Source organism: Musca domestica, unplaced genomic scaffold (genome assembly GCF_030504385.1).
Source record: "Musca domestica strain aabys unplaced genomic scaffold, Musca_domestica.polishedcontigs.V.1.1 37, whole genome shotgun sequence".
Lineage (NCBI taxonomy): Eukaryota > Metazoa > Arthropoda > Insecta > Diptera > Muscidae > Musca > Musca domestica.
Genome location: NW_026712321.1, coordinates 1,653,242 through 1,797,420, shown reverse-complemented (window position 1 = coordinate 1,797,420; position 144,179 = coordinate 1,653,242). Strand labels below are relative to the sequence as shown.

The window sequence follows — 144,179 nt, the reverse complement described above, 5'->3', positions numbered from 1 at the left end:
GAATGAAAGCAAACAAGTGAAAAAGCAGCTGAGTTCGGCCGGGCCGAACCTTCAATACCCTCCAACATTCCGAAGGAACTTGAAAATTTTCAAAAAATTCCGAAAACTACAACTTAACTGAAAACCGCATTAGGTTTTAAGGTTGCCATGTGAGTGTAAAATAGGTAAATATATGGGAGTTATACGAAGACGTGGACCTGCATACAAACATTGTTGTCATAGGCTGTAGTACCCCTTACGAACTTCAAATACGAAATTCGAAATAATTCCAGTAAATAATGTCGCTAAAATCATCAAAATACCGAATATCGGGAGGTACAGTTATATGGGGGCTATACGAAGACGTGGACCTGCATATGAAAATTGTTGTCATAGGCTGTAGTACCCATTACGAACTTTAAATACGAAATTCGAAATAATTCCGGTAAATAATGTCGCAAAAAATCATGAAAATACCGAATATCGGAATGTACCGTTGTATGGGGGCTATACGAAGACTTGGACCTGCATATAAAAATTGTTGTCATAGGCTGTACTACCAATTACGAACTTCAAATAAGAAATTTTAAATAATTCCGGCAAATACTGTCGCTAAAATCATGAAAATACCGAATATCAGGAGGTCCTTTTATATGGGGCTATACCAAAACATGGACCGACAGGGGGCATTTGCGAACTTAACCTGCCTACTGGTAAACTATGCATGTGTGCAAAATTTTAGCTTTCTATCTCAATTCGTTCGAAAGATAGCGTGATTACAACAGACAGACAGGCGGACGGATAGACAGACAGACGGACATCGCTAGATCGTCTTAGAATTTACGCTGATCCCGAAGATATGTACTTTGAAGGGTCTATTATGAATCTTTCGAGGAGTTACAAGGAATGACAATTTTAATTTACTCTCCATAGAATGGTGGAGGGTATAAAAAGTAGATATACCGTTTTGAAAGTTGATATTTTAATTTTTTCTTTTCTTTTCCTAGGACTCTTCAAATTTTCGAGGCCTCTTCAAGATCTTATAATGTAGATATTTTTGAATATAGTTGTACTTTTTATACTAGGCTTCCCGAAGGTCTTTAAACTAGGAATTTTTATACAATTTCGCTGAGCTTCTTCAGGGTTTTCGAATGTAAAGTTTGACAAAAATGTTCCTGTCACTTCGAGACCAAACTCCAGGAGACTCATACAACCCAATATTTATAAGGTCCTGCACAGAACCCCATAGAGAAGTTATTAGATTGGCTTCATGAAATTTAAACATAACTGTGAGTCCTTGAGGGATATTAAGCCTTTTACGTTTGCCCAGGTCTTAAATAGTGGACAACTCGAGCCGAAAAAATGTACTCCTGGTATGCTTCTAACTCCTCAGAGATTTAGAAGTATTTAATATCCTGAGGGAGAAGGGACCTCCAACTCCTCCCACATCATACATACGATGTGGGAGGAGTTGGAGGTCCTTTCTCCCTCAGGATATTAAATACTTCTAAATTTTGTATTAATTGATTTTCAATTGCTAATTTAAATTCATGACCTTCCTACACCATGTAGAGCCTCCTACAAAAGGGAACCAGCTGTCCATAACTTATGTTTCAAAATTGTATTACAACTGTGTTCATTTGTTTTCCATTGAAAAATAAAATTATATAAAAATTTCACCATAAAATATTGCACGCCTCCCAATTCTTCTCTCCTTTGTTCAATCATTGAATTAAAATTAAAAAGTAAAACAGACAAAACAAAAACTTAGCATAACGAAAGTATTTGTTTGCAATAAATTAAAGCGTGAACTATGCTGCGACAATTCGCAGGACAATGGAGAGGAGCAGTTGTAGCAAACAACACAAACGCACAACACACGGATATTCTGAGATTCTGAGAGAAAAGAGAAAGGAGTTACGGCTTTAAATTCGTAGAAATCACTCTCTCGACCAATTGCCATAATTTTCAATGGAGGGAAATTCTTTTGTGACCGCTTTACTGGACATCGTTGATACTCTGGGCATCTGTTCGCCAAAAATACACGCCTCCCAAAAAAATTAAAATTGAAACATTTTTTTTTTGCTCTCCGATTTTGGGCTGGCCGAAAAACAAAAGCGATTATTTACACTTTCCCTTCCGGATTTTTCCTGTGTGTCTGTGTGTTTTTTTTTTTTTTTGTTCCTTGTCTCCTTCCGAAAAAAGTAGGTGTTTGGTTGCCGAAAGTGGTGGTTGTCCACATTTGTCGCAACACCCAACTGAATGAGGCGGCAATTAGTCTAGGAACAGCTGAATGTTTGCTCTCGCTCTCTGGGCCCTAATCCGCTAGAGCAGCAATTAGTGGCCATTAAAAGTAAATTCTCATTGATTTGCCATTGTTTTCCATTGAGGGCAGACCTGGCAACGCGTGTTCCCTCTGGGCTAGGTGTTGACAATAACAACAACATGGCCAGCCACAATACCCTTTTTCCCGTTTGATATGTGGAAAAAGGGAATATGAATGGAAAAATTGTCAAAGCGGTTTACCGCCCACAAAAATGTGGGTGCTTAAATTTAAATAAGTTGCTACTTCCCTTCTCTGGGAGAGGTGGGAGTGACCCTTTTACTTCTTTAATCGCTTGTGTTTATTGTGATTTCCAACGTTTAAGCCAATATGTAAGGCATAAGTAGATTTTCGTGGATTTGAGCAATGTTTGGCTTTAGTTTCAGGTAAATTGCCAAATGACTTAAGTAGCAAAAAATTTTGTGGGTAATTGTTTTGATTTCGAAATGGTTTGTTCTTGAGAAATGGAAGAAATTAATGAATTTTTGTTGCAAAGCAAATCAACCATAGACAGCTACCAATTCTCCTATTAAGAGAATTTTCTATTTTTTTCAACAGATATTTTCACAAGTATTTCTTCTACACAAATTCTGAAACATGAAGCCGAGGACTTTTCCAGGACATTTTTTAAGGACATCTTAATCAAAAATCATATAAACCAACATTTTTAAGCTCCTCAAAAATTTGTAATGTTTTTAGTAAAAGTGTTCAAGGACCTGCAGAACAAAAATAAAATGAGATAAAAAAACTGCAACAAAGTCAAAGGCCATGATTTTTACATTTATTTTAAAATTTTATTGAATGAAAGCAAAAAATGTCGAAAATAGCATCAAATTTTAGAATAAGTTTAGATTTATTCGAATTGGACACCTTTGGCACGAATAATGGCCTTCAAACAGCCAATGAAACCATCACACACTGTCCGAATTTCGCTCTGCTGTATTTTGGCCCATTCCCGGCGCAGCGCTTGCTTGAGGTGATCGACACTTTGGTATTTTTTGGTGCCAACCTTGCTTCCCAAAATACTCCAGACGCAATAGTCCGAGGGATTGGTATCCGGAGATTTTGGTGTCTATTGTGCGCTGAATATGAAGCGAGGAACCTCATTTTATAACCATTCTTGGGTGGCGCATGCTGAGTGCCTGTTGGAATGTCCCAAGGCTTTAATGCGCCCACCAGAATATTTTCGCGATAATGTTCGGCATTTATTCTGTTGCCACGGTCGACTAATACGAGCGGAGAGCGACCATCGGCTGTTATGGCGGCCCACACCTTTCCCATGGCCGGCGCTTGAGTTCTGGTGGCCAATCGAAGGTGCAGATTTTCAGCTGACCAAAGAGAAAATCAAATTCGGCAGTTCACCACTTTCGGCCAAGCGAAGCAACTCTTTAGCTCTTTTGAGTCTATTTTTTTTTTCTCTTACGGAGTAAGTTCTTGCACTTTTTGGAATTTCAATGGCTTTACCCCGAGCTCATTTTTCATTTTTTGCCGAATTGAATATTGCGATATATTCAGCTCACGAGCCATTTTTCGATCAAGTCGCTTCTTCGATTTTCGAACCATTTCTGCTGATGTTGCTGTTTTCTTTCGTTCTCTTCCTTGACATCGGGCTACGCTACCATTATCACGGTATCGAGCAATGGTACGAGACACAAAAGATTTATTCACACTTAAATGCTGGAGTGCTCTAACGATGGCCACTTTTGATTTTCCAGCCAAATATAAAGAAATCGCACTATCCCGCTTGAATTCCATCACGAATAACTTTTTTGCTGGAAAATTCTCAGCAAAATGCTTTTGTACGCTTGTAAACAATATAATGAGCAGTCACTGGAATAATTTTAACAGCTGTCGGACGAGTGGCTTAGAAATGACAGCAGTCTAAAGTTGGTTGCAATTTTTTCATCTCACCCTGAAAATATCGTTGAGTTTGTAAAGAGCATTTTCAAGATTTCCTGGCTTAAAATCTTCAATGACCTCTTGAAAAAAAGTGAATTTAAAAAAGCAACAATTGCGGAGTTTTTTTAAACTGTTCCCTATTAAATATCTAATACTTTCTTGAGGATTTTTTCAAGGTCCTCACACCAAAAACCAACGATGTTCTAAGATTTTTTTCAAAATTTTTTTAAGGATATTCTGAAGAAAAATCGAGGCATTTTTGAAGGAATTTGGTTTAAGGCCATACAGAAAAAATATCGTTAATTTTTTACATTGTTGTTAAGAATTTCCTGAATTTTTCAAGGACTTCCCAACCATAACTTGGAAAGTTTTTCAATATATAAATATTTACAGCACCACCCTTTAAAAAAATCAAAATAGCAAATTATGACCTAAGGTCCAAAGAAATTAGTGACTTTTTTTCAAATGAATTTCAGGGTCATCCTGACAAAAAACGTTGATTTAACAAAAAATTAAGCATATTTTTAAGGACCCCCTTGTCAAAATCCGAGATTTTTTAAAGCAATATTTTCAACGACTCCTGTCCAAAAATGGAAGTTTTTTAAAGAAACATTTTCAAGGACCAGCTAATCGTAAAAATTGTGGATTTTTTTTTAAGAAAACATTTTGAATTACCTGGTCCAAAATGGCCAAGGGCCTCGTAAACAACGAACTTTCAAAAAAAAAAAATTCCGGACATCCATTAACTTTTTCTTAAGAAAAACATTTCAAGGAACCTGTCTAAAAATTTTCTAGATAAAATCACGAATTTGTATGTCTTATCTCGAAAATAATTAATTTATGTATTTTTGAGTGAAGTTTTCTGAAGGAGCTCCTGAATAAAGACGGTATTTTTTAAGAAAATTTTCAAGGACCTCTTTACCAAAAATAGTGAATGTTGAAAGAAAAACATTTCCAGGGCCTTCTGAACAATCTATTTTGATGTCCTTAACATTATTAAGGGCATCCCGATCAAAAAATGGAGATTTTTGGAGATTTTAGTGTACTTTTCAAGAAATATTTTTAAGGAAACCCTGGTTAAAAATGGGATGCTTTAAGAATCAAGAACCTACTGACCAAAAGTCATGGATTTTTCTCAGAGATCGCTTAAGGACATCCTGACCAAACGAATTTTTTGCAATTGCCTCCTAGCCCTAAATCGGTAATATTTTAAGAAATATCTTGACAAATATTCCATGCTGTTAAGAAATATTTTTTATTTAACTTTTAGGGATATCCTGAATCATGGGCTCATCAGGAAAAAATTTCATGACTCCTTGCCAATTTTTTCTCAACTATTGGTTGAAGTGCTTTCTTATCATATATTGCAAACCTTTCTATCCGTGTTTTTGTATTTCTCAATCAAATTTCTTTAAAAGAATAAAAATTGTATTTTTTAAGGAAATCTTTACCAAAAATCGTGGAGGTTTACAATTTTTTCCAGAAAAATTCCGCCCAAATTTATTGACATATTATTTGATTTTTTCCTTGTATTTTCATTGGAATTTGTTTAAAGGACCTCCTGACCATTGGTAATTTTTAACAATTTTTTTAGGACATTTTGGAGATTTTATAGAAAATATTTTCCAGGGCCTTCCGGTCAAAATTTATGGAACAAATTGATTCATTAAAAATTTAAGTCAAGTATATTTTGAACTAAAATTTTAGATTTTTTTGAAAGACATTTGCAGCAACCCTCTGAAAAAATATGTAGTGTTTTAAGGATATGTTTAAACCCCCTTCGACCACAAATATGACCGTAAATATTTAAAAACAAGTAAAAAAGATGTATGTTTGGCAGGGCCGAACTTTGAATAACCTCCACTATTTGGAACAAATTTGGCAATTCTCAAAAACAATAAAATTCGTTAAAAATTCTGTTAAAATTTTAAAAATACCGAATGTAGCTGTTATATTAGGGTCTATACGACGACATGGACCTGCATAGGTAACATTTGTCATAAGCCATGGCAATATTCAAATGCGAAACTTAAAAAAATCGGTAATAATGTAGATAAAATCATCAAAATACCGAATATCGGGAGGTACCGTTATGGGGGCTCTATGAAGACGTGGACTTGCACAGACAACTTTCTATCTTAGGCTGTAGTATCCATTACCAACATCAAATGCCAAATTTGAAACAATTCCGGTGAAAATGTCGCCAAAAACCATCAAAATACCGAATATCGGGAGGTACCGATATCCAAAACGTGGACCTTCATGACCCATTTTCAATACCAAACATTCTCCAGACATAACATACATTTAAGTAAAATTTTAGCAATCTACTTCAATTCCTTCGGAAGCTAGAGTGATTTCCACAGGCGGGCAGACGCATAGACGGACGGACATCGCTAAGTTGACATTGAATTTGATGCTGATAATACCCTCTATTACCCTCCATACTATGGTGAAGGGTATAATAATATGTTTTCCAATCCTGTGATAAAATATATTGGATTTTCAAAGACCTCCTGGTCAAAAACCGAGGAATTTGTAAAGTACCCTCTTAAAAAGGGAGATTAAAATTCGTTGATTTTCCAAAAAAATCAGGAAGTAAAATCTTCAGAGATCTCCTCATAAAAAAATGATTTTTTTAGGAAAATTTCTTCAAAATCAGTGGTTTGTTAAAGAAAAATTTCCAAGGACTCAGTGACCAAAAATCTTAATTTTTCTTAGAAAGAAATTTTAAGGACAACGTCATCAAAATTCGTAAATTTTCTCAAGAAAATTGTTGAGGGATCTAGATTTAGAAGAACACTATAACACTATACCATAAACTGGTTATTTGTATCATAAAATGTTTTCAAGGACCTTCTCCTAACTTTTTAGGATTTTTTTTTTTTTTGATTATTTTTGTCTGGAGTATCCTCCATTGGTTAAACTTCATATTACTCTCTATTACAGATAGCAATGTTTTTCCACTGATAGCTTTGCAAAATTTGCTGATCGCTACTAATAACATGATTTCATCCCGTCGAAGGGCATGGTCACTTGGCTTTTAAGCTGTTTGATATGTTTTCAAAATTTGCTGATTTCTTTCAAAAACTTCCTGCTACGAAATCCTAGAGTTCGAAAGGGAATTTTCGTCACAGATTTCTTACAAAAAAGATCAATATTCAAATTATTCAAATATGACAAAAATTTGGGTCTTAGCCCAGGAATGGGTCGCATTCTGAACCACTGTAAACCCAATTGTGGCAGTGGCAGCAATATTTGTCTTTGAAATTCCCAGATGAATTAGGAACTCTCAAAACACAAATGTACCTGCTACTTCTGTGGCCGGCTCCAAGTGTCTCTGGAGTTCACAGCAAATCATGTGTTTGTGGATGCGAGAAAGGCTAAATGAGGCTGATGCTTGGCGGCTGCCGACTGCCTTCTTGCCATTGGCAGTCGATGGCAGTCGCTTATCGGAAATACCAATGAAAGAAAAGATTGGCTGTTTTTGGCGCGGCCACTTGAAAATCAATTTATACGAAACTAAACAAAAACAACAATTCAAAAAAAAAAAAACAAAAACAAACATATGAAGACTACAGCAACAACAACAACGACCCTATCAAAGGGGATAAGACCAACAAAAATGTTTAAGACATAAAATAAAACGTTAAGAGGCGCATACGTGGAAATCTGCTTTCAAACGAAAAAAAAACAGAGGAGAAGAGGAACGAAGAAAGAAAGAGGGAAGGCAAGAGAGATGTCGAAGAAGAAAACAAAATACCCAAAAAGAAAGAAAAGCCCCAGTTCTTGACGGCATTGATTGGGTCCAAAACAGCGGCAGCAGCAGCAGCAACAACACCAACACCATCATCATCGACAACGTCATTTCCAATGCCATGAACAGCAGCAGCCTGCCTCGTCATCAATGCGGTCAATATTAAAGTGAAATTTTTGTTGTTGTTGTTGCTATTGAATTTTCAGCTGATACCTTCCCAACAACAGCTACAAATATCTAACAAATACGTAAATATTTACATACATGTCTGTTGGTATGTATGTATGTCTGTTTGTTTGTATGTTTCTATGCAAAGTATTTAAGTAGGCCCCCCAACACACACACACACATGCAGTCATTTACATGAATGCCTGCACATGCATACATACATGCGTAGATACATGTGTATGTACATATGTAAATCTATTTACATTTTATGGTAACTGAAAGGTTATGTTATCGAAATGTAAAAGTTGCAGCCACTCCGGCAACAACAACAACAACAAACATCAGCAACAACAATAAAATGAAAAACGAAAATCAATAAAAATTTAACAACAATTTAAGATAAACAAAAATTAAGTGACAAGTTGAACAACCCAAAATGAAGGAGAGAAGGCGAAGAAGAGGAGAAGTCATTCGGAGCCGACAATAATACTGCTCTACAACTCTTACTTTTTTCAGGTGATGGCGATGTGATCGACATACAGACAGACATACATATATGTGCTAATGAAAATTGAAGATCAATTGTGGAGAGATGCAAAAAATCACCAGCTATTCCAAAGTTAAGCAGAAGGACTCATCAACCCCCTTGGTTAAGGAGGTCATCAACTTTGAATCCATATTTGGGTTTAAGGACTTCCCGGTGAGAAATAGTAAATTCGGTACGAGTCCTCTTTTTTTCCAAGGTCTTCTTGTCAGGAATTGTGGAGTTTTGAAAGGAAAAATTCTTCAGGTTTTTGCAAGGACTTTTTAAATTTATTCAGAAGACTTCTTGGCAGGAATCATGGAGTTTCAAGTACTTCTTAACCGAAAATAGTGGAGTTTTAGAAGGAAAAATAAAAATAAGGGCGCTCCACAAAACCAAAAATAAATGAATCGAGGAAAAAAATCATTGATTTTTGAAGAAAAAAATGGAAGACGCCCACATCCAAAGTCGATTATTTTTAGAAAAGGATTTTCTCCAGGACTTCTTGACCAAAAAACGTGTTGTTTTTAAAGAAAAAACAAGTAAAAAAGCAACCCCCACCATTTGGAAAAAAACTTGAAATTTTTCAAAAGAAAAAAAAAACAGTAAAGAAAGTCTTAAAGTCGGGCGGGGCCGACTTTATGATACCCTACACCACTTTGTTAATTAAATAGAGCTCCACATAACAATTAAAAGTTTATATGGGATAATTCAATCATACACGCTATGAATATAATTATAATTTAAAGTTCAAAGGACTAAATATGCCGAAGCATTTGTATCTTTTAAATTCGGAATTGTATTGCCCATTGCCCCATCTGAAGCGATCTCGATAAAATTTGGCAAAGATATTTCTTAGCTGTATTTGATATATTTTCCTGAATAGCGTTGTTACGGAGTGCATTTTACGGCTGTGGGTAACAAATATAACAAATCGGATGAACAGTATATATGGGAGCTATAGCTATATCTGAACCGATCTTCACCAAATTTGGCATACTAGCTTCTGGACTCAATCCAGTCGTATGTGCCAAATTCCATTCCATTTGGACAAATATTAGACGTTTGGTGCGCAATAAAATGTAAATCGGACGAAGTTATACATGGAAGCTGTATCCAAATCTGAACCGATCTCGATAAAATTTGGCAAAGGTATTTCTGAGCTGCATTTAATATATTTCCCCAAATATTGTTGTTACAGAGTGCATATTACGGCTGCGAAGGACTAAAATAACAAATCGAATGAACAATATATATTGGAGCTATAGCTATATCTGAACCGATTTCGATCAAATTTGGCATACTAATTTGGTTGTATGTGCAAAATTCCATACAATTCGGGCTGATATTACACGTTTAGTGCACAATAAAAGGCAAATCGGACGAAGATATATATGGGAGCTATATCTAAATTTTGACCGATTATTTCCAATTTCAATAGGGTTCGTCCTTGGGCCAAACAAATGATCTGTGAAAAGTTTCATCTCGATCGAGCAATAAATGCGACCTGTACTTTGTTTACAAAAATACATGGACAGACGGACGGACGGACATGCATAAATCGACTCAGAATGTGATTCTATGCAGATCATCAAAAGGAACTATGGGTCTATCTCGTTTCCTTCTGCTTGTTACAAACAAATGCACAAAGACATAATACCCTGACCACCTTGTGGTGTAGGGTATAATAATATATACCTCCTACTAAAAATATTAGATTAAAAAAAATCTCAAGGAACCTTTTAGTAAAAAGTGCAGTTTTTAAAGAAAAATATTCTTAGATGGTCCGATAAATCGTGGATTTTTTGAGAAAAAATTTTCCGAGGGATACAGGGTCCAAAAAATTCATTGAAAATCAAATAATTTTCGGAGAAAAAATTTTCAGAAGTAAACTTTCTCACACCTTAAAAATATCGTTGATTTAAAAAAGAAATAAGGATCCTCTAACAAAAAATCATGGAATACTTTCGAGGACCTTTCGAACCCGAAATGATTAATTTTTCGGATAAAAATTGTTAAGATTGCCCCAAGAAAAAAAAGGATTTTTTATGGACAAATTTTAAGATTCCCTTTTCCAAAATCGTGCAGTTTGTAAATAAAAAAATTGCGGAACACCCTCACCCAAACTTTTTAAAAAAACATTTTTTTATGATCCTTCTATTACAAATACAGGATTTTTTTAAGAAATATTTTCAAGGACCTTCTTACCAGAAATCATCAATATTTCAAAAACAAATTTTCAAGTACCTTCCATTTAAGGGAATGATTCTAGAGGTACAATTTTCATATCCCCTGACCTGTGGGATTTTCAAAGAAAATTCTCTTAAGGACAACCTTCAACAAAATCCTGCATTTTTTAAAGACCATTTTGCAACAACGAAAAACATTTTCATGGACCTTTTAAACAAAAATCGCAGATTTATTTATTTATTTATATATATATATTTTTTTTTTTTGAAAATTATTTTGGGGATATTCTGTAGAAGACCCTTACCTGTGGATTTTTCAAAGAAAATGCTTTTAAAGACACCCTTCCAAAAAATCCTGGATTTTAAAAAAAGGACCTTTTCACCAAAAATCTTTGATTTTTTGGAAAAGATTTTTTCAAGGACCCTCTTGTGGATTTTTCAAAGAAAATTCTTATAAGGACACCATTCCACACAATCCTGGATTTAAAAAAAAAAAAATTGGACCATGGACCTTTTCACCAAAAATCTTTGATTTTTGGTAAAGATTTTTTCAAGGATCCTCTGAAAGAAAATCGTGATTTCTAAAAAAATGTCTAAAAATAACTACTGTACTTTTAAGGGGAAAAGTTTTCTCGAATTGTTGTTTGTTTATGTCCAGTAGAGTTTTATAGAAAAATAGTTTAGGATTTGTTAAAGAAAAAATAGTTGGACCTTTTAACCAAAAATTGATTTTTTAGAGACGAATTTTTCAAGAATATTCTGAAAATCATTATTTAAAAAATGTCTCAATCCTGATTTTCTAAGAGAAACATTTTTCAAGAATTTTGTTAGGTTATCCTGTGGCGATTTACAGAAAAATATTTTACTAACCCCCCAGCCGGGAACAGGGGATTTTTTAAAGAAAACTAATTTGAGTAATCCTCTCATTTTCAACGATTCCCTGACTTGTAATTTTAAAGAAAACAAGTAAAAAGCAGTTAAAATCGGCCGGGCCGAATATTTAATATCCTCCACCATTTGGATGAAACTTGAAAATTTAAAAAAAAAATCTGAAAATGCCGTTAATGTGAAAACCGTAATATTGGTTCTGACCGAAGGCATGGACCTGCAGATGACATTTTTTTTTGTTATAAGCTACGTTATCCATTAAGATCTTCAAATACGAAATTTGAAACAATTCCAGTCTAAAATGCCTCAAAAATCATTAAAATATCGATTATTGGGAGGTATCGTTATGTGGAGGATTTACGAAGACCTGGCCTGCATTTTTTACCATAGATGGTAGCACCAGTTACGAACTTCAAGTACGAAACTTAAAACAATTCCAGTAAATAATGTCGCTAAAATCATCGAAATACTGAATATCAGGAGGTATCGTTACATGAGGTCTATTTGAATACGTGGACCTGCTTCGAAAATTTTCTGTCATAGGTTAAAGTACCAATTAAGATCTCCAAATACGAAATTTGAAACAATTCCGGTCTAAAATGTCTAAAAAATCATAGAAATATCGATTATTGGGAGGTACAGTTATGTGGAGGATATGCGAAGACATGGGCCTGCATACGCAATTGTTTGCCATATGTGGTAGCACCCACTACGAACTTCAGATGAAATGAAATTTAAAACAATTCCGTTAAACAATGTCGCTGAAATCATCAAAATACCGAATATAGGGATGTATCGTTATATGGAACCTATACCAAGACGTGGACCTGCATTCGCAATTTTTTTGCCGTAGGTTATAGCAACCATTAAAATTTCCATATATGAAATTTAAAACAATTCTGGTAAATAATGTGAGGAAAATCATCAAAATACCCAATATTGGGAGGTACTGATATATGAGGCCGATACAAAAAAGTGGACCAACATGGCCCGTTTACGACCTAAACCTGCCTACTGGCAAAAAAAAAAAAACACATTTCCACACAAACTTAGCTTTTAAGCCTATCTCAATGCTTTCGGAGGACAGACAAACAGATGGACATAGCTAAATCGACCTAAGATAGGAAGCTAAAAATTTGCACAGAACAGTCTTTTGTCTGCAGGCAAGTTATGTTCGAAGATGGACTATATCGGTCCATGATATCATGTAGCCCCCATAAAACGGTACCAACCCGATATTCGGTATTTTGATGATTTTAGCTACATTTTCAATGGAATTTTCTGAAAATCCACAAACAATGCTTTCGGAGGACAGACAAACAGACGGACATAGCTAAATCGACCTAAAATTTTACGCTGATCCAGAATATATATACTTTGAAGGGTCGAGAAGTCACAAACGGAATGACAAAGTTTATATATCCTCCATGGATGGTGGAGGCTATAAAAATTAATAAAATTTCTGATTTTCAAACCCCACCTCCCCTGTCTTCATGGAGAGGGAGAAATATACTCTTTTTATTTCATGAGTTTTAGTGGGTCCTTATGGAGACCCTGGATATAGCTTGACTCTACTTAGCCGACGAAAAAATCACGTTACAGTACCCCTAGACCAAAAATCGTGGAGGTTTGAAAGAAAAAAATCAAGAACGTTTCAAGCTAAAATATTTCATTTTATCCTCGGAAAATGATTCTCCAATCGATCCGACCAATTTCGTTATTTTCCCTACCTTTTACCATTTATTTAGACTCCCTTGTCGCCTGCTCTCCCATATGACTTCGAGATATAATTTTGACAAATTCGGCATTCAATGGAAACTAAATTGGATGTTTATGCCTCTCCTTCCCCTCTCCATCCCTTGCTCCGGTCCCTCCAACCCTTTCTCAATTACCAATACATGTGGCACCTTTTGCTTACTAATTTAGCGGCAAATCGCCGTTGTTAAACAGCTAATGAAGCACTTAAAGCGAGGGAAGGGAGAGGAGGGGGACTAAATGGAGTCGTCATACAGATGCCAGCAAAATAACTAAATAACCAATAACTGATGATGGTCGCCCTCAACCCTCATTCCTGGCAAGGAAGTTGGATGGCACTGGCACAGGCACAGGACCTACCGCTATAAATTGAGTTTTCAAAAAATTCAAGCAATTTCCAGAGATGATAGCAATGGAGGTTGGTGGATGGCTGCTAGCTGGTTAAGGGGGAAACCTGTTTCCTTTGGCCTTTTGCTGAACGGCTGTGGTTGTTGTAGTTTTTTGAGATATTTCAATATTTTTTTTTTTTTTTTTGTTTTTTTAATTAATAATAACAACACAGCAAAATTAATTCTACGCGCTATTCCTTTCAGGCCGGCTATGTGGCACGATCGCCATGGCCACACTCACACATTCACACAGATAATTGATTCTCAAAAATCCAATGGCTATCTTCAAGGCAAGGCGATGTGAAGCGAAAAACAAATCGACGGCAGATTGCCATCAGCAACGCCATCGTCATCATTGCCACCCCGGCTTGGACAATCTTGCCATCGATCGATCGATCGCTCACCACTACTCTAGCATCGTTGCGGGATTGCATGTGTTACCGGCTAAGCCATATCAGCAGCAGCAACAGAGCCTGGTGGCAGTCAGCCAGTCAGCCAGCCAGCTATCCAACTCACCATCCAGCCAGCAGCTGATGCTTATCATTTTGTAGATCTGATTTTCTGATAAGGTCTTTGAATGAATGCAAGCATTTAATAAATTCTTTTCCCCTTTCGTCTTCATTACCGTTCAGCGGTCTGAGGTGCAGAGAGAGACCGCCACCGTGCTTCTTCCCAGGGTGATTCCATGGGTTGTTTCTCTTTGAGTTTTTTTTTTTCAACTCTTTTTCCCAAATTGGAATTCCATGGCATCCGTCATAACTGGCGGAGTTTTTCTTTAATAGTTTCATAAACAGTTTTTTTCCAGCATCCTGGTTAATAAAAAATTAGAAAATACAGCAACAACAACAACAACAACGTGAATACTTAATTACAGGTCCTGCCAGGCAAATGACATTCGGAAAAAAAGTAACGAAACAGATGCCAGCAATGTGGGTAACGAGAAGAAGACGAAGAAGTAGAAAAAACGTTTCTCTAATCAATTTTCCAAGATCAAATAGCCACTATCGATAACAGGCGTTGAAATATGCCATAGAATACGCTAGTGGCATACTTTGTTGGATGCTGCTGATGGGGGGAACAAAAGTGGAAAATTATTGGAAAATTTGAGATTTAAAAAAAATCACTTTGATATAATTTCTAAAAAGTATTAAAAAAAATTTAGAGGGCCTCAGGAAGAACCTGGAAGGAGCTGGAAGCCATTGAGGAATTGAAAGACAACGGAACCGTCAAGACGTGATGGTAGGTAGAAATCAAGGGAGTTGCCCAAATAAGCTGGAGGGCCAGGAAGTTTTCACAGAGCTGTGTTGAAGAGGCTTTACAGACCAACCTTAGGACCTTACCTTAGAAGGCGACCACGAGGTCCAGGCCGTCATAGCTTATCTGTAGGACCAGGGAGCCTATACCTAAATGAGCTAGATTACCATCGATTCTCCATAGACGAACTGGAGGCAATCGTGTTGCCATAGCCGAGGTTGGAGAACCAGGGGGCTCTCTGTAGACCAGCAGAAGGCCAGGTATTCTCTGTAGACAAGCTGAAGGCTAAGGAGTCGCCATGGACAAGCTGGATGGCCATAGAGTTTTTATAGACTCGAGGGCTATAAAGTCTTCATAGACGAACTGAGGAGCCAGGTAGTCTCAATGGACTTACTGGAGAGCCAGGGAGTATTCATCTGGAGGATTGGAAAATCTAGTCTTTATAAACCAGCTGAATGCCAAGAGGTTCCCATAGACGAGCTGCCAGTCAGGGAGTCTGGAAAGCCAAGGAGTTACAGGCAATCTGGAGTGAACAGGAATCGCAGACAAGGTGGGGGCCAGGAATTCTTTGAAGGCATGTTGGAAGGTAAGTGGCTCCGCAATTCATCGACAAAAAACCCTCTGTCCCTCCAGCTCGTCTAAAAGATTTCATGGCCTCTCAACTCGTCTAAAAATATTCGCTAGCCCCATAACTCGCCTAAAACGATTTTCTGGCTACTTAGCTCCAGCCAGGAAGTCTAGAAGGCCAGGGAGTCTAGAAAGCCAGGGAGTCTGGAAAGCCAAGGCGTCATGGGCGATCTGGAGAGGACAGGAATCGTAGGCTAGTCTGAGGGCCAAGGAGTCTTTGAAGGCAAGTTGAAAGGTAACTGGCTCCTCAACTCGTCAACAAAAACTTTTTGGCCCTCAAGCTCATCTAAAGGATTTTGTGGCTTCTAAACTTGTCTAAAAATATTCATAGCTCCACAACTCGCCTAAAACTATTTTCGTAGCTCGTCTAAGAAATCCTTGGCTGTTCAGCTCGTCTAAAGACCCTCTTATCTCTCAGCTCCTCTAATAGAACTCTTTGGCTTCTCCAGTTCGTCAACAAAAACTCCTTGGGCCCTCAAGCTCGTCGAAATGAATTCGTAGTTTCACAACTCGTCTAAAAAATTTTTCTAGCTCACCCAAAAAGGGGTCTTGCTCCTTAGTTCATCTAAAATTTCTCCTTGACTTCTCAGATCGTCTAAGAACTCTGAGGGATCAGCTCGTATAAAAGACCCCCTTGGCTTCCCCAGCTCGTCTAAAAACATAACTAACATCTCAGCTCGTCTAAGAACTCTGAGGGATCAGCTCGTATAAAAGACCCCCTTGGCTTCCCCAGCTCGTCTAAAAACATAACTAACATCTCAGCTCGTCTAAAGGACTTCGTGGCTTCTAAAGTCGTCTTAAAAGATTCGTTAGCTCCACAACACGTCTAAAACGATTTTTGGCTCCTTAGTTCGTCTAAATATTCTTGGCTTCTCAGCTTGTCTAAGAACCCCCTTTAACCCCTCAGCTCGTCTAAAAGAACTCCTTTCCTTCTCCAGCTCGTCTTACAAAAATAACTGGCACCTCGGCTCGTCTAAATGACTCCATGACTTCTCAACACGTCTTAAAAAATTCTCTAGCCCCACAACTCGCCTAAACTATGTTAGTAGCTCGTCTAAAAAATCCTTGGCCTCGACCTACAAAAATAACTGCCATTTCAGCTTGTCTAAAAGACTTCGTGGTTTCTCAACCCGTCTAAAAATATCCATAACCCCACAACTAGCCTAAAATGACTTTCTGGCTCCGTAGCTCGTCTAAAAAACCTTCACTTCTCAGCTTGTCTAAAAAGACTCCCTGGCCCTATAGTTGGTCTAATGGGTTATATGGCCCTCCAGCCGGTGTAGAAAGATTCTCTGGTTTTTCAGCTCCTTATAAAAGACATCCTTAATCCCTTAACTCGTCTAAAAAGCTCTCTGGCCCTTCTTCCCCTCTAAAAATCTGTATGGCTCCCAACTCATCTAAAAAGACCTCTGGCCTAATAAAATCTCTGCCTTCTCAGCTCGTCGAAAAAAATGCATAGCCCCACAACTAGCCTAAAATGACTTTCTGACTCCGTAGATCGTCTAAAAAAAAAAGGTCTCTGACCCTGTTTCCCCTCTAAAAAATCTGTATGACCCTCCAACTCATCTAAAAAGACCTCTGGCCTAATAAAATCTCTGCCTTCTCAGCTCGTCTAAAAAAAATTCTGGCCCCTTTACATATCTTTAAATACTCCCTGGCCCTCCAGCTCGTCTAAAAAGGCTTCCTAACCCCTCAGTTCGTCTCCATAGTATCCCTGACTTTCTGTGAATCTTCAGCCCCTCTGAGATGAAGATATAGACTCCCTGGGCCTTCCTCAGCCTTCAGCTTCCTCACTTAGCCCTTACCCAACCGATCAGCCAGTTAATGAGAAGTCAAACTTTCTCCACCAATAATATTTTGATGAGCCTGGCCAGATAGACTCATGGAATTTGACCTTTTTATGTCGGTGTTGTTGTTGTTGTTACTACACCTTATCTGGACCCGAAGTGGAAAAAAGCACTCGAACTTGTTTGTTGTTGCTGTTCTGCTTGTTTCTAATACTTATTCAAGAGTTCAAAATATTTTGAATGTCTGTCTGTCGGTCTCTCTGGCAAAACTATTAATGGGAGGAGGAGGCTCTTTCCCACGTTAAGGCTGTTTGTTTGTTGTTTTAGTTTTTGTCATCGTTGTTGTTGTTGTTGCTGTTGCTGTTGTTGATAAAAACACATTTACAACACTTCAGATGATTTATGTCCAGTAAACGACGACGACATATCATTGTCGTTTATAAATACAACTCTTAAACGGCGAAGCGGCCAGATAGACAAATGGACGGACGGACGCACAGACGATCACCCGCTCGCCGGAATAGTTGTGTTTTTCGGTAATTTCTCTTTAAATGCCAGTGGTATTGTTGAAATTAGAACGATAATTTGTGTTTGATGGCATTTCATTGTGAGTGTGTGTCGATGTGTGTGTGTGTCTATGTGTGTGTGTGCGTGCGTGTATGTTTGTAAAATGAATTAAGGTCAAAAAATATAACCAGTCCAACATAACAAAATTATGATTTACGGCTCAAAAACGACGTCGACACAAAATCATTGATAACCAAAACCAATTCACGGCGAACGCGACCCACAGCAGAGATGTGGCGGTGTTCATTGGTCAAAGTGTCCGGCCGACCATTGACGTAATAAGAAGCTCCATTCATTCACCGATTTCATTGTTTACTCTAATGTTTACGTCACATTATTTATGGCCATTGTGGTCAAAGGACACTCAGGGCCATAAACCACAAAGATTATCCTACGAAGAATGAGAGGAGAGGGGGAAGGGGAAAATATGCTTTATTACTTTTCATTCAATACAGGGAGTGAAAGAAAAGGATAATGGCAGAGGACAAAGTCATAATTCATAACCGGGACATTTGAGAGTATTATTAAGGAATAATGAGAGAGAGAGAGAGAAAACCTAAAACAATAAAAATCCTCTCTCTCCTCCCTCTCCAAGATTTCATATCGCTGATTTATGGCTGCTTTGTTTGTGATTTGTCGCCAAAAATGTCAGCTACAAGAAATAAAGAAGAAGGCCAGCTGCCACCGATTGACCAGCAATAAATTCAAAATTTTTTCCATGCCTTCACAAAGCTCCAAATCTGGTCGAAATATCTAAAGGTTCGATTTCGTCAATGTTCTCAAAAATAGAATAGAATTAAATTTTTTTATCGTCTTTCAACATCAGCTAGTTTTTTGTTTTGTTTTATCTAATCAAAGTTGTATATTTTACGTAATACGTAAGTTACCCAAAACGTGATCCCAGGCTCTTGGCTGGCAAAGCCATACATCGGAGCAGTTGTGCTGAAGCGAACGACAATATCGCTCAAGATATATAGCCATGATAAATAATACGGGTTTTTGCAAAAGTTGAAGAAAGAAAACAAATGATATCTTAGAGCAGCCATCAAAATGGAGTGGCGAGAGATAGGTATAAAGTCCAAAGGCTATATAGTATACCAGGCGATTTTCCCGTGCGAAAGCGCAGAGTCATATATCATTTTGTGTGAAGGTTTGAAGGCCAAAGAATCCATCAGCAGAGACTGTGAGGCCAGGGATTCGATATTGACGAATTGACAGAGGAGTATAATAAACATGAGTTGATGGGTTAACACTCTCCTCTATTGAGACACCTAAGCGCCTCAGATCGTCTATGGAGAGGGAAAGAGAGAGCCCCTGGCCACTCAGCTTGTCTATGAAGAGAGAGAGAGAGAGAGAGACTCCCTGGTACTTAGCTCGTCTGTGAAGAGAGAGAGAGAGAGACTCCCTAGCCCTTCAGCTCGTTTATGAAGAGAGAGAGAGAGAGAGAGAGAGAGAGAGACTCCCTGCCCTTCAGCTCGTTTATGAAGAGAGAAAGAGAGAGAGAGACTCCCTGGCCCTTCAGCTCGTTTATGAAGAGAGAGAGACTCCCTGCCCTTCAGCTCGTTTATGAAGAGAGAGAGAGAGAGCGACTCCCTGCTCTTCAGCTCGTTAATGAAGAGAGAGAGAGAGACTCCCTGGCCCTTCAGCTCGTTTATGAAGAGTGGGAGAGAGAGAGAGAGACTCCCTGGCCCTTCATCTCGTCTATGAAGAGAGAGAGAGAGACTCCCTGGCCCTTCAGCTCGTCTATGAAGAGAGAGAGAGAGAGAGAGAGAGAGACTCCCTGACCCCTCAGCTCATCTATGAAGAGAGATAGAGTAAGACTCAAAGGCCCACCAGCGCATCTATGGAGAGAAAGATTCTCTGGCCCCTCCGCTCACCTATGGAGATAGAGGGAACTCTCTGGCCCTTCAGCTCCTCGTCAGGCGGTCTACGAAAACACAGCCCCTTTTTGTGCTCCCTGGCTCCAGTCTCTCTGATTCTTCACCTCGTCTAGGGGAGCTCAACGATCTATTGTTTTCTTCTTCTATGGGGACTCGCTGACCCTTAAACTTCTCTATTGAGATTCGCTGGACCTTCACCTTGACTCTTCCTCCTGAGAGGCTCACCTCCTCTTTGGTGCTCGCTGGCCCTCCAGCTCTTCTATGAATATTCGTTGTTCCCTCACCCTCTCCTTGAATTTTGAGACTCGCTTAACCCTTAGTTCTGGTCTTTCACCTCGTCTACTCCTCGGTAGAGACTAGCTCCACTTTGGGGCTCACTAGCCCTCCAGGTCTTATATGGATATTTGCCAGACCCTCACCTCTTTCATGACTTTTGAGACTCGCTGATTCGATTAAGATTCGATGACCCTTCAACTTCTCAATGGAGGCTGATTTGCGTTCGGCTCCTCTACGGGGGCTCGCTTGCCCTTCTCCTTGTCTGTGGAGCTTTCCTGGCCTTTCACCTTGTCTTCTGCCCTATAGAGACTCAGCTCCACTTTGGGGCTCACTATCCCTTCAGCTCTTATATGGAGATTTGCTGGCCCCTTACCTCCTTCTTGACTATTGCGACTCACTGACCCGATTGAGATTCGATGGGCCTTTAGCTCCTCTATGAGGGCGGGTTTGCCGTTCAGCCCCTTTATGGAGGCTCGCTGGCCCTTCACCTCGCCTGTGGATGCTCTTTGCCTTTCAGAGTCTCTATGAAGATTAGCTTGCCCTAAACCTTGCCTTCAGAGACTTGCTGGTCTTATAGCTCATCTGCTGCTCTGCAGAGGCTCAGCGCCTCTTTGGAGGTTCGCCGACCATTTAAATTCTCCATAGAGACTCGCTGAACGCTGAGCATCAACTAACTTTTTGAGACTCTCTGGCCTTTCAGCTCCCCAATAAAGGCCCGCTTGCTCGTTTACTCCTCTGTGGAAGTTAGATGTTCTTTCAACCACACAATGGAGACTCGCTACCTTTCCATTCGTTGCCTATGGATGCGAATTTCAATGGCCCTACATTGCAGCCTCGCTGGCCCCACAGCTCGTCTATGGAGACTCTTTGTTACGTCACCTTGTCTATGGAGAATACCTGTCTCCTCAACTATTCTATGGAGGTTTGCTGGTCGCACAGCTCCTTTCTGGAAACTTCATTGGCACCTCAGCTCATCTATGGTGACTCTCTGCACCCTTTCTTCTTATACTTCCCGCGCCGTTAACCCTTCAGACCCTCGTCTGCTCCTTTATGAAGTCTCACCTTCTACACATCGATTTATAATCGCTGGCCCAGACTACTCTTATTAATAGGGTCACTGGCTCTCCATGTAGCCTGGTCCTTCCTCGTCCTTATATTCTGCAGAGAATTGGGATTATGTTTACTGAAGTTCGGCCGTTAGGCTCTTTGTTCCTCAGAACCTCTCAATTCATTATCGGAATTTCATACGCTCCACCAGGTATTCCAGTTCCTTTATGTTGACTAGCTGTAGCTCCTTGTCACATCTGTAGAATCCCTGGACCTCAGCTCGTCACAGACACACACAAAATTAATTAATGAACGTCCCACCTCTCCATATGCTCTGGATTAATTAACTTTTTTCTGATATGCAAAAAAACAATCCAGGTATCTCGACTTCTCTCTGTAGAAAAACTAAAGCTAACCACATCAGACCGAACGAATAACATTGTCAACGCTGTAATTAGTGGGCCATTTAAAAAGGATGCTAACCTAAAACAAGTGTAGCAACTCCGCTCATCTCCGGCAATTATTAATGACTTATTGTGGCAAATGCAAAGCAATTTGATGGCGAGTGGGCGTGACAAAGGCTATCTATCTTCGAGCGTTATAAAGTTACCCGACAACATATCAAATGGAAATTGGAACGAAGTGGAAAACAAGTTGCCAAAGAATGCTGCTGCATGGAAATAGAATTAGAGAGAAACAATGCAATGCAAAGGAGATGGAGATAGAGAGAGAAGAGGGCGGGCAAAAATTCCCTTTCACTACCATGCCGCCTGGAATTTGTAATTTCTACGTTTTTTCTCAAATATTCCGAGTTAAATATTGATGATAATAAATTCCATTTAGTTGTCATGCTCAAGTGCTCAGAATCCAGTCATTCAACTACCCATAAATTCATTCATCCATCCATCCATCCCACCAAGTTCTGAACTACTTCATCTAAAAAAACTAAATGTGTGTTAAGTTCTCGTCGACGTTTAACCTTCAATTGTTGTGTCCAATGTTAGTTAGATTGATGTTCGATGCCAGCCACTGGGGGCCTCAAGTCGACGCTGATGCCGAGTATGCATGTCTGTGTGTGTGCGTGTAATAATGCCTGACTTCTTTGGGTCATTCCATATCAACTCAATCAAGCAGAAGATGAAAGCGAAAGATGACCGCTAGAGACGCCACAGCTCCACTCCACACAGCAATGGTGGGGAATACAAAAAAAAAATATTCAAATACACAGCGGCAAGAACTGTGACTGTGACGCAGAACCCTATTCACCCAGTTACTAAGAGTATTTACATATGTTGGCATGTATGTGTGCATTGTCCCAATGTCTTATTCTTGTGAATGGAAACGTTGGCACACATAAATTTTCGTGGGGAGATTTCATTTGAGGGCACAGTGGTCAGCCAATGTTAGGGATTTGAGGAAAAACTATTTTGGCGCCCAATTGTACAAACAAGTTGAGACCAAAAAAGTCCGTACAGACGAGCTGAAGGTGCAGCGTTTCCTAGAAGACAAGTTGGAGGACCAGTAAGTCCTTATAAATGACCGGGAGATCCAGTGAATCCGCACAGACAAGTTGGAGGACCAGTGAGTACTTGTCGTACCGACAAGCTGGAGGGCCAGTGAGTTGGTACAAATGAGTTGGAAGGCCATTGAGTTCGTACAGATGAGTTTGAGGGCCAGTGCCTCCATACTGTGGAGTTGGCGGCCCAGTGTGTCCGTATCGAAAAGCCGGAGGGCCAGTGTCTCCAAACCAATGAGCTGGAGGCCAGTGAGTTCGTACAGATGAGTTGGAAGGCCAGTGAGCTCGTACAGATAAGCTGGAGGGCCAGTGAGCTTGTACAGATGAGCTGAAGGGTCAATGAATTCGCACTGACGAGCTCGAGGGCAAGTGAGTTCGGTCCGACAAGCTGGAGGGCCAATGCCTCCGTACCAAAGAGTTGCCGAGCCAGTGTCACCAAACCTATGAGCTGGAAGGTCAGTAAGTTCATGCCGCCGAGCTGGAGGCCTATTGAGTTCTTACAGATGAGTAGGATGCGTACAAAGAGCTGGGGGGCCAGTGAGATCGTACAGATGCGCTGGATGGTCAGTGAGTTCGCACAGATGAGCTGGAAGGCCAGTGAGTTCGGTCCGAAAAGCTAGAGAGCCAGTGTCTCCGCATCAAAAATTGGAGGGCCAGTGTCTTCGTATCGAAGAGTTTGAGCTCCAATGTCACCGTACCGAAGAGTTGCAGGGCTAGTGTCTCCAAACCGATGAGCCGGAGGGCCAATAATTTGTTACCGCAGAGCTGGAGGCCTAGTGATTTCGTACAGATGAGTTGGAACGTCAATGAGTCCCTACAGGAGAGTTGGGCAAACAGTGAGTCCCGCACAGACAAATTGGACTGACAATGAGTCCCTACAAACGAGATAGAGGGCCAGGAAGCGAGTATGTACCGGCTCTCTGGAGTTCATACCGACGAGCTGGAAGGCCAATGTGTTCGTACCGAGGAGCTAGAGGGCCGCTGAGTTCGTACCAAAGAGCTGTACGGTCTGTGAGATCGCACGGATGAGCTGCAGGGCTAGTGTGTTCGTACCGAAAAATTGGAGCTCCTTTGTCTCCGTACCGATGAGTTTGTGGAACAGTGTCTCCGTATCGAAAAGCCGGAAGGCCAGTTTTTCCAAGCCGATGAGCTGGAGGACCAGTAAGTTCTTACCGATGAGCTGGAGGCCTAGTGAGTTCGTACAGATGAGTCGGAAGGCCAATGAGTCCGTAAAGGATAGCAGGGTAAACCGTATCCTTTAACAGACAAATTTGACTTCCAGTGAGTTCCTAAAATCTAGCTGGAGGGCTAGTGAGTTCGCGCCGAAGAGCTAGAGGGCTAGAAAGTTCATACAGGCAGGGTAGAAGTCCTGTGAGTTAATACCGACCAGCAGGAGGTCCAGTAAGTCTCAGAAGATAACCTGAGGCGTCAGCGATTCTATGCAGATGAACTGAAAGGTCGGTGTTTCCGTGCAGAAGGGCAGAGAGGACCGGTTAATCTAAGAGATGAAGGATAAGTGAATCGATGCAGAGCCATTCTCTGCAGATCAGGCGAAGGCCCAGCCAGGCTATACGGCCAAAATAAAGTGCCCTCGATTGTATTCAAACGGGGTGAGGGGTACGTCTGGAAAACTTGTCGGTCTTAGTGGTCCAATGACTTAAAAACCCAGCCAATAGTTATGGGTATTTTTCTAAGCTGACCACCTTCTGTGGCGCCCAAATGAATACTAGATTTTTTCCGAGACATTTAAATTTCCAAAAATTCAATTTTTCTTATTTCTTTTTCATGACCACAAATTTAACATGGCCTCTCCACCGTTTCGGAACACTGTGCCATCGGTGATGACTTTTTAAATTTGTTTTAACTCTTAACTCGAATAATTGAATTGTGTGAGACACCAAAATGCCAAGTTAAAGGTTAATTTGACAAAGAATTTCTATAATTAACAAAACAGCTGAAGAAGCAGAACCGAAGAGCCACTACAAAACGACACTTTAGTGGACTGCCATAAGAGGCAACATGGGAGGGCGGGGGAGACATTAACTCTGTTACAAAACTAATAGTGAAAAACAAAAGCGAAGCATTCAAAGCATTTTCTTCCGAACTTCGAACCAAAACAAAAATGTCACAACTAAGGCATTATTATTTTTTTTATTTCAATGAAAACTCCACCAGCCCGCCAAGGTAATGTTCGGGGAGGGTGAACACTGGCTGAACTCTGGGCGAGAGATAAGAAACAAATTTCAGTCACCAATTATAAAAACATAAATTTTGATTTTATTTTATTTTTTTTCCCGCACGCCTGAGCTCTTTACAAAACACTTCCAAATGGATAGCCGACTCCAAGTGTTTCTTTTTTTTATTTTTTTGAAATCGTATTCTTTGTTTTGGTGATAACTCGCCACGGTATTGTGTAACCATTTCCAAACAACTCAGTTTTTTTGGCCACTTAGTTGGATGGTGGAACTATGAGCTTGATTGTAATCAACCTAACCCTCTTCTAGTTTTTTTGGAAGTTATCGGTGAGAAAATATCTTATTTTTTATGTAAATTACCTTTTTTTGGAGGAGGAGGAAGGGGAAATGTCCCTTGGTTGACAGTTCTCCATAAAATTGCTGAACAAGACATTTTTTTTTCTTTCTTTCTTTAGAAGAAAGAAATGAACTGCCGTAGCTAAAAGACGAGAGAAGACGACGACGAGTTAAAAGATATGGTCCACGATGTTGATTAACTGAATCGCTGATGTGACCATTTAAAAGACGCTTATTGTTGTTTATTGTCCCAGCCGAAATGGACCACGAAGAAAAACAAAATATCTCAATAAAAAAATCATTTCGAATTGGTAAATATTTTCGTAAGCGAGGGTGGGGTAGAAATTTGGAAATGAAGTTTAAAATAGAATTCCAGTGAGTGAGTCCGTTCAGAAGAGCAGGAATTCGAGTGAGTCCGCACAGACGAGCTGGAAGGCCAGTGAGTTCGTACTGCCGAGCTGGAAGCCGGGTGAGTTCGTACGGATCAGTCGGAACGCCAATGAGTCCATACAGGAGAGTTGGACAAACAACGAGTCCCGCACAGACAAATTGGACTGAAAGTGAGTCCCTACAAGCGAGCTGGAGGGCCAGGAAGTTCTTACCGACGTGTTGGATGGCCAGTGAGTACGTACCGACTCTCTGGAGACCAGTGAGTTCATACCGCCGAGCTGGAGGGCCAGTGAGTTCGTATCGACGAGCTATAGGGTCAGTGAGTTTGTGTCGAAGTGATGAAGGGCCTGTGAGATCGATCTGGAAGGCCAGAGAGTCCGTACAGACGAGATGTAAGGCCAGTGAGGCCGTACAGGCGAGCTGGAAGGCCAGTGAGTCCGTACAGACGAGCTGGAAGGCCAGTGAGTCCGTACAGAGGAGCTGAAAGGCCAGTGAGTCCGTACAGACGAGCTGGAAGGCCAGTGAGTCCGTACAGACGAGCTGGAAGGCCAGAGAGTTCGTACAAACGAGTTGAAAGGCCAGTGATTCTGCACAGATAAGCTGGAGGGCCAGTGTTTCCTTACCGAGGAGATGGAGATCTAGTGTTTTCGTACAGAAGTGTTAAATGGCCAGTGGCCCCGTACGGAGTACCTGGAGTACACTGAGTTCGAGCAGGCGAGCTTGAGGGCCAGTGTCTCCGTATCGCAGAGAGTGAGAGCTATTGAGTTAGTACAGGCGAGGTGGAGGGTTCTTATTCCGTACCTAACAGTTGCAGGGCTATTGTTTTTACATCGAAGAGTTTTAGGCCATTGTCTCCCTACTGAAGACATGGAGGCCCAGCGTCTCCGTACCGAAGATATGGAGGTCCAGTGTCTCCGTATCGAAACTTTGGATAGCCTGTGTCTCCGTACCGTCGAGGTGGAGGAGCAATGTCCCTGTACAAATGAGATGGAGAACCAATATCTCAGTACTGAATAGTTGGAAGGCCAGTGTCTTTGTACCGAAAAGTTGGACGGTCAGTGCATCCGTATCGAATAATTGGAGAGCCATTGTCTCTGTACCGAAAAGTTGGATGGTCAGTGGCTCCGTACCGAAGAGTTAGGGAGCCAGTGTTTCCGTACCGAAGACTTAGAGTTTCGTACCGAAGTGTTGGATGACCAGTGTCTTCGTATCGAATAGATGGAGGGCCATTGTCTCCGTACCGAAGATTTGGAGAGTCAGTGTCTCCGTACCGAATAGTTGGAGGGCCATTTTATCCGTTCCGAATAGTTTGAGGGCCAGTATTTTCGTACCGAAGGACTGGGGGACTAGTGTCTCCGTATCGAAAAATTGGAGAGCCTGTGTCTCCGCACCGAACAGTTAGAGAGCCAGTATCTCTGTACCGAAGAGTGGAAGGGCCAGTGCCTCTGTGCCGAAGAATTGGAGGGTCAGTGTCTCCGTACCGAACAGTTGGAAGGTTATTGCCTCCGTACCGAGGAGTTTGAGGGCCAGAGTCTCCGCATCGAAAAGTTTTACGGCCATTGTCTCGGTACGAAAGAGATGGAGGCCCAGTATTTTCGAACCGAAGGATTGGAGGAGTAGTGTCATCGTATTGAAAATTTGGAGAGCCTGTGTCTCCGTACCGAACAGTTAGAGGGCCAGTGTCTCTGTACCAAACAGTTAGAGGGCCAGTGTCTCCGTACCGAAAAGCTGGACGGTCAGTGGCTCCGTATCAAACAGTTGGAGGGCTTTTTTCTCCGGAACGAAGGCAGTCAGTGTCTCCATACCGAAGTGTTAGAGAGCCAGTATTTCCGTACCGAAGAGTTGGAGAGACAGTGTCTTTGTACCGAAAATTTAGAGGATCAGTGGTTTCGTACCGAAGTGTTGGAGAGCCATTGTCTCCGTACCGAAGAGATTGAGGCCCATATTTCCGTACCGAAGAGTTGGAAGCCCAGTGTCTCCGCATCGAAGAATTGGAGGGGCAGTGTTTCCGTACCGAAGAGTTGGAGGGCCAGTGTCTAGGTATAGATGAGTTAGAGGGCCAGTGTCTCCGCATCGAAGAGTTGGAGGTCATTGTCTCCGTACCGAGGAGTTGGAGGGTCAGTTTCTCCGTACGGAAGAGTCAGAGGACCTGTGTCGTCACACCAAAGAGTTGAAGGCCAATGTCTTCGTATCGAAAAGTTGGAGAGTCTGTGTCTCTGTTCCGACAAGCTGGAGAAGCAATGAAACTGTGCCGAAGAGTTGAGTGCTTGAATTTATATTTAAAAAATATTTAAACTTAGAAGCGCCCAATATCCTGAAATATAGTCGACTTAAAATAATTACAACGTGGGATCCTAGGTTGGCGCCCAATTTGTGACATACGATGAATTTTGATTGCAAATTTTAAATTTATTTTAGCCTCAAAAAATGTCGAATTTTTGGGCGCACACAAATTACCTTGAATTCGAAATGGGTGAATTTTTATTCAAAAAAGATTTAGACCTTAGTTGCACAATGTGGCGCCCAACGTGTGTCTTATCCATTACTATATTAAAACACATTCTATGTGGAAGAAGATTGTGTTTTTTCATTGATTTTGGTTGCATGTAATTTTCCGATACTTCCTTCGAAAATATCCAGCTGTACTCCTGCTGAAATATCCTTTTTCCACTTCATTTCGCTTATCTTCAATGGATTCCATTCATTTTTCTGCCTTTTTATTCCCGTTCTGCTTTGCATACCTTTGGAGGTATACGTTGAGGCGAAAGGTGCTACAGTAGATAATGGAAATTCCATTGCATCATCATGCTCATTATCCTTTATGACATGGCATTTTTTGCATACAGCTGCTAGTTCTAGGAAATCGACCGAATAACTCAGTGGTTAAGTGATTGCCTCAGGCAATGGCAAGTTTGACCACAAATTAAGGGTTGTGACCTCGAGCCGTACATAATTATCACCCGATAAGAAAATAATTAAGTGTGAAACTGATTCAGTCATTGATATGGAAAATGGTATTAGTTTTTCATTGGTTAGTTTAAGGTTCAGAATTCCTTTTTATACCCTCCACCATAGTATAGGGTATATTAAGTTTGTCATTCCGTTTGTAACATCTCGAAATACACATTTTAGACCCCACAAATTATATATATTCTTGGTCAGCATAAAATTCTATGTCGATTTAGTCCGTCCGTCTATCCGTCTGTCCCTCTGTGGAAATCACTCTAGCTTCCGAACGAATTGAAGTAGGTTGATAAAATTTTAATCATATGTATATTATGTCTGCAGGACTTTTGGTATTGAAAATGGGCCATGTAGGTCCACGTTTTGGTATAGTCCCCATATAACGGTACCTCACGATATTCGGTACTCTCCTTGATTTTAGCGACAATATTCATCGGAACTGTTTCAAATTTGGTATTTGAAGTTCGAAATGGATGATACAGCCTAAGACAGAAAATTGACTCTGCAGGTCCACGTCGTCGCATGCGCCCCATATATCAGTACCTCCCAATATTCGGTATTTTGATGATTCTGGCGACATTATTCACGGGAATTTTTCCAAATTTGGTATTTGAATTTCTTAATGGATGCTACAGCCTATGACAAAAAATTGTCTATGCAGGTCCACGTCGTCGCATGCGCCCCATTTTTCAGTACCTCCTTATATTCGGTATTTTAATGATTTTAGCGACATTTTTCACCGGAATTTTTTCAAATTTGGTATTTGAAGTTCGTAATGGATACTACAGTCTATGACGGAAAATTCTCTATGCAGGTCCACGTCTTCGTAGAGACCCCACATAAAGGTACCTCCCGATATTCGGTATTTTGAGGATTTTAGCGACATTTTTCACCGGAATTATTTCAAATTTTGTATTTGAAGTTCGTAATGGACACTACAGCCTAAGACAGAAAATTGTTTGTGCAGGTCCACGTCTTCGTATAGCTTCCATATAACGGTACCTCCCGATATATGGTGTTTTGATGATTTTAGCGACACTATTCCCCAGAATTGTTTCAAAATTAGTATTTAAAGTTCGTAATGGATACTACAGCCTATGACAGAAAATTGTCTGTGCAGGTCCACGTCTTCGTATAGCCCTCATATAACTGTACCTCCCGATATTCGGTATTTTGATGATTTTTGCGACAATATTCATCGGAATTGTTTCAAATTTGGTATTTGATGTTAGTAGCAGATACTACAGCCTATGACAGAAAATTGTCTCTGCGGGTCCACGTCTTCGTATAGCCCTCATATAACTGTACCTCCCGATATTCGGTATTTTGCTGATTTTAGCGACATTATTCACCGGAATTCTTTCAAATTTGGTATTTAAAGTTCGTAATGGATAGTAAAGCCTATGACAGAAAATTGTCTCTCCAGGTTCACGTCTTCGTATAGCCCCCATATAACGGTACCTCCCGATATTCGGTATTTTGCTGATTTTTGCGACAATATTTATCGGAATTGTTTCAAATTTGGTATTTGAAGTTCGTAGCGGATATTACAGCCTATGACAGAAGATTGTCTGTGCAGGACCAAAATTTACCTATACATGCCCACATTGTCGTATAGACCCTAATGTAACAGCTACATTCGGTATTTTTAAGATTTTAACAGAATTTTTAACTGATTTTATTGTTTTTGAGAATTGCCAAATTCGTTCCAAATGGTGGAGGGTATTCAAAGTTCGGCCCGGTCGAACTTATGCGTTTTTTACTTGTTTAAACTTACAAAACACGTTGGGCGCCATTTTAATAACCATTCAAAGTTCTCCTTCAAATCGTATAAAAAATGCAAAATACTTTGAATTTAAACCTCTTTCCCACCCTCTTTACCCCAACTCCTACAGCCCCCCCTCATTCACATTTCGGCTCAATACTTTTTCTCCAATACCAGGTCCTAAATATCATAAACTTAATGAAATTAGTAACAAAATACACATTATTTTTTTCGGGAAATTTAATATTTAAAAAATCGTAAATTTTAAAATGAAATATTTAAAAATGAAAATCGCCCCTTACCCCCGCTTTGGTTTGGTTTGGGGTTTTTTAATGGAAAAACGACAACAAAATATTTAACAGAATTATTAATAGCAAGCATATCCTTCAGGCAGTAATTTAACAACTGTGTAGTCAGCTTGGACCAGCCATAGCAGACGGGTGGCGGCATCGGCATTTCAGCTTTAATATATCATGTGTCCGTGGACATGTGTAGTCTCGGGCTCGTAAAAGATGTGATGGACTTACATTTTATTATGGCATTATTTTGACAGATCACCCAGGATGACAGGGGAGCAAAAACCAAAAAAAAAAAAAAAAACACAAAATCAAGGAGTCATGCCAAGCCAGCAAAAGACAACCGTAACACTCCTCCGGAGTTGTTCTAAAGTCCGCAAAGGTGACTCTGGGTTAAAAGCAAATGCAAGTTTATTTTCTGGGTCTCCTCTCCTCTTTCCATGCGCTCGCTCATCACTCTGGCGGCAATGGCACCTTATTAAAAATTCCGCAACGATTTTCAGCAATTAAGATACAATGGGCGGTAACACATTTTTATTTTTGGTTTCGTTTAACATTTTTCATTTAAATTTATTTATTAAATGTTCGAACATCTTCGGACGCTTAAACTGAAGTTGCGAAATGGCGAACGGGAGAATGCTTGCCTTGAATGATGTATTGATGTTCAGGGACCACCCTGTATGATTTTGCGTTTTTTTTTTCTTTTTGCCAAATGATGTTGGCTCAAGGATTTCAGATTTTTTTGCCGCCGCCGCTGCTGTTGTAAAACAAAGTTCCAGCCCCTTCAATTTGTTTTTGGGGCAGTTGATACTGTAGTTACATGAAGACCGACGTTCATAACTGCAGGATATTTATGTAATTATTTAATTTAGTTCAACTAAGAGGAGTTTGGAAGGAGAGACAAAAATAAATTAAATAAACAATGAATGGAATGGCGCCCAACGGGGAAGAAAAAAATAAATCCCGTGAAGAGGAAGAGAGGGCCAACAAATCTCAGTCGAGAAGTTGAGAGACCCTCGAATGTCAATCGAGGAATTGTGCAGCCAGCGAGTCTCATAGAGGAGCTGGGGGCATAGCTAGTCTTTATAGAGCAGCTGAGGGGAAAGTGAGTCTTCATAGAGGAGCTCATGGTCAGCTAGTCTTCATAGAGGAGCTGAGGAGTCAGCGAGTCTTCATAGAAGAGCTGATGAATCAGTGAGTCTCCATAGAGGAGCTGAGGTGTCATTGAGTCTCCATAGAAGAGCTGATGAGTCAGTGAGTCTCCATAGGGCAGCTGAGGGGTCAACGAGTTTATATGTAGGAGGTTAGGGGTTAGGGAGTCTCCATAATGGAACTGAGGGGTCAGCGAGTCTCAATAGGGAAGCTGAGAGGTCAGCGAGTCTCAATAGAGAAGCTGAAGGGTCAACGAGTCTCCATAAAGAAGCTGAGGGGTCAACGAGTCTTAATTAAGGAAATAAGGGATCAGCGAGTCTCGGTAAAGGAGCTGAGGGGTCAGCGAGTCTCAATAGAGAAGCTGAGAGGTCTGCGAGTCTCAGTAGAAAAGTTGAGGGGTCAGCGAGCCACCATATAAGAGCTGAGGGATCAGCGAGTCTCCATAAAGGAGCTGAGGGCTCAATGAGTCTCTACAGAGGAGGTGAGGGGTCAACGAGTCTCTACAGAGGAGGTGAGGGTTTAGCGAATCTCCGTCAACGGGTCAACGAGACTTAATAAAGGAACTGAGGGGTCAGCGAGTCTCAATAGGGAAGCTGAGAGGTCTGCGAGTGTCAATAGAAAAGTTGATGGGTCAGCGAGCTACCATATAAGAGCTGAGGGATCAGCGAGTCTCCATAAAGGAGCTGAGGGCTCAACGAGTCTTAATTAAGGAACTAAGGGGTTAGCGAGTCTCGGTAGAGGAGCTGAGGGGTCAGCGAGTCTCAATAGAAAAGTTGAGGGGTCAGCGAGCCACCATATAAGATCTGAGGGATCAGCGAGTCTCCATAAAGGAGCTGAGGGCTCAATGAGTCTCTACAGAGGAGGTGAGGGGTCAACGAGTCTCTACAGAGGAGGTGAGGGTTTAGCGAGTCTCCATAAAAGAACTGAGGAGTCAAGGATATCCATAGAGGAGCTGAGGAATCAGAGAGCCTCCATAGATTAGCTGAGGATTTAGAGAGCCTCCAAAGAGGAGCTGAGGAATCAGAGAGCCTCCATAGAGGAGCTAAGGAATCAGAGAGCCTCCATAAATGAGTTGAGGAAACAGCGAGTCCCCATAGAGGAACTAAATCTGAGAAGCTGAAGTACCAGCAAGCCATTGTTGGGGTGCTAAAAGAGGTAACGCACTGACTGACGGGCCAGTGATTCTCCACAGGTGAGCTGACGACCAATGGAACCTATAGAGACGAGCGGATGGGCCACGGGTTCTGAAAAGAAAAGCTAATGGTCCAGGGATTCTATGTATACGAACGGAACTGTCATTTCTGAATACAGACCTCACCAGGGAGTATCTACAGATGATCTCATGCGTCGGAAATTCTGCATAGACTAACATAGAGCCTAAAAGTCTGCGTAGAGGAGTTTAAGGACATTGAAGTCCAAGCGAGATTCGGAGAGCCTTAATAACGGATCTGAAGTCTAGGAGTCAATTCTGCAAGCCGTAGAATCGATATCAATAGATGATCTGCATACGAAAGAAGTCCAGTGAAAGAAGAAGAAAAACAAGGATTTCGTACAGTTCTAGGGGGAGTTTTTTTTTTTTTTTTGGAGACTTCTGAGGCATCCAAATCCGCAAATGGGTGAGGATTACAGAACCAAACCGAAAGCGACCTTAAGATAGTTTTTTACGGGGGACATTCAAAAACAGAGTCCAATAAAACATTTTCTGTTGGGTGCCATCTGTGAAGAGATTATTGGATCTGTTATGACAACTATATACACACATCCCATTCGAAAAAGCATTGGAGCCTGTTGGTCACCTTCTGTGAACATTTAATTGGGTTATCTGTGAAGACTCTCTATTTACAAACCCTGTGTTGGTCTATAAAACTAGCCTTTCGAAAGGGGATTCAAACTTTTTCTGCATGTTGGTTTTCGAAACAATTCTCGTTTCAGTTGGGCGCCATCTGTAAAGATATTGTTGGTGTGATTTTTAAGGCTCACGTGGCATATGCTCTTTGGTGGTCTCTAATACTGTCCTTTGGAAAGAAGATTCACTCATGTTTTACAGTTGGTGTGCCGTTGGGCGCCATTTATAAGGATATTATTGGATCGTTTACAAAGACCCTCCTTAAATACGCTCATCATACACCTGTAAAATTTTCCCTCCGATATGGGATTCACATCTTTTCTGGTAGTTGATCCTACAAAATATATTCTCGTGTACGTTGGGCGCCATTTGTGAAAATATTTTGGATCGTTTATGAAGACTCGCTTTGCGTATTATTTTTGATGGTTTATGAAACTTAACCTGACGACAGGGAATTCAGTATTTTTCTGACAGTTGGTATCCAACAAAAAATTCTCGTTTAGATTGGGCGCCATTTCAAAAAAGACATTATTTGATTATTTATAAGGACTGCCCCAAACATGCAACCTCCAATGGCCTTTAAAATGTTACTTTCGAAGTAGCACATAATCTTTCTCGGATTTTATGAATAACTGGGGGTACATATGAACATATAGACCAAAAATATCGACACCTTCGGAGGATCCCTAGAAAATTTCCAGAGATAAAAAAAAAATGCCTTAAAAAAAATCTTCTGCAAAAAAGTCTACACAGATCCTAAGCAGTGAAAGTTTGCTACCTTATAATCGGAGAATGTTTACAGAAGGATATCCAGAGATTACAAATAAATCCTGTAGCATATATTTAGCTCTGTTTTCATCCTCCTACATGTTTCTTCCATAGATAAAAATTGCGATTATATTTTTTTCAAGTCATTAGTATTTTTCTTTCGCATGAATCCTCTGTGTGATCTTTTCGGCACATTTTCCCTTCGCTTCCTTTCTAGAAAGCGCCGGTTTTGACATACCATAACAATGGGTCCAACAATGAACCTTTCTTTTATGAATAACACACCAGGATACCTACAAAGCCAAGGTCTCCAAAACAAAGTTAATACGAGGCTCATTTGTTTTGCGTTTTGCGAAACCGTGAAATTTCATGTTTTGGTTGGTGAGATTTTGACGGAAATCTTATTAAAATGTTAACAAGTGAAGCAGTCGAGGGCTCGGCAAACGGCATGGTATGGCGTCGTGCTGTGTTCAACGTGACCTGTCCGTGAATTGCCGGTTTGTATAGCTCAATGGGAAATTTCCAATAAAAAAAAGAAAAACATAGAAAAGGGAGGAGACAAGCGGTGTGGCGGCGATTAACTTAGTGTGTTGCACTAACTATCTACCTAGGCAATTACCTGGCTCTTTGGGACAAGTGCAAGGGCTGGCTGGCTGGCTACCTGTCTGCCAGTTTGTCAAACGAGCTGCTGTTGCTTAATTACAGGTTTAGATAAAAATTCCAACTTGTCTTAGTCGCTTGATTTTGAGAGAGAGAGAGAGAGAGAGAGAGAGAGAGCGGGATGCTTGATTAGACCCTGGCTAACATTTGTTGTCTAAATTTATCTCGTGATATCCTTTACGATTGCCTAAAGACCTCCCTCCTCCCTTGTGTGTTTTTTTTTTTTTTTCAAAAATGCGACATACTTTCGATCTTCCCAGAAAGGCCGGCCAAGAACACAACATACGGCATGCATGGGTTGCAGTACAACATGCTGTTGATGGTATGACATGCAGCCATTTGTTTGTTATCAAATTAGAATTTAAACAAATTTTTCAATACCTTTCCCCTTGGACACATGATAAATTTCGAAAAAATGAATTGGCATTTTCAAATTTTGAGATATCCTGCCAGAAACTTCTTTTCCTTAACTTCTCGTTGCTGGTGAAAGTGTAAACATCTGCCACTGACCACAATTTGCCAATAGCAAGGCCTGCGTCATTGTTTCCAATCCAATTTTAAGGCGCAACTGATTTGAATATCCTGTGCCACATAATAACCGTAAATCGTCGGAATTGTTATGGAAATCCTGGCATGACATACAAATCGTATATTGTTTGCAATTTTGCCAGCCAGCCAGCCAGTCAGTACGTCACTAACGCTGCCGATTATGGCAAATCATTGGCAAATAATGTATGGCTTCCAGGCCTCAATGACACAACAGCCAGCCAGGCGGCCAATCTGGCTTTCAAATTTTCAAGCTAACATAATTTGACAACAAAAATTTTGCGGTTTCCTTTCAAAAAAACAAAGAGGAAGGTATTCAGGAAGTTCCTTAAATAATGCAGCTGATGTATAGAGACCGCCAGCCAGCCAGCCAGCCATCCAATGTCACAGCAGTTGTCTCGGCCATGGCTTTAATAACAATAACGATAACAATAAACCCTAATGTCGTAATCGTAACACTAACCGTTAAAAAGAGCATATTTTGTGCCCAACAATACCCAATCGCTGGGACATGCAACTGTAAGGATTCGTAAGGTAGGAAAAGGATATGGTGACAGCAGCAGTTGCAAAAAATTACAACAGCGACAGGCATGCTTCCGTTTTTTGTCTTTTTTTTTTTGCCTTGGAAGGGAAATTATGAAAACTTATTTTGGAATAAAAAAATCTGAAGCAGATTGAAGAGAAAAGAAGTTTGATTTCTTTTCTGTGAAAAAAAAACAAAAAACTTGAAAAATTTTCTAGCAAAAATCCACATTCAATCATTACATTGCCCACAGAGTTTCTGGGATCGCAGAATGTTAAGCTCATAAAATTACCCCATTGGTTCTATTCAAATAGTTGTTATACTTCAACTCAGAATTTAAGTGGCGCCCAACGTGTTAGGTACGTTCAAAAAATTCCCCAATTTCCATTATGGATTTCGTAAATATTTTTATAATTCTTCAAACACGTATAACACGTTAGGCGCCATATACGTAAGTATTTGTATTTAGTTAGTTATTATTCTACTTCCGGATGGCCTACGAAGACTCTTATGCAGCTATGCTCCCATTTAACCATCAGCAAGGAGCCTTTATTTTGATCTCTTATAAATCTCTTGGGGGTCTTAAAAGTCTCTTTTTCCCCTTTATCCTTATAGTGTTGATCTTCTTTATGTTGGGCGCCATCTGTACAAATATTATTGGGTACTTTATAAACACTCTCCTCCCACACATCCTTTGGTTTGGTCATTCATAAACCACTATGGTGTCCTTAAAAGTCGTCTCATTTTTTTGACTATTTTCGCAGCATTGATTTCAAAAAAATCATCGTTTATATTGGACGTCATCTGAAATTACATTTATAGGTAGCTACAAGACTCTACGCTCACACACCCTTGGATGGGCTATATAATCTGCATCTCAAAAGGTGAAACTAAATTTTTTCTCATATTTACGTTGGGCGCCACATACGTTCAGAGCAATTTCTTCAAACTAATTTGGGGGAAGAAAAGTAGCAATTTCGGAAGGGGCCCCAGAGGGTCCCACCCTACTAAGTCATCAAAAACCTCACTTATTTAAATCATCAATGGAGGCATTATTTCATAAGTAGTGGTGGTATCTAAAGATAATATTTTGAAAGACAATTGAGCCATTTTGCTGAACTTTACGATCTTTATACGTAAGTCTACCAAAAAATTATCCTACATCATGTTGGCCGGCATCTATATGGGCATCATTCGATTATTTACAATGACTCTCTTTGCATATCTCCTTTGGTGGTCTATAAAATACCCTGTCCCAAAGATGTGTCACTATTTCTGCTCATTTTTACAGAATAAAACAGTACTCTATTATGTTGGGCGCCAATTTTGAATATGATTAACCTTTTTTTTTTTTCAAAGGTCCTTAAGCCCCCATCGCAGAACACGGCCCTATTTTTAATTAAATCGTTTTAATCTACCTCTAATCATTCTTCTTTTATATTGGGCTCCATTATTAAATATTCATCTTTGTGAGAACCGTTACAAATGCATTTAAACTCCTTCCTTCCATAAAAACTCCCTTTCAAAAGGTGACCCTACCCTTCAACACACCTTTACGGAATCGCATATATTTCATGGCGCTAACAAAAAATTACCATTAAAAAAAAAAAAAACAAAAAAAAAAACAAAACTGAGTCATGTCGAATTTCGCTCTTCTCGACATCAGAAGAAGCATTATTTTATCGATGATAGACCCCTTTAATAGAGTCTTGTCCTTTGATAGATGACCTACCCGTTTTGCCGACCTTTACGATCTTTTATCTTTTGGTCTTCCAAAACCCCACCCGCGTTTAAATTGGGCGCCATTTTCGATTATGTATAATGTCTCTGGTTATTTGACCTATTCGGTGGTCTTTGAAATTTTCCTATCACAAGAGGGTTCACATCCTTTTTGTTTATTTTTAGGATTTACAACAGTCCTGTATTTTATACCTTTTTCCAGACAAGAAGAAGAAGACTTTTCTCAGATCGTCCAGTAAAAAAATGTCGGAAATAGCATAAAATAAGTTTAGATTTGTTGGAATTGGCAACCTTTGGCACGAATTATGGCCTTCAAATGGCCAATGAAACCGTCACACACCGCCCGAATGTTGTTCTGAGGTATTTTGGCCCGGCGAAGCGCTTGCTTGAGGTGATCGACATTTTGGTATTTTTTAGTGTAAACCTTGCTTTCCCAAATACTCCAGACACAATAGTCCAACGGATTGGTATCCGGAGATTTTGGTGGCCATTGTGCGCTGGAAATGAAGCGAGGAACCTGATTTTGTAACCATTCTTGGGTGGTGCGTGCTGAGTGAGCGATGGTGCTGAGTCCCGTTAGAATATCCAAGGTCTTCGGCCAAAATGTTTGCATGCCCAAGGCTTTAATACAACCTCCTGAATATTTTCCCGATAATATTCGGCATTTATTCTGATGCCACGGTCGATTAATACGACTGTTATGGCGGCCCACACCATCACCATGGCCGGCGTTTGAGTTCTTGCGGCCAACCGAAGGTACACATTTTCTGCTGACCTACGTTGGCAAGTAAACACGATCATTTTGTTTGTTTACAAGCTGCTGGACACCGAATGTTTTCTCATCGGAGATAACCAAATTCGGCAGTTCACCACTTTCGGCCAAGCGAAGCAACTCTTTAGCTCTATTGAGTCTATTTTCTTTCTGGAATTTCAATGGCCTGACCCCGTTTTTCCAATATTTGCCGAATGGAATATTGCGATATGTTCAGCTCAATAGCCAGTTTTCGGCCACTGCGTTTTCGATCAAGTCACTTCTTTAATTTTTGAACCATTTCTGCTGATGTTGCTCTTTTCTTCCGTCCACTTCCTTGACGTCGGGCTGAGCTTTCAGTATGGCGATGGTACGAAACACAAAAGATTTATGAACATTTAAAAACTGGAGTTCTCTAACGATAGCCACTAGTTGTTTTCCACCAAATATAAAGAAATCACTTTATCCCGCTTGAATTCCATCACGAATAACTTTTTTTCTAGAAAATGTTCACCAAAATTCTTTTGTACGCTTGTAAAGAATATAATGAACTGTCACTGGAATGATTTTCATAGTTGTTGGAAGAGTGGCTTAGAAATGACAGCAGTCTGAAATTGGTTACAGGTTTTTTATCTCACCCTGTATATGCTCACCCTGTATATGGCGCCCAACATGACAGTCTTTCTTTTATGCATAAATACGCTATTTGGTTTTCGTTTGAGACGATATATTCGAAAGACGGCCCCCAATTTTACCTAATATTCGTGCAATAACTGTTTAACTTCTCAAGTCAGTCATCTTGTACGTTGGGCGCCATTATGGAACACTTTTAAGTACGTTTGTGTACGATTGTCAAATCCGTGCAATTTGTTTTCCCTAGACAATTTGGCTTGTTCTTTAAGGCTTTATTTTTCACCAACCCAAATCCCATACAGCTCGTTCTATAAACTCACTTTAAATCGCTATAAGAGGCTCGCATTTGGACTTCCAGCTTTTTAGCTGTTCAATAAGTCTCCAATTGAATGAAACTGAGATTAACTCAACGTCTTCAAAATCCATATTTTTGCTACATAAATTTACAAACGAACTCACATTTAGTAAAACACCCAGGGTCTCCCAGGTTGGGCGCCACACTCGTAGTGTCTTTATAGTGGTCTGTAGTGGTAGATCTCCTGGACCTTAGCTGGTTAACATATTTGCTTTCATTTGTGCCTAGTCCTCGTGCCGACTTCCTCTCCTCCGGTTTTCAGAAACGACTCCCTGGATTCCTTAACGTTTTTAGAGAATAAAATTGTCCAGGTCTTTAATTCATTAATTCAGATTCAACTCTGTATTGATCCCGGTTTAAAAACTCCTTTCCAATACCTAATTGAAATCGATTACTCATAACTCAACAATTTAGACGTTAGAAAATTATTTAAAAACAAGCGCCAAGACGCCTTGTTAATTTGCAATCTGAGACCAGAAGAGACACCTCAAACACCCTGCACCACCTCTATCACCACCACCTTTATTGTTCCACTCAAAGTGACCACAAATGTAATGACACATTTTTTCCTCCCTGGAATGAATTCGAATGAAAAAAAATCTTCGAATTAAATGAACCAAGTCACGAGCTGGCGGAGTGCAATGTAAATAAGGAAATTAAAAGAAAACGGCCAATGGCTAACAATAATGGCCAACAATGACATGGACAACACACCACAGCACATCCACATCCAGAGCCAAGCAGACCACATAACTACAACGTTAAGGCATTACAATTACAAGACATTGCAGTCGGTCCGACAGCCAGCCAGCCAGTGGTTGCTGGAATGGTCATTGCATTGTTGTCATTGCAGTTGTCTCTGCAACTGCTTGTGGTAAACGGCTGGAGAGAAGCGAAGAGCGGCGAGGCCAGCTTGGTGACACTTGCATTGGCCATTACTTGGCCGGGTGACGACGCCACCCAGGATGATGTCGTTCAAAATTCAGACGTGTGGAAACACTTTGGCTTGGCTTAATTATCCCCACACTTGGAGCTACGTGCCATGCATAGTTGTTGTCCACAGCGTCAGCGACAGCTTGTTGCAAGCTGACTGATGACACCTAGCATGCTGATGGCCAAGTTAAGCGGCAAGCGACCACATTAGCCGGACTGCCAGTTGGAACAACAATGGAGTGTGAGTTGGCACACTGCAATGGTTTTGTCGCTTGCTTTAACTGATTGCGCTGCTAGCTGCCTGTTACACGCTTGCTCTCTGTATTACCACCATATAATTGTCTTAAACTTGAAGTAGTCATTGGTGTTGTGGCTATTGTTGTTGTTGTTGCCATCATTGTTGCAGCATTGAAATAATTATGTATGTAAGCATGTACCCTGATGACGTTTTATGATGTTCGGTTCGAAACGTTTAGGTATTTTATGCTCAATAACAATTTTTTTATTTGTTTTAAATTGTTGGTAGTCGGTTCGGCGAATGCGGTGTGGGACTGCTTTTTCATTCTTTATTGTGGTGTTCTTTCTAACATGGATTACTGTTAGATTGAGAACAATTTGTGGAAGTGTGGAGAAATTGCACTGAGAGAAAAATGGAAGAGCAAAAACCATTTTTTCAGACAGGGTGAGGAGGAAGTAGGACCTGATGAGCTAGAAAGATATGGTGAAGGGTGAGCAAGACTTTGAAATGGTACCTAAAAACATATGGGCGAGGTGAAGGGCTCAGCTAAAGCAAGTGCATCGCTATAGACGAATTGAGGAGTCAGGGGGTCGAGATAAAGGAGATTCTAAGAAAAAGAGAATGTCAAAGGGTCTTCTCTTAGAAGGCCATAAGGTCTCTCTCCAGGAAGACCAGAAGATCTTCTCTTAGAAAGCCAGAAAGTCTTCTCGCAGAAGAGCAGCAGGTCTTCTCTCAGAAGAGCGGCTGGAAGTGAGCAAGACTTTACAGGGTACCCGAAAACATATGGGCGAGGTGAAGGGCCCAAGCTAAAGGGCAAGTGAATCGCTATAGACGAACTGAATAGCCAGTGAGTCGGGATAAAGGAGATGAAGTACTTCACAGAAAAGCGTAGAAGGTTCTTCTCTTAGAGGGCCATAAGGTCTATCTCTAGGAAGACAAGAAGATCTTCTCTTAGAAAGCCAGAAAGTTTTCTCGCAGAAGAGCAGCAGGATCACTTCCTTTAAAGAGTATCCGAAAACATATGGGCGAGGTGAAGGGCCCAAGGTAAAGGGCAAGTGAATCGCTATAGACGAATTGAAGAGTCAGTGAGTCGGGATAAAGGAGATGAAGTACTTCACAGAAAAGCGTAGAAGGGTCTTCTCTTAGAGGGCCATAAGGTCTCTCTCTAGGAAGACCAGAAGATCTTCTCTATAGCCAGAAAGTCTTCTCGCAGAAGAGCAGCAGGAAGTGAGCAAGACTTTGAAGGGTATCCGAAAACATATGGGCGAGGTGAAGGGCCCAAGCTAAAGGGCAAGTGAATCGCTATAGACGATCGAAAGAGTAAGTGGAGATAAAGGAAATAAAGGTCTTATCATAGAAAAGTAGGGGTCCTCTCAGAAAAGAGTAGAAGGCCAAAAGCCCTTCTCTCTCTAGGAATACCAGAAGATCTTCTCTTAGAAGACCAGAAAGTCTTCTCGTAGAAGAGCTGCCGGTCTTCTCTTAGAAGAGCAGCAGTTCTCTCTCTGAAAATGCCTGGAAGGTCTTCTTATAGAAAAACCAAAGGTCGTCTTCGAGGAGTGCAGAAGGTCTTCTCGGAGAAGAGCAGCATGGATTCTGAAAGAAAATCAGAAGCTGGTTTTGTAGAAGACGACAAGCTCTTATCATTGAAGGCTGCAAGCTCTTCTTAAAGAAGAGCAGCATGGCTTCTCAAATAAAGCCAGAAGCTCCTCTTCTAAACGACGAGAAGCTCTTCTCATAGAAGAGTGGAAGTCCTTCCCAGAAAGTCTTCTGGCAGAAGAGAAGCAGGTCTTCTCTCAGAAGAGCAGCAGTTCTCTCTCTCTCTCTCTCTCTCTCTGAAAATGCCTGGAAAGTCTTCTTATAGAAAGACCAAAGGTCGTCTTCGAGGAGTGCAGAAGGACTTCTCGGAGAAAAGCAGCATAGATTCTGAAAGAAAATCAGAAGCTGGTTTTGTAGAAGACGAGAAGTTCGTCTCATAGAAGGCTGCAAGCTCTTCTTAAAGAAGAGCAGCATGGCTTCTCAAATAAAGCCAGAAGTTCCTCTTCTAAACGACGAGAAGCTCTTCTCATAGAAGAGTGGAAGTCCTTCCCATAAAAAGTCCTTCCCAGAAAGTCTTCTCGCAGAAGTGCAGCCGGTCTTCTCTCAGAAGAGCAGCAGGACTCTCTTAGAAAATACCTGGAAGGTCTTCTTATAGAAAGACCAAATGTCGTCTTCCAGGAGTGCAGAAGGACTTCTCGGAGAAGAACAGCATGGATTCTGAAAGAAAATCAGAAGCTGGTTTTGTAGAACACGAGAAGCTCTTCTCATTGAAGGCTGCAAGCTCTTCTTAAAGAAGAGCAGCATAGCTTCTCAAATAAAGCCAGAAGCTCCTCTTCTAAACGACGAGCAGCTCTTCTCATAGAAGATCGGAAGTCCTTCCCATAAAAGGCTGGAAGCTCTTCTCATAGAAAACTGGAAGCTCTTCTCATAGAAGACTGGCAGCGCTTCTTATAGAAGACTGAAAGCTCTTCTTATAAAAGACTGAAAGCTCTTCTCATAGAACTCTGGAAGCTTTTATCACAGAAGACTGGAAGCTTTTCTCATAGAAGCCTGGAAGCTCTTATCATTGAAGCCATATCATAGATGGCTATAACCTCTTCTAATAGAAGACTGAAAGCTCTTCTTCTAAAAGACGAGAAGCTCTTCTCATAGGAGGTTGGAAGCTCTTCTCATAGAAGGCTGGAAGCTCTTCTCATAGAAGGCTGGGAGCTCTTCTCATAGAAGACTGAAAGCTCTTCTTCTAAAAGACGAGAAGCTCTTCTCATAGGAGGTTGGAAGCTCTTATTATACAAGACTGGAAACTTTTCCCATAGAAGACTGGAAGCTCTTTTCTGGGACAAATGGAAACTCCTCTCATTGAAGCCTGGAAGTTCTTCTCATAAAAGTCTATAATTTCTTCTCATAGAAGAAAAGAAGATCCTCTAATGGAAAGCTATTAGGTGTTTTCATAGTGCTTTTGTTCCTGAACCTCGGGTCATTGCTTACCATCGGAACCCTGGGCCTGCATTTAAAATAAAATGTTTTACATTCTTCCCCTCCTAAATTTTTCCTCCTTAATTTTTTGTTCCTTTGCCTTTCCCGGTGGTAATTATTGGCATTCCAGCTAATTGCCCAGATTGTACGATATGTCACTAGCTTATCTCATTATTAGCCCGGGCATCTCTGGATTATTTAATAAGCGCAAATAAAACAAATCACAAAAATATGGCGCCCAAGTGATGGTGTTGATGTGATAATCAAGATTCCGCACATTTGGGAATACCTTGGCGCTGGATTGACGTCGAAACGACAGACAACAAACGACACCATCTAAACAGCTCTTTAAGTGTTAATTAATTTGTCTAAAACCACGACAAGTGTCAGGCGAGGCGAAGTCGAAGAAAAAACGTCAATTCAAATTCACATATTAATGGCCATTGTTTTTTTCTCTTTCTTTGCTTTGCTTTCAATTCAAAACAAAACAACAAAAAATTTGCATAACAAAACCCCAAATACCAATCAGAGGCGACAAATATTCCAACAACAGCAACAACAACAACCACGGCGATCAACAAATATATGAGCATCATTTAAATGAAATAAAACAACAATGGCTCAGAAACTGGTAATATTTATGACAGTTGTTGTCAGCATTTCTAAGCTATTGTCATCGTTGTTGTTGTTGTTAATGATATTTGCCGGACAGCAGATCTTCTCCGCAAATCTTTTCAGGGATGGAGGATGTCAGAATTTCCGTTTGGGAATTTATTTAAAACAAGATTGAAATACACCTCACACCTACTTCAAAAAAAATGAGGAAACATGTTGAGGTTTTGAATGGAGATGGTTTCGAGTGGGACTTTTGAGGTTTTATACCAAATGTCAGAAATATCTCAAAATCAAATAGCTGATGGAATTTAAAAAAAATTGCCTCTCATACCAAAATTGGTCAGGAAAATAAATATAAAAAAATTTTTGTAAATTTTTATTTTAGTTTTATACCCCATATACAGGTTTTAGACATCTACGACACCTGTAACATTGTATAATTTGTTACTAACAGCAACGAAATTATAGTATATGCCCTTAAAGTGAGGAAACCGAAAGTTTTTGAATAGGCATGGTTCCTGGGGGATTTTTTAAGGTGTTATACCAAATGTCAAAAGGTCGTAAACCCAACCCGCTGATGTAATTTGAAAATTTTTGATGGGTACACTTCCGTTCAATGGCAAAATAAATATACAACCCTACTTTTGTTAATTTCTTTTACGTTTTATACCTTTTATACAGGTTTTTGACAATAACGGCACTTGAAACTTTGTACCATTTGTATATTTTAAAAATTAACACTAAGTGTAGCCTTTAAAAACAAGGTAAAAAATATTTTTTTTTTTAAATAGAGATAGTCCGGAGTGGGATTTTCGAGGTTTTATACCACATGTCAAAAATGTCGTAAACCCAAAAAGGTGACTATTTTTAAAAAGAAACAGCGTACTTACATCAATGGGATTACAAAATTAGTAAACAACCGTACTTTTATTATTTTTTTCGACGTTTTATACCATTTATACAAGTTTTTGACAAGAAAGGCGTATGCAATATTGTATAAAATATACAAATTTTAATATTGAACATATGGTGTGCCCTTGAAAATCGATGAAACGAGCTGATATTCAAATAGAAATGGCTCCGAGTGGGATTTTCGAGGTTTTATACCATATGTCGAAAAGGTCGTAAACTCAAACAGAGGATGTAATTTAAAAAAAATGCTCTGCACACTTCTGTTCGACATCAAAATGAATATACAACCTTACTTTTGTCAATTTGTTCTACGTTTTATACCTTTTATACAGGTTTTTGACAATAACGACACTTGAAACATTCTACCATTTGTATATTTTAAAAATGAACACATAGTGTTCAACAAACACTATGAAAAAAATGAATTTTTAAATAGAGATGGTCCCGAGTGGGATTTTTGACGTTTTATACCATATGTCAAAAATGTCGTAAACCCAAAAAGGTGATGATTTTAAAAAAGAAACTACGTACATACATCAATGGGATTGCAAAATTAGTAAACAACGGTACTTTTATTATTTTTTCGACGTTTTATACCATTTATACAAGTTTTTGACAAGAAAGGCGTATGCAACATTCTATAAATTATACAATTTTTAATATTGAACATATGGTGTGCCCTTGAAAATCGATTAAACGAGTTGATTTTGAAATAGAAATGGCACCGAAAAGGATTTTCGAGGTTTTATACCATATGTCAAAAATGTCGTAAACCCAAAAAAATGATGATTTTTAAAAAGAAATTCCGTACATGCATCAATTGGATTACAAAATTAATATACAACCTTACTTTTGTTATTTTCTCCGACATTTTATACCATTTATACAAGTTTTTGACAAGAAAGGCGTATGCAACATTGTATAAAATATACAATTTTTAATATTGAACATATGGTGTACCCATGAAAATCGATGAAAATAGCAGATTTTAAAATAGAAATGGCACCGAGTGGTATTTTCGTGGTTTTATACCACATGTCAAAAATGTCGTAAACCCGAAAAGGTGATGATTTTTAAAAAGAAACTCCGTACATGCATCAATTGGATTACAAAATTAGTTTACAACCGTACTTTTGACAAGTTTTTCTACGTTTTATACCGTTTATACAAGTTTTTGACAAGAAAGGCGTATACAACATTGTATACATTATACAATTTTTAATATCGAACATATGGTGTACCCTTGAAAATCGATGAAACAAATTGATGCTTAAATAGAGATGGTCCCGAATGGGATTTTCGAGGTTTTATACCATATGTCAAAAATGTCGTAAACTCAAACAGAGGATGTAATTTAAAAAAAAAATGCTCTGCACACTTCTGTTCGACATCAAAATGAATATACAACCTTACTTTTGTCAAGTTGTTCTACGTTTTATACCTTTTATACAGGTTTTTGATAATAACGACACTTGAAACATTCTACCATTTGTATATTTTAAAAATGAACACATAGTGTACCCCTTTAAAAACAAGCAAAAAAATGAATTTTTAAATAGAGATGGTCCCGAGTGGGATTTTTGAGGTTGATTTTTAAAAAGAAACTCCGTACATGCACCAATTGGATTACAAAATTAGTTTACAAACGTACTTTTGTTATTTTTTCCGATGTTTTATACCGTTTATACATGTTTTTGACAAGAAAGGCGTATACAACATTGTATAAATTATACAATTTTTAATATCGAACATATGGTGTACCCTTGAAAATCAATGAAACAAGTTGATTTTCAAATAGAAATGGCTCCGATTGGATTTTCGAGGTTTTATACCAAATGTCAAAAATGTCGTAAACCCAAAAAGGTGATGATTTTAAAAAAGAAACTACGTACATACATCAATGGGATTGCAAAATTAGTAAACAACAGAACTTTTATTTGAGTTTTGCCTTGTTAAGGCGAAGATCATATGTTTTATGATTTAAGTGTTTGTTTTCTCTTTCGAGACGAGCTTAATGATCTGAAATTTGCAGTGAAAAGGAAAGCCAGATAGACACTATCACACACTCACCACTATGCGACGCGTTTCGCCGTTGGTTAAGCGGCTCATCAGGCATATTTGATGTGGATGATGGCTTACAAGGGCCGTTCTCTGGAAAGTAGTATATATCTCGAACTTATTGCAAATTAGCATATGCGAATTATACACTAGAAACTCTCCAGGTTCGACTCAAGTTCTATTGGCAGATCTTTTTCACAGCAACGTTTTGTTTTTTTTTTTTTTTTTTTTTTTTTTTTTTTTTTTTCAAGTTGATTTTCAAATAAAGATGGTCCCGAGTGGGATTTTCGAGGTTTTATACCATATGTCAAAAATGTCGTAAACTCAAACATCTGATGTAATTTAAAAGAAATAGTTCTGTACGCTTCTGTTCGATGGCAAAATGAATATAAAACATCAAATGTATAAATTTTTCTACGTTTTATACCTTTTATACAGGTTTTTGACAACTGCGACACATGTAAAATTTTATAATTTGTAAATTTGTAGAATCGCCATATTGTATATCAATTTTCCAACAAAGTCACAAGCCGATTTTTAATTACGGATGGTTCTGGTAGAAATTTAGAGGTTTTATACCAAATGTCAAAAATGTCGTAAACTCAAACAGAGGATGTAATTTAAAAAATTTTGCTGTAACCACTTCTGTTCAATGGAAAAATAAATATACAACCTTACTTTTACCAAGTTTTCCTACGTTTTATACCTTTTATACAGGTTTTTAACATGTAACATTGTATAATTTGTAAAATTTTCGAATGAACATATAGTATATACATTTTGAAACGAAGACATAAGTCGATTTATAAATATAGATGGTTCTGTCAGAAATTTAGAGGTTTTATACCAAATGTCAAAAATGTCGTAAACTCAAACAACTGATGTAATTTGAAAAATATTACTCTAAATATTTTTTTCAATGGCAAAATAAATATACTACCTTATTTTTGACAAGTTTTTCTACATTTTATAGTTTTTATACAGGTTTTTGACATGTAACATTGTATAATTTGTAAAAATTTCAACTGAACATATGCTTTGTCAATTTCCAAATGGGGACACAAGTCGATTTTTAAATTAAGATCGCTCTGGGAGAAAATTCAAAGTTTTATACCAAATGTCAAAAACGTCGTAAACCCCAAAATCAGTTGTAATTCTTACCATTTTAGTCCGCATACATATTTTAGATGGAAAAATAGGCAAACAATGTTAGTTATGTAAATGTTTATATGTTTTATACCTTTTATACAAGTTTTTGACAGCTACTACACTTGTAAAATTATATAATTTATAAATGTAAAGAAGGAATATAAGTTATATACCTCCAAATTTCTTTTATTTTTGTATAACAGGTTTTATACATATTTTATACATAATTTTGAAACATGTCAAAAATGTCGAAAATTCCAAATAAACGTTTTCTATGTAAGATAAAACTTTTCATAATAAACTTTCTATTTTTCTCATACTTCATATCCCTTTTATACAAGTTTGTGACATTTTTTGACATATTTTACATTATCTTAAGTCATCATTTCGTTCAAATTTTTAATTTATAAATTATAAGAAAGGATTTTACATACACTGCATAGACTTTCACAGTTTCTGAAAAGTTTACAGGTTTTATACATATTTTACATACATTTTTGACATATGTTAAAGATGTCAAAAACTCCTGACAAACATTTTCGTACATTTTCTATATAAAATAAAATAGTTTTTATTTTTTATAATTTTATCATTCTCACACTCCATAACTCTTTTATACAAGTTTGTGACATTTTTGACATATTTACACCATTCTACTTTCACTTCAATGTTTTTGCATTTATAATTTATTAGAATGGACTTTATATACCTTTATATAAATGAATGTATATATTCATTTGTCATTTTTGAATATTTTACAGGTTTTATACATATTTTACATACATTTTTGACACTTGTCAAAAAACGTCAAAAACTCCTAGCGAACACTTTCCAAGCAAAGTAAAACATTTTATGTATTAAAAAATTTAATTGTCTCATACCCCGTATACCTTTTATACAAGTATGTGACATTTTTGACATAAATTACACTATTCTGACTTCACTTCAAAAATTCTCAATTTATACAATTTAGGAATGAATAAAGATTAGTATCTTTTATTAGCTTTTAAACACATTTTGGAGTATTTTACAGGTTTTATACATTTTATACATACATTTTTGACACTTGTCAAAAACGTCAAAAACTCCTAGCGAACACTTTCCATGCAAAATAAAACATTTTATATATTAAAAATTTTAATTTTCTCATACTCCGTATACCTTTTATACAAGTATGTGACATTTTTGACATATTTTACACCATTCCGAATTCACTTCAAAAATTCTCAATTTATAAATTACAAGAATGAATAAAGAATTAATATTTTTTATTAGCTTTAAAATTCAGTTTTGGAGTATTTTACAGGTTTTATACATATTATACATGCATTTTTGACACTTGTCAAAAACTTCAAAAACTCCTAGCAAACACTTTCCATGCAAAATAAAACATTTTATGTGTTAAAAATTCTAATTTTTTCACACTCCGTATACCTTTTATACAAGTATGTGACATTTTTGACATGTTTTACACCATTCCGAATTCACTTTAAAAATTCTTAATTATAAGAATGAATAAAGAGTTAATATCTTTAATTAGCTTTTAAACACATTTTTGGAGTATTTTACAGGTTTTATACATATTTTACATCCATTTTTGACATCTGTCAAAAACGTCGAAAACTCCACGCCAACATATTTTCCATAATAAAACTTTTCCAAATACATTTTTTTATTTTCTCATACTCCATAACACTTTTATACATGTATGTGACATTTTCGACAATATTTATACCATTCTGACTTCACTTCAAAAATTATCAATTTGTAAATTCTACGAATGAACATTGATTATATACCTTTTATTCACTTTTTAAAGCAGTTTTGGAGTATTTTACAGGTTTTATACATATTTTACATTCATTTTTGACATCCGTCAAAAACGTCGAAAACTCCACGCCAACATATTTTCCATAATAAAACTTTTCGAAGTATATTTTTTTATTTTCTCATTCTACATACCCCTTTTATACATGTATGTGACATTTTCGACAATATTTATACCATTCTGACTTCACATCAAAAATTATCCATTTTTTTTTAATTCTATGAATGAACATACCTTTTGCATACCTTTTATTCGCCTTTTACAACAGTTTTGGAATATTTTAGAGGTTTTATACTTATTATACATTAATTTTTGACACATGTCAAAAACGTCGAAAACTCCCAACAAACATTTTTTTCAAAAATAAAACGTTTTCAAATAATAATTTTACTTTTTCTCCCACGCCCTACCACTTTTATACAAGTTTGTGACTTATTTACACCATTTGAGTGCCATATCACTTCTCATAAATTTTACAACATTTAATGAATGTTCATAAATTAAAAAAAAGAATCAAATAAATTAATTCACAGTTGTTATTTTTGTGCTTGTTGGTGTTGTTGTTGTTTCTGTTGGTTTTTTGAAATAAAAAGCGTAGCGAAACAACTTTCCTAGCCGTTGAGGTGGTGGCACACATTCCACAAGTCAGTCGGCCAGCCAGCCATTAGCGGAGCCGCATCATCAATCTCAGCTGAAATATAAAACAACATTTCGTCTTAATGGCGGCACCACTGTCATAATCATCAACTCGAACTGTCATCAACTGCTCTGTGGGTGACGGCGAAATTCATTCTCTATGGCAGCTCAAGGAAAGATTCTCCAAGTTTGGCTCTATCTCTCGCGGGTGAGAGACAACCATTACGAATTTTGCATAAAAAATAAATCGTCATAACTGGGACATGTTGGCAATTGGAGGTCGAATGGAAATGTGGACACTAGATAAATGGATACTTTATTTAAATCGGGGAGGTATAAAATAAACTTCAATTGACCTTTTTAGAAAATACCTACCCTCTGGGACCCAGTTTAGAAAGACCTATAGGTTTTTTAATCAAACCACTTTTGAGAAGACTAAGAGAAGATCTTCTGCTTTTCAAGAACTTCTACTTTTCTCAGAGAAGACCCTCAACTCTTCAGAGGGAAGATCTCTACTCTTCTCAGAGAAGACCCTCAACTCTTTAGAGAGAAGATTTCTACTCTTCAGAGAGAAGATATCTACTCTTCTCAGAGAAGACCCACGACTCTTCTCAGAGAAGACCCACGACTCTTCTCAGAGAAGACCCATGACTTTTCTCAGAGAATACCCACTACTCTTCTCAGAGAAGACCCACTACTCTTCACAGAGAAGACCCTCAACTCTTCAGAGAGAAGATATCTATTCTTCTCAGAGAAGACCCACTACTCTTCTCGGAGAAGACCCACTACTCTTCTCAGAGAAGACCCACGACTCTTCTCAGAGAAGACCCACGACTCTTCTCAGAGAAGACCCAATACTCTTCTCAGAGAAGATCCACAACTCTTCTCAGAGAAGACCCTCAACTCTTCTCAGAGAAGACCCACGACTCTTCTCAGAGAAGACCCACGACTCTTCTCAGAGAAGACCCAATACTCTTCTGAGAGAAAACCCACTACTCTTCTCAGAGAAGACCCACTACTCTTCTCAGAGAAGACCCACTACTCTTCTCAGAGAAGACTTCCCAGAGAAGACCCACTACTCTTCTCATAGAAGACATTCTGCTATTCATTGGGAGGAAGTCCTTCTGCTTCTTACCAAGAAAAAGTCCTGTTTATTGGCTCCCTGTATTCGATATAAAAACTAGTTATCTTCCCGGTTCTCCAAACTCTCTCCTTGCTTGTCCAAATTCCAATTTCCGCTCAATTAGTGAAAGGAATTTCAATAACTCTGTTTGCCATCAGCTTCCCAGATCTCATCACCGCTTGTGTGTGATATGCCGTATGTCTTCCTCACTTAAAGCACACACACACACACATAGACCCCCTGATCGCAATTTGATTGACATCTTAACTGCTGTCCAAATGATTTTGATGAAAAGTGTCGGCGATTTGTCAAAATCTTCGATTTATTTATTTGTTAACGATTCGAGACATTATTTTTCAACAATTTGTCTCCTTCCTCAGCAGCGAACATTCATTGAAAATCCACCACTCGACCACCATCACCACCACCACTAACAACAACTACTCTGCTCTTTGAACAATGGCTGTTTTAATGTCTCTGCCGGTCCATTCCTCGGTGTGGCATGCCATTGTCCATTGTTTTACGGAAAGAAGAAGTGTTGACAGCCCATCGTGTTATTGATGTCTTCAGATTAATCATTGACTGACTGACTGGTAACGAGAGAGGGAGATAGAGAGCAGAGGCTGCGACTTCATTGAAGGCGGGCGGCAGCATTAGAGTTCAAAAGGTGTTGATGCGGCCCCTTGTAATTGCCGTCGAAAACGCTTTTTTGGCTCCTTTTCAAAATTTGTTATCGTCTCCCATCTGCCTGGCGATGGGTTTTAGGTTTCGGGTCGATTCAAGTTTGAAGTTATGAATGCTTATGTTGCGGATCATCTTGGTGTACATTTGTTTGCACTTAACGGAGATTAGATGGTGATGGAATTAATGGTGAGGGGGAGAATATTTTTGGATGTCATTATTTCGAAAAAAAGACATTTGGGTGTGATTTGAAAATGGACAAATCACGGATTTCTACAAAAATTTGTGTAATATGAGGATGGTCTCAAGGTTACATAAAAAGTGGGAATACGGGATCCAAATGCATGCAGAAATCCCTTATATAAGGGTACCCCAGAGCAACTTTATTCTATGGAAAAAGAAGACCCTTTGATTTTCTATCTGTGGGAGAAGACCTTCAAGGCTTCTGGCATTCTGCGAAAAAGGACTTCTTCAGGTCTTTATTAGAAGAAGAAGAATTTAGATTTTAGAAACTTCTGGTCTTCACTGGACATTAAAAGACCTGCTGGCTCAGAATAGTTTCTGCTCTTTCGTAGACATTAGAAGACCTCCTTCTTCTTCTGTGGTCTTCTATGGGCCTTCTTGTCTTCTATGTACCTAAGAAGACCTTCTGGTCTTCTATGGACCTTAGAAGACCTTCTGGTCTTCTATGGACCTTATTGTTTTCTCTGAACCTTGAAGACTTAAGAAGACCTTCTGTTTTGGATCTTCTATAGGGACCTTAAAAGACTTTCCGGTCTTCTATGGACCTCAGAAGACTTGCTGGTATTCTTCTGGGCTTCTATGGACTTTAGAAAATCTTCTTGTCTTCTATGCATCTTAGAAAGGCTTCTGGTCTCCTATAGACATTAAAGGACTTTTCGGTCTTCTGTGGACCTTAGAAGACCTTCTGTTCTTCTATGGACCTTAGAAGACTTTCTGGTCTTCCATAGACCTTAGAAGACCTTGTGGTCTTCTATGAACCTTAGAAGACCTTCTGGTCTTCGATGAACCTTAGAAGACTTTCGGGTCTTCTATTGACCTTAAAAGAACTTCTGGTCTTCCATAGACCTTAGAAGACCTACTGGTCTTCTATGAACCTTAGAAGACCTACTGGTCTTCTATGAACCTTAGAAGACCTTCTGGCCTTCTATGAATCTTAGAAGAACTTCTGATCTTCCCAATACCTTAGAAGACCTTCTTTTCTTCTATGTACCTTAGAAGACCTTCTGCTCTTCTATGGACCTTAAAAGACCTTCGGCTCTTCTATGGGCCTCAAAAGAATTTCTGGTCTTCCATAGACCTTAGAAGACCTTCTGGTCTTCTATGGGCCTTCTGGTATTGTATGAACCTTAGAAGACCTTCTGATCTTCTAAGTACCTTAAAAGACCTTCTGCTCTTCTATGGATCTTAGAGAACCTTCGGGTCTTCTATGGACGTTAAAAGAACTTCTGGTCTTCGATAGACCTTAGACGACCTTCTCTCTTCTATGGACCTCATGGTTTTCTATGGACTTTGAAGAACTTCCAGTATTCTATGGACCTTAGACGACCTTCTGGTCTCTACCAGGAGATCTTAGGTATTCCATGAACCTTGGAAGACTTCGGGTCTTCTATGGACCTTAACAGACTTTTCGGTGTTCTATGGATCTTAGAAGACCTTTTGGTATTCTACGGAGCTTAGAAAACTTTCTGTTATTCTATGGACCTTAGAATACCTTCTAGACTTCTATGGACCTTTGAAGACCTTCGTGTCTTCTATGGACTATGGACTATAAAAGACCTTCCGGTCTTCTATGTTCCTTAAAAGACCTTCTGGTCTTTTTTGGATCTTAGAAGACCTTGTGGTCTTTTTTTGGGACTTAGAAGTCCTTCTGGTTTCTATCGATCTGAGAAGATCTACTGGTCGTTTATGAACCTTAGAAGACCTTGTGTTTTTCTAGGGAAGAAGATATTCTGTTCATCTATGGAAGGGGAAGACCTTCTGATCTTCTATAGAAGAAGACCTTCTGGTGCTCTATGAAGGAAGATATTCTAATCTTCTATAGAAGAAGACCCTGGGCTTTCTTCTGATTGTCTATAGAAGAAATAGACCTTCTGGTCATCTCTGGAAGAAAAACCTTCCATCTCCTGTGGAGAAAGTCATTCTGGTCTTCTGTGGAGAAAGTCCTTCTGGATTATTTTCGGGCCTCCTGGGGATATATGATTTTTTTCTTATCGCGAAATTTCCCCCCTTCTAGGTCCTCTATCATTCACAATATCGATATTGAATTCATGGGAAAGAAATCACTTTTGCTCTGATTCCGACAATGGCCCAATCAATTTGAGGCGATAAATTGTCCATCCTTCTTCTTGCCTGGGTTAATCTATGACATGATTTTCTATGCCATCCCGGCGACCACCTTGGAGACAATTTTTCTTTCGATTTTTTGGTAGGCGTCAGACATTATATCTCACAGATGAAAGCAAAAGAAGCCGCAAAAGGCGATGATGCAACAGCGCTGAGAACACGATGAAGTTGCCACCGATTGTGGCATTGTGTGCGAGGAGTGGGCGTTGTTTCTGGGAAATGCCTTTCACCGATGATTTCGATTATCACGCAAAATGCTCGTGAGGTGTTGGAACTACAAACACACACACACAGGGAGGAGGTTGACACATTCATAAGAAATGGAAACAAGAAGAAGTCCAGGTCATTGAAGGAGATTGTCCAGTGATTGTGTTGCAGATTTCAAGGGAGCCACTACAGCTGCTGTCGAGCCATTAAATTCCTGGCCGAAGATGTTAACCGAAAAATATCTACCTAACACCATCGAACATTGAATTGTTGTTGTTCCTGGCCAAATCACTTATCGCCCCGAATATCACCAATTGGCCAACTGCTGTTCATTCTTGTCTTCTTCTTCTTCTTTTTTTTTTGCACGATAATTATAGTTGTTGTTGGTGTTGTCCGAAGGCCGGTAATTGACAATTTACGAGCGTAACGTTATTGTGTTCAGCATCCCGCCCGGCACCCCTATCCTTTGTCCGGACTGTCAAATACGAAAGTCTTTAAGATAACCACCGTTGTTAGCCAAAAAAAAAAAACGTAGTTGGTAGTGCACCGAGGCAATGAGAAAGGTAATTGTGGCCAAATTAACTTAAATAGTGTATAATTTTCTCGGCTATCTCTGCATCTCTCCACAGAGGTTGGCTCGACTTCAACTTCTTTTCTGAGGAAGCCAAAAGACGCAGTCGAAGAAAATCTCCACCCGATAACAGTGTTCAACGTAATTTGTTACGTTTGTGAGCATTGTCGATGTTACCGCTCTCATTGATCTTTGGCGCTGGGAAGGTCTTCCATTGCTGCCGTGGTTTTTGTTGTTGTTCGTCGTCTTGTCCCTTCATCAGTTGTCAGCCAAAACGGCCGCAATCATCAACGTCGTCGTAGCATTTGATTTCATTTCATCTCCAACTCGTTAAATGCCCTCACTTTAAGTGGTGATGATTTATCGCTTTAGACCTCTACAACAAAAACATCGAAAAACAACAACCGCAACCAAAAGCAACAACAACAACTATGGAGAAAACTAAAGAAATAACGAAAATGTTAAGAAAATGGTATGTCATTTCATTGATAAACCACAGAAAAATGATAAATAAAAGAAGTGCGAGAGGAACAGGGTTTAATTGCCAGCCGACAGACATGGATTGAAAATGGGTTAAGGGGGGCCCGCAGTGTGGGAAAGTCGCTCAGAAGAATAAGGGTTTTCTATATGGGCCACCACAAAATCATATTCTTCTTTAGGAAAATACAAGAGGACTGAAGATCTTAAGGGCTTCTCCGAGTAGAGCAAAATGCCTTCTCATATAAGACGAGAAAATCTGCTCATAGAGACGAGAAGGTCTCTTTATAGAAGAGCTACATGTATTTCTCATGGAAAAGCTGAAGGTGTTCTCCGAGAAGAGCTAAAGGTCTTCACCGAGAAGAACTAAGGGTCTACTCCGTGAAGAGCTAATGGTCTTCTCCGAGAAGAGCTAAAAGTCTTATCCGAGAAGTGCTAAAGGTCTTCTCCTGGAAGAGCTAAAAGTCTTCTCCGAGAATAGCTAAAGGTCTTCTCCGAGAATAGCTAAAGGACTTCTCCTGGAAGGGCTAAAAGTCTTCTCCGAGAAGAGCTGAGTTTCTTTCCATAGAATACCTGAAGGTCTTCTTCCGGAGAAGACTTCCGAGAAGAGCTGTGGGTCTTCTCCGAGAAGAGCTGAGGGTCTTCTCCGAGAAGGGCTAAAGGTTTTCTCCGAAAAAGCTAAAAGTCTTCTCCGAGAAGAGCTGAGGGTCTCCTCCGAAAAGAGCTAAAGGTCTTCCCCGATAAGAGCTAAAGGTCTTCTCCTGGAAGAGCTAAAAGACTTCTCCGAGAAAAGCTGAGGGTCTTCTCCCAGAAGAGCTGAAGGTCTTCTCCGAGAAGAGCTGAAGGTCTTCTCCGAGAAGAGCTGAAGGTCTTCTCCGAGAAGAGCTGAAGGTCTTCTCTGAGAAGAGCTGAAGGTCTTCTCTGAGAAGAGCTGAAGGTCTTCTCCGAGAAGAGCTGAAGGTTTCTTCTCATAGAAGAGATGAAGGTCTCTTCTCATAGAAGAGATGAAGGTCTCTTCTCATAGAAGAGATGAAGGTCTCTTCTCATAGAAGAGATGAAGGTCTCTTCTCATAGAAGAGATGAAGGTCTCTTCTCATAGAAGAGATGAAGGTCTCTTCTCATAGAAGAGATGAAGGTCTCTTCTCATAGAAGAGATGAAGGTCTCTTCTCATAGAAGAGATGAAGGTCTCTTCTCATAGAAGAGATGAAGGTCTCTTCTCATAGAAGAGATGAAGGTCTCTTCTCATAGAAGAGATGAAGGTCTCTTCTCATAGAAGAGATGAAGGTCTCTTCTCATAGAAGAGATGAAGGTCTCTTCTCATAGAAGAGATGAAGGTCTCTTCTCATAGAAGAGATGAAGGTCTCTTCTCATAGAAGAGATGAAGGTCTCTTCTCATAGAAGAGATGAAGGTCTCTTCTCATAGAAGAGATGAAGGTCTCTTCTCATAGAAGAGATGAAGGTCTCTTCTCATAGAAGAGATGAAGGTCTCTTCTCATAGAAGAGATGAAGGATGAAGGTCTCTTCTCATAGAAAGATGAAGGTCTCTTCTCATAGAAGAGATGAAGGTCTCTTCTCATAGAAGAGATGAAGGTCTCTTCTCATAGAAGAGATGAAGGTCTCTTCTCAAAGAAGAGATGAAATCTTTTTTATCAAAATAGGTGATCTCAGAGAAGGAGATTTCGACTTACATAAAAAGGTTTTCAAATTAGACCTTAGAAAACATTCTGTTCTTCTGTGGACCTTAGAATACCTTCTGGACTTCTATAGACCTATGAAGACCTTCGTGTCTTCTATGGACCTTAGAAGACCTTCTGGTCTTCTGTGGACCTAGGAAGACCTTCTGGTCTTGTATGGACCTTAGAAGACCTTCTGAATTTCTATGGACCTTAGAAGACCTTTGGGTCTTCAATGGACCTTAAAATAACTTCTGGTCTTTCATAGACCTTAGAAGACCTTCTGGTCTTCTATGGGCCTTCTGATCTTCTATGAACCTTAAAAGACCTTCTGCTCTTCTATGGATCTTAGAGGACTATCGGGTCTTCTATGGATCTTAGACGACATTCTTGGAAGACCTTCTCTCTTCTATGGACCTTATGGTTTTCTATGGACTTTAAAGACCTTCCGGTCTTCTATGTAACTTGGACGACCTTCTGGTCTCTATAGACTTTATAAGACCTTCTGGTCTCTATAGACTTTATAAGCTGAAGGTCTTCTCATAGAAGAGATGAAGTCTTTTTCATCAAAATAGGTGATCTCAGAGAAGGAGATTTCGACTTACATAAAAAGATTTTCAAATTTTCACTGGAAGACGCATTTACCTTTCTATCTTCATCATCGTCATCATTTCTCAGCCGCCACCTGATTAGTGGGCCAATGCACCGGCATGCATTTCGGCTAACAATGTTGTCTTCTTGGCTGCCCATCATGCCGTTGGGAGTAAATTAACAAAACACACACAACAGGGTGTTTGTTTTGTTTTTTTTTTTTTTTTTTTTTTGTCTATTTTCCATTTTGGGGAGGTGGGACAAGGGTTTGCAGAGGTGGTTACCTGGGGCTGATATCCAATTTGAAAATTTATGGAAAAGTCATTAAAACACCATAAATTATTCAATACCAAATATTTTTTTTAAAAAGAGTGAGAGAGAGAAAGGGGAGAGAGGCACGCGGCGGAGGAGATGTGATTGAACCGCCGGCCCCCTGGTGGGCCCAAAGGTAGTTAACAGTTGCTTATTATGCTCCAGCAAATGGCAAATCAAACAACAATAATGATAACAACAAAGCCAAGAAAAAAAAATATGGGCGTGTGAGTGGGAATCAAATCAAATGAAGATGGAATCGATTTTCTGGCTTTGATGGCTCATCGGCTGGGAGTCTGGGCGTATAGCGGTCTTTAATGAGTCTTCAAAACAAAATGATTGGAATTTGAATTTGTTTCTTTTTTTCTACAACAACACAAAATCGTGATGACAACATTTCAGATTGACTTTAAATTTCCATTTAAAGGTGAGAAATTATGTAAAATAATTAAGAAGATATTGCCGTTCGACGACGGGCGACACCTTACAAATCCGACCAGACACAAATTCGTAACCAAAAAAAAAAAAAAAAAAAAAAAACAACGGCAGACGAAAAACAAACGAACAAGTTGATGACACACTGACCAACCAACAAACCAGCCAGCCAAGCAAATGACCACCACTGTCATCTCTCCGCTCTCTGTGAGTGATGACGGGGCTTGGGAAATCAGTTTCCACTAATGACACAAGTCAGGGCAGTGGACGGCTGTATCATGGCGTTTTAATGCCGCTGATGATGATCGCTGTCTATCCACTGGGGGATCTGAAGATTTTCATTGGAGCTAATCACACTATCACTAGCACCACCACCACCAGCAACAACAACAACAACGAGCACAATACATGTCGTCGATTCTATGGCCGCCTAGCCGCCTTGGAGACCTGTTTAACCACCTGCGTAGTTGGCAATTTGTCAAATTGTTTAAATACATATTTTGAACGATTGACATTTTTCGATTTGTTATTAATTTGAAAACTGTCATTATCGGATTTTTTAAATCTTGAAAAAAGAAGAAGAAGAAGAAGTAGCGTAAAAATCCCCCATATTACCGTTAATCCCCTTCCCTTTGGGGTGAATAAGGAAAAATATAAAAACAAGGCCATGAGGTCTCTTAAAAGAAAATACATTGCTCGCTCCCAAAAATGTCCAGCTATGAGAAGGGCTACTGGTCTTTCATGAGGAGGACTCCTGAACTTCACCGAAAAAGGAATTCTGACCTTCTCTGCGAATAACTTCTGGCCTTCTTGGAGAAGACCTTCTATGAGAAGAACTCCTGGCCTTTTTATACCCTCAGCCATATGGTCAGATATATACAGGGCGAGATACAAAAAACTGCAACAAAGTCTCTTAAAAGAGAATACATTGTCCGCTGCCAAAAATGTCCTGCCATGAGAAGGGCTCCTGACCTTTCATGAGGAGGACTCCTGAACTTCACCGAAGAAGGAATTCTAACCTTCTCTGCGAATGACTTCTGGCCTTCTCGGAGAAGACTTTCTATGAGAAGAACTCCTGGCCTTTTTTTACCCCCAGCCATATGGTCAGATATATACAGGGTGAGATAAAAAAAACTGCCACAAAATCAAACGCCATAATTTTTACATTTTTTATCTAAATTTTATTGACTGAAAGCAAAAAGTGTCGGAAAAAGCATCAAATTTTAGAAAAAGTTTAGATTTGTTCGAATTGGCCATTTTTGGCGCGAATTGTAGACTTCAAAGAGCCAATGAAACCGTCACACGATGCCGGAATGTTGCTCTGCGCTATTTTGGCCCATTCACGCCCGGCGAAGCGCTTGCTTGAGGTGATCGACACTTTCGTATTTTTTAGTGCTAACCTTGCTTTCCAAAATACTCCGCACACAATAGTCTAACGGATTGGTACCCGGAGATTTTGATGGCTATTGTGCGCTGGAAATGAAGCGAGGAACCTCATTTTGTAACCATTCTTGGGTGGCGCATGCCGAGTGCGATGGTGCTGAGTCCTGTTGGAATATCTAAGGTCTGCGGCCAAAATGTTTGCGTGCCCAAGGCTATAATACACCCTCCAGAATATTTTCGCGATAATATTTGGCAATTATTCTGATGCCACGATCGCTTAATATGAGCGGAGAGCGACCATTGGCTGTTATGGTGGCCCTCACCATCAACATGGCCGGCGCTTGAGTTCTGGTGGCCAACCGAAGGTTCAGCTGACCTCTTTGGCAATAAACACGATAATTTTGTTTCTTTACAAACTGCTGCTGGACAACGAATGTTTCCTCATCGGAATGTTTTTTTTTTTTTTTTTCAAATTCGGCAGTTCACCACTTTCGGCCAAGCGAAGCAACTCTTTACCTCTTTTGAGTGCATTTTCTTTCTGTTGCGGTGTAAGTTCTTGCACTTTTTGGAATTCCAATGGCTTTACCCCGAGCTAATTTTTCAATATTTGCCAAATGGAATATTGCGGTATGTTCTGCTCACAACTCATTTTTCGGCAACTGCGACGCTGGTTTCGATCAAGTCGCTTCTTTACTTTTCGAACCATTTCTGCTGACGTTGATGTTTTCTTCCGTCCACTCCCTTGACGTCGGGCTACGCTACCAGTATCACTGTAACGAGCGATGGCACGAGACACAAAAGATTTATTCACATTTAAATGCTGGAGCGCTGCTCTAACGATAGCCACTTGTGGTTTTCCAGCCAAATATAAAGAAATCACACTATCCCGCTTGAATTCCATCACGAATAATTTTTTTCTGGAAAATTCTCACCAAAATGCTTTTGTACACTTTTAAACAATATAATGAGCTGTCACTGGAATAAATTTAACAGCTGTCGGATGAGTGGCTTAGAAATGGCAGCAGCCTAAAGTTGGTTGCAGTTTTTTTCATATCACCCTGTATTTCCTCTCTGAGAAGTTCTTAAGTTCTTCTTTGCGGAAATCATCTGCTCTTCTTTTGGACTTTTCTGAGAGGATCTTCAACTTTTCTGTAAAAATATCTTCAGATCTATTGAGTGTCTTCAATTTGGAATTTTTTTCCACTCCACCCTAACGTTCTTTAAAATACCCTAAAAAGTTATTATCTTTTTTATTTATTTATGGAGAAAAATCATTGCCATATTTCGGCCAATCTCTTTTGTTTCTTTTTTTTTTTTTTGCACTTCCAAGACAAATTGTATTGACGCCATGGCGTTATGGAATGATTAATAAGAAATAAAAATTTGAAAGACAATAGTCAATAAAAAAACAACGATCCAAAAATAGAAAATAGCCATAAATAATTCGTGGGTTTATTGGAACACGTTGTGGCATCAAATCCAAACTTTTATGGCACTTCAAAATCATAACAAGAGCTTATGGCTCGCTGGCTGGCTGGTGCCATAGCTCAGGTGGTTGGAGTTCTTAACTTGGGTTCCTTATATGGACTATTAATGGGATTATCAAGTTGTCTAGCAGAGCGCCACGGCATATATGGCCAAACTGGCATACGACAACATTCCGTTATGGTCGATGCCAGCATCTCCTATGGAGACTCCAAAAAAGACATAACTTCTAACAAAAAGAAAACATTAGAACACTGAAGAGAACTACCAAAACAAATGATGTTCTTGGGAAAGCAACAAACAAAGATTGATTATGAAATAATGCTATTGATAAATTAAACAACAATAGCAACAATAAAAACAAAAAAAATCCAATAATTCTAACCGTAAAAAGCAGACAAGGTGTGGAGGAGGAGAAAAAATACCAAATCAAAGAGGCACCAGAACAAAAACCAGATCATTAACCAGCCACCAACAAGCCATTGACGATGACTGCTTATCACTGAATGGAGGACTGCTAACCGCATTGTTGGCCACAAAAAAAAACCATTCGAGAGGAAAAAGAATCCATTGTATAGTGGGCAAAGGGGAAGGGGGGACTATGGGGAAGGCAAGGGGTTATAAATCCAAGGAACCACAACCATTTATTAAGACTTGGGTTTCATCGCTATTCCCACCATCATCATCATCATCTCGCCATTGCCACCTTTCTATTCATCTTCATCAGCATGGCCATTCTTTTCATTCTCCCTTTCGTCTGAGCTTTCTTTGTCGATTACTTAATCCATAATCTTTGCTTTGTGTTAGCTATTGTTCTTCTTCTTCCTCTTTTTTTTGAGTACTTAATTAATTTGATTATTTTCTTGAAATAACAAGTAAAAAAGTATCGGTCGGTTTTGCCGACAGATGTATACCCTCAGCCCTCTTCACCCTCTATGGAGTGGGTTTTGAAAGAATGGGTCAATAATGTTCATTTCGTATCGGACCTAAATAAGTATGATATAAATATTATTATAGCAGATGTATAAATCAATTGTAAAGAATCGCTGAGTTGTTTCGCAATTTATGACAGATGAAAATATTGACAATTGTGTCCCTTTGTGGGTGAGGTACCAGCAGGTGTTCACAGATATATAGCATCTTCACAACAGATCTGGTGTTAGGAAAAATGCTTTTATGTGTGAAATTTGAAGAGAGTTGGATCCTTATTTCGCTTTCTTTGAGCGTTATGTTTTTCAAAATTAGATTATTGCTTCCCTTTCTGTGCAGAAAATATATATTTGTGGGGGAGGTACCAGAAGAAGTGAACCAATGTTGTCCATTTTCGCACCAGACCTAGCACTGATGCAAATATTACAACTTGCAAAGTTGGAGCAAAATCGGATCATTGTTTCTCTTTCTGTGCAAAAAATATGTATTTTTTTGAAAATTTCGACCATTTGTGGGGGAGGTACCAGAAGTAGTGGACGGATATATTCCATCTTAATACCAGAGCTTGGGCTAATAAGATGATTAGGATGTGTGAAATTTGAAGACAATCGGACTCTTACATCACATTTTATGAGAGTTGTAATTATTCAAAATTTTGACCAATTGTGGGGGAGGTACTTGAAGGAGTGAACCAATGTTGTCCATTTTTGCACCAGACCTAGCACTTATGCAAATATTACGACTTGCAAAGTTGGAGCAAAATCGGATCATCGTTTCTCTTTCTGTGCAAAAAAATATGTATTTTTTTGAAAATTTCGACCATTTGTGGGGGAGGTACCAGAAGGAGTTGACAGATATATTCCATCTTAACACCAGAGCTTGGGTTAAAATAAATATTGGGATGGCCGACATTTGAAGACAATCGGACTCTTAAATCACATTTTATGAGAGTAGTAACTCTTCAAAATGTTGACCATTTGTGGGGGAGGTACTTGAAGGAGTGAACCGATATTGTCCATTTTTACACCTAACGTAGAACTGATGCAAATATTAGGATTTGCAAAGTGAGAGCAAAATCGGATTATCCTTTCTCTTTTTGTGCAAAAAATATATTTTTTTGCAAATTTCGACCTTTTGTGGGGGAGGTACCAGAAGGAGTGGACCGGTATATTCCATCTTAACATCAGATCTTGGGTTAATATAAATATTGGGATGTGTGAAATTTCAAGACAATCAGACTCTTACATCACATTTTATGAGAGTTGTGATTATTTAAAGTTTTGACCCTTTGTGGGGGAGGTACCAGAAGGAGTGGACCGATATTCTCCATTTTCGCACCAGACCTAGCAATGATGCAAATATTAGGATTTGCAAGGTAGCAGAATAATCGAATTATTCTTTCTCTTTCTGTGCAAAAAAAAATATTTTTTTTTTTGTTTGAAAATTTCGACCTTTTGTGGGGGAGGTACCAGAAAGAGTGGACCGATATATTCCATCTTAACACCAGACCTTGGGTTAATATAAATATTGGGATGTGTAAAATTTTAAGACAATCGGACACTTACATCACATTTTATGAGAGTTGTAATTATTCAAAATTTTTACCATTTGTGGGGGAGGTACTTGATGGAGTGGGCCGATATTTTCCATTTTCACACCCGACCTCACACTGACTCAAATATTAAGATTTGCAAAGTTGGAGCAAAATTGGACTATAATTTCTCTTTCTGTGCAAAAATTAAATTTTTTGAAAATTTCGAACTTTTGTGGGGGAGGTACCAGAAGGAGTGGACCGATATTGCCCATCTCCGAACTCGATCTAAGTTTGACAAAAATATTACGATGTACCAAGTTTGGACCAAATTGGATACTCCCTTCGAGAGTTATCGTGCGCACCAGCCAGCCAGACAGACAGACAGACAGACAGACGGACGGACGGACGGACGGACGGACATCGCTAGATCGACTCGAAATGTTCTGAAACGGATTTGGTCCAAAGAGACCTAGGGTCTAAAACCGTTATTTCGACTAGGCACGTTTTGGCCGTATCAAATGATATATACCCTCTGTAGCCATATGGCTGAGGGTATAAAAATAACGTGGATAAGGAAGGAGTATAGAGAACAATAAAGGCATAGGAAGAAGACCTACAAAAAAACTTCTCTTTGGAGAGAATATTCTTCTAAGGGCGACTCGTCAGAAAAAAATCTCTAGAGGTCTTCCCTGCCCTCTAGAAACGTTTTCGAGTGACAGGGAACATTTTTAAGAGGTCTTCCGGAGTGAGGAACCTATTAAGAAATCTTCTGAAATAAAATAGTTTTCCAAGGTCGCCTATAGATAAAAATAGTCTTCTATGGCTAAAGACCTTTCGAAACGCGTTCTGTGAACAGAGATTTCATTAAAATTGTTCTTTTTCTGCATAGCGTGGAGAATGAACGAACGTAGAGTGGATGAAAAGCAGAAAAAGAAGACCTACGAAAATTTTCTCTTTGGAGAGAATTTTTTTCTAAGGGCGGCTAGTCAGGAAAAAATTCTCTAGAGGCCTTCCATGGACCTAAGGCCTCAACAATTTGCAAGGGTCCTCTAGAAACGTTTTCGAGTGATAGGAAACATTTTTAAGAGGTCTTCTGGAGTGAGAAACCTTTTAAGAAGTCTTCTGAATTAAAATAGTTCTCCAAGGTAGTATGTAAATAAAAAAGAGTCTTCTATAACTAAAGACCCCTAAAAGATGTTTCGTGAACAGAGAGATTCATTAAAATTTTCCTTGTTCTATGCTTGGGCGCCAAAACAGCGTGGAGAATGAACGAGCGTAGAGAGGATGAAAAGCAGAGAAAGGTGACCTACAAAAAATCTTCTCTTTGGAGAGAATATTTTTCTAAGGGCGACTAGATAGGAAAAACCTCTGGAGGTCTTCCATAGACCATAAAGCCTTCACAATTTTCATGAGTCCTCTAGAAACGTTTTCGAGTAACAGGGAACATTTTTAAGAGGTCTTCCAAAGTAAGTAACCTATTAAGAAGTCTTCTGAATTAAAATAGTTCTCCAAGGTCGTCTGTAAATAAAAAGAGTCTTCTATAACGAAAGACCTCTAAAAGGTGTTTCGTGAACAGAGAGATTCATTAAAATGTTCCTTCTTCTCCATTGTCTTCAAGCTTTAATCGTTCTATGCTTGGGCGCCATTTTAGATTTAATGTCTCCATTGCAACTTTCCCTTTTTATTTTCTCATAATTCTTCCAAATATGTCAAGTCTCATTTTTTGCAACGTTCCCAATGTTGGTAACTCCTGCTGCAAGCCAAAGTCGTAACAACCCTCAGGCTTGTTCAGGCTTGTTTTATTTTTCTTACCTGTCCATACTCTCGTCGTTATATGATTGGACGCCACTTAACATTTAATTTGTCCCATTGCTGCTCAGTTTTTACACCCTCCACCATAGTATGGAGGGTATATTAGGTTTGCAATTCCGTTTGTAATACTTCGAAATATATATATTTTAGACCCCATACGTTTTATGTCGATTTAGCGATGTCCGTCCGTCTATCTGTCTGTCCGTCTGTGGAAATCACTCCAGCTTCCGAACGAAATAAAATAGGTTGCAAAATTTTACTCAAAGGTATATTGTGTCTGCAGGACTTTTGGTATTGAAAATGGGTCATGGAGGTCCACGTTTTGATACAGCCCCCATATAACGGCGCGTCCCGATATTCGGTATTTTGATGATTTTAGCGACACTATTCACCGGAATTGTTTCAAATTTGGTATTTGAAGTTCGCAATGGATACTGCAGCCTAAGACAGAAAATTGTCTGTACAGGTCTACGTCTTCGTATACCCCCATATAAGGGTACCTCCCGATATTCGGTATTTTGATGATTTTAGCGACATTATTCTCCGGAATTGTTTTAAATTTGGTGTTTAAAGTTCGTAATGAATACTACAGCCTAAGGCAGAAATTTGTCTATGCAGGTCCACGTCTTCGTATGGCCCCCATATAAAGGTACATTCCGATATTCGGTATTTTGATGATTTTAGCGACATTATTCACCGGAATTGTTTCAAATTCAGTATTTGAAGTTCGTAATGGGTGATACAGCCTATGACAGAAAATTGTCTGTGCAGGTCCACGTCTTCGTATACCCCCATATAAGGGTACCTCCCGATATTCGGTATTTTGATGATTTTAGCGACCTTATTTAGAGGAATTGCTTCAAATTTGGTATTTGAAGTTCGTAATGGATACTACAGCCTGGGATAGAAAATAGTTTGTGCAGGTCCACTCTTCACCGAATTTTTTTATTCGAGTTTCGCATTTGAATATTGTAATGGTTTATGATAAAAGTTGCCAATGCAGGTCCACAACGTAGTTTTGAAAATTGCCAAAATCATTCCAAATGTTGGAGGGTATTCAAAAATCGGCCCGGTCCGGAACTTACAACTTTTTCGATTGTTTTCTTTTCCATATTTTTTCCCAGTTTGCTGTCGTACCGCTTTCAATCTCATTATTGGATGTCACTTTTTAGAATGTTTCCAATTTCAGGGTTGGCAACGTCTGCTGTGAGCCAATTCTCATAACAATCCTCGACTGGGCGCCACTTTCCAGTATTCTTCAATTTGTTTTTTCATGAAGATTTCAGATTTTCTGGCTAAACCCTTCTGACTTGTTTATGTTTTTTTTTAGTTTTCAATGTTGTCATCTTTTTATGATTGGGCGCCACTTAGGATTTAATTTTTCCCCATTTCAACTCATTTTTTTCGTTCCCCATAAAATGCTCACTCTGCTGTCAACGGACCTTACAATCTTATTATTGGGCGCCATTTTGTATAATGTTCCCAATTTAAAGGTTGGCAATGTCTGGTACAAGCCAAAGTCATAACAGCCCTCAATTGGGCGCCACTTTCGTTCCACTTGTTCATGAAGATTTCCCTTTTTTGCATAGATCCTTGTGCCGTTTTCGTTAGCTGTCCATAATACCAACGTCTTATGATTGGGCGCCACTTTAGATTTAATTTTTCCCTTTTTTATTTTCTTTTCCATAACACTTCATGCCAGACTTTAATGTTCCCCTTTCTCCCATAGTTTCCCAAACGAATTTGCATAACTCAGTTGGGCGCCAATATCCATTTCTCCCATTCTTTTACGTCTAGGGGCATAATATGTTCAACAGGAGAAAAACAGTCGTCTAGATAAAAGTAATTTTCCAAGAACATTAACAAGAAGCGTTCTAAAGACGCTTTTCAATTTTCCATTCTCCAGGAATTCCCGGGAAATTCTCACAACTCTCCCACCTCTTTCAAATGCTATTTTTCGAAAGCCTTCCATAATAACTAACCACCGTCAACATAAAAAACATACCATATTGGCATTTTTATTGCACCTACTACAAACGTTTTAGAAATTGGCGCCCAATAAACATTTTTGCAGCCGTTTTATTAAACGACTTTTGTTTTGATTTGAAAAAAAAAAAACTCTTCGGGTTTCTTCAAAACAGAACCCCAAAACAGGTGATTATTGGAACAAATATGTTTTGTGATAAAATTACGGCATGTTTTTTATCAGCCAAAAAATTGTTTGTCAATTGTTTTTCTCGACTTCTTTTATTTTTGCTGGTCACCTAGAAAAAAATTCCGGAGCCATAAAACTGCGTGATAAAATATAAACGTGTTATTGAATAAAATTTGAGTGATATAATTCTGTCGAAGATATTGCACACGATGATTATCGAATTTTTCGTCTGCTGCAAAATTTATAGAAAAAAATGGCGCCCAATAAAAAATTTCTGCAGCCGATTTTATTAGACGTCTGCATTTTGATTTGAAAAAAAATTCTTCGGTTTTTTTTTTTCCAAAACAAAACAATGAAACAGATGATTATTTAAACATTTTTTTGTGATAAAATGACGTTATGGTATTTATCAGCCAAGATATTTTTTGTCACTTGTTTTTCTTCTCTGACTGGACACAAAAAAAAAAACTTTGCCAAAATTGCACAAGAGTCTAGGTATTTTATCTTTTTGAAAATAAAATTGAGTTATTGCAGCATTATTGGTTGAAATATTTTTTTTTTATTTTTTTTTTTTTTTTTTTTTTTTGGGTGATAAAGTCATTGCACGCGATGATTATCGAATTTTTTGTTACCTTTATCTTCAAAAGTGAAAGTCACGTAGGCTGGATATATTCTGTGAAAATAGAAGATCATTTGAAAGTCAAACATATTTTCAACAAAGAAAAAAGATCATATTAAAGAAATAGAAAACATTTATTGGAAGAATCTTATCGGAGAGGATCTATCCTCTCTCTCTATTCCTGTTAAATGAGTAGCTGATGGGAGAACATGGGATAGCTCGTCGGCCAATGTTGCTGATTTTTTTGAGGATGTCTTCATTTACTGACAGAATTGCAATCATTTGCAAAGGAGAGCAGTCGTTGCATCCTAAGTTCCTTCAAGATTTCATTTGGGACTTTAAATTTAGGTAACATATCGTTATTGGACGCCATTGTTTACAATATTTCCCATTTCCCGTGATTGGAAATGCCTGTAACAAGAAAAACTCATTTAAACCCCCATTTGCGCGCCACTTTCTAGTCTTCGCCCATTTTTTTGCAAACTTGGCTTTTTTGCCATAATTGGGCGCCATTTTCCAAAATGCTCCCAATTTCGCAAAGTTGGCAACGCATGATGTAAGCTAAACTCATTACAAGCCTCCATTGGGCGGTACTTTCAGATGTTCGCCCCATTTTTTCATGAAAATTATTTTTTCTGCCTTGTGTCATTTTTGTTAACTGTCTTGTGATTGGGCGCCACTTTAGATTTAATTATCCTATTATAACTTACCATTTTCGTAATACTTTGTACTCTTCTTTCAACATTATGACGCTATAAAATTTTTTAAAAGTCCTATTATTGATCAACATTTCCAATTTCACATGGTTGGCAAGCCCTGCTACAAGCCAAACTTATTGCCTCCCTTCATTGGGCTTCATTTTCTAGAGTTCGCCCCGTTTTTTCATCAATAATTTTATTTTTATTTGCCTAATTTGCCTAATTTCTTTTGACTTCTGTCATTTTTGGTAACTGTCCAAGCTGTCATCGTCCCATGCTTGGGCGCCATTTCAGGTTTAATTTTTCCATTACAACTCATCTTTTCTTTCGATATCCCTTTGACGGACGCCTTTTTCCTCAATAATTGTGTTTCTCATTGTTGGCACTGCCTGAGACTCATTACAGCCCTCCATTGGGCGCCAGTTTGTTGTATTCGGCCAATTTTCTGTTCATAATTCTTCCCACTCTGGTTTGAAGATAATTTCTTTGTCAAGGCGTTGACAAGCATTTTATTGGGCGTAGTTACCTTTAATGTTTCAACACTTGATTGGGCGCCAGTTTCAAATGTTTCCTATATATGTGCGTGAACATATTTTGCTGCCTAATTTCTTCATCTTCTTCATAATTGTGGAATATTTTCTATAATTTATCCCATCCCATGATTTGCAGTGCCAGATACAAGCCAAACTCATTACAACCTTTCATTGGGCGCCACTTTATTTTTATGATACCATTTTTTTGCCTTTACCATACCAATATCAGGCGACACTTTAGACATTTGATCTCACCTTTTTTTCTTCCGATAATACTCCCCGCTATATTTTCTCAATACCCACGGTACAAGCCAAACTCGTTACAACCCACGATTTGGCGCCAAATTTCGGTGTTCGTACAGCCCCCATATAATGGTACCTTCCTATTTTCGGTATTTTGATAATTTTAAACGATATTATTTACCGGAAATGTTTCGAATTCGGTTTTTGAAGTTCGTAATGGATACTACATCCTGAGACAGAAAATTGTCCGTGCATGTTAATTTTTCAAGTTTCGCATTTGAATATTGTAATGACTTATGACAAAAGTTGCCTATGAAGGTCCACGTCGTAGTATAGACCCTAATATAACGGCTGCATTCGGTATTTTTAAGAATCTTATTTTTTGTTGTTGCAAAATGGTCAGGCTTTATCCCTTTATTGTTGTTTTTTATAAAAACAACGTTTGTTTATTAGTGGAGAACGATGGTAATGTTTACCAGGGGGTGTTTATTTTTATTTATTTATTAATTTTTTTTTTAAATGGCAAATTCGTACCAAATGTTGGAGGGTATTCAAATTTCGGCCCGGTCGAACTTACCGTTTTTTTACTTGTCAATATTCTTCTTATCCCACAGTTGGTCAAACTGATTGCCACCCTAAATTGGGTACCACTTTCCATTTCTCCTCATAGTTTCATTCAAATTTCCATTTGCCTGTCCGATTTCTAACGCGTTTTTGTTAGTTTTGAACATCTCTATTTAGATTTAATTTTCTCCGTTTTTCTGTGCTTTAGAGACGCTTAAGGTTTCATTTCCCCATTGTCCTATGCTTGGGCGCCGCTTTCAGTTTTATTTCCCAATTACTACATATTTTTTCCATTTTTGTTCTATAATTTTTTCTTCTTTTTATTTAGTTCCCTTTTTATTGACATTTTCTTAAAAAAAAAAACTTATTGCCTTTCGTTTTTTCTACTTAATTTCTAGTTCTTCCTTGTTCGCCGCTTAAGGTTCAATTATTCTCTGCTTGGGCGCCACTTAATATTTCATGCGATACTAAGGCGCGAATTTATAATTTATTTTCTCCATGTTTACGTGCTTGGGCGCCACCTTATAGTTCTATTTTCTTACACTTACACTTACCTCTTCCACTCTACAAAAAACGCTCCCATTTCCATTTTCTCTTCAAATCATTTGAACTACAGATTTGTCTTTGTACTCTTAACTTTTTTATATTTATTTGTATTTTTCTATGAAATTTTCATCATTGCCACCCTCAATTGGGCGCCACTTTTTATTTCCCGATAATCTTTTCCATTTTTGATTTCAATCTAAAACATTTTCTAGCTCGCCACCGTTTTGAAATACAATTAGCCTATGCTTGGGCACCACCCAGGATTTTATTTTTCCATTCTCCTTAGCTATTGCGCCAACTAATAAATTATTTTCCCCAAGATTCTGTGCTGATCTCCGTTGTATACTTTTGTGTCCCCTATAGCCACTTACCTCCTCCACTCCCCAACATAAATGTTCAATATTTCCCTCAAATCATTTCAACTACAGATTTGTCTTTGTATTATATATCTTCATATTTATATCCATTATTTATGAAATTTTCATAAACAACCCCATTGCCTCCCTCAATTGGGCGCCATTTTTTATTTCCCGACATTATTTTTGAAAATTTCAATTTTTCGACCCTAAATTTTTTTTTAGCTCGCCGCAGTTTTGAAATTGGGCGCCAACTTAGATTTTATGTTCTCCAAAAAAATCTATCGTTTTATGCTCGGGCGCCACTTTATAATTTGGCTTTTTACATTGACCGATGCTTGGGCACCGCTTATGGTTTTATTTCTCAATTTCCTTGTTTTTAGTCGCAACATACGATTTTGTTTTCTGCATTTGGCTTGGGCGCCACATTATCCCTTATTTTGCTTTTTACTTTTATATCTCCAAATTTCTCTTTCATTTTCCCTCCAATAAACTACGCATTCACATTTTTTAAATAATTTAAACCTTAAAAACTTCTTTACTGTATTTTTTCAATTTTTTTTTTTTTTTTTGTAAAATTTACATAAAAAAATCATAACTAGCCACAATTGGGCGCCACTTTTATTTCTGTCAAATTTCCATTCTTCTGACTAATTTCTAACATTTTCTGACTCACTACCAGTCTTGTATTTTCAAAATCCCATCGTTTTATGTTGGACGCCACTTTATAATTTATTTTTTCCATTGTCCAACGCTTGACGCCACTTAAAGTTCTATTTTCTCCATTTTCCTGTGCTTGGACAACACCTACAGTTTTTTTACCATTTTCCCAAAAAAATACGATTGGGTGCAACTTTTTATTTGCCGACATTTCCATTCGTCTGCCCCGTTTCTAACATTTTCTAGATCACTAATAAAATATTATTTTCTCCAGTTTTTTATGCTTAGGCGATGAGATTTTATTTCTCCTTGGGTGCCACTTTAAGTTGTATGTGCAACATTGTCTTCTATTTCGCATTAAAATATTTGTCTTTGTACTTTCTTATTTATTCAATTTTTGTTATGAAATTTTCATAAAAAAATGCATTCCCCCACTCAATTGGACGCCACTTTTTATTTTCCGTCATTTTTTTAGCCAAATTTCCATTCTTCTAATATTTTCATATTACTATCAGTCTTAAAATCCCATCATTTTATGCTTGGGCGCCATTTTATAATTTATTTTTTCATTGTCCAATGCTTGGGCGCCTCCTAAGATTTTATTTTCGCCAGTTTTCTATGCTTGGGCGACGCTTGAGATTTTTTTTCTCCTTGGGCGCCAATTTAAGCTTTATTTGCACCACGGCCTTAGATTTCCCACAAAAACAAATTTGACTTTGTACTATATTTTTTTTATTTATTAAATTTTTTTAAACAATTTTCATAAAAAATGCATTCCCTACCTCAATTGGGCGCCACTTTTCATTTCCCCCGTTTTTTAGTCAAAATTCCGTTTTTCGAACCAGTTTTTAACATTTTCTGACTTACCACCACTTTTCAACTTCCAAGATTCCGTTGTCCAACGCTGGGGCGCCACTTTCTCATGTTTGGGCGCTCCTTAAAGTTTTATCCATTGCCCTATTTCTTGGGCGCCATTTTTAATATCTTAACATTCATATGCTTTGGCGCCACTTAAGATTTTATTTTCTCTAGATTTTTATGCTTGGGTGCAGCTTGACACTTTGTCTCTGCTTGGGCGCCACTTAAAGTTTAAAAAAAAAGATTTGTCTTTGTACTTACTCATATATATTCAATTGGGCGCCACTTAAGATTTCAATTTCCCCATATTCATATGCTTGGGCGCCAATACATAATTTTTTTTCCATTTTCCGATGCTTCAGCTCCCCTCAAGGTTTTATTTTTTCCATTGCCTTATGTTTGAGCTCCACATAAGCTTTATTTTCCCCCTTTTTCCCCTTGCCATTTTCCCCTATCCATTTCCCACCCCTCCCCCTCCAAAAAAAAAAAATGTTGCCCAATTTTCATTTTTTCTTTAAATAATTTGAACTACAGATCTGTATTGTACTATAATTTTTTCATATTTATTTTCAGTTTTTATGAAATTTTCATAAACATCATCATCATCATCATTGACATCATTTTGCTTCGTCTTCTTTTCATTATGATTATAAATATAATGAACATTAATATTATTATTATTATTTTTTAAATTAGTGTTAGTTATAAATTTATTATCAATAACTTGTTGTTGTGTTTTTTGCTGCTGAAGCTGTCTATACATATTTTTTTGGCCAAGCACAAATCTGGTTTGAAAAGCTGTTGCAGTTGCAGCTGCACCACTGCCACTAACATCAATGTCATCATTATTTAAAACATTACTAATTATTATAACATTATGCCGGGTAATATTGTTATTAACATTTGTCTTTTTGACGGCACTAACACTACTGCCACTACTACTACTACTGCTGCTGCGGCTGCGGCTCTGGTGTCTCATATAGTTATTATTAATGTCATTTAGTTGAGAGAAAACACCGCTAAAACTTGCATTAGGCTTGTTAACATTATTAGTAATATTAATATTATTATTTTTAGTTGTTGTTGTTGCTGCTGCGTTTAAATAATTGGCCTTATTATACCTGATTTTCATAGGATTATAGTTAGCATCAGACTCTAAATAATGACTGGCAATGTTATGCTCATTTGGAATGTTTTGTTTTTGCAATTTCATAGAACTAACATCGACGTCGTCGTCATCATCATCATCATCATCTGAACTTATTCGATTAACATTATTTGGGTATTTTAAGCGATTAAATGGCAACCCTGAAGGCTGTGGCCTTTGCTGTTGCTGCTGAAGAAAATTATTGTCCTCACTTAAATGTTTATGGTTGTTGTTATTATTATCTAAAAGTCTATTGGATTTATTGATAGTGTCACCACCGTTTTCATCGGCATCATCGTGCTCATAATTATGCTCCTCCTCATACTCAACTCTCTTGCTGTTATCCAAACTCTCCACATCACTACTTCTCCGATGAAATGTTGGGAGTTCGTTTTCTTTGTTTACAAGGCCTCTCAACTCATCGGCATTGCTTCGTGGTTGTGGCCTCGTCATTTGACTAGTTGCTGAGAGTTGAGGTAAACTAAACCCCAAATCTCTTTTATGGCGATGACGCCTTAAGGAATGCTTGACGCCGTTATTGTTATGGTGCTGACGGCGATGGTGTTGTTGGTGTTGTGGTTGCTGAGAAACATTTAATGCAGGTGTGGGTGTTTTTAATTGCTTAAAATCAGTCATTAAATTTAAATATTGTTTTGCTTGATTATTGTGGCTGTTTTGCTTATCCGTATTATTGAAGTTTTTTGGCAAGGCAGGTAATATTGCATTAGCATTTAAATTATTAGTATTATTATTAATATTAGTATTTAAATTAAGATTTATATTCGTATTCGTTTTTAATTTCGTTAGCTTTGATAGATTTTCGTTTAAATAATTATTCTTATTATTGTTACCACTACTACTAAGACTATGGCTAGGGTTTTCTGCTTCTTCTTCTTCTTCTTCGTCTCGTTCTTCACCTTCTTCTTGCAGTTGTTGTTGTCTATGGCTATTTCGACTATGATGGCTATTATTACTACGTTTATGACTATGGAATTTCTTAGCATTGCTATTTGAGTATTTATGGTTTTGTGGCTGCTGTACAAAATGTTCAGGTGTTGTTGCTACCGGCATTTGCTCCGCATAGCTGGATTTTTGATGGTAACTATGGTCATGTGGCGTCTGGCTCTTACGGGCTTTCTTTGCCGGCAAATCGTACAGTTGTTCCGACTCATGGCCGTCATCATGTGCTACCAACTGTAAATCACTATTTGCCGATCTTTGCTTTTCAGCATTGCCTCCGCTTGCCTGTGTTTCGCTCTCATCCTGCTCCTGCTCCTCTTCCAGCTTCTTTCGTTTAACCCTTTTGCGGCGACTGGCCGCCAACATGGCCACCAGATTGAGGGCCGAGGGCGCCAAGCTTACTGTGGCGGCCAGTGATGTGGCCGTCACCGAGGCTGTAGAAGATGCCGAACTACTGCTGCTGCTGGTACCGCCACCGGCTCGGCTACTTTGTGAGTTTGGTGGCAGGTCACTGTGATCGTAATGTGAATCGACTTGCTTACGCTTTCTTTGGCCATTTGTGTGCACCCGTCGTACGTTTTCTCGTTGAGTTTTTTTTCTGCGTTCCTCCCCAGCCTTTTGTGTGGGCTGAGGTCGTCTCAAGTTTTTTGGCTGCGGTGTGTTTGAAACATTTCTATGCCGGGTCTCTGGCGACCTATGCCTATGACCGACGCCGCCGCCTCCTCCACCACCCGTGGAACCTCTTCTTCTTTCCGGCTCCATTCGGCTATGATTTCTATAATTTCTGCCCCGACTCGAGTTCAGACGTCTTTCGTACTCCTCCAAACCATAGTCACGTATACTGTGTTGATCCCTTGATTCAATCAATTTTTTCAAGGGAGACATTGTGGTTGTTGTTGTAGTGGTAGTTGTTGTAGTAAACATATCCCGATCAAAATGCTCAGCATTAATTTTAACAAATAGAAAGCAAGCTCTACGCATAGTTTGTGGACGTTGCAGGTGCCGTGGGCCGACCGGCTTAAGGCCGCGCGTAAAGCCAACCCGCCACTCCGGTTTGTAGGCATTAGCATACAGGAAATAGCCATGATCCATTTTTTCGATGAAATGACAATCGGGCACAAGGTGTTTCTGCAAGGAGAGAGAGAAAAGAGAGGTAAGAGGTGAGAGGAGGAATTAATAAAATGAGAAGTAATAACACTCCGAACTGAAGGTTCGAGAAGATATTAATATCTCCTAAACATGGCATGGATCTAAAGGTTCTAGAAGAATATTTAAATCTCCTAACATGGCAAAACGACTTCGTGAGTTTTGATTCAGGTTCCATTTTGGGTGAGAGTGACCAGATAAGATTGAACTGGGTTGGGATACGACATTTTCCGTTTTTAATGGGATAAATCTGAGAATTTGGACACTCAATTTCATGAAAGCTTCTCTTATAAAACACTTTATGTTTGGTCATCAATTTCGCTGGAACATTTTTAGGCTTCAAACTATTCTGGGGATCTAGGGAATTATTCAAAACTTCATCCTGAGAAAAGACTATATCTATCTTGAGAATCTAGGAATTCTCGGCCGTTTGTGAGAGATTGATCAGATCAGATTGAACTGGGTAAGAATGCGGGGCAGTGTCTGTTTTATTAACCTTTTCTTTCGGATATATCTGGGAATTTAGAGAATCAATTCCATGAGATTTTCTTTCATTAATAGCTTTATGTTTGACTTTTGATTTGAGTGAAATATAGCCTCAAGGGCTTCAAAATATTCCGAGAATATTGCGAATTATTCAAAAACTCATCTTGAGAAAAGTCTACATTCATCTTTGAAATTACAATTTTGAGAGCTTTGAATTGGGGCTTCCCTAATTCTCAGGAATATCATGACATATGCTCCGCTAAAATATTGAGTAATTTTTGTCCTATCCTCTGTATTTTAAGAAAAATAGGTATCTCAAATATTAAGACTTACCATTCCAACTAGTTTTCCTTTGCGAAAGCACAAATAACGCCCTACTTCTTTTACGTATAAAGCAATTCGGAATGTATCGCTTAAGGCGTCGGTAACACTTTCCATTGTGAAGAATTCTGTAAAAAAAAATAAAAATATATTTTTTTTAATAATTACTAATTTTTATAAAAAAAAGATTTAAGAGTTTTTTTATTGTAAACACATCCAAAAGAAATGCCATTAAAAATATTTTGAATTTGTGAATAAACCAAACGTGTTTATTTGTAACAGGAATCAATGGTTAAGCTTGATAATATCCTAGGATCTCTCGACAGCTCTCGTTTGTATACAAACGATCAACAAGTGAACAAATCACCTCTAGAAGCTTGGGAAGTGGAGCTGGTACCTTATTTTAGAGAGATAATGCAAATAATATTTCGAATTTGTGAGGAAAAATTAAGAATTTTTGGAGGAGGAATCCATGGTTCAACTTGATAATATCCCAGGATCTCTCAGCAAGTCTCCTTTTTATACCACCGAGCTAAGTATAAGAAAATCACCTTTGGAAGATTAGGAAGGGGAGCTGGTACCTTATTTTAAAGAGATACTACAAATAATATTTCGAATTTTTAAAGAAAAACCATGCTTTCTTTCTTGGACCAGGAATCAATGGTTCAACTTGATAATATCCCAGAATCTCTCAGCAGCTCTGATTTTTAGACAAACAGCCAAAGAGTGAAAAAAATTACCTCCGAAAGATTGGGAATGGGAGGCGGTACGATATTTTAGAGAGATACTACAAATAATATTTCGAATTTGTAATGAAAAACCATGTCTACTTTCATAGAACAGGAATCAATGGTTAAACTTGATAATATTCCAGGATCTCCCGGCAGCTCTCATTTTAAGACAACCGATCAAAGAGTGAAAAAATCACCTAGGGAAGATTGGGAATGGAAGGCGGTATGATATTTTAGAGAGATACTATAAATATTTCAAATTTGTAAAGAGTGTATCCTTTCTTGGAACAGGAATCAATGGTTCAACTGGATAATATCCCAGGATCTCTCGGCAGCTCTCGTTTATAGACAAATGGCCAAAAAGTGAACAAGTCACCTCTAGAAGATTGGGAAGGTAAGCTGGTACCTTATTTTAGAGAGATACTACAAATAATATTTAAAATTTGTAAAGAAAAACCATGTCTCCCTTCAGGAATCACAGGAATCAATGGTTAAACTTGATAATATTCCAGGATCTCTGTTGTAGTTTGTAGACAAAACAGGCAAAGAGTGAGAAAATCACCTACGGAAGATTGGGAAGGAGAGGCGGTATGACATTCTAGAGAGATTATTTGCAGAATATTTCGAATTTGTAAAGAAAAATCATGCCTTCTTTATTGGAGCTGGAATCAACGGTCCAACGTGATAATATCCTAGGATCACTCGGCAGCTCTCGTTTTAAGACAACCGATCAAATAGTGAAAAAATTACCTCTGGAAGATTGAGAAGGGGAGGCGGTATGAAATTCTAGAGAGATACTGCAAATAGTATTTTAAAATTATAAAGAAAAAACATGTCTCCTTTCTTGGAACAGGAATCAATGGTCCAACATGATAATATCCTAGGATCTCACGGCAGCTCTCGTTTTTGGACAAAAGGCCAAAGAGTGCAAAAACCACTTCTGGAAGACTGGGAAGGATAGGTGGTATGACATTCTAAAGAGATATTTCAAATTACAAATGAAGAAAATCGTTGATTCATCCATATTTGAGGTGGAGGGCATTGAATCCTAAAATTCAAACGAAGATTCCTTAAAAGCCAGAAGAATTTTTGAATCATCGTTTCAACCTCATTTTATCCAGGATCTATCAGCTGACCTCGCTTTGAGAATAATGCTCAAAGACGGTAATATACCTCTGGAAGATATAAAGGCGGTATGATACCTTGGCTAGGCATTTCGAATTACAAGTAGACAGAATTGAAGATCCATCTTTTTTGTTCGACAAAAATCAATTGGAATTTCTGTTTCGAAACTAAGGAAATTAATACCGCAGTTTTAAAAAGAATGTCCTTTTATTCATACAACCAGAAAAAAAAATAAAATTTCAATGTTAAAACTGATCTTTGACGGAAGTCAAAATACTCCTATAAATTAAACCTATAATAGCTCAGTAAACCCGATTGAATTTTAAGCCCATTTAAAATTTAGATGGACAACGAAATATTTCACTTCCTTAGGTGTTCTTTGTTGCCATTTCACTTGGAGTTTGATTTTAAATTGATTGGGCGCCGGCGATGTAATGTTTTCTGATCCTCCGCTGTCGAGTCTCCCACACATGGCCGATTTCGTTAAGATCTGGATTTTGTATAGTTTGGGTCGTTATCTTGTTGAAAGATCCAACTTCCATGCAGTTTTAGTTCAGGTCCACCATATGTACCTATAATAGCCCGTAATCGCCTGGCCAACAAAATTTTTCCAATTCCATAGCGGCTATCTGTCATCATTCCACTTGGAGTTTGTTTTTAAATAGCTTGGGCACCGGCAATGTAATGTTCGCTGATCGTCCGCTGTAGAGTCTCCCGCACATGACTGATTACGTTGAGATCTGGGTTTTCTATAGTAGCCAATCTGGAATCTTGTTGAAAGATCCAACATGTTCCTATAAGAGCCTGTAAACGCCTGAACAACTAAATTTTTCAATTCCGCGGGGGCTATCCGTTGCATTCCCCTTGGAGTTTAATTAGAAATGTTTGGGCGCTGCTGATAAAGAGTTTTCTCTTCCTGTACATCATGACAGAATCGATGATTTTTTGGACATTTTTTTAATATTTTTAAATTTCTAAGATTAATTAATTGGCAAAATTAATTATTTGAACCGATTGAAGAACTCCAAAAATATATTTGAAGACAGATCCGAGATCATATTCTGAATTTGCCGTCGAACACAATTTTTTTTTTTTTGATCCGGAAGGAGTAGTCAAACCTGATAAAGTCTTGGATTTGCCAAAGGCTCTCGCTCTCTTAGAGGATAATTTTCAAAGAGTTAAAAATTCGCTCTGCTTTGATACTTTAGAAAGACATTTCCAGTGAGGTCCATAACTCTTTTTTTTATATCATATGCCACGATATCTGGGACCTTGAGCCACAATCCCCCTTCGATTTTGCCTTAAAATTTCCACATTTTTGGTTAGGTTGTCATTTCATTTAATTAATCATCTTCTCCACGTGCACTTCTCCAAAATAAGTAAATTTCCATGCCAGACCCTTTGGGTTCTGCCCGAACAAATGTACCCCAGGGGTTTTGGCCCCTGCTTAACCAGCTTTACCCCGTAATGGACGAAAGGCTTAAATATTAGGCAACATTAATGTAATTGATTACTTTTTTTGCGCTCTGCTCTATTATTGAGTTTCAATTATAATTTTAGGCAATGCGATTCCAAAAATAACAAAATCTAAATACCCCAAGGAATTAGGTAGGTCCACCATTTTATTTTCGAAAGAGGAAAGTTCAAAATAAAACGCATGGCTTCTGGTATTTTTATACACCACGCAATAGATGGCGGGCGGTGGTTGGTTGGATATGGGGCGTCTGCTGGTGTCAATTGCAGTTCGTTTTGCCGTCGTCGACGTCTGGCCAATCCATGTGTTTGTGTATTCATTGTCGTTGGAATTTTATCAGAAAAAATATAAAAAATTTTAATGGGCTCTTTATCATGAAGAGCTATAACATATGTACAAATTGTTGTTTGTTCTTGGCCGGTGTTATTTTCAATATTAATAACAATAAGAATAATAACAATAATATTGTTATTATTGTTTGTGCGTGTTTTTTTTTTTTTTTCTTTTTTTATTTTTTTGCCTACTGATATATTTATTATATTTTTAAACCGATTTTATTTGAAATAAATTTATGAATAGATTTGCTTTTTAGCAAATACCTATCAATATTTATGACCATAACAACGTCAATGCCACCATAGAATGGTAAGTAGAAAGCAAATTTCAAGTGGCAACAAATCGCGTGGAATAGAATTCCCACAGTAACTGTCATTCCAATTTCAAAAGTTGTGTATCTTTTGATTGATTTAAAAAAAATCATCAACTGTGTAAACGCCTAGTCAATTATCATTGCGTAGGACTTTTGAGCTCACTTATCTCTGGAATATTTTCTATTTATTTTTATTTAATTTTTTTTTTTTTTGTTTTTTTATTAACAACACGTTTAGTTGGAATTTTTGCCATTGATATGCTTTGCGACATATCTATCTTACGGCCAAATATATGATTTTTTTTTTCAAGAGCATGGCATATTTTTTTTTTAATTTTATTTTGAAGCGCACGTTGCTGCCAAAAATATGATAGATTATTGATTAGCTTCAAATAAATATTCGATGAATGTAATAAATTTTCCCTTTGCAAATTATTTCCATGGAATGTCAATGTCATCGTTGTCCATCATCGTTATTTTGGAGAAACGAAAAAATAAATAAATTTATTTATTATGGTACGTGATAAGAAGTTATGGTAATATTTTTAGAATTCAAGGAGAAATTGGGTCATTGAAACCAAAATAGAAAGAGGTGTGGATAAAGGAGGTCAAATGGAGAGAATTTTTAACATATTTGCATTTAAAGTTAAAGAATTTCTATGAAATTTTGAGATACAGAGATCGACAAAAATTAATGGATATTTTACAAATTCGGTATCGAAATTAAGAATAGCAGTATAGCGGATTTATTAAGAATGTCCTTCTATTCATATAATAACATATTTGCTAAGAAGTTATGGTGATATTTTTAGAATTCAGGGAGAAATTGGGTCATTGAAACCAAAATAGAAAGAAGTATGGATAAAGGAGGTCAAATGGAGAGAAATTTTAACATATTTGCATTTAACGTTAAAGAAATTCTTTGAAATTTTTAGATACAGTGATCGTCAAAAATCGGTAGGAATTTTATAAATTCGGTATCGAAAATGAGAAATTATTAAGAATGTCCTTTTATTCATATATTAACATATTTGCATTTAAAGTTAAAGAGTTGCCATGAAATTTTGAGACCGACAAAAATTAATGGAAATTTTACAAATTCGGTATCGAAATTGAGAAAAGTAATAAAGCGGTTTTATTAAGAATGTCCTTTTATTCATATATTAACATATTTGCATTTAAAGTTAAAGAATTTCTATGAAATTTTGGGATACAGTGGTCGACAAAAACCAATAGGAATTTTACAAATTCGGTATCGAAATTGAGAAAATTAGTAAAGCGATTTTATTAAGAATGTCCTTCAATTCATATAACCAGAAAAAAATTAAAACTTCAATTTAAAATTGTGTCAAATTCTCGTTGGCGGAAGCCTACATACGGTTATAAATTAAGCCAATAACAGTTCGGTAAAACCGAATCAATAGGTACTTTTAGCACATTTCATTTTTCTTTGGACAAGTTTTTTGTACCTACAATAGCCGCCTGAGAAACTATTTTTAGAATTCATGGAGATATTGGGGTATTGAAACCAAAATAGAAAGAAGTGTGGATAAAGGTGGTCAAATGGAGAGAAATTTTAACATATTTGCATTTAAAGTTAAAGAATTTCTATGAAATTTTGGGATACAGTGGTCGACAAAAATAATGGAAATTTTAAAAACTCAGTATCGAAATTGAGAAAAGTATGCATTCAGTTTAAAAAGAATGTCCTCTTTTTAATATAACAAGGAACAAAAATTAAATCTTCAATTTAAAATTGCGTCAAATTCTCGTTGGCGGAAGCCTACATACGGTTATAAATTGAATCGATAACAGTTCGGCAAAACCGAATCAATATGTTCTTGCAGCACATTTCATTTTTCTTTGGGCAATTTTTTTTGTACCTACAATAGCCTGAGAAACTAAATTTTTCAATTTCCAATATTCAGGCGCTGCTAATTCCATGGAGGATATAGTTATCATTCCACTTGGAGTTTGTTTTTAAATTGCTTGGTCGCCGGCGATGTAATGTTTTCTAATCGTCCGCTGTAGAGTCTCCCGCACATAACCGATTATGTTTAGATCTGGGATTTGTGCAGTAGCCAATCTGGAATTAATGGAGTAGTATGCTTTGGGCCTACAATAGTCGCCTGGGCAACTAAATTTTTCAATTCCTTAGGGGTTATCTGTTGTCATTCCATTTGGAGTTTGATTTTAAATGTTCGGGTGCTGCTAATTCCATAGACGTTATCTGTTATCATTCCACTTGGAGTTGGTTTTTAAATTGCTTGGGCGCCAGTGATGTAATTTTTTCTGCTCTTCCGCTGTAGAATCGCCCACACATGTCCGACTACGTTCAGAACTGGGTATTACACAATAGCCAATCTGAAATGATTTGGTTTGTATGTTTTGTGTCATTGTATGGTTGAAAGATCCAACATGTACCTATAATAACCTGTAACCGCCTGGGAGTTTACCCTAAAGTATAAATTATGGGGGTTTTTACTAGCCATTCTGATAATACATTCTCGGCTCGATATGTTTAACTATATCAATGTCGGTATAAAGCAGATAGAGCTCATTATTCATACCACACCGTTATTTAGCGCCAATGCGGATTGTCCCTTAGATCTTTCGATGAAAGAATGGTGTTATCTGTTGGAGTTTGAATATTTTGGCGCTGCTTATGTAATGTTTTCTGATCCTCTGGCACATGCTCGATTACGTTCCGATCTGGGTTGTGTACAGTAGACAATCTGGAATTAATTGGACTATGTGTTTTGGGTCGTTGATAGATCAAACTCCTACGCAGTTTTAAGTAATCGACCGAAAGCTTTAAACTACTTTCTAAAATAGATTTATTTTTATAGCGATCCAGGTTTCCTCTACGTTCCCAACGCCATGCTTTATAGTAGCAAATATGTTGTTTGTAAATGAGACTAGAATCCAATCTCCCTCTTCGATTATCAACTCTATTTCCTAGATTTATTTTTATAGCGATCCAGGTTTCCTCTAATAAATGCTAGTTTCCAACACCAGTTGCAACGACGTTACTCCATACCATTACGCTATGCTTCATAGTAGCAAATATGTTGTTTGTAAATAGAATATAATCCAATCTCTCTCTTCGATTATCAATTCTATTCTCTATCCGGCTCGAAAGACCAACGTTTTAGAAAATTGAATTCAATCTCACTCTTCGATTGTCAACTCTATTCTCTATTCGGCACGTGCAATTTAAAACAATGAGAAAAGAATACAACCCGCTTGGCTTGGGTGTAAATTCCTTTCTGTATCCGGCTCGAAGGACCAATGTAAATGACCAGTCGGGCCGCATAGAGCATAGAGTTGACAATCGAAGAGGGAGATTCTCATTTTCATTGTTGGATCCATTGTAGTCTTTAGCCAAGGCAGAATTATGTTGTTCCAAAATGAACTAGTTTAAAGCAACTATTCTGCATAAGGAACGAGCAGAACTTTATTCAGTTCTTTTGCTGATCTTCGACATAAAAATACATATAGAATTTAAATTTCTTAAAACATTTAACACATTTGCATTTAAAGTTATTAAACTACTCTTTCCCTGGAAATACAAAAGAGAATAAGGACCTGCAAAAATGAATGCGAAAAAATAGCACCATTCCGAAAAAAGTTTTTCATATTTTTCACTTGAGTTTAATTCAATTCAATTTTGAAAACAAATTTGGCATAAAGAGCGAGATTAACCAAAGGAATTAAGGGCTGGTAGGTTTTTTTAACATATTTGCATTTAAAATTAAATCATTAGTTTTATTGCTCCACGTCTAAACACATTTAAATTTCTGAATATTTTTGGCAATATTTCAAGTGCGACAAGTGATAAAAATATCGTTTTCATTGACCTTGCTTGGTATTTTCACTCAATAAACTGCGTTCTAAGTTAAAATCTTGCAAATTATTTGCATTTCAAGCTTATTATCATGATCCCTATCGTTCGCACACTTTGGCTCCTTGAAGAACTCAAAAAAAGAGATCGCAATCCAAAATCAATTCCTATTTGCATTTATTATTTTAGACAATGTTGAAAATTCCTCTATGGCACTTAAAAAGATAATGAACAGTTATTTATAAAAAAAAATTTCATTCAAGTCAGCATTTATTTCATTCATTTTTATCTTGCATATATATATATGACAATTAATAATTAAAAAAGCACTTGCTATTGGTATGTTTACACCAAGAAATATCAGCTGATTGGTTGTTATGATTTGTCACATGACGTCAAATATTGGTCAAATTAGTGGACCTCATAAAACTAAAGACGTCATCAATGGCAGGCAAAAAAATAAAAAACACAAACCCCATAGGCTATTTGAAATATACTTTTTTTGTTACCATAGCTTTTTGGGTTGTACTTAGATTAGGTTAAAATGGTTTGTTTTCTTATTAAATGGAATGCTAAACCATTATTGATTTACGGTAGAGATTTATTGCGGAGCCTCTCAATTATTTGATACAATCTGGAATTATGTGACTGATTTTAGAAACAAATAAGATTATGTTGTTTATTACGTTCCGTGATATAGAAAACCTTTCAAGGACTTTAAATTTGCTTTCCAGATGTCATTTGTCATAAATCGGTCGGCATATTTTACCTGACAAATAATGGAGAAAAAAAAATCGAAAATGTTGATAATTTTTTTCTTGAAATCTCTAGCGCCGTTTAGCAAATGTCATTTATAGCAATTGACAGCATATTTCACCTGCCAAGTAATGGAAAAAATTGGGACATTTTGATAAGTTTAAAGAAATCTGTGGCGCCATTAAATAAGCTAAGCCTTTAATACGTAATTATTTAATTTTTTTCGATTTATTACAGGTTTAGGACTACAGCGAGGTGCTCGATGTGTTGCTTATGGCATCGGAAGGAAGTGAAGATAATGAATTTGCTCATTTAACATATTTGCATTTAAAGTTATGAAAATTTTGAAATTAATGTTAAAAGGAGAAACAAAATTATTTCCCCAAGAGGAAATGACGGAGGCGGTATAGAAAATCCGAAAAGCGATTTCGCATATTAATAACTTATTTATGAGGTCCGATTCAAAATATTTGTCCCCTAGTCTATAGGTAAGCCTTTAATACTTAATTATTTAATCTCTTTCGATTTATTACAGGTTTATGACTTTAGCGAGGTGCTCGGTGTTCTGCCATAAATTGGAAGAGAGTGACGATAATGAGTTTCCTAATTTAACATATTTGCATTTAAAGTTAAGAAAGTTTTGAAATTTAATATGAAGAGAAAAAACAAAAGCAGAAAATTTGAATGATTATTCCAACAAGAGGAAATAACTGAAACAGAATGAAACATAGAATCAGAAAGCGGTCTCAAAAATCAATTAATTATGTGGTCCAACTCAGAACATACACCGAACTAAAGATTCGGAGACAATTAAAGTTTTTTTGTTGGATTAAATCATGGACTGTCATTTTCGTAGAAGAACAAAAGAGCTTATGGGACGAAATTGAACTAAGTCATACTAAAACTCCTTTCTTCTTCCAATTAAAAAAGCCCTAATTTTATCCGCAAAATGTTAAATATTACGGAATCCGATATCCTTTTTGTCATTATGTTCTCATGGGAATCTTGGCCATCCCTGTTGAAACCCAAACTTTTTTACCAATTACGAAAAAAGGAATAACTGTATTAGACTTATTTTCTTGTTCCTTTATTTAATTAAGATCTGTTCTGTTCTGAGTTGATTATCTCAGAATGAAAAATAAAACTGGTAGAGAGGTATTAAAATAGATAGATGGGGAGAGAATGGTAAATTATTGACCCTGGAGTTTTTACTACATTCTCAGATCGATACGAATAACTATTCCAATGTCTGAATAAAGCTGATGGAGCTCGTCATTTTTACGACGGCGTCAATGCGAATTGTCCCATAAATCTTTCGATGAATCCTTCTCTGAAACTCACATCTTCTTATTATAGAGGAATTTCAGAGCCACTCTCGGAGTTTTCACTATCAATTCTCATATATCAATGTCAGATTTCAACGAATTCGCGCTAAAGCTACTACTATTTGCGTGTATGCTTCTTGGCACTATCGGCTGATAGAATTCGAGCTCTAAATATTTGATGAGAATATCAATAAAGAAGTCATTTATTTATTTGGTTAAGAAACTAAAACTTCTATATTTTATTTCTCTCCTTCTGTCGGAACGCAATTTCGGGGTTATTTTTCTCACTTCTCTTATGGAGAACATGGTTTTTGACATCTCTCTTACGACATTCGTGATCATTCAATCCAAGTAGTTAAAGATTTCAGGTAGTCTTGTTACGCAGACCCACAATGATCGCCTATGCTTGTCATAGCCCTTTTCTTAACTTGTTTTCTCTTTCTATTTATTTATAAAATCCATTTGCTTGTATGCAAATACAAGACACAAAATCTCTATTTACCAACATGCATGTATGCAGGCATGCATGTTTGAGGTATGTGTAAACTCATTGTTTTATTTCGCTTTGTTAAAATGCCGACGCAACGCCTCAACGGAGTTTTTCCCCACGAAGTCTGAGTCTGTTTATTCTTTTTTTTTTTCAAGGTGTAAACGTAAGTGTGAGTTGTCTTTTAAGACAGTTATTTACCCGATGCAATCATTGAGTGTTGTTGAATTGCCAAACATCTTGTGGATGAAGATGATGATGAAAACCCTTTTTTTGTTACCTCTGTTTTTACAGGATCTCGTTGTACGCGAGGTGTTAATCACACCTTGTAAATTTAAAGTGTAAAATAATCCAGAGAGATTTACTCTTGGCAAGTGTAAACAAAGAGATTTAGATGTATATCTCTTGATGCTCAGAGTAATGGTTATGGCACTTGAGAGCTGATCAAAGACAACCGTTAGAATTGTGTTGGGTACTCGAAGAGAGAGAGAGAGAAATATGTTTTTAAGGCAAAAGTGGGAGTTAACGTTTTTAGATACTTCTCCCGCTTTAAGTAGTGGCCATAACACTTGAGAAGAGATCAAAGAAACCCGTTAGATTTTTTTTTTTTTTGGTACTCAGAGAGTTGTTTTTAATAATAAAATGAAAATTTAATTGCAAAAAGGATTTATTAAGAGTTTCATTACTCTTTCTCCCTCTCTCTATCGTACTAGGGAATAACGGGAGATCTTTGCCAATCAGTTGTTTCATTTTAATGTTTTTAAATGATGCCTTCTCTCTTCCTCTCCCATTGCCTTGCTCGCTCCTTGAGTGTTTATTTTTATAGGGCTGCTAATGAGGGAATTATAGTTGTATTTTATGGGCATTTATTTACATTGGGTGTGTTCACAATTGTTGTTTTCATTCCTTTTTTTCCATTGTTTTTTTTTTTTTTGTTCTCTACATGCATTGAACCCAGACTTAAAGAGTACTAAAATTATGTATGTGTAAATCATATACTTACGTGCTAATGATATATCTGTTGCTGTCACTTTGCCGGCGGCATTTATATGTAATGCCCTCTCGTGATTTTTTAACATTATCACATAATCGTTTGTTTTCTTTGAACATGCTGTTGTTGCAAAGGCAAACATTACCTAGAAAGAAACAAGAAAGAACACCAGAAAAAAAATGGGTGGATGAAAAATCAATAACAAAAATACAAGTAACAAGAATAAATGTTTTTTTTTATTTTTTTTTTTTGAGAGAGAGGGAAATTAATTGTAATTGCTCATAAACAAGCTAACATTTATAACAACAAAATGAAATGGTATTAAATTTCCCAAAAAAAAAAAACAACCACGCGATAAAATGAAAAATATCTTTTTTCTGCTGACCAACTGTCTGCAGTTTATTGAATGGCTGGTATTGGGTTGTCATTTTGCTGCTGATATCACCTAGTATCACGTTTTTCGGGTGTGCATAAAAAATTAAATTTATATAATTCAAAAAAAAAAAAAATCATGGAAGAACTGAGTCATGAAAAGGTAAAAGGTAGTTTTTAAGGGAGGATCCAAACCTCTAACTGGATAAACCATATGCTTAGAAATAGATGGATAAGTTGCGGGCTATATGACTTAAACATAGGGGGACAAAATTGGTGAAGAAATGCCCAAGGGAGGTATTTCATCACCTCTCCTGTGGGGGTTACTACCACAGTCTATTGAGTATTTTAAACAACGAAGGATTTGAATCATTCTACTATGCAGACAACGCTATACTTCTGAGGGGAAAGAATCCTTAACTGTTTTGCAGAAAGGCCGAGTTGCCTCTGAAATTTGCACACAACTGGGCTAGACCAAGAGATCTTAACATAAATCCAAAAAAAAAAAGTTTTGTCTTCGATGAACCAATCTTCCGGAACTAGACTATCAATATTTCCAATAAGGATAAACATCTAGGTGTGATTCTAGATGGGAAACTTAATTCGAGAGACCAGATCCAAGAAAGAGCTAGTAAAGCTCACAGATGCTGGGCAACGTGTAAAAGGGCCATAGGCTAAAAATGGGGTTTCCATCCAAAGATGACACACTGGCTATTGAAAAGCATAATTCGACCTATTCTAACATCCACATCAGTAGTCCGAAGGACAGCTATGGATAACAAATTTAATACTAAAATATTACAGAAAGTCCAACGAATATGCTGCTTAAGCATGTGCGGAGCAATGAAGACAACATAAACTAGGGCTTTAGAGACAATTTTATACGTACACCCAATAGATATTAAGATAAGTTTGAAGTGGCTGTCGCGACAATAAGGCTCAAGGTGCCAGACGGGTGGATAAATAGGCCAAATGGCATACCATCATACAAATTCTACCAGAGATTCGTGGATCGACGGATTCTTATTATAAATGTCTAATGGAAACTGTTTTTCGGTTCGGCGCGAGCGGGGAGAGGGGAACGACGACTTTTTTTTTATTGAAGAACCATACACCGTAACCTCTTTCCGCCTGCGCAATCCTTCAAGCGGAGGTCCGGGTGATTGCAAAGTTTTTGAGCATGCTTAATGCCAACACGAGAACGGCTGACGTTAACGTCCTAACGGACAATAAGATAGCAATATCAGAGACTCATGGATTGACGGATTCCTATCACAAATGCCATCTGGAAACTGCTATTAAACAGACGGCTCGGTTCGAGGGGGGATATCGGAACTGGGACTTGTTTTTATTAAAGAACCATGTAGCGTAACCTCTTTCCAATCTTCCCAATCCTTCAAGAAAAAGTCTGGGTAATTGCAAAGAGTCCCCGCTGGCTCAATGCCAACACGGGACCGGCTAACGTAAACGTTCTAATGGATAATTAGATCGCAATATCAAAGACTCATGAATCGACGGATTCCTATCGCCCACCTGAAACAGTTTTTACGCAAACGCTTCCTTGGGGTGTTGTCAGTTTTCCTACCAGGCGTATCCCCACCGGCGGATAGGGGGAGATGGATGATCACACTATTTTGCTCAAACTAGTCAAACGTCTTAGTTACGAACTGATTGGAGCGGAATAATGTGATAACCCGTCTCTGGGGATCATCGGATTCCCCGAGGACAAAAAACTGACTATAGGGGTGTTCCCTTAAAACAAAAATGGAAGAAGGTAAAAAAGAGAACGAAGTTATGGTGCAGGACCTAAATAATCCAGTGCTTATGATCCAGCCAAGAGTCATACCTTGTCGTTATCCAACGATCGTGAGCAAATCTCTACCGCAGGCACCCACTTGCCTTGGCATCTGTGGTCGAAGTTATTGCTGCAAGCACACAGCCTTCAGACAAAAAGAAAGACATAGAGTCTAAGGAACTCCGGGTAAGCGTACGCTCCTTCCAGCCTTCAACGACAGGTAGTGCTCAGACTCCGAATCTGAAAGCAGCGGCAAAAATACTACCATTTTGCGAATTCAAACAAAGGAGGAAACGCACAAAACGATAGATGGAGTGAGCGACAGAGCGCACCCAGGCCTATACTGGCTTAAGTGTATGTCCACCAGCATATGTTGCGATTTTTTTCGCCCCTCTTTTCAACCAAACCTACAACTGTTTTTATTAAAGAACAATTTACCGACCTATTTCCGTTTGCCCGATCCTTCAAGAAGAGGTCCGGGCGATTACAAAATGTTGTAGCCGGCTAAATGCCAACACAATCTATCTATTGAAGATCTCTGGAACTTTTAAAGGATCTCTGGGTTTTCGTTTATCTACGGAATACCTCTGCAACATTTTTTGTTTAAGGAAACCTATTTCCGTTTACCCGATCCTTCAAAAAGAGGTCCGGGTGACTGCAAAGTGTCCCAGCTTGCTTAATGCCAACACCATCTGTCTATTGAAGATCTTTGGAACTTTTTATGACCCATAAAGGATCTCTGGCTCTTCTTTTGACTATGGAATACCTCGGCGACATTTTTGGTTTTAAGAACACCTTTGGATTTTCTTTTTTTTTGGATTAATTTTTATCTGGTCTCTAGAAGACCACTGTGCCTTCTATTGCACGCCAGAATCTTCAATGAAAATTTCCCTCATATCTCTTCCATGCTATTTTATGCTCCCACAACTGTTGGCAAGCCCCGTACATACGTATATGTGAGTATGTACTTAAAGTCTGCCCTGATTTGGCCCAAGCCATATTAACGCTATTCTGACCACACAAATGTCATTATTATTACCGTTGTTGCTGTTTGTCAAGTATTTGTTTCGTCTTTCACATTTTCCTTTTCTAAACCACAAAGCAGAATGTGTTTCATATATTTTTTTTGCTTCTTCCTCTTTTTTTTCTCGATTTTTTTTTTTTTTGACCACAACAGTCAGCGTATTGTCTGTGACGCAAAATATTGAAAATTAAAATCTCGGCAATACCATGTCAAGATTACAATGGGGGAGGGCGGGTGTGTACATTGGGATGGCATAGGTAAATGGGTAGCTTGGGGTGTAAAAAAATATTATTAGACAAACTGTCTGAGGCAAGGATTATAAACTTGGCAGGGCATAAAATTAGGTGGTCTGTTTGGTGGTTTCGTTTCTTGCGGGGAGGTTGTGAGCGTGTGGGTTTTGGGTTACCGTCATTCAAGCAAACATCAAACAGCAGCAAAAAGGAAATCTCTTGGATGTCTGACTGACTAACTGACTTGATTCAAAGCTGGGTAGAAAAAAAAAAGAAAGGGAAATGTCAATAGCTGCTTGCGAAAGGAAATACTTGAGCAACAGGAAAAGAAAATGATCAAAGGAATGACTGGAAGATATTATTTTTGGATTTTTTTTAAGCTTTAGCAGAGTAAGGATATTTTTTTTTATCGAAATCTTATTGGAGAATTAAGATGATAAGGTTTCAGAATTATTTGAAATAATTTTTAGTATTTTGAAGTTCTCCTCCCATCCAACTCAAGTTTTGAAATTTTCAATTCACTCTTTAGGAAAGGCCTCTTTCTTTCCCAACATCACCTCCATAAGACAGACAGGTTTCAGAATTATTTTTAGAATTTTGAAGTTCTCCTCCCATCCAACTCAAGTTTTGCCATTTCAAACTGACTCTTCTTGAGCGATCTCTTTCGTTCCCCAAAATCAAAACCATTGTGGCCCTGTTTCATCAGCCAATTTCGCGGTTTTATTTCGACTTAAAATCCCCTCTCCCCCTCTTTGGTTGTCAGAAACAAAATTATGGCTCATTTTACAACATCATAAAAGAATATTCTACATTTTCCCATAATCGACCGGAAATATCGCAAAAATGAGGATATGTCAACTCATATTTCTCTTGAATACGTTATTTTTTTTTTTCGTATCAGCCAACTATTTTTGGTAATACAATCTCTGTTGTTGTTTGGGGACGACTTCATAAAACAATTGCAGTTTATGACACACAAGCACCGCAATTAGGTTGGGCGCCACCAAATTCAATAAAAGAAAAATCAAATTCCTGAAAAGTATAAATCTAAATTTGTTATCTCGGTGGGCAGGGGATGATTGATATGCTCAAGAAAATAATTATTTTTGGAAAAAAATATTCTAAATTTAAATGATTAGCAAATCTGTGAATTATTTTGACAGATTTTTTTTAAAGAACTTATTCCCAAAGGACCATGAGACGTGGATTTCTAGAAAGAATCGAATTAAAAAATTCTATTCTCATATTAAATGGATTAGTAACAGTTAAAGAATATTTTTATTCGATTCCCAAGTAAAATGGATTAGATGACAGAAGTAATAGTTTAATGTCGGGCGCCACTATTCCACCAAATATTTATTTATTTAGTTTTTTTTTTTTTTTTGGCGAGCATGTGGATTTTTTAAGGAATATATTATCCAAAGACCAATGATTTTTTAAAATATATATTCAATTCCCCATTAAAATGCATTAATGCGAAGACTAGTAGTTTTACGTTGGGCGCCACTTTTCACCATTTTTTTTTTTTTTTTTTTTTTTTTGAAAGATTTCGTTGATATATTTTTCAAGAACTAACAGACGTAGATTGTTTTAAAGAATATATTTTTTTATTAATTCCGAATTAAAGTTCATATTTTTGATAGATTTACGTTGGGCGCCATCTTTCAACAAAATTTATGCAGAAGATATATTTTAACGTTGGGCGCTATTTTTCCACAAAATTTACCAATTAAATTCCCAAGAGGAGTGAATTAGATGACAGAAGTTATAATTTCATGTTGGGCGCCACTTTCCCATCTTTTTTGTATTTTTTTTCTTGGGTTTTCTTTCAGAAAACCAAGGACCAACAGACGTGGAATTAAAAAAATGTAATATTTAATCGATAGTTTTACGTTGGGCGCCACTTTTCACCAAGTTTTATTTTCGATTATATTTTCCAAAAGGACTAACAGACCTGGACTTTTTAAAGAATACATTTTTATTAATCCCCGAATAAAACGGATTAGATGGCAGAAGTTATAGTTTCACATTGGGCGCCACTTTCCTTTTTTTTTTTTTTTTTGAAGGACGTCTTGAATTTTTTTTTTTTTTTAGAAGACAAGGACAGGCGTGGAATTATAAAAAAAATAATATTTAATTATAGTTTTACGTTGGGCGCCACTTTTCACCAAAGTTTTTTTTTTTTTTTTTTTGAAAGACGACGTCGATTATATTTTGTAAAAGGACTACAAGACCTGGACTTTTTTTAAAGAATATATCTTTATTAATCCCCAAATAAAACGGAATAGATGACAGAAGTGATAGTTTTACGTTGGGCGCCACTTTCCCATTTTTTTTTTTTTTTTTTTTTTTTTGAAAGACGATGTCGATTATATTTTCTAAAAGGACTAACAGACCTGGACTTTTTTAAAGAATATATTTTTATTAATCCCCAGATAAAACGGATTAGATGACTAAGGTGATAGTTTTACGTTGGACGCCACTTTCCTTTTTTTTTTTGAAGGACTTCCAGGATTTTCTTTTAGACTATATATTCTTAAAGGATCAACAGACTGGGAATTAAAAAAAAAATAATATTTAATCGATAGTTTTACGTTGGGCGCCACTTTTCGTAAAGGTATTTGAAGAACGACGTCGATTATATTTTCTAAAAGGACTTTTTAAAAGAATATATTTTTATAATTTTTATTAATTTCTAAATAAAACGGATTATACGACAGAAGTGATAGTTTTACGTTGGGCGCCATTTTTCCCTCAAAAAAAATTTTATGGAAGACGACGTGTATTTTTTACAATATATTTTCCAAGGATCGATTAAGTGGAATTTTTTAACAAAACTATTTAGTCGATTCGATGGTGGAATGGATTATATGACAGGAGTGATAGTTTTTCGTTGGGCGCCATTTTTCCAACAATTTTTTTTTGTGGAAGACGAAATCGAATTTTTTAAGGAAATATTCTCTGTTGAACAACAGTTGTACATATTTTTTAGGGCATGTATTTATTCGATTCCATAGGACAGAAGTCGTAGTTTTACGTTGGGCGCCACTTTCCAACAAACATGATTTTTTTTAAACGACTTGGTTTTTTTTTAATATATTCTCCAAGGACGGCATTCGTGTTTTTTTTACTCCATCATCTAAGGAGTTGGTTTCCAAAAAATATATATTTTTATTCGTGTATTGGAATAGATGAAAAATGTAATAGTTTCACGTTGGGCGCCACTTTAGCAACAAATATTTTTTTAAAGAAATTGAATATAATTGTTACATTTTCCTGCATTTATCTAACAAGCTGATGTTTTTTACAAAAAAAAAAACAAAAAACAAAAAAACATTTAAAATAGGTCCCTGAACCTTTGTTGTTGTAAATTATATTTAATTTAAAGGTTTTAGGAACAAATTGTATTTAAGTCACATTGGGCGCCCCTCGCAAATTATAAATTCAACTAAATCACATAAATCAGGGAGTGAAAATTTAAAATTTTAAAAATCTGTTACATTTTACCATTTAAAACCCCAAACCTCCATTCTTTTTCAAAAATCAACTTTCTAAACTTTCCATCCCTGGCCACACACATGAATCAATCATTGATCTTTATTAGGATCTACACGTGTTAATTTCTCAAACCTTTCCTCTGCCTCCCAGACTTTTCAACAACTCTTTCTCTTTCTCCCTCTCTCTCTCTTACTTCTACTCCGTACTTACCATCATAAAAAAAATAATCCTGGCATAGAGTGTAAACTGTGGTAACCTGTAACGAAACGAGAGAGACAAAAAAAACAATAAAAATTAAATGCATACAAATTACATATAATTAACAATAAACCGAGTATTTATGGCCAATAATAAATGGCCATAAATGTTGGAAATAATAGCAAAACAAACATATGAATGGCAATACCGAAAAAAAACACACACACACACACAAAACAAACACCTTAAGTATCTCTCAGCACCTTCGACGAGACAAACAAACACACACACACCATTTATCTTTTGTTGTTGTCACTGCTGTTTTTTTGTTGTTGTAATCAACAATTTTGATTTGAATTATTGAAATTGAAACTTGAAATCATGACAAAATAATAAAAAAAAAATTAATATTTAAAATAATTAAAATCTCTAACAAATCGTGAGACTTGAATTGAAATTTGTTATTTGCAAAATAAACAAAACTATAAATTTTATTTAAAAAAAAAAAAAAAAACAACAATTTGTTGTTATTATTTATTAATAGTTATGAATTTTGACCATAAGTAAGGCTTCGGCAAAACCATATTTCAACTTAAATGCCTTTCCATGTACGGAATATGGCTTTTTAAAGCAAATACTTAAATAACCATTGACCATGTTTTTTTTTGCATCTGAACGTGATTTGAATATTTGTTTAATTAACTAATTATATTTCTTTTATTATTATTTCAAAGAAATATTAACATTATTTATTAAACTATCAACAACAATTACAGATAACAGCAGGGCATGAAATTCTAGCACAGGCTAATTTGCATAGTTAAATCATTTCGAAAATAAATAACACTGCAATTCCATCACAAAACTCGAAATGATTTATGATTATTATGAAATTTATATGCAAAAAGGCCAGTTTTCAGTATTGCTCATCAAGTGTCATCTCAATGACAGTGACAGTCACCACAACAGTTAATATAGAAGTTGACATTGTTTGAAATATGTTTCGAAAAAAAACAACAAACAAGTTTTCCCATCACCGCATCAGTTTTTTTATAAATCATATTAAAGTAGCACAATTCTGAGAATTTCTGGCACAAATATCAATGTTTCTTAGGAATAACAACTTTTCTGCAACAAAAAGTTGGCGATAACAACTTTTCAATGGAAAAAAATTGTCGATAACAACTTTCAATAGAAAAAAATGTCGACAACAACTTTCCTGTAAAAAAGTGGTCGATAATAACACTTCTATAGCGAAAAGTTGTCGATAACAACTTTTCTATGGAGACAAGTTGTCGATAACAACTTTTCTATGGAGAAAAGTTGTCGATAACAACTTTTCTATGGAGAAAAGTTGTCGATAACAACTTTTCTATGGAGAAAAGTGGTCGATAACAACTTTTCTATGGAGAAAAGTTGTCGATAACAACTTTTTTATGGAGAAAAGTTGTCGATAACAACTTTTCTATGGAGAAAAGTTGTCGATAACAACTTTTCTATGGAGAAAAGTTGTCGATAACAACTTTTCTATGGAGAAAAGTTGTCGATAACAACTTTTCTATGGAGAAAAGTTGTCGATAACAACTTTTCTATGGAGAAAAGTTGTCGATAACAACTTTTCTATGGAGAAAAGTTGTCGATAACAAATTTTCTATGGAGAAAAGTTGTCGATAACAAATTTTCTATGGAGAAAAGTTGTCGATAACAACTTTTCTATAACGAAAAGTTGTCGATAACAATTTTTCTATAACGAAAAGTTGTCGATAACAACTTTTCTATGGAGAAAAGTTGTCGATAACAACTTTTCTATGGAGAAAAGTTGTCGATAACAACTTTTCTATGGAGAAAAGTTGTCGATAACAACTTTTCTATGGAGAAAAGTTGTCGATAACAACTTTTCTATGGAGAAAAGTTGTCGATAACAATTTTTCTATGGAGAAAAGTTGTCGATAACAATTTTTCTATGGAGAAAAGTTAACGATAACCACAATTCCACGGATAAAAGTTATCGATAACAACATTTCTATGGTGAAAAATTGTCGATAACAACTTTTCTATAACGAAATGTTGTCGATAATAACTTTTCAATGGAGAAAAGTTATCGATAACAAAATTTCTATGGAGAAATGCTGTCGATAACAACATTTCTATGGAGAACAGTTGTCGATAACAACTTTTCCGTGGAAAAAAGTTGTCGATAGCAAATTTTCTATGGAGAAAAGTTGTCGATAACAACTTTTCTATAGCGAAAAGTTATCGATAAGGACTTTTTAACAGTGAAAATTTATCGATAACAATATTTCTATGCGGAAAATTTATCGATAACAACTTTCCTGTTGCCGATAAAGCATATTCTATTCAAAAAAGTTATCGATAACAACTTTTCCGAGAGAAAACATTGTCGATAACACATTTGCTATAGAGAAAATTTAGCGATAACACATGTGTTATGAAGAAATATCGTCGATAACAAAATTTTTATGGAAATAATGTGGCGATAAAAACATTTTTTAAAGAAAATATTCCGATAAAAAGTCTTTTGCTAAGAAAAAACAACTTTTTCAAAACAAAATCGAAAAATTCCATAAAAATCTATTAAAACATTTCAATATTATATTTCAAACACTTAATAATTTGTTCTAAACCTCTCAAATCTTGTTTCATAAATCAAATCAAGTTTCTGATTTCAAATATTATTTATTTCAATAATGATGATGCTACCTACCTACCACTACTGCCGCCGCCGCCGCCGTTGATATTCTTCTGACGATAATTTGAAACATTTTTGTATTGAAATATTTGCCAGAAACCACTTTTGAAATCAAATAACCACACACAACAACTATATCCACTTTGTCTAGCGAGCATCAAATGAATCTTCAAAACAGCAATTGAAATTTTTGTAAAAAAAAAAGAAAAACGCCAAGACTTGGTATTGAAACATGACCAAGCCGCCAGAGAGGGTTAGACACTTCAATGGAGAACAAGCTACCATATATGTACAATGGAGTTTACCTCTTCAGCTTTCATACAATTGCTTCCTCAAATAAATGAAAAACAAGAAGAAGACGAGTGGAAAAAAAGAAATTGCAGACTCCATTCAATGCAAATGACCTTGAAGAAATATTTGAATTCAAAACTCATTAAAATAACTTTTTAGATACTGCAATTAGTGGTCGTCGTCGCTAGACAAATGAGTTTTAATGAGAGAGCCGGTCATAGAAACTAACATCTTTTTTTTTGTCGATTGTTGACAAATTTTTAAAGCCAATGGCGGCGGCGACTATAACAACCCACAGTCTGCCAGCCACACAACTATTATCCACCAACATCCACATTGTCAGGTGACATTTGTTGGTAATTTTATCTCGAAATCTTAGACAGCAGACATCTCAATCTTCAATGGTTCCTCCCTCCCACGACCCATTCAGACCAACTCCCCCTCCTAGGCCATGGCTTAGAATTTTCCTTAACTTTGTTGTTGTTCTTGTTTGTTTGCAAAATTCCAAATTGCAGACCAAAAAAAAAAAAATATTTGGTATTTCGAATTCCAACACGATGCCAAACCAAGTATCTAATATGCTTGTTATCGTAATGGCCAGGCCGGCTGATGATGATGACAACGACGAAGACTGTGGTGGTGGCGGCAGGTTGGGGTGGCTGTGTTTAACACTTATCCACATGTCTTTACAATCTTTGGTGTCTGCAACACACTCGCACACACACACACACAAATGAGCTTGTCTGTCTATTTCTGTGTGAAAATATGTGGCACACTCCATTGTGCCGCAAGGAAACGGCAACGAATGTGATTTCTTGCGATTCTTATCAGTTTTTTTTTTCTTCTGCCAGACAAACAATTTTCGAATCGTAAATTGGCAAGGTCTCAAGCAACCACCAACCGAACGTAAAATGGGCAAAAAAACAAACAAAAATTAAGAAATAGAATTGAAGACAAGAAGAAATGTTTGAAAATGAAATCAAACGATTTCTGGTGGATACCTTTGAGAACAGTTGGATTATTAACGGATTCAAAAAAAAACGATAATAATTTTTTCAGAACAAAACAGTTTTTTCTAAAATAAGCTATCGATAACAATATTTTAATAAAGAAAGGCCATCGATAACAACTTCTCCATAAAGAAAATCTTTCGATAATTTGTTATTTATCAAGAAAAACCATCGATAACAAATTTTCTATATAAAGAAGTTGTCGACAACAACTTTTCTATAAAGAAAAAATGTCGATAACAATTTTTCTATAGAGAAAACTTGTCGATAACAACTTTTCTATGGAGAAAAGTTGTCGATAACAAATTTTCCATGGAGAAAAGTTGTCGATAACCAGTTTTTCATGGAGAAAAGTTGTCGATAACAACTTTTCTACGCAGAAAAGTTGTCGATAACAACTTTCCTATGAAGAAAAGTTGTCGATAACAACTTTTCTACGCAGAAAAGTTGTCGGTAACAACTTTGCTATGGAGAAAAGTTGTCGATAACAACTTTTCTACGCAGAAAAGTTGTCGATAACAATGGAGAAAAGTTGTCGATAACAAGTTTTCCATCGATAAAAACTATTCTATGGAGAAAAGTTGTCGATAACAACTTTTCCATGGCGAAAAGTTGTCGATAACAACTTTTCCATGGCAAAAAGTTGTCGATAACAACTTTTCCATGGAGAAAAGTTGTCGATAACAACTTTTCTATTGAGAAAAGTTTTCGATAACGACTTTTCTATTGAGAAAAGTTTTCGATAACGACATTTCCATGGAGAAAAGTTGTCGATAAAAAATTTTCCATGGAAAAAAATTGTCGATAACAACTTTTCTATGGAGAAAAGTTGTCGATAACAACATTTCTGTGAAAAATAGTTAACGATAACAACTTTCCTGTGGAGAAAAGTTGCCGATAACAACTTTTCCATGGATAAAAAATGTCAATAACAACTTTTCTTTGGAGAAAATGGCGAAAAGTTGTCGATAACAACTTTTCAATGGCGAAAAGTTGTCGATAACAACTTTTCCATGGCGAAAAGTTGTCGATAACAACTTTTCCATGGCGAAAAGTTGTCGATAACAACTTTTCCATGGCAAAAAGTTGTCGATAACAACTTTTCCATGGAGAAAAGTTGTCGATGACAACTTTTCTATTGAGAAAAGTTTTCGATAACGACTTTTCTATTGAGAAAAGTTTTCGATAACGACATTTCCATGGAGAAAAGTTGTCGATAAAAATTTTCCATGGAAAAAAAATTGTCGATAACAACTTTTCTATGGAGGAAAAGTTGTCGATAACAACTTTTCTGTGAAAAATAGTTAACGATAACAACTTTCCTGTGGAGAAAAGTTGCCGATAACAACTTTTCCATGGAGAAAAGTTGCCGATAACAACTTTTCCATGGATAAAAAATGTCAATAACAACTTTTCTTTGGAGAAAAGTTGTCGATAATAACTTTTCTATGCCGATAACAACTTTTCTATGGAGAAAAGTTTTCTATAACAACTTTTCCATGGAGAAAAGTTCTCGATAACAACTTTCCTGTAGAGAAATGTTGTCGATAAACAACTTTTCCAAGGAGAAAAGTTGTCTATATCAACTTTCCTATGTAGAAAAGTTGTCAATAACAAATTATCTATAGAGAAAACTAGTCGATAACAACTTTTCCATGGAGAAAAGTAGTCGATAACTGCTTTTCCATGGAGAAAAGTTGTCGATAACAGTTTTTCCATGGAAAAAACTAATAGATAACAAGTTTTCTCCAGAGAAAAGTTGTCGATAATAACTTTGTTATTTCGATTAGGTTCGATAAATACTTTACCTTAACGAGATGTTGACAATATTTACATCAATTTTCGATAAATCTTGATTCTTTATTTATTCCACTGTGTATCTCACAGAGAACGAAAAAATTACCAAATCGTAACGACCCCTAAAAAATTGAGATTTATTGGATTGTTTGGCCTCGATAACCTTGTATAACAAGGATGCACACACACACACGCACACATGTGTAAAGGACACACAAAGACAATCGAATTGAACGGGAATGAATTTCAATTTTCCAAATATCCAAAAATATATTTGACTAAGGAGGCTTATATGCGACTGACTTTTTAGGGGATTTTTTTTTTTCATTTTCTATCCCTCTCTCTCCACTTCTCTCATTTCTCCACATCAAGGCCTTATCATCCGTTCTTTTTTATCCCAAAAACAATTTGACTTCAAAAGAAGCCAAAAGGGCTTTTGGTATGGCATGGCATGACACGGTTGGTGTAATCGTAAAGAAATAAAACTTGGAATGTGTTTTATTATAAATGTGACTACACATACACACTCATGTGTGTGTGTGTGTGTGTGTGCTGGTATGTAGAGTTGTGTATATAACTAGTATTTCGTTTTATATACTTCCAATCTACTTATATCCATTTGTATGGTTGTTTGCAGACACCAAATGCCTTAAGGCATTTGAGGGCATCCTTTTTTCCCTGCCATTCATACACATGTGTGTTGTTCCAGTTGTTGTTGTTGTTGTCTCTCATACATGTGTGTACATACATTCCTTGGGAACTTTGTTGAGACTTTTGTTGTGTAATTTCAATGCAGAAAAACGATAACACAAAAAAAAAAAATAAGCAGATTTCTATGGTCGCTAAGTTCAGTTGTCCTCATCCCTTGCCCCTGCCTCTCTCCACTCTCCATCTCTCTGCCCGTCCTGAATGTTTGCCAAACTCCTTGCACAGGAAGGAATTCATTCATTCAACCCCCTGCCTTAGTTTTGCTGCTGGCGAAATTCCCATACTTTTTTGTTGTTGCTATTTTTGCACAACAACAGCAAACCAAAGATTTTGAATTTGAATTGAAACACATTTTGAAATGTTATATTGAATGGCTGGTCGGTTGGTCGGTCGGTCTGCATTCCGTCATGGTAAAAGCTTCAGAATGGGTTCATTGTCCGGTCAAGGGATTCTATTACTTCTAGAGATAACAAGAAAACGCCATTAAAACACCAAAAGGATTTTAGGACGATACGTATAGCCATTCCGTTTTGTTTGCCATTATGTCATGGCACATATCCTTGGAATGTTGGAAACCGAAAAAATACTGCAGTATAATGACCTCATTTGGCCATGCCTAAACATGATTGCGTGTTTCTTTCTTTCTTTTCTGTTTATCTTAGATGATTTGGTTGTTGTTCCAAAAATAATTTCACAAATTACCAATAAATGGTAAAACGATTTGTTGTCGTAATGCCAGCTAGCCCCCTCCCCTCCTTCATCCATTACCCCCCGCCCCAAAAAAAAAATTGACCTTTTGAACTATATTGTATAATCACTCACTCTCCAATATGTGCGTGTAACTTTATTTATTTTCAATACACATTTTTACCGCATTCGAACATGACTATCAATCAACCCAAATCTAATGGCAGAATACCTTTCGATTACCCAATACAAAGTGTTGGCTCATGGCCAACAAACCACAAAAATATAAAAAAAAAAACATTGGCCATTAAACAGAGAGGATATTAATATCCTATCAATAACAACTGGAATGGCATGATGATTTGAACAACAACTCAGAAAAGTGTGGCCACAAGAATAGTTTATGTGAATAAAAAAAAATCGATAATAAGAAAATGCGGGGCGATAACATAGAAGCTTCTCAAACTTAAGATATATATACTCTGTTCCAGAACCTGCAGAAACTACTAGGTTTGCAATTTGTTTCGATAACATAAAGAAAAAAATCGGCTATTGTAATAATAACTTTAACATTTTTACACATCTGGAACAGAGCTATAATCAATAGTAACACCTTCTAAGGTAATACCATCGATAACAACTTTTATTTACAGAGATTTTTTTTTAGTTTTTACAAAGAAATGCTTTCGATAACAACTTTTTTGTGAGAAAAACTAAATGATAACAACTTTTCGTGTACAGAAATGCCATCGATAACAACATTTTTTTTAGAAAATATTATCGATAACAGGTTTGCCACACAGAAATGTCATCGATAACAACTTTTTTTGAAGAAAATCTATCGATAGCAAGTTTTTTTATTAAAAAAAAATATCATCGATAACAAATCTATTTAAAGAAAATTTATCGATAACTAAACATATAATTAAAACTAACTTTCTTTTAGGGAAACGCTTTCGATAACAAAATGTTATCAAAGAAAATCTATCGATAGCAAGTCTTTTGCAAAGAAATGCTTTTCTGAAATTAATACAATAACAAGTCTTCTGTACAGAAATAACATCGATAATAAGATTTTTAAAATACTAAATTATCGATAATATTTTTTTTTACAAATAAATGCCATCGATAACCACTTATTCCAAAAATAATTATCAAAAAACAATTTTTTTATAAAGAAGAGCTGTCGATAGCAACTTTTTTTGAAGAAAATGCTTCGATAATAAGTTTTCTACAAAAAAAAAATCCATCGATAACAATTTTTAAAGGTCGATAATAGGTTTTCTATCAAAAAATGCAATCAGTAATAACCTTTTTTAAAAGACTTAATTATCGATAACAGTTTTTTTACAAAGAAATGTCATCGGTAACAACTTCTTTTCAAATAAAATTTATCGATATCAAGTTTTCTACAAAAAATGTCTTCGATAATAAATTTTCAGAGATAAGAACTAAACGATAACAAGTTTTCTATTCAGAAATCTCACCGATAATGCAATTTTTTCAAAGAAAATTTATCGATAGTAAGTGAAGTACAAAGAAATGTCATCGAAATAATTTTCCTTTGAAGAAAATGTATCGATAGCAATTTTTTTTACAAAAAAAAATTTAATCGATAACAATTTTCTTTTTTAAAAAATGTATCGATAACAAGTTTACTATAAAGAAGTGTCATCGATAGGAAATGCATCGATAACTTAAGCTATAATCAATATTTTTTTCTACTAAAATACTATCGATAACAACTTTAATTTAAATTAACTTTATCGATAGCAATTTTTTACAAAGAAATATTTCCGATAATAAATTACCTATGACAAAAACTCAACGATTATAAATTGTCTATAAAAAATGGTATCGATATTAATTTTTATAGACAAATAATCGATAACAGGGTTAATACAAAGAACTGACATTTTTCTTTTAAAGAAATAACATTGATAACATCAAGAAAATGGTTTCGATCAAACATTTTCTTACATGAAAACATTAAAAATAAATTAACAAATCGATAACAACTTCCATTTACAGAAAATTTATCGATATCAAGTTTTCTACAAAGAAATGCTTTCGACAATAATTTTTTAACTTTAAACCAATTGATAACAAGTTTTTTTTATAAAAAAAATATCATCGATAATATATCTTTAGATTTTTTCCATAGAAATGCTATCGATAATAATTTTTGTAAAAAAAAAGAAAAACTAAACAAAACGATAACAAGTTTTCTAAATGTAAACTTTTCTAAACTATAAACTAATCGATAGCTAGTTTTTTTATAAAAAATGCCATCGATAATATATCTTTAGATTTTTTTTTCCAAAAAAATACTATCGATAATAATTTTTGTAAGAAAAAAACACTAAACTAAACGATAACAAGTTTTCTGAACGTAAATGGTATCGATAATAACATTTTTATGTAATGTAATCGATAAAATAACTTAAAAAATATTGATAGCTATTGATCTGTTCCAGAACTGCAATAATATAAAAATTTTTATTACGATAACCGATTTTCCCTTTATGGTAGCGAAGAAAATTGCAAAAATTGTAGATTTTTGCAGGTTCTGGAACGAAGCATATATAAAAAATCGATCAACTTTTGTCGATAACATTATTTCTATAAGTAACCCATGCCAATAAAAAATGTTTTTGTAAAGAAGCCCCAAAATTTAATTTGAAAAAAAAAATTATACAACTAATCGATAACTCATTTTGTTCCAATTAACATAAAATTCCGTTCCCAAGCAAAACAAAAAAAAACGTTCCAAAGCGTTTTATTTTTTTTTATTTCGGCTAACAAGCTGCACACGTATTTGTACAACGCCCCTATTTCAATTATGGCAATAAACAAGTGTTTAACTTTTTGTTGCCGTGGCTGTTGTTGCTGTCATTGCTACTAGAATTTCAGCTGGTGCTGGTCTCGTTTCCAACCAAACAAACAATATGGGTGGCATGGCATGTCTTTTATTAATCACGTTTAAATAATATAATTTTACGTTAATTTTCCAGCACGTACGACGACGACGACGCGTCATGATGCGCTCGGCTATGCGTTCGCATGTCCGCATTTACAAGTGTCGCTCGCATAGAATGAGTTCATAAAACAAGCATTAAGCTCTTGTCAGACATTTCAAACAACAAAGTCGTCATTAGAATGACGTTAAGTGAAGAAAATAACCATCCATCCATCTATCCACCCATACCGTTGTGGGGAGAGAGAGAGAGAGGGAGAGAGAAGAGCTCTCTGAGAAGGTGGCATAAGCATGGTTTACTAAAACTTGGTGCCAAGAATTCAAATAAAATTTTAATACCAAATGAAGGAACGAGCAAACCAAACCAAAAAAAAAACAAAAAAATAGGCAACTCAAGAATTGAGAAAATTGAAAACTAAAACCAGGGCTAAAACAACAATAAATTTTCTAACAATAGAAACCAAAGGCCTGGCAGCCTGACTTGCTATATATGGGTTTACATACCAACAATGGGTATTTTGTTCTGCTTTATTATAATGTTCTCCTTAGGCTGGGTTTCCGTGTCCATGGCCCCATGTCGCTGTATCTGTGTCTGTGTCATCATCGTCGCATCTAATCAATATGCAAAACACACAATCAAGAACATTCATCCATCTATCCGTCCATCCATCCAACCAACGACATGCAAACGCATTGTTTTTGTTTCAAACCCGGCAAGGACTTGAAAAGAGGACAAAAGGCAAAAAATGCGAGCTGCTCGGATTCTCCCATTGCCAACATCTTCATTATCAGCTTCATTAACATACATTCCCATTGAAAACGAACCAAAAAAAAAAACACATACATACACACAACTACCACATAATTACATATCAATTAAATGAACTGGGTCCCTGACATAACCACACAACGACAACGAAAGAATGACACAAACATAACCTCAAAAGCAGAGGCAGCAGTCGCAAAAAAAAAAAAAAAAACACTGAAATGAAATGGCAAACGCATGATCCTAGCAATGATATCACGAGGATGATTGTTAGATGGCATCACAAAGTATCAAATTTCAATGGGATGTTCGTTCGTTTGCAAAAGGATGGAAGAAAGGTTCATTGTTTGCCTCTTTGAAATTGAAAATTTAATTAAAAGCACCATAACCTCAAATGTGATTAGTTCGATTAAATGGCAAAAAGGACAAGATTAAATTTAAATGAGCCAGTTTTATGGATTTTTAACGGTTGTTTACACTTTTTTAATAAAGGGGTAAAAGGTAATTGTAGTAAAAAAACTCATTAAAATAAACCATTAGTTATCGATAACTTTTCTTTGTGAACAAAAGAGTTATTATCTACAATTTTGTTTTCATAGCAAACTGGCTTCTGAAAGTTTTGGTACAACAGCCATTGTCGACTAATTTTTTATATCCAAAACTAATAATCGATAAATTTTCTTTAGAAAAATCTATTTATTAAACGACAAATGTTCTTAAAAATAATTATCGATAATAAAATTTCTTAGCAGAATCCATAAAATTTCTGCAAAAAAAAATGACAACTGACTATCGAACCTTTCCTTTACATAAAAAAATTGTTATCGGCACAATATCTTTGTAAACGCAATAACATCGATAACAGATGATATGTTGTTATCGATGTATTTTCTATACAAAAATGTTGTATTTGAAATTTTTCTCTCAAAAATTATATTAGCATAATTTTTTTTCATTAAAACAAATATTTATCGACACATTATCTTTTTAGGAATGTCGATGTCTTCGCTTAAGGAAAATTTTTATTATCAACTTTTCTTTTTAAAAATGTGTTATCGACTACTTTCCTTTTTAGAAAAGTTGTTATCGACAACTTTTCTTTTTGGAAATGCTGTTATGGATTATGGTTCTTTTTTAAAAAATTGTTATTGGCAACTTTTCTTTTCTAAAAAGTTATTATCGACCACTTTTCTTTGTAAAAGAGTTGTTATCGACAACTATTCTTTTTGGAAAAATTGTTATCAGCAACTATTCTTTTTTGGAACGTTGATTTCGACAACTTTTCTTTTTAAAATAATTGTTATCGACAAAAAAGAGTTGTTATGGACAAATTTTCCTTTAAGAAAAGTGTTATCGACAAAGGTCCTTTTAAAAAAGTTGTTATCGACAATTTTTTTTAAGAAAAGTTATTACCGACCACTTTTCTTTTTAGAAGAGTTTTTATCGACAACTTTTCTTTTTAAAATAGTTGTTATCGACAACTTTTCTCTTTAGGAAAGTTAATATCGATAACTTTTGTCGTTGGAAAAGTTATTATCGACAATTTTTCTCCATAGAAAAGTTATTATCGATAATTTTTCTCCATAGAAAAGTTATTATCGATAATTTTTCTCCATAGAAAAGTTATAAACGATAACTTTTGTCCATAGAAAAGTTATTATCAAAAACTTTTCCATAGAAAAGTCACTATCGATAACTTTTCTTCATAGAAAAGTTATTATCGATATATTTTCTTTAAATGTTTTACATTAATTCATTGTTTTAATAAAATTGACCTTGTTTTTGTTTTTGTTGGTATTTTTCCGATCAAAACGCCTAACCGTTTTATATGAAATTTACTAAAAATGATAAGGCACGTGCAGAGTCTGATTTTTTCTGGGAATTACAAAACATGTGTAGGCGTCTACGAAACGTAATTCAAACCCCGCATTTGCACTTGTCAAAAAGCAAAATAAAAGGCAAGCAAATACGCAAAAAATGCGTTCTTTGCCGCCACCGGTCGGTTTGCGAATTGCCAGTATTTTTTTAATGGGGCATTGAGTGTATGATGACCATAAATTCTTATATCGGCACAAGTGGAAAATGTCAAAAGAAGACTAAATGTTAAGTCGGATCAATTACGTGTGGTATTTGCTGGCGTTGCGTGCTGCTGCTGATCGGTCTGGGCTGTCTGGCCTATTCGATTGAAATTGACGCTAATTGAATGGTTCTTGATTTTGTTCTTGCCATCTCTTCCCCGCCATTGACAATGTCAAATTTATTTAACCCAAACAACAAAAACAAGATGTTTATTGTTTTTTTGTATGTAGATTGTTGTTGTAGCGTTTGACGATCGATATGATTTCGTTTTGATTTATATACTACACCGAAAATATTTTAGGAATTTATTAAATTTCTGATATCGCAGGAACATTGACAAGCGAAAGAAATAGAAAATTAACAACAACAACAACAATTTTTATAGTTAAGAAATATATCAATTAATACAAGTACACTAGCCTATGTTGTTTTCAACAGTTTTGGCATGATTTTATTTCTTGGGGGGGAAGCAAATGTGACTAGAACACAACTACTAAAATTTGGTGAAAAAATAGGCATGTATTTGGTGATAAGATTACGAGCTTAACACTTGGCTACGGGGTTGAGAAAATTTAGAGAAATTATTTGAATTCGGATTTTTCGAGAGAAGAAATTTTTGATAAAAAAAATATGTAAAATTATGTTCGCAAAGCAATTCAATAAATAGATTTTTAAAATAAAATTCTTTCAAAAACTTGATTTCGTATCGAAACAAGCTGTCGATAATTCTTTTATCGGTATTACAATTTGTCGATAAACCTTTTTTTGTAATATCTTTCTTTCAATAACTTAGGATTTTATCGAAAAATTATCGATAATTATTTTTTAAGTTAAAAACTGTCATCGATAAAATAATTTTTACTAGTAAATATTATCGATAACGTTTTTATCGGCAGTAAAATTTATTGTTGAAACGATTTTCAGTACAACTTTCTTTCAATAACTTAACTTTGTGTCAAAATAAAAAATCGATAACTTTCTTATCTTTATCACAAATTGTCGATAAACCTTTTTTTAGTAAAAATTTATTTCAAAAACTTGTGTTTATATCGAAAAAGTATCGATAACTTGATTTCTTAATAAAAACGATCATCAATAACAGCACTTTTATTAGGAAATATTATCGATTACATATTTATCAACAGCAAAACTTGTCGATAAAACGATTTTCAGTAAAAATTTCTTTCAATAACTTGTTTTGTGTCAAAAAACCCCGTCGATAACTTTCTTATCGGTATCGCAAATTGTCGATAAACCATTATTCAGTAAAATATTCTTTCAAAAACTTGTGTTTTTATCGAAAAAGTGCCGATAATTTGATTTCTTAGTAAAAAAAATCATCGATAACAGCACTTTTATTAGAAAATATAATCGATAATGTACTTATCGCAGCAAAACTTGTCGTAAAACGATTTTCAGATAACCATCGATAACTTTTCTTATCGATATCACAAATTATCGATAAACCTTTTGGTTAGTAAAAATTTCTTTCAAAAACTTATTTTATATCGAAGAAGTATCGATAACTAGATTTCTTAATAAAAACGATCATCGCTAACAGCACATTTATTAGAAAATATTATCGATAACGTATTTATCAGCAGCAAAACTTGTCGATAAAACTATTTTTAGTAGAAATTTCTTTCATAAACTTTAAAATTTTTCCAATAAGTTCTTTTGTGTTAAAAAAAACATCGATAACTTTTTTTATCGGTATCACAAATTATCTATAAACCTTTATTCAGTAAAATATTCTTTCAAAAACTTGTGTTTGTATCAAAAAAGTACCGATAATTTGATTTCTTAGTAACAACGATCATCGATAACAGCACTTTTATTAGGAAATATTATCGATAACGCATTTATCGGCAGCAAAACTTGTCAATAAAACAATTTTTAGTAGAAAATTCTTGCAATTAGATGTTTTGTGTTGAAAAAATACCAATCGATAACTATTTTATCGATATCACACATTATCGATAAACCATTTTTCAGCATAAAAATATTTTAAAAGCTTATATTTTTTATGGAAAAAGTCTCGCTAATTAGTTTTAAGTAAGAAACTATTATCGATGACAATATTTTATATGCGGAAATATGTTCGATAACTTATTTATCGTCAACAAAACTTGTCGATAAAAAGGGTTTTCGGAAGAAAATTATTTCTCTTTTATAGAAAAAATTTCGATAACCTGTGTATGTTTCGAAAAAAACTATCGATTACCCAATCGATAAATATCGAAAAAATCGACAAATATCGAAAATTTATCGATAACTCGATTTTTTTACAAAAAATTGATTTTATTTTCCCCTTTCCCTTACGACCTCTGTAGCCTAGTGTATTTGCATGTGGATAGAAAATTCTCCTGTGACGTCATCAATTCACCAGAACTATGCTATGTCATCGAATGCCAATCACTTCCTGTCCGCGCAAAACAGTAACGAAAAATCGCTTTAAAAATAAATACTTTATTTCACAATAAATCGTCGAGAAATTGTCACTTTACCCACATTTGAACGGTTAGTTACTGTATTTTGTACTCGATGTTATCGAATTTCAAAAACGCACATGTCAAGATTTTTTCCATGCCGCCGAGGTGACAATCAAATCATGATTCGACCATTATGATTGCCAACACGTGAGGAGTGTCAATAAATTTGGGTTTTTTTGAGGGGCGAAAAAAGAAAATAAATAACACTTGTATTTCCTTGAAGCGAAGTGGTGGTGGGGGAGATTAACCACCCCTTTATTTCATCCCCTTACTTTCCATTAATCATTTTCAAAATCAGCTTATAATCAATTGCAATGTTGCATTTGTAATTGTTATTTATATTGCCAAGGAATCAATTCTCACACCCTGTAAATATATCTCCCTCTCTGTCTCTCGCGCTCACACTCTCACTCTCCCATACTCTGTTTACACAACGTTTGTTTGTTGTCAGCCCTAAAACAATTACGTTTTTGCTGGCCTCTCCTTTAAAATGCTTATTCTGATTGTTTCGAACTCAATCCAACCCACGTGTGTTCTCCTTCGATCCCAATGATCCTTTGCTGCTACGTTTGTCCTTTTTTCGGTTACAAGGACCGAAAGGGTGGTTTTTTATTTTCTGTCATATCCTGAAATGCATTTTGTATAAAGTGTTAATAAGGCTAGCTGCATATACCCTGAAAGAGGATACCCTCAGCGAATATAATCCTTTAAATTGGGCGGAAGGAAGTTTTGGCTCTTCACAAAAACACCATCAGTCTTTGTTCACATCAAAAATAGTTGTGGTTTTCGGTTGTTTTTTTTTTTCGGTAGTAGAAAGGGGAGGAATTCCCATCGTAAATCCCCGGTGATTTATTTTTCGCACAGCGAAATATTTGCAATCATTTTTTTTTCAATTATTACATCATACTTAAACGTAAACTAGGATACGATCACCGGCAGAAAGCGGAAAGATGCCATGGCATGGCCACAGCTGGGATGTGTCGGCAGCAACCCTGTTTGTTTTGTCACTTCGTAATTACGGTTCGTTGAGATTTTTTGTCGTTTTTGTTGTTTAATGATAACATCGTTTTTTTTTTCTCTGTTCATTTTATTTTTGGGTGATGACAGCGATAAGTGCCACCAAAAAAAAAAAAAGAATCGATACATTTTCAACGCCCAATGCGTTTTACAGTAGCCGGGAATTTAATAATAGTTTCGTTCCCCCCCACCCAAACAACCATCCATCCCCAGTAGCAGTTGTTAGAAAATTTGGAAAATTGTTTATTTAGCAATGGCAATTGTTGCCATCTGTTAAGAAAAAAAGTGCTTTGTTCGTTTTAAGTAAATACTGTAACATGAAACAACAATCAAATGATTGTTGTTGTTGCTTTTTTGTAACTCTGGGTATGATAAGATAACAGTTTTGGGGGTATCCGTGTAATGGAGAGTTTTGAAAAACAGAAATGCATTTTGACGCCCAAATTGAAGCAAAACGATAAAACTTTTCCATTGGAAAGAAGATCGATAACAATTTTTTTTTTCGAAAAAAAATTAGGTCATGGCTGGCAAAATTATCCGGATCTATGGAGAAAAATTTTCGATAACATGTTTTCGATAACATGATGGGATTTTTTTAAAACTTAATTTATCAATGTTTATCGATAACACTTTTTAAGAAAATTGTTTATCAATAACGATATTTATCTACAAGAAATTTAAACAATATAAATTATGGGATTCCTTTTCGTGAAAAGGTTTTTTTTCGATAACAACTTTCTCTGAATATTTTTTTCTTTAAATGTTTATCGATAAAATTTTTTAAGAAAATTGTTCGCCAAAAAGGCTTTTTCGATAACAACTTTATTTTAAAAATTTGTTTTAAATGTTTATCGATAACGATATTTATCTACGAGAAATTAAAACAATATAAGGTATGGGATTCTTTTTCGTCAAAAAGGTTTTTTTCGATAACAACTTTCTTTAAATATTTTTTTCTTTAAATATTTATCGATAATATTTTTTAAGAAAATTGTTTATCGATAACGATATTTATCTACGAGAAATTTAAACATTATAAATTATGGGATTTTTTTCCTCCAAAAAGGTTTTTCGATAACAACTTTCTTTAAATATTTTTTCTTTAAATGTTTATCGATAACAACTTTCTTTAAATAATTTTTCTTTAAATGTTTATCGATAACATTTTTAAGGAAATTGTTTAACGATAACGGTATTTATCTACGAGAAATTTACAAAATATAAAATATGGCAATCTTATTAGTCAAAAAGGTTTTTTTCGATAACAACTTTTTTAAATATTTTTTCTTTAAATGTTTATCGATAACATTTTTTTTAAGAAAATTGTTTTTCGATAACGATATTTATCTACGAGAAATTTAAACAATATAAAGTATGGGAATCTTTTCCGTGAAAAAGAGTTTTTTCGATAACAACTTTCTTTAATTTTTTTTAAATGTTTATCGATAAAATTTTTTAGGGAAATTGTTTATCGATAACGATATTTGTCCACGAGAAATTATTAGCAATATAAAGTATAGGATTTTTTTTCGTCAAAAAGGGTTTTTTCGATAACAACTTTCTTTAAATATTTTTTGTCGATAACAATGTCTGTCTAAATTATTTAATTTTTTTTCATATTTTTATAAAATAAAAATATGTAACGATTATTTTTTTTTCAAAAGAAAAATTATCGATAACAATATTCTTCAACGAAAAATGTAAGAAATTAATAATTCATATTCCTTTTTTTACCAAATTTTTATCGAAAACGTGTTTTTATAAAATCTTTAGTTTATAACAATATTTTTACTCTAAATCTAAACAATAAAAAGCATAATTTTTTTTTTCCAAAAAGTTTTTTTTTCATAACAAAATTTTATAAAATATTTTATCGATAAATTTTATAAAATAAATTTCAGTTTAAATTTTTATAAAATAAAAAAATGTTTAACGATTTTTTTTTTCAAACGAAAAATTATCGATAGCAATGTTCTTCTACGGAAAATGCAAGAAATAAATAATTCATATTCCTGTTTTAGCAAATTTTTATCGAAAACAAGTTTTTATAAAATCGTTTATCGATAACAATACCTTTTACGGTAAATCTAAACAATAAAAGGCATAAGATTTTTGTTTGTTTTTCAGAAAGTTTTTCCCATAACAAATTTGTATAAAATATGTTATCGATAATAATGATTTTTTAAGGTAAATGTAATTTTTATTTTTTTTTTTTTATATTTTTTTTAATTTTCTGGTCAAATGAAAAATTATTGATAATTTTATTTCGATAATAATGTTTTAATTTTAAATTTAAAGAATAAAAAAATACATAATTCTCGTTTTTTTAAAAACAGACTCTTTCGATAATTTATCGATAACATTGTTTTCCTAAAGGAAATTTAATTTTTAATTTCTATAACATATTTTCTTTAACCAATTTTTCTCAAAATAAAAATTTTCGATAGAAATGTTTTTAATTTGTTATCGATAACAAAATTGTTTTCCCGTATTGACATTTTCGATGACATATTTTGAAAAAAAATTAGTCGACGACGCATCTGTTCCAAAAAAATAAGTATTGCTCTGTTCCAAAACCTGCAAGAATCTACTAGATTTGTAATTTTTTTCGATATCATAAAGGAAAAATCTGTTATCGAAGTAAAAACATCACATCCTTTCTGTTCTGGAACAGACCATATGTAGATGTCACAATTTGTTTCTAACAAATATTTGAACGATAACGATTTGATATCTGCCAAAACTAGTCCATAATAGTACGTTTATATATATGAGGGTTAACCCACTAGATTTGGATTTAAATTGTCATACCCATTACTTTTACTTCAAATAAATCCTCTCAAAGTAGGTTAACCCTACAAAAAGTTCTAACGTAAACATGGCATAATAGATTTTTTTTATAATTCGATATTGTTCGATAACAATTTTTCGATTTCGATTATTTGTCGATTATATCATTTTCCTTCCCAAAGACAATAAATCTTCCATATTTCCTTCTGGTCTCTTCTACCCCAACATTGTGAAATAGTTTTGTTTTTCCAACAGTTTTGTCCAGTCATCCAGAAGGTCCCGTAACGTTATCTCGAGAGAGCTTTAAGCCCCAAGGTTTCGAAATACTTGTGGCAAAAAAGAAACGAACTTACAACACCGGGAGACGATGATGTGTCTTGCGCCGCAAATTTCTAGATTTTGATGAATGTGGTTTTAACCAGATTTTTTTATCTAACAAAATGGCTGGATTGGCTGGCCGGTCGTCTGGCCAGCTGACCGATCAGTCCAAACAAAGATACTTAGCCAGGCATGTGGGTGTTTTGTTTTCGAAATTCCAATTGGAATGCAGTCTTGTGATTTAAACTCAAGTACTTTCGTGTGTGAGAGAAGCTTCACGAAGAAGGGCCATAAAACAGTCTGGGCTCCCCTTTTTTCTACGTTTTAACTAAATATAGTAGAGAGAGAGAGAGAGGTAGAGAGAGAAATGTTTAGTTTGTTGTTATTATTTTTTGTTTTTATTTTTTATTATTGCTGTTGGATTTGTTGTAGTGTGGGTTGGTGTTCTCCTTGCGTTTTTTATTTTTTTGCTCTGCTGTCGAACGATAAGATTACCTTAAATGATTGAACCTACCACACACTTATGGGTGATAGCTCTGAACAAGCACATTGGGACACAGCGATTTACTCCACGTTCCGTTATAGCTATTACTACTACGATCGACCTCTATTGATGGAGTTTTTGTTTTTAGAACAACAGCAACAACAATAACAACAAAATTAATTAAAATTCTTTAAGCCAAAAACAATTTGTAGCAAAGAGGTTGAGAAGGTACTTAAAATCGTTCAGACGTACCCATAACAAAAACATGGTGACTTCTTTGTGCTGTGTGCTTGTAGGGGTGTAAGGGAGTGTGTGAGTACGTATGTTGACCACTGAATTAGGCCACAGGTGTACGACAACTATCTCTGTCGCACAATACAAAGTTCTCTCTTCGTTGCTATTTATGATACCCTTTGGTACTGGGAGTTAAATAATGCTCTTGAGAGCTTGTGATATTCAATGCCCAAAACAAAATTAGTTTTATCTTGAAAATTCATTGGGTGGTCAGGCCACTTTAGCCATTTGCCCACAAATGTCAACGTGTGAACCCCACTTAAACTCTAAGCCAGCGTTGCCACACATACAGCCTTGTAAACAAATAAACATGGAATTTTGCGGTGAAAACTCCAAATTTTCCCACGGAAAATAAAAATTGAAATGACAACATTTTTTAATAAAAAAAAATACTTTTTTTTATTAAATGACATTTTATGGTGCCTGCGACAGGGGCGAAGAAAGGGTACATTTTTCAGGCGATCTCTGTTGATACAATTTAATAACACGACATATCTCCACAGATTCTCTCAACTAATGGTACGTTTACATAGTACTGGATTTAGAAAATCTTTAAATAAATTAAATTTAAAATTTTAGCTTATAAATCCCTATGCGAATTTTGGAATAAAGAGATGGAACGGAGGTACATTGAGATATAAAGAGAGAGTTATTCTACAAGAGTCGAGTTATTCGAGAGAGTCAACTTATGATTTGGTATCGAAAAACACAGATTGTTTTGAGCAAATGCAGAGAGAAGAGATCGATAGTCGTAATGGGAACTACAGTCTAGAGGTCTTCGTATAGGCCCCATATATCAGTACCTCCCGATATTCGGTATTTTGATGATTTTAGGTATAATATTCACCGAAATTATTTGAAATTTCGTATTTGAAGATCCTAATAGGTGGTGTAGCCTGTGACTGAAAATTTTCTATGCAGGTCCAGGTCTTCGTATAAGCGCCGATAAAACGATACCTCCTTATATTCGGTATTTTGACGATTTTAAGTTCAATATTAACCGAAATTATTTGAAATGTCGTATTTGAAGATCCTAATAGGTAATACATCCTGCGACAAAAAATTGCGGTACCTACCAATATTCGGTGTTTTGACGATTTTAGGTACATTGTTCACCGCATTTTTTCATGTTTCGTATTTGAATACTGTAATGGCGTTTGACTAAATATTGCCTAGGCAGGTCCACGTCTTCGTATAGACCCCAATATAACGGCTACATTCGGTATTTCTGATTCGTTCCAAATGTAGAGGGTATTCAAAGTTCGGCCCGGCCGAACTCACAGATTTTTACCTGTTATTTTTTTCAGAACAGTGTGGCTTGTTTGTTCGGGATACCGTAGTATTTTGTTGTTGCAAAATGGTCAGGCTTATCCCTTTATTGTTGTTTTTATAAAAACAACGTTTGTTTATTAGTGGAGATCGATGGTAATGTTTACCAGGGGGTAAGGCAGGGAATACCTAGGTTTCGGAAAGAGCCACCAATCCTCATCAGTTCCCTAGTTTTTTGTCTGGGATATTCTCCCCAGAAGTTATTTTAAAATAACTTCTATGACAAAAAACATTTTTTACCCAAGTGACGAGATCGTAAGCTCAATAGAAGAGGAACCAAAGAATTAAATAAAACTAAAATTCTTTTGGAAAGTCTTCTAAATCTTACAACCGCACTTATAAACATTTTCATCTTTCTCCACTTGTTATGCTTTCGTTCAACCTGAACGAAGTAGCATAACCATGTAAGTTGGTTTTGTCTGTTACAACAAAAACCCCTTCGTCGACCGTGCCTTGTCTATAAATAGAACAGTGTGGCTTGTTTGTTCGGGATACCGTAGTATTTTGTTGTTGCAAAATGGTCAGGCTTATCCCTTTATTGTTGTTTTTATAAAACAACGTTTGTTTATTAGTGGAGATCGATGGTAATGTTTACCAGGGGGTAAGGCAGGGAATACCTAGGTTTCGGAAAGAGCCACCAATCCTCATCAGTTCCCTAGTTTTTTGTCTGGGATATTCTCCCCAGAAGTTATTTTAAAATAACTTCTATGACAAAAAAACATTTTTTACCCAAGTGACGAGATCGTAAGCTCAATAGAAGAGGAACCAAAGAATTAAATAAAACTAAAATTCTTTTGGAAAGTCTTCTAAATCTTACAACCGCACTTATAAACATTTTCATCTTTCTCCACTTGTTATGCTTTCGTTCAACCTGAACGAAGTAGCATAACCATGTAAGTTGGTTTTGTCTGTTACAACAAAAACCCCTTCGTCGACCGTGCCTTGTCTATAAATAGAACAGTGTGGCTTGTTTGTTCGGGATACCGTAGTATTTTGTTGTTGCAAAATGGTCAGGCTTATCCCTTTATTGTTGTTTTTATAAAAACAACGTTTGTTTATTATTTATTTATTATTTTTCGATATCATGAAGGATAAATCGGTTATAGTATTACATTCTTGCAGTTCTGGCACAGAGCATCAACAACGTATTCGAAAAAACAATTTTTAAAAAATTCGTTATCATCAAAATAAAATTATTATTATTATTATTATTGTTATTATTATTATTATTATTATTATTATTATTATTATTATTATTATTATTATTATTATTATTATTATTATTATTATTATTGTTATTATAATTATTATTATTATTATTATTATTATTACTATTATTATTATTTTTATTATTATTATTATTATTATTATTATTATTATTATTATTATTATTATTATTATTATTATTATTATTATTATTATTATTATTATTATTATTATTTATTATTATTATACATTACACTTCCCCATTGGCTTAACTTCATATTACTCTTTTTTTGACATTTTTTATTTTAGTTTCTTTTTAGTTATTATTTAATTTATTTTTTATTTAAAATACAAATTAATACTTCAAAATATTTTAATATTTGTTTTTTAGCCTTAAGCTATTATTTTAAATATTTGTAATTATCTCTTCTCTCATTGACTTTTTTGTTTTCCTTTAGTCTGGAATATGGCCCCATTGGCTTAACTTCATATTACTCTCCATTACAGAGAGCAAGGTTTTATTTTGACATTTTTTATTTTAGTTTTTCTTTTCTATTTATTAATTAATTTATTTTTCATTTAAAATACTCTTTAATATATTTTCGAAAATATTTTAATATTTGTTTTTTTTAGCCTTAAGCTATTATTTTAATAATTTTTATTTACTCCCCCATTGTATTATCTCTTCTCTCATTGACTTTTTTTGTTTTCCTTTAGTCTGGCGTATTCCCCCCATTGACTTTACTTCATGTTACTCTCTATTACAGAGAACAATGATTTTTTGACATTTTTATTTTTTTTTATTTATTTATTAATTTAGTTTTTATTTGGAAGACATTTTAATATTTGTTTTATTTTTAACCTTAACCTATTTATTTAATAATTTTTATTTACTCCTCCCTTATATTATCTCTTCTCTCATTGACTTTTTTGTTTCCCTTTAGTCTGGAGTATTCGCCCCCCATTCATTCCTATTACTCTCTGTTACAGAGAGCATATTTTTTTGGGGAAAATTTGTTTCTTTTTTTATTTAGTAATTTTTTTTAAATTTATATATTTATATTTTATTTAATGATTTTTTTAATTAATAATATTTATTTAATTTAATTAATAATTTATTTATTTATATTTATTTTTGTTCCTTTAACCTTAACCTATTTATTTTCATAATTTTAATTTACTCCCCCCCTTGTATTATCTGTTCTCTCATTGAGTTTTTTTGTTTTCCTGAAGAATACCACCCATTATGTCGCTGAGCAAAGCAGTTCTCATAAATTGCCGTTTGCGAGCACGCCTTGTCTCATAAACAACAATGTTAGTTAATTTATGACAGTTAGACAATTTATAATGGCCATTAAGCGGAGAGAATTCCAGAGAAAAAACATCATTATCAACATCAGCCAGGCTGCATATATCACTCACTCACTCTCTCTCTCGCTCCTTCATCTCACCTATTTTACCTACTCTAATTGCCCTCATTCATGCAAAGAGCACGTGCTATTGCATCAAACATTGCTTTACAAAACCGTTAAAACAAAGAGAAGCGAGAGGGAGAGTAATGTGAGGATGAGAGCGAGTGTGTGTGTGTGTTGGGGGAGAAAGCATTTCATGGAATCTAATTGAATTGAAGTGGCAAATGTCAGACGCGACAACCAACACCAAAAAAAAGGAAGAAAATAAAACACAAATGAAGTTAGGGATGTCTCTGCTGGGATGCTGAGGGTGGTCTGGCAGGTCATTGCTATCTGCTTTTTTTCTGCAAATAAAATGTCCTTGGTGAAATGTGGTGTTAATGGCCATGACTGGTCAATGGCCTTAATTAAAATGTCAAATATTGGAGTATGAGAGGCCAAATGTTTAATTTCCTTTCCAAGGAAATGAAAAACAAAAATCTCCCTTTTCTCTCCCTGTGAAATAAATTTAATTCCAAAGTCCAAATAAACAAAACAAGAGATCGCACAACCCCCACCACCACCACCTATCTTGTTTTGGTACGTGCCTACTTCAACTCGATTATTGACTCCTAAATCATTTTAACGCTATCTCTTGTTCCCATATTTTTTTGTTTTCTAATGGAAATCTTTAGGGCGGCATGTTTTGTTTGGATTTGCCAGGTATTTGATTTTTATTGGCATTGTCACTCAACAATTGTTGGGGTTAATTGGCCCCGGGGCCCCAAGCCAGCGACATCTTGGATTAAAGTATCATAATAAAATGCGGTTGCCCAGACCCAGACCAGCAGCACCTGCTATAAATTTTCAGAAGTTTTTTTACTTTTCGCCAAAAACAAAAAAAAAAAAAACGTTAAGCATTTGTTTGTTTACCATTGTTGACATTGTTGTTGTTGTTGTTGTTGTGATAAATCAAAGTTCAAGTGGTTTCGATGTTTTGTTTTCTATTATTATTAGCATTTTTGTGGGCCGACAACAGGGGGAATCTCATGTGTCCCCATTATTTTTGTTCCAAAATACCTACCCCAGCATTTGAAAATTATCTACCGTACCGTGAAAAATAAACACACGAAAAAAACGACGAACAACAACAGCGACAACAGGGCTTTATTTGTTGTTTGCAAATAATTGTTGGTTAATTTACAACACTCAAAGGTTTAGTTAAAATACCTTTAGAAAATCAATTGATTTACCTCGTGGTTTTAGCGTGATACGACTGGGGCCTATGTGGTTTTGGTTGTTGTTTTTTTTCGTTATTTTTTTTTTTTTGTTTTTTTGGGAGCAAGCCAATATTTGGGATTGTTAATTGAAGACAGGGGAAGGGGGAGATTGACAAATTATGGCACACTTTTTTAATAATAATTAAATTATTAATAATACAGGGTGCAGTAAAAAAAAAACTTCGAACAAAGTCAAATGCCATAATTTTTACAATTTTTTAAATTTTATTAAATGAAACCAAAAAAAGTCGGAAATAGCATCAAATTTTAAAATAAGTTTAGATTTGTTCGAATTGGTCACATTTGGCCGAATAATATCCTTTTCCTTTAAAATCTAATACTATATATATATATATATATATATATATATATATATATATATATATATATATATATATATATATATATATATATATATATATATATATATATATATATATATATATATATATATATATATATATATATTTTTTTTTTTTTTTATTTTTTTTTATAAATTATAATTTTTTATTATGTTCATATTCAAAGTGTTTCATGAAAATATTCCAAAGTTTATTTGCTTTTTTGCCTGCATCTTCCTTTTTTTCACATTTTTTACTTTAATTTCAATCATTTTTTATTATTATTCCATGTTTTCCGCTAAAAGTTCACTTTTACTTTAAAAATTCATTGGGTGGCCAGACCACTTTGTTCATGTGCCACATGATGTGAATGTGTGAACCCCACATAAGCCCTAACTCAGAGAGGCCACACATACAGCCTTGCCAATATAGATAACCGCTGGATTTTTCAATGAAAACTCCCAATTTTCCTATGAAAACCTAATTGAAATGACAAAAACAACAGAAAAGCGGCAAAGAATAAAAGGTTTTCAAATGCCAAGAGCGTGGAAATGCCCTTTTTAATGAAATAACATTTTTCTATGCCTGCAATCAAAAGAGCGAAATAGAGAGAGGGAGAGAGAGAGTAGTCCAGAAATATTTATTCTATTAATTGTCATAAGCCTTTATAAAATCGTTGATGCCTTACACGTGAGTGTGTGTGTGGGTGGGTGTTAATATGTAACGGTCAGCCAGCCCTTCAATCAATTATTCATGGGCATGTAATTCAGAGACAATCTCTTTTATATGTCGCTAGCATTGATGTCTGTTATTCTCCGTCATGAGTAAAGCATCAAGAAACCGACATAAATACAAATAATTTCCAGCAATTGTTTCGATAAAATAATTGTTGAGCTAATTTTGATTATATTTTTATTTAAAAATCATTAAATTTCCAAATTCTCTTAAGAATATCTCATTGACTATTTTGTCCATTCATGATCTTGTTGACATAATTTAGTTACACCATGGCAGAAGAATACAGGTAGATGCATCAACATTTGGGAGCATTGATATGTCAAAAAAATTTAAATGGGTTTTTCAAATATAAGTCGATTTTTATATGTTTTCTTATACTACGTCATTCGGACGCTATTATAATTCGAGCTTTTCAATAATTTTTACAAATTTAAATAATTTTTCATTCAAGATATTTAATTCCAAAATTGGTTTGATAGTTCATTGTGCCAGCAGCTGTGTCGACGCGTCTACCTATAGATGCTCTCCTAGTAGTACGTTTACATAGTAGTTTAATGCAGGAAAATTTCAAAGAGATTCTTCAAAATATAAAACAGAACTGTATTTTTTATTTTTGTTTGTTATTTGGATGACAACAAAAAAATGTTTAATTAATGAATCATCATCTGTAGGCTTTTTGTCGTGACTGGAATACCATCAAACATTATCTCAAAAAAAGGAAAAATATTAAAAAGACACAAATTTCATTTACCAATGACCAATATTTTCGATGTGGTTGTTGTTATTGTTGTTTTTCTTTCTGTTTCCCTTGTCTTCTGGCGCCATAAAGCCAATCATGTTAGTCAGTCTTTCATTTTGGGTTCTTTCGGTTACTGTCACCCGGCTAAACAAAATGCATGCATAATAAGGTTTTCTCTAAGTATGAATTTGTTATTATTGTTGTTGTTGTTGCATTTATTTAAATTATGGTTGTTGTTGTTTTTTTCATATGTATACATATATATTTTGTCAAGATATGAGTGCAGTATGGCTTTACCTGTAAAGTTCAAAACATAAATGTTCCACAATTGTTGTCGTTGTTGTTTTTTGTTGTTTTATTTTGCATTTATGCGAATGTAAATTTTTCTATTGTGGCCTAGATTTTTCTATTTTGTTTTTCTAAAGCGAAGTGTGTGAATTACCATCGTTCTTGGCGATGAGGGAAAAAGAGGAAAAAAAATGGGAATTTTTCACAACTCATTTATTATGGGGTTCACATGCTGGCGTCACAGGACTAAGCTTATGAAGTCGTATGGCAGACGCTAAAATTATTTAAAGGTCTATTTTGCGGGAGAGCGAAAATTAAAATTATTAAATTTTTTCTTAAATGTTCTGAAATAATAGAATTTATAAAACTTGTTTTAGCAAATCCAAACATAAAAGCGATCCAATAAAATTGAAAGTATTTATTTTCTTCCTTTACATACAGGGAAGAAAATATATGTTTGCATTTATATTATAAAATGTATATTCCTAAGAGTTCCAGAATGGAGAAATATGGAATTAGAATGGTAAAATTCCACCCAGAGATAATAAATGCAAGTAAGACAAAGGAGGAACCTTAAAAAAAGGCGTATAACAAAATTCCTATAACAGCCGTTTCATAAAAACTTGAAAAAGCGTCCCAGTGACGCATGTGTACAGAGATGGAAATATAAAATTGTTAAGAGTTCCAAAATGCAGAAATATGGAATTTGAATACAAAAATACCAGCTAGAGATCATAAATATAAATAAGACGAGAAAGCAACCTCTAAAATGGCATATAGCAGCTGTCTCATGAAGACATTAACAAGAAGCGTCCCAGTGATGAAGACATACAAGAATGGAAACACATTTTTTTATTTAAATTAAAAAAAAACGTAGAGAAATAAGGATTGTAATGCTAAGATACCAGCGAGAGATCATAAATGCAAATAGGACGAGAAAGCAACCTTTAAAAAAGGCGTATTACAAAATACTTATAACAGCTGACTCACAAAGACATGAAAAAGCGTCCCAGTGACACATGTATATAGAGATGGAAATATAAAATTGTTAAGAGTTCCAAAATGCAAAAATATAGAATTTGATTGCAAAAATACCAATTAGAGATCATAAATATAAATAAGACGAGAAAGCAACCTCAAAAAATTGCGTATTATAAATGGCTTATATCAGCTGTCTCATGAATACATAAACAAAAAGCGTCCCAGTAATGCAGACATGCAAGGATGGAAACATATTTTTTTTATTTAAATTACAAAAAAAAGAAACAGAGAAATAAGGAATTGTAATGCTAAGATACCAGCGAGAGATCATAAATGCAAGTAAGACAAGGAAGCAACCTTAAGAAAAGGCCTCATAAAGACATGAAAAAGCCTCCCAGCGACCACTAAATACAAGTACGGAAACATAAAATTTTAATTTAAATTGAAAAACATATTCTTAAGTGTTTCAATATTTAGTAAATTGGAATTTGATTAATAAAATACCAGCTAGAGATCCTAAATAAAAATTAGACGAGAAAGTAACCTCTTAAAATGGCTGACTCATAACAGCTGTTTATTGAAATCCTAAATAAAGGCGTTCCAAGGAACTTATTTAGGGGGAATAATTGTTGTATATTTTTAGTAGGTCTCTTAAAAACCCATTAAAGACTTTCCAAATAGTCTATTTTACCACAAAGCAAGTACTAACTAATGCAGGGTTGGAAGTGTAATATTAGCCAAAACTTTTTATATTTTTCCACAAAAAATTGAAACTTAATTCTTTCTTATTTTGTTGTTGCTGTAATTTTACTTATATTTGTCTGTAACTCAAAAGTTAGATTAGAGAATCCCACTACAGTTTTTTATTGAAGTCCTAAATGAAAGTGTTCCGAATTATTATTAAAGTCCTAAATAAAGGCGTTCCAAGGAATATATTTAGGGAGAATATTGCCTGTACGTTTTGTGTTGGTGTCTTAAAAACCCATATAAATCCTACTTGGCATCAAAACAAATACTAACTAATGCAGGGTTGGAAATGTAATAATAGACAAACATTTTTATATTTTTCACCAAAAAAAAAATTGAAATTTTATTCTTTCTTATTTTGTTGTTGTTGTAATTTTATTTATATTTGTCGTAACTCAAAAGTTGGATTAAAGAATCCCACTGCAGCTGTTTATTGAAGTCCTAAAGGCGTTCCGAATTATTATTAAAGTCCTAAATAAAGGCGTTCCGAAGAATTTATTTTGGGAGAATGATGTAGTATTTTTTTAGAAGGTTTCTTAACCCATTTAAATCCTCTTTTGCAGCAAAACATTAACCAAAAATTAAAAAATAAATTTTTGTTGTTGTAAATTTAACAATATTTGTCGTTAACTCAAAAGTTGGGTTATTGAAATCCTAAATAAAGGCGTTCCAATGAATTGATTTAGAGGGAAATATTGTTTTATATTTTTAGGAGGTCTCTCAAAAACCCCGGGGTTGGAAATGTTAGCACAAAAATTTTAATATTTTTTCACTAAAAAATTTAAACTCTATTATTTCTTATTTTGTTGTTGTTGTAATTTTACTTATATTTGTCGTTAATTCAAAAGTTGGATTAGAGAATCCCACTACAGCTGTTTATTGAAGTCCTAAATAAAGGCGTTCCAATAATTTTACTTAAGAGGGAACATTGTTGTATATTTTTAGTGCAATGCAACTACATATAAAGGCGTTCCAATTAGTTTAATACAGGGTTGGAAATTTAACATTATCCAATAATTTTAATATTTTTTCATAACAAATTGTAACTCTTTCATTAAGGAAACGTTTTTTATTTTTGAATTTTCTTTACAAAAATAATATCCACTGATTTTCTTGGCCATTAGCTGGCAACTTGCAGCGGCAGCATCATTATAATTAACCATTTTGCACTTCTTCCTTTACACTTGTATTTTTTTCCTAGATTTGTTTTTCTTCTTTTTTGTCATTTGCACTTGTTAGCCGGCCATGTTTGCATGTGACTTGGCCATAACACACACAGAGAGACAAAAAAAAATTAAAAAGCCAACAAAAATGAATACAAACATTCACTAACTATATTATAGACAGTCTAAGCTGACGCTCTCAGACAATTGTGGCTTAGGTCAACCAGCTAGGCTAGCCTTCTAATAAACCATTCGGATCGGAACGATTTTTAATAAGGCTGCATAAAAAATGGCAACCAAGGCAGCAACTTGTCAGCAGCAGATGTGGCGATGCGACTACCTTTATTTTCCTATTCCGCTACGAAAATCTATCAAAAAAAACAAGTCGAAAGCCGTTTCCATAATTGTAAAAATCTGATCTGAGCTCTATTTTCACAATATAAATAAAAATAACCCAATATTACGTTTAAGAAATGCAATAGCATAGTGCCATAATCCCTCATCTCAAATTCGAAGTATAACTCATGTGCCTCAGTGGTGTTCGGTATTCTGGGACAGCGATAGGCAATAATCTATATTTGTTTCCGGATTTTAACACATGCTCCATGTTAAAGTGGTTCGAGTACACCTGTGATGTGGCTGTAAACTTCACTTGACAAAGTGCGCTCCATTTTCCCTCATTTTTTTTTTTTTTGGCGGCGAAAAAATAAACTCTTCCCTTGCACCTCTTTCTTTTTTGCAAATTCTGCATATTTTCTTTAAATATAAATTCTAAAAACTAATTATTTCTTTTTAAAATATTTATTGCAATTACTCTTACTCTTTTTTCTTTTTACAACAAATTTAAAATGACCAAAACGATAAAACGCAAAAATGGTATAACTTTTTCACTCGCTCTCTCTCTCTCTCTCCCAAAAAATCGTGCTCCTTTCAAATGAAACTCTCAGAGTAATCTTTCGTATAAAATTCGAACCTTAAATAGAGATGTGTGCAGCAGTTTAAATGCAATCTTCAATAAAAGCGTTCCTTTTATTTATAGAACGTTCACATAATTCTTTCTTGACACCTTACCAAAGCAATTCTTGGCATCTTTGAAGTGATATCTCCAAAAGTGGGAAATAAATAAATCAAAAGAAAATAATAGAATGGAATATTCATACATCTTTAACATATTTGCATTTAAAGTTATGAAATAATAAATTTCTGATAATTAGAAAAAAAATATTTTCGATTCGCATGAAACTGTCAGAGTCGCCTGTCGTGCACACTATAAAGCATGGCAGAAGAATACAGGTAGATGCATCAACGCTTGGGAGCATTGATATGTCAAAAAAATTTTAAATGTTTTTTCAAATATAAGTAGATTTTTATATGTTTTCTTATACTACGTCATTCGGAGGCTATTATAATTCGCGTTTTTCAACAATTTTTACAAATTTATATAATTTTTCATTCAACATTTTCAATTCCAAAATTGGTTTGACAGTTCATTGTCCCAGCAGCTGTGTCGACGCGTCTACCTATATTCTTCTACCATGCTATGAAGTAATGAAGGACAACCTTAAATAAAGGCGTGTGCTAATAGCAGCTGTTTAAATGCAAACTACAATAAAAGTGTTCCCTTTATTTATAGAACGTTCACATAATTTATTTTTTTTTTTTTCTACAACATTTTGAAGTGACATCTCCAAAAGCGGGAAATAAAGAAATTACGAAAAAAATAATATACGTTAATGGGCTTTTATAAATTTCCATACATATTTAACATATTTGCATTTAATGTTATATAATATTAAATTTTGGAAAATTAAGAAAACCTTATTTTCTTAAACTATCCTATCCTAAAACTATTGCAACACCCCCAATAAAAAAGCTCAACGTCAAATTATTGATAATCAAAAATTTGTTGACATTCAAAACTTACAAACTATTATCAGCCGCTGCAGCTTGCCAGCCAGTCAGCATTGCATAGGTGAAAGAAAAAAAAAAGAAAACAAACCAAAAAAACGTGTATCAGCAGCTTTTGCTTCATTTTATCAGCTCTGCACTGTGTGGTACCCCCAAAAAGAAAACGTAATAAATTATAAATATAACTGAAGGTATTTATTGATTAGACTAATTGGGTTTTCTGTGTCTCCCCACCACCCTCCAACCAAAAAAAAAGGGCATGGAAAATGTTTTGTCATTGGTGTGATAATTTTTTAACAAGTCAAAACATAGCTGCTAATTTAATAGACAATTTTTGATTATTAATATGATTTGTGCGTTTTTTTTTCTTTGGCCATATGTTGTGGATGAAAGGTGTTAATTTGCCATATTTTATAAGAATTGTAAGGTGATGATTACTTTTTAAAAAGAAATTTTTGCAATGCATGCAAATCTTGCGAACCGTTTTGGGAAATCCCTCAAAAGTACTCCCTCAAATTTGTTTTATTCTTGGAAATAAATAAAATCAATTTGCAAATAAATGTGTTTTAGTGCCATACAAAAAAAAAAAGAGATTCCTAGAAGTATTTAGATGGAATTAGAAGGGGCCTTTTTCTTGTGAATTTTCAAACAAATACTAAGGATGGCTTTGTTTGATAAAATAAAAATCAGCTGTTGAGCGCCTGACATTCTGGCCTGCGAATTACGAGTTTGGACGATCCAAATGCATATATATTTGAAGCATATATAGCTTTGCACACGAATAACAATATTCTGTTTTAAATTGCTTTATAACATGCGGAATAACAAGGAGTTACACCAAACTGATTAAATATCAAATTTTGTTTACGTTTTGTTAACGCTTTGTTTGGAATTAAAAATGTTGAATGAAAAAATTATTTAAATTTAAAAAAAATGTTGAAACGCGTATTATAATAACCTCCGAATGACGTCGTATAAGAAAAAAATATAAAAATCTATTTTTATTTGCGTTGATGCATCTACTTGTATTCTTCTACCAAGTGGCAAACACTCGTTACTGGAACGCTTTTATTTTGAGGTCGCAGCACAACAGCTTGTCAAATAGGTAGCTCAAGACTGCAAAATATGAGTTTAAAAATAAACCAAATGTACGTAATCCTAATCTTTAGTATTTTTTAGTACGCAGTAAGTAAAACATGTGTATAATCCGACATGACTAACCGTACCAGTTTTTATTTAGCCACTGGACTCAAAAGTTAATCTAACAATTTTTGTTCACTTTCGATTTTATTGCTCCCATGCTCAGTTGGACTTTACAGGGGACATGAAAGTACCACCCCACTTTTCCACATCCAAAGAGGGCTCGTCGTTTATGGCCCGTGCAATAGGTATCATAAATGATTAAATATTTAAGCCTATATACTTAGGATGATGATTTCGTTTTTGCGATGATATCATTGTTGCGATTAATTATGCTCTTAAGTATTTGATAATAGAATGTGAACACGCTAAGCGCACAAAATCAGCTAAAAAAGAATTTATTTTCGATATGACAGAAAACGGAAATCGATTCATGATTAACGTTAAATAATTGCAATACATGGCTAATACTGAATTCCATGGAATCAGGGGAAAGTCTTTTCTTTGCCCGAAAGATTAAGTGATTTAAACAATTGCATGAAAATTGATGGGGTTGTTAGCTCAACAAACAACAGGGCCTTGTGTTTGGTTTTTTTTTCTAACCCTTTAAAGATGTGTTTATAGCAATTTTCGTTTCTTTTTTTTCCAAATGGAAAGGGTTGATTTTTCCCATTTCCCCAATATTTTCAACATTTGAATTCAGTTTTGTTTTGTTTTTGTTCACCATAACAATTTTAATGTCGTCTGTGCCAAAGTTTAAATTGAAAATTATGTGGTCTTATTTTATGTGTCTGCTGTGGAAAATATTCTTTCCCTCCAGAGACTAAAGTTTAACTGGACGGAGCACAAGAATGCAAACCCAAAGCGAAACACAAAAGTAAAACCAACAATAGCTTGGTAATTCTATAAACGAGTGCAATGGCACGTAGTTCTATGACCATATGGCGAAAAAAGTGAATAGTTTTAAAGACCAACAAATTTGTACGTCTGCTTATGTCAAATAAAGAAATTCAACATTTTGGTAACACTTTAAAAATATTCAATTTAAAACTGAATTTTTGTTTTCTTCAACTTCAGGAATGTAAGAAAATTTCAGAAATTTAAAAATATTTTTTTTTTTTTTGGCAACCTTGCACGCGCCACCCAAGAATGGTTACCACCAAAATCTCCAGATACCAATCCGTTGGACTATTGTGTCTGGAGTATTTTGGAACTAAAAAACACCAAAATACACCTTTTGTAAGCGCTTCGGGCAGCGTGTGTCGGTTTCATTGGTCGTTTGAAGGCCATAATTCGTACCAAAGGTGACCAATTCGAACAAATCTAAATTTATTCTAAAATTTGATACTATTTCCGACATTTTTTGCTTTCCCAAAATTTTCAATAAAATTAAAAAAAAAAAATTAAAAAATTATGGCGTTTGACCTTGTTGCAGTATAACCACAATGGTGGTGCAACTTAAAGAAACCCGTATGTCATTTCATGTTCATAAATGTTTACATTTACATGTAACTTAAAGTCTAATGGAGAAACTTGTTTCATAGTCTGTACCACACTTAAAGTCAACTACAATTGGACGCTGGTTGGATGTTGATGGTGTAACTTAAGGAAAAACGTGTGTCATTATTGTTTTGCACTTAAAGCCTAACGGAACGAATTCTTTCATAAAGTGTAGCCCTATTTAAACAAATTACTTCCATAACGTAATATAGCTATAATGATGGTGCGTATGGCATTTTAAGTTTAAAAATATTTACCGATATCCGGCGCATATCCGATATACGTAATCCTAATCTTTAGTATTTATTGGTACGCAATTAGCAAAACATGTGTATAATTCGTCATGACTAACAGTACCAGTTTTTATTTAGCAATTGGGCTCAAAAGCTAATCTAACAATTTTTTGTTCACTTTCGATTTTATTGGTCCCGTGCTCAGTTGGAATTTACAGGGGACGTGAAAATAAAATTTTAAGTTTAAAAATATTTACCGATATCCGTCGCTTAAAGCCTAACGGAGAAACTTGTGTCATAGTGTGTAAGAGGGCTGGCTACAAAGGCATTTGATATCAGACTGAACAGTGGTGCAACTTAAATGAAACCCTATGTCATTTTAAGTTAAACCACATAGTATATCGTTTGCACGTGCTTTCCCATTAACCTGGTGCAACTTAAGGGAGAGCGTATGTCATTATTGTTTTGCTCTGAGAACCTAATGGAGAAACTACCATGGGACAATAAAAAGGTAAGGTAGTGCTAAGTCATTTGAAAAATGAGGAAAAAAATGTGAAATAAATGCAAAAAAAGACTTGTTGCAAATAATTTCGAATAATTCTGAAGAAAAAAACGGGCATAGCTTCAGAGCTGTATTTCTATAGTTTTACGAAGCTACCTCCTTATTGTACCACGGAAACTACTTTCATGGTGCAACTTAAATGTAACCCTATGTCATTTTATATCGTTTACACGTGCTTTCCCATTAACCTTAAATCAGTTTCTTTTGCTCATTATACTATCAGGCATTTCAGGATTTAAATCCTTTGCTCTATTATCCTTGCGCTGGCTGTTTTTATTGTTGTTGTTTGGTTTTTTTTTTGTTATTAGATTTATGGGCAAAACAATATTAAATTGTTCTGCTTTGAATTCCTTTCTTCTTCTTCCACGTTTTTTTTTATTATTATTCCTTGACCACGGCATAGGGGCAAAGCCAAAAAGAAAGCCATGTAATAGAATACAAATACACAAATAAGCAACGTACAAAAAAAAAACTTTGAACGCCGCCAAGAACAACAATAAAAACAACAAATCGGCAGAAAAAATAAATCCATGAAAGCAGAGTAGAACAAGACAACAACAAAAAAAAATGAAAAGTTGGCAGAAATCAACCCCCTGGTTTCTTGCACTTTCAAAAACACACACAACGTTCACAATGCTTCTTCTACTTCTTGTTTACATATAAACAGGGCATACACCGATAGACAGACAGACAAATGATTTTACCTTCGCCCAAAACATACACACACTCGAGCACTCAGGAGTAACACACGAGAAAGGCCCGGCAAAATATGCCAGCAAGCAAGCAAGTACGTGGGGTTGCATATTGGCACTAGCTGATTTTTATTCTTTATAAATATTCGGATGTCTGTGGCTGTGTGTGTGTGCGGTGTTGCGAGTGTACAAATGGTGAGACATTTCTGTTGCTGCAACGAGACATCGGCTAATGTTCATCGGCTGTAGTAAATATTGTTTGTGCCCGTTTGTCCCTGTACAACAGTGCTCGGACAATGGCACATGGCACTAATACAAACACACACAAACATACATGCTCATATTCGGCCAAGTGAGCTTTACGTTGCATAGTACTATGCTAGGCTGCTGTTAGGCCTTAGCTTTTTCCTGTAGAAAAAAATCATAGAGCTGTTGGTTGCTGAGGGGGGAGATTGTTTGCACATGCAAATGCTTGTATGTTACAACTCTGTTATTGCTGTTTTGGTTTTTGTTGTTGGCGTTGTTGTTGCATTGCTGTTAGTGTTCATTGTTGTGTCATCAAAACATAATCATATTTCAAATGCATGCCTAGGCTTGTTGAGGCGGCTGGCAAGAAGCACAGCACATAACATAAATGGCCTGGATGGCTGGATGGATTGCTAGTAAACTGGCTGTCTCACTGTCGTTGTCGTCGTCGTCATTGTCGTGTTTGGCTGGTGTTTTTTGTTATTGAATTTAACAACAAGTCACTCAGCCACTTACTCACATGGCCATGCTAAATGCAAACATACACACACATAGGTCTAACAATTATGTTATGGTGGCTTAGAACATATTTTTTTATTTATTTTTTTTTTCCCTACATACATACGTATAATGTAAATAATAAAACAAGTGAAATATTTCTTGGAACTTGGAACACTGTTTGAAAATGTAATTTCCTAAGAGAAATGTATTTTCAATTAATATGATAATTAAATCAAAATTTGTTCTGATTTTTTTTTTTGTCATTGTAATCCTTAAGTTCATTCCAAATGCATTATTTGTATTCTATTTGGCACTAGACTACAATGTTTTGTGCAATGAACTGTAGATTTGCTCGCATTGAGTGAAAGAGTTTGATGTGTGGCCATGTGCCTTTATAGATGATGTAAAGTGGAACAGTTGATCCTTCGCCATGCTCTGAAAATGCATTATATTGATCTATGATCTTTTCTTGATTTATTTTTTAGGTAATAAGCATTGAATTGGAAAACCAGAAGACCAAGTGAGAATAAAACCGGAGTAAGTATTTGAATTAAAAATATAACTAACTATATATATATTTCTAGCACGCCGCTAAATTGGATAATGACAATGTAGGAGTGCACTATCGAATTTAACATATTTGCATTTAAAGTTATGAAATCTACAAATTCGGAAAGAAATACTTCAATCGGAAACATTAATTTGTAAAGAAAACTTTTCGTGATTTATTTTTTAGGAAATAAGCATTGAATTATAAAATCAGAAGACCAAGCATTTAAATTATTACCTATTATATTTTTTTATTTAACTCGTTATATATTTCTAGCATGCTGCTGAATTGGATGATGACCATGTAGGAGAGCAGCATTGAATTTAACATATATATATTTAAAGTTATAAAATCTATAAATTTGGAAAGAAATACTAAAAAGTGTGCCCGGAAAATATATTTCAATCGGAATCGGAAGCAGCATTATGAATTAAAATCTTGTCGCGAATTATTTTTTAGGAAATAAGCCTAAGAATAAAACAAGGGTATACACTTTGAATTTAAAATATTAATTATAATATTTTTTGAAAACCTCTTTATATATTTCTAGCATGCCGCTGAATTGGATATGGCCATCATAGGAGAGCAGCATTGAATTTTGCATATTTGCATTTTAAGTTATGGAATCTATAAATTCGGAAAGAAATACTCAGAAAGTGTGCCCGAAAAATATGTTTCAATCGGAAATCTTTTCGTGATTTATTTTTTTAGGAAATAAGCATTGTATAAAAAATCAGAGGAATAAGCGAGAATAAAACCGGGGTAAGCACTTTGAATTTAAAATATTAATTATGATATTTTTTTGATTAACTCTTTATATATTTCTACAGTGCCGCTGAATTGGATGATGACCATGCAGGAAGGCAGCATTAAATTTAACATATTTGCATTTAAAGTTATGAAATCTTACATTTCGGAAAAATACTCAAAATGTGTTCCCGAAAAATATATTTCAATCGGAAGCAGCATTATGTTATGAAATCTTTTCGTGATTTATTTTTTAAGAAATAAGCATTAAATTAGAAAATCAGAAGACCTAGCGAGAATAAAACAAGGGTATAAACTTTGAATTTAAACTGTCAACTACTATATTTTATAATTTACTGTTTATATATTTCTAGGGTGCCGCTGAATTGGATGATGACCATGCAGGAAAGCAGTATTGAATTTAACATATTTGCATTTAAAGTTAGGAAATCTAAAATGAAAGAAATAGCCATAAAACTTGCCCAAAAAATATATTTCAATCGAAATCGAAAGAAGCATTGCATTTAACATATTTTAAAAAAATACTCATAAAGTGTGCACAAAAAATCATCATGCAATCATTGTAAAATTAAGTTAAAATTAATTTTTCTATAATTAACCTTGTCAAATTTGATTTCATTGAAATTGGGTACCAAATCTCCGATTTGTGTGTATATACGATGGAAACGTGGTAGAAGAAAACCAGTCGTCATACGTTAGTATTTTTATTATAAAACTATTTTTTTTTTTGGAAAATAATAATTTCGTTTTCGTTCTAAAAAAAGGTTTTCATATTCGGTTTAGCATGAGTATAACTCCAATGTTTTAAAGTGAAATAAATCCTTTTAAATTAATTTTCCATTTTATATTTTCACAAAACATGCAACTAATCCTGCTTTCTGAAAATCAGGTTTAATTTGTTTCATTGTAAATAAAATACTTCCCAGGTTCTTCCCACTTTCGAAATGTGGCGCCCACAAAAGGGAAATTGTCTACATACGATATCACTTTAAAGACTCCAAAATTGCTACGCTGATAATTCTTTCACATCGCGCTCATATCAAAGCTGTTCCCATTCCAAAAAAAAAATTTATACTAACACTAGATGCATTTTTGAATTTAATATATTTGCATTTAAAGTTATAAAATCAAATCTTAAGAGCTCCACCCTATGTACATATGTCTTTCAATTTTTTGTCAACATATTTGCATTTTGAGTTATAAACCTCCAACCAAGCAATATAAACAAAGGCGTTCCCAAATCTCCATGCACTTTGGAGCATGATATTAGTATTTACAAAGTTATATAGATTGTTTAATGTATTTCTACTTAAAATTGTAAGACCAATCATGTAATTATATGAAAGAGAGAGAGAGAGAGGATAGTCTCGAAATGGACCGGATATTACTAGAGTCTATTTTGTATCTATTTGACATATTTGCATTAAAATTTATTTGACTATGTTTGGGGAACCCTCCACAAAAAAAGAAAAAAACAACAATAAAGTCGTTTCAGAACTGCAAGCTTAAAACTTTTTACCACGATAATCGATTTTCACTTTAAGATTTCGAAAAAAAAAAACAAATGCAAAACTAGTAGATTTTTGCAGTTTCTGGTACAGAGCAACTAAAAAATGTCTATGTTTTGTAGACATAATGTAATAAATCTAATATTAAAAATTGGCGTTTCATTCGAGTAGTGTCAAAATATCCCACACGTTCAAATGACAAATGCGGAATATTTAATATATTTGCATTTAAAGTTATCAAGATTTATAAATTTTAATTTTTTATTTTAAAAGTTTGGTGTTTTCAATGAAATATTATGAAAAAATTATATATCTTATGAGATTAGCTTATATAATTTTGCCGGGGCTCTAAAAAAATATCCGATAATTTTTCACATGTCATTTACAAGACATAACCTCACTTTGTTGTGGAAAATTTCTAGAAAAATTCAAGAATATTCCATGGGTGTGGCAGCATACAAAGAACAGCTAGACTAACTTTTGTTCCAAGAAATTCCATTGTCTCGAGTGGTTTATAAATGTTTATAAAAAGTACATTTTATAAAAACCCGTCGGCAAAATGGAGCTTATTTTAAGGTTATATTTTGGGAAGCATTGAGAGAATGGTATATGAGAGAAGAATTTAGTTTCTCACTTCTGGTATATGAAGGCAGAAACTGAATTTTTCATTTATGCACCATTACGTCTTTGATTCCCAAATTTAATTTTTTTATAAAATTTCCAGTTTTTCACTCTCGAAAAAAATCGCATAAAAAAATTGCCTTGGATATTTTTGGGTCTAACTTTTAGTTTTCGTGGAGCTTTAGAATTATTTTTTGTAGTATTGAATTAAATACTATTAAAAAAATATTATAAAACTTTATGAAAATTAAAAGTTAATTTCTAAAAATAATTTTGCCACATTAACTTTCATAATAATCTTAACTCTTTTAAAATCGAAAAAATTAAATACTTAATTTTTATTTGATACACAAGGTACAATAAATTAAATTTTCTTTAAATTAATAATTTCTTTAATTATTTTAATTTTCTTTCACAATACTAATCCACTATAATTAAATTTATGTTTTCTTCATAAGATACTAATACTCAATCACTTTATAATTATTTTTAATAAAATAGATAAAAAACAATAAAAAATTAATAAATTAAATTTAATCAATTTATATTAATTTGCCCAAAAATCTAACTAAATATTCGATGCAATTTATTTTAAGTGGATTTTTTTCCGAAAGTGAAAAACTGAAAATTTTATAAAAAAAAAATTAATTTAGGAATCAAAACTAAAATTATTTTTGCTGACCTGTGTAGTTTTTTGTTTTATTTTTTGTTTTGCTCTTTATTGGAATAACAACAGTCTGACGAAATAAACTCAGAAACTACTGCACTCTTATGACAGAGGTCTGTATTATATTTACCTTAGGTAGGTATAAATGTAAAAAAAAACGGGGAAAAAGTAAAAAAAAAAATGTTTTGCCTTTGCTACTTACATCGTATACTTCTGGCCTCATTGTATCCCCCCGATTTAAGGGTTGAGTTTATAATCCCACATAGATTTCCAAGTACAAAGCACAAGATAAATAACACATTGGATTTGTTTTTTTTTTCTTCTTCTTTTTTTTGCTGTTGTTGTTTCTGGGTTTTGCACAACGTTGTTGGAGAAAAACAAAGGGAAAAACTTTTTATTTTTTTTTTTTTGCTTTTCTTTAAAAAAACGCCAACAACTAATCCAGGAGCCGCAGACAATGAAGAAAATTCACGTAAATTATCCACACACGGGAGAAAAAAATAGAAGAATCGAAAAAAAATATCCAATCGATGGCTGACCGGCAGACCGTACGTTTTTTTGTTTGTCGGAGGACTGGCCAATGTATGAGCTCAATGTCTCCGCTGGTTGTGTTTCATTGATTCGGCAATGATGATGATGATCCACAAATGCAATGCAATGAGAATGGTCATCAATGTGCTCTCGTACTTTCTCACACTCTCTTCACACACACGGTTTGCAACTTGTGATTATTTTACGGTTTTCTTTCTTTTTTTCTTCTTCCTCTTGTTGTTGGTGTGTCTTAAAGGAAGTTGTGTTACGGTTACGGGTTGCAGTTGCAGTTGTAATGCCACACAAAGAAAAACTTTCAAAGTTTAGGATTAATTTTTTCTCCTCTGTTTTTTTAATTTTCAAACACTGGCTTAACGGTTTTTTTTTGGAGGAGGGAGATTTTCTTTGGATTTTAAGGTGTGTGTGTGGGTTTTAAGAATTTTTATTTTTCTTTTTTTAATATTTGTTCACATAATTAAATATGTAATTTTTCTTTTCCACTTTATTACATTCCGTTCCACATTGATGTGAGGTTAAGTTACCAAAATTTTTTTTCAACTTCCAATGGCAATTTTTTTTACAAAGGGCCTTTTCGGCTAATTTTTTTAATTTTCCAATGATTTTTAAAACAAAATCATTTAAACTCTTTTCACAATTTTTTTTCAAATTAATATTTTGTGTTTAATATTTTCTATTTCATTTTGTATTTTTTTCTTTTAAAATTGCCTTATTTCCATGTCACAATTATCTGCTTCTCACAAAAAAAATTTATTAGTTTTTGTTTTATTAATTTATTTATTTTTTTTATTGAATTTCAAAAACCGTTGACATTTTATCTTCTTGTTTTACAATATTTTTATTTTTTTTTTTGTTATTTTTGTTTTGTTATTTTCCTTTCTTTCATTCTTTCTGGCGTCTACACGTTCTGAACGCGACGAATGTGTTTGATAAACTGAAAAAACCGAAATCAATTCGTTGTTCGTGAAGCAACCACCTAACTGCCTTCGCTGTGTGTTGTTGCATTTGTTTGTGCCATGGTCTACTACCAACCAACCAACCAGCCAGCCAGCCAACCGAACCAACCAACCAATACTGGCCACACATACAAGTCGGCCATACATTCAAGCGAGCAAAGCAATTGAATCATTGAGATGTGAATGCTACACACGCACTCAAACGCACACACACACATACGAAGGGCTTGAAGGGGGAAATACTATGTGAACACGGTACAGTGGCTCAGTAACAAAAATAATTTTTCAAAAAAAAAAAAACAAATTAAGTTCGGCCGGGCCAAACGTTTAATACCCTCCACCTTAGGGTAAAGGAAACGTTAGAAGAAATGTGGCAAAAACCATCAAAATACCGAATATCGGGAGGTACCGTTATATGGGGGCTATACCAAATCATAGACCCATATATGCAATGTTTCGCCACCGGAGCTGGAACCCATTATGACCAACAAATACCAATTTTCAGACAAATCCGTGAAAAAATGTGGCAAAAATTATCAAATTACCGAATATCGGGAGGTACCTTTATGTGGGGGCTATACCAAAACGTGGACCTATACATGCAATGTTTTGCCACACGCACAGGGACCCGTTATGACCTACAAATACCAATTTTCAGACAAATCCGGGAAAAAATGTGGCATAAATCTTCAAAATACCGAATATCGGAGGTACCGTTATATGGGGACTATACCAGAACGTGGACCGATATATCATTTTCAATACCAACCATCCTAGACACAATACAAATTGCTCTGCTAACTTTTGGCGCTCTACGTCAAATAATGTGGGCTGTATCGTGATTTCAACAGACAGGCGGACAGACGGACATCGTTAAATCAACTTAGAATTTTATGCTGATTATGAGGAGGGGGTATGGAGGGTATATTAAGTTTGTCATTCCCTATGTAACACCTCGAAATATACATTTTAGACCCCCAGAAAGTATATATATATTCTTGATCAGCATAAAATTCTATGTCGATTTAGCGATGTCCGCCCGTCTATCCGCCTGTCCGTCTGTGGAACTCACTGTGGAATCACACTCTAGCTTCCGAACGAATTGAAGTAGAGTGATAAAATTTTACTCAAATGTATGTTATGTCTGCGGGACTTTTGGTATTGAAAATGGGCCATGTAGGTCCACGTTTTCGTATAGCCCCCATATAACGACACCTTCCGATATTTGGTATTTTGATGATTTTAGCGACATTATGTAACGGAATTGTTTCAAATTTGGTATTTGAAGTTCATAATAAATACTACAGCATAAGAAAAAAATTGTCTGTGCAAGTCCACGTCTTTGCATAGGCCCTATATAACTGTACCTCCCGATATTCGGTATTTTGATGATTTTAGCGACATTTTTCATCGGAATTCTTTCAAATTTGGTATTTGAAGTTCGTTGTTGGTACTACAGCCTGTGACAGAAAATTGTCTGTGTAGGTTCAGGTCTTCGTATAGCCCTCATATAACTATACCTCCCGATATTCGGTATTTTGATGGTTTTAGCGACATTATTCACCGGAATTCTTTCAAATTTGGTATTTGAAGTTCGAAATGGATACTACAGCCTAAGACAGAAACTTGTCTGTGCCGGTCCACTTATTCGTACGGCCCTCACATAACAGTACCTCCCGATATTCCGTATTTTGATGATATTTGCGACGTTATTCACCGGAATTGTTTCAAATTTCGTACTGGAAGATCCTAATGGGTACTACAACCTAAGACAGAAAATTGTATATGCAGGTCCACGTCTTCGCATAGCCCCCATATAACGGTACCTCCCGATATTCGGCATTTTCATGATTTTAGCTACATTATTCACCAGAGTTGTTTCAAATTTGGTATTTGAAGTTCGTTATAGGCACTACAGCCTATGACAAAATTTTTTATATGCAGGTCCACGTCTTCGCATAGCCCCTATATAGCGGTATCTCCCGATATTCGGTATTTTGATGATTTTAGCGACATTATTCACCAGAATTGTTTCAAATTTCGTATTGGAAGTTCGTTACAGGTACTACAGCCTATGACAAAAAATCGTGTATGCAGGTCAAAGTCTTCGTATAGCCCCCATATAACGGTACCTCCCGATATTCGGCATTTTGATGATTTCAGCAACATTATTCTCCGGAATCGTTTCAAATTTGGTATTTGAAGTTTGAAATTGATACTACAGCCTGTGACAGGAAATTGTCTGTGTAGGTTCAGGTCTTCGTATAGCCCTCATATAACTATACCTCACTTTATTTGGTATTTTGACTATTTTAGCGACATTATTCATCGGAATCATTTCAAATTTCGTAGTGGAAGTTCTTTATAGGTACTACAGCCTATGACAAAAAATTATCTTTGCAGGTCCTCGTCTTCGCATAGCCCCTATATAACGGTACCTCCCTTTATTCGGTATTTTGACGATTTTAGCGACATTTATCACCGGATTCGTTTCAAATTTGGTATTTGAAGTTCGTTATAGGTACTACAGCCTATGGCAGAAATGTTTGTATGCATGTCCAAGTCTTCGTATAGCCCCCATATAACGGTACCTTCAATTATTCGGTATTTTTATAATGTCAGCGACATTATTCACCAGATTTGTTTTAAATTTGGTATTTGAAGTTCGTAATGGGTACTACATCCTAAGACAGAAAATTGTCTGTGCAGGTCCACGTCTTCGTATAGCCCCCATATAACGGTACTTCCCGATATTCGGCATTTTCATGATTTTAGCGACATTATTCACCGGAATTGTTTCAAATTTGGTATTTGTAGATCGTTATAGGTACTGCAGCCTATGACAAAAAATTTTGTATGCAGGTCAAAGTCTTCGTATAGCCCCCATATAACGGTACCTCCCTTTATTCGGTATTTTAATGATTTTAGCGACATTATTCATCGGAAACGTTTCAAATTTCCTACTGGAAGATCCTAATGGGTACTACAACCTAAGACAGAAAATTGTCTATGCAGGTCCACGTCTTCGGTACCTCACGATATGGCGTATTTTCATGATTTTTGCGACTTTATTCACCGTACTTGTAACAAATTTCGTATTTGAAGTTCGTAATGGACACTACAAGCTATGAATAAAAAATTCGTATACAGGTCCATGTCTTCGTACAGTCCTCATACAATGGTTTTCATTTAAGTGGTAGTTTTCCAATTTTTTTTTATGAAATTTTTCAATTTCCTTAGAAATGGAAAATATATACATCCCCCATACCTGTGGCGCCCAATCTGATATTATTCTCCTCGATTTTACTCAACTGTATTTTGCTTGTTTCTTAATCTTCTAATAACTCCAATATTATTTATCGATTACCCAAAAAATCGGAGTTTGAGAGCCACGTGTTATTATTACGAAAACTTTTCAAATTGGGTTAATTACCACACAGCACATATTGACGCCAAAGCCATAGACACCTTATACTCATCTCCACGTTGGTTATCCTATTTTCGAAATGTCCTTCCATATCCTTGTGTACTTTTTGGCCAAGGCACATGACAACCAAATAATAGAACCATAAAATAAATGACGCAATGACACTAACAATTCTATTTCAGTCATTTGTTACAAAAATAACTATGAATGAATGAGCAGGCCAAGCAAAGCAAACGAAGGAAAGAAAGAAAAACTAAAAAAAAATATTTGAATGGAAGGCATTTGAATGATATAAGCTCTCCTTTCGATAACTGCTGCTGCTGCTGCTCAAACACCATGTAGTTAATAATGACAAAAAAATTCTATTATTAAATCTTATCACACGCTTACGTAGAACGGCGCCCAACGTATAGCAGACAAACTTTGAAATATTCATTAGACTAACTGGCGACTGGTTGGATTTATGAATGAGCTGAACATGTGGCCAGCTCATGTGTTTTGCAACTTTCCCCTTGGCCAAATTCCATAGTCAACCTTCAGTTCAGTCGCCACTGATAACTGTCCATTGTCCCACCTTCTTCGAAATATTTACGGCCTTAATGGGGTCTTAGCTTAATTACCAGAAAAAAAAATTAAGTTATTTCTCCCATCACCCTCCTGTATTGGTGAAATTTTGTGCATTTCGAAAGTCGTATTGGAAAATTTGACCTGCCCTCCTGCCAAATTGCCGGTCATCATCATATTTTACGTAAGTCCAAATGGAATTTGGTGCATTCATTCAGTCACAAAAAACCAACCTAACCTCCCCCAAATAAAAACACAACACAACAACAAACTATATTTCACTTGAAATGAAAAAAGTCTCAAGAAAATAATTTTCAAACCCTCAAACATGCGACAATGCTTGGTTGTGTAGAGCCACCTCTTTGACTAAGATTTCAAATGCTTTTGTGTGGTTCGAACATGTTTGATTGTGGGTCTTGTTGTGAAATTGTGTCTTGGTGTTGCCAACCACAGCAAACGGAAATGAATTTACCGGCATATACACCAATACCATGGCAAATAAGAAGAGAGATAAATGTTGGAAGAGAAGATTGAGGGTAAATCTAATGAGATTTCAAAAATAAATTTTTGAAGAAAATAAAACCAAGTGGATTTTTTTTAAAATAAAATTTTAGGGGAACAAAACCACTTGGATTTCTAAAAGATATTTTCTTAGGAAAACCAACCGCA

At 35.8% G+C, this 144,179-nt stretch overlaps 1 protein-coding gene across 1 annotated transcript; it reads right to left on the bottom strand.

The window, feature by feature from the left end:
* Window positions 1-74,450: 74,450 nt before the first annotated feature.
* On the bottom strand, window positions 74,451-139,207 carry LOC101898160 (putative uncharacterized protein DDB_G0282133). Its single transcript, XM_059126106.1, has 5 exons — window positions 138,217-139,207; window positions 96,508-96,553; window positions 89,391-89,523; window positions 78,009-78,124; window positions 74,451-77,171 (listed from the first exon to the last, which is right to left on the bottom strand). Coding segments are annotated over exons 1-5 (3,018 nt in total). The 5' UTR covers window positions 138,219-139,207.
* Between the last annotated feature and the right edge of the window lie 4,972 nt (window positions 139,208-144,179).

Excerpts from the sequence above, each read along its gene's own strand:
- LOC101898160 (XM_059126106.1), bottom strand. Across the intron at positions 89,524-96,507 it reads GGATTATTTTTTTTATGATG|GTAATGTTTGCCTTTGCAAC; the intron begins GTAAGTACGGAG and ends GTTTCTTTCTAG. Across the intron at positions 78,125-89,390 it reads AACAGATATATCATTAGCAC|AATTCTTCACAATGGAAAGT; the intron begins GTAAGTATATGA and ends TTTTTTTTACAG.